Below are 144,179 nucleotides of genomic sequence, written 5' to 3'. Positions count from 1 at the left end.
CTGACTGCCTTCTTGTGTTCTGCGATACGTGCATTTATTCTCCTATTAGTTTGTTCAATGTATGTGGCTGGGCAGATTTTGCATGGTATTTCATAGACTCCTTGGTTTTCTAGATGGATCTTGTCTTTGGGGTTTCTTAAGATATTGGCTATTTTTTGGTCTGTTCTTTGGAATTTTTTGGATCCAGGATAACACACGATGCCACTACCAATCATCCTCACCAGATGCAACCACACAGCCAACCAACCCGCTCACAGCAACACTCCCCACCTCCCCACCAGTATTTATAGAGAGACGGCAACTCTGACCACGCTTTGCTCACAGAAGCACGAAGCCGAAAGCACCAGCCCGAAGATGATGAGTGAGACCTCATCGAAACGTCACCAAGATACTCTCAACCTTACACGGGAAAAGACCCAAATATGCCATATTTGTTTTCTGAGGTTTATATATATATATATATATATATATATATATATATATATATATATATATGTATATGTGTATATATATATATATATATATATATATATATATATATATATATATATATATATATATATATATATATTTGTTTTCTGAGGTTTTTGCGTATGTTTGTATGTAGGTCTTTGGTTATTCGGGTATTCTCCCGTAAAATTGGAAGTGTCTTGGCGACATTTCAAGTCTCATTCGTCATCTTCAGGCTTCAACCGTGCTTCTGGGAGCAAAAGCACTGAAGCCTGAAGATGACGAATGAGACTTCGTCAGCGTCATAAGACACTTCAATTTCTGGAGAAAACCCGAATAACCAAAGACCTATATATATATATGTGTGTGTGTGTGTGTGTGTGTGTGTGTGTGTGTGTAGGTCTTTGGTTATTCGGGTTTTCTCCCGCATAAAATTGGAAGTGTCTTGGTGACGTTTCGACGAAGTCCCATTCGTCATCTTCAGGCTGGGTGTTTACAGCTTCGTGCTTCTAGGAGAAATGTGTGGTCACAGCTCTTTCTTCCTTTTAACTGCTAGTGGGGGTTTGAACTGATTGGTTGGGAGCTTGGCTGTGTTCTGATTGGTTGGGGGTTTGGCTGTGCTCTGATTGGATGGTGGGGTTGGCTGTGCTCTGATTGGCTGGGGGTGTGTTCTGTTTGGGGAGGGCTTGGTTGTGCTCAGGTTGGTCTGAGATGCAGGGGGATTTGAGTTGGTGAGCTGCATTGCTGTTGTTTGGCTTCGCATTCATGGTCGTGCTACATCTTCATGGTGGGTGTCAGTCTGCTGCATGTATGGATTGGAGGGGTTTGAAATGGCTAATGATGCAGCTGCGGTCTGGCTTCTGGTCCATGGTCGTGCTTCATCATCGGTGTGAGTTTGAGTTTGCTTTCCGCGTGGATGTGTGGTGGTGACATGCTATGTGGCACTCATGAGTGTGGGTCTTGCGTCATTCTTCATGTTAGGGACTCATTTGTCGATAAGGGCGGGTTTCCAAATGGCTGGTAGGCGGGAGGTATCATCTCATTTTTCATGCTATGTGGGTGTTTTTCTATCTCAATGGCTTCTCTGATTATTTTGTTGTTAAAGTATTCAGTTTTGGTGATAGTTCTGGTATTTTTAAAGTCAATTTTATGTCCTGTGGCTTTAAGGTGTTGGACCAGGGAAGAAGTTGGTTCCTCTTTTTTGACTGAGTTCTTATGTTCTTCAATGCGTGCACTTATTCTTCTGTTGGTTTGTCCGATGTATGTGGTGGGGCAGGCAGTGCATGGGATTTCATATACAACTTGATTTTCTAACTCAATTTTGTCTTTGGGGTTTCTTAGGATGATGGATATTTTTCGGTTTGTGCAGAATGCTGTCTTGATGTTGTGTTTGTGGAGGATCTTGCTGATTCTGTCTGTGGTACCTTTTATATATGGGAGGAGGGCTTTGCCGTTTTCTTGTTCTCTGTCTTGGATTTTAGTGGGGGTTTCTTTATGGATTAGTTTGGTAATCTTATTTCTTTGGAATCCATTGGATGTTAGTACGTTAGTGAGAGTGTGTAGTTCGGTTTTTAGGTGTTGTTCGTCAGCTAAGCGTTTTGTTCTGGAGATGAGTGTCTTGGTTACGGAGTTGATCTGTGCTGGGTGGTGATGTGATAGTGCGTGCAGATAGCGGTTTGTGTGTGTTTTCTTCTGGTAGATGGTGTGTCCTAGGGAGCCATTGGATTTCCTGTAGACTAAGACATCCAGGAAGGGAAGTTGGTTGTTAGTTTCTGTTTCCATGGTGAATTGTATTTTGGGGTGTAGGCTGTTGAGGTGTATGAGGAAGTTGTCCAGTTTTTCTTTCCCGTGTGGCCAGATTATGAAGGTGTCGTCTACATATCTGAGCCAGAGTTTGGGTTTGTGGTCAGATTTTTCTAGAGCTTGGCTTTCAAAGTGTTCCATGTAGAGGTTTGCAATGACAGGTGAGAGGGGTGATCCCATGGGTGCTCCTTCTGTTTGTTTGTATTTTTGTCCATTATAGATGAAGTATGTGTTGGATAGGCCGTGATTGGTCAGATATAGGATGTGCTTGGGGGGGTTATATTTGTTTTGGATGGCTGTTAAGGCTTCTTTGATTGGCACAACCACGAACGCGAAGCCAAACAGCAATGCAGCTCACCAACTCAAATCCCCCTGCATCTCAGACCAACCTGAGCACAACCAAGCCCCCCTCAAACAGAACACCCCCCCAGCCAATCAGAGCAAAGCCAACCCCACCATCCAATCAGAGCACAGCCAAACCTCCACCCAATCAGAACACACCTCCACCCAATCAGAACACAGCCAAGCTCCCAACCAATCAGTTCAAACCCCCACTAGCAGTTAAAAGGAAGAATCAGCTGTGATCACACATTTCTCCAAGAAGCACGAAGCTGTAAACACCCAGGCTGAAGATGACGAATGGGACTTCATTGAAACGTCGCCAAGTCACTTCCAATTTTACGCGGGAGAAAACCCGAATAACCAAAGACCTACATAAAAACACCCGCGAAAACCTCAGAAAACAAATATATATATATTTATTTATATATATTTATATATATATATATATATATATATATATATATATATATTTGTATATATAGCATTGCTCCCAGAAGCACGAAGCTGAAGCCTGAGGATGACGAATGAGACTTCGTCGAAATGTCACCAAGACACTTCCAATTTTACGTGGGAGAAAACCCAAATAACCAAAGACCTACACACACACACACACGCACACATATTTGTGTGTGTGTGTGTGTGTGTGTGTGTGTATGTATATATGTATATCTATCTATCTATCTATTTAATAGACTGTAAATGTTTTGAGTTAATTTTTGGCAGCAATGTAGTGAAATTTGAGTCAATTTGATCTGATTATACATTTATTTTAACCTTGATTTTATCTGAGATAAATTAAGGACTCTGAATGAAGCTATTCTTAAAGAACATTCATCCATGCAATTGTTGAAATCTTGGCAGGTAAATTGATTTCCACACATGGAATTCTGATGATAATCAGACATTTGACATCATCATGATATAATATAAAGAGTTACAATGGTTGTCATTGTTAGTTGGGTTTCATTCAGGATAATTTAGTTTGCCTACTAAATACCTAAATACTTTATGGGTCATGCTGCTCAAGGAACATACTATTAACAAGCATTTCCAGATTTTTAGATCTGTTGAGAGTTCTTTTGAGGAAATCCCTACTGTCATGGAATCACTGGTCAAACATAATCACTTCCAAACACAACTGGCAGGGAGGGGCTCAGTTTTGACGCCTCAGCCTCACTCTCATCTTTTACACTTTTGAGATTCTTTAGTAATGCTCCTAAATTTTTGATTCTTTTGTGATTTTTTTAAAAAAAATCTTTATTTTATTCTCTGCTATGATAGATGGTACAGAAATATTTCAAATAATGGAATGAAAGAAGTTCAGCTAATATCTCCTTTCTAATTAATAAAGAAGTAGGACTTGCAATGCAAGAAGCTCAGACTGAAATCCACCCACAGTCATAAAATTTATTGGTTGTGGGCCAAAGATGTCTTATAATGGCTGTGAGGATAAATTAAGATAGAGAAATCAAACACAAATCATGCAGAAATTAATCATAATAAATTGGTGTCTGCTGATATTTTAGGATGGGTTTTCCTTTCATAATCTGCACAAGATAGATTTTCTACCTGATGTTGGCAGTTCTAACCACTGCTGAGGAAACACTGCTGTTTTTCATGTTCTAATGACTTTCAGATGTTCTTATCTTTCTTACTTTCACATTCTTATAGGCACACGGAGAAGAATCAGACTGTGCACATCCCACTATTCTGAGATGCACTGAGATCTCTGCCTTTCATATATTTTTCAAGCAAAACTTGTGGCATCCAAAGCCTTTTTTTCTAAGCTACACTAGGCCCTCACATGTACCACTCTGCTGTTTAAATGTTCACCGAGCTTCTTCACAGGCGAGCAACAAACAATCTTTTCATTTCACATTAGTGACAAATCCATTGAAATAAGCTGCCAGAAAGCCCCTATTTTCTGCCAGCTAGCAAAGCCTTGTTTCCAGTAATTGCAAAAGCCATTAGTAAAGGGAGGGGAGAAAGCAGGAGGGAAGCAAGACACAAAGGGGAATATATCCTGTACATAGCCTGCAGCTCTTTCCCTCCCACACATATGATTCACTGTTGTTCCTGGCCTCACATGGGAAAAAGATGTCCTACTGAAAATATACCTTACGGGCAGCTCTGCCTCAGAGACCACATCTATGCATATTGATAGCATGCACTTTGTAATGCCTAGAGTTCTTTTTAATGAGCCAGGATGAAATGTACCAACAGTTTTCCTCTTCCCCTTCCTTGCAGATGACTTTTTTGTGTTTCCTGGTGGTCCCCTGTCCCTAGTGAGCAAGATAAAAGTGAGCAAGGATAATAATTCTGCAGTGTCAGGCTACAATGAAATACCCCCGATGTTAAGATATGAGATGCACCCAGTTAAACATGGGGATGTTTGTTTACTTTGAGCACAGCTTTCCTGGTCTAACCACAGACTTATGGGAAGGACTGCAGAGCACAATATTTAGAGGGGGCCCCAAAAGTCAAGTCAGGTGACTGCAACAGGATTGAACATAAAAATCCCACCAGAGTTTAATCACATTGCTGTTGCTAACAGCTTGTCTTTTTTGGACCATATCCTATGGACTTCCCTCATTATTTTAAATTACTAGAAGTTGGTGCAATCATCTCATAACTATGATGTATTTGCTATGAATGAAGGGCTAGCACCAATTGACAGGCTATGTCATGCAACAGAGTTTACACTGGGATTGTTGGATTAAAAAAAAAACTTTACAAAGGCAACATTGGATATCTCTAGTAATTGTCAGGGTAGATTTACCCCCAGGTATAGTGTTGTATTATTTCTCAGTAACCTCCTAGTATAGGGTCACTAAAGCCAGTGGGACTTCAAGAGGATCTTCATTTTTCTAATCATATGTGTTTAAGATAAGAACATTTATCATGGGAATCACAGTTGGGTGTGGAATATATTCAAATCTTGCTTTCACTCCCCCCCACCCAGAAGATCATTCAAGGAGAATGAGCACTTGACATTGTCTTGAAATAAATAACAAAATATGAACTACATTATTTCACTCCTTAATAAATGCAGTGCTTATCTTGTTTTGCTTCAGGCAGTTTTTATTCTCTATACATTGTTTTTATGACCTAGGTACACTTATGTTATTAATGATAACACAGTTCTTCAGACTATTTCATGAAAGTATTTATGCAAGCATAAATGATAACATAATGCTTCATTTATATCCCTGCTAAGTGCAACTCTCATTTTCATTTAGCTTTCTAATGAGCTAAACCGAAAGACTTCTATTTGCAAATTCTTGCCCAAAACAAACATTAGAGATCAAAGCTATAAACTGTATATAAGAAGTGATAACACAAATGCAAAAAACCTTTGACATCTTCATTTCTGGTGTCTCAAAACTCTGAGAACAATGCATTGGTAAAGGAACCTTATAAGAGACAAAAGAAATGTGTTCAGGGATTCCCACTAATAGAGAATGGATCACCCACACTTGCACAGGTGTGCAGTGATTTAGGTAATAATACAATTCCAGATGCACAACAGCTGAGACAGCAATATATTGATTTGATTTCCAGTACCAGACAACAATCCAATCTGGAGCTGATTTCATATTGACCAAAAACATACAGTGGAAATGTCTTAGGTAGAAAAAAGGAGCAGTAATGATGAGTTATGGGACTGGAGAAAAAGTAAGGGTATCCAGAGGAATCTTATAAAATGTCTTCTTAGTTCTGATAGAACCCAAGCCTTCACTGACCTTATTTTAAGGAAATTGGTGCCAGTTTATTAGTGCAAATTAGGCTAATTGGATCAAATAGCTTAATGTATGAAATTTGGGGGTTACAGAGGTATTTTCTTAAAAAAGAAAAAAACTAAGATTCAGAGTTAAGATGAATGCAACCTGACTTGACTGTTAACCATAAAGTGACTCTAGTTTAGCACATTAAATGATAGTCACACACATCACATATGAAACTTAATTTGGTTGTGGGTTTTATCTTCCCAACCTTTTCTTTTGTTAACCTAAGGAGTTAGAATGGGATATCTACATAGTGATCAGAATATTTGAAAAAAACTTAAACCATGCTAGAGCAAAGTAATTTCAATGTCTTTTGTACATGTCAGTTCTCTATTAACCAAATTTACTTTGTTTATGGATGTTACATAATTTCCAGGGTTGAATGGCCATGTATGATTGTCTGGGGCCATTAGAAAGAAGAAACAGTGTTAGAAGTAAAGGAAAAACAAAAGAAAAATGGTCAATGAATGGTAGATGTTTCAATGTTTCCTTATAGGAGAATCTATGTGGGTTGAGAGACTGAGATAAATTTCTTCAGTTTACATTGCACAATTGATTCCTGGAGGGGATAAAAAAAAAAAAAGACCAACTTACAGATAGGCATTTACCACCTCTGGGTCCAAGACTTCAATCTCTGCCCCCCTGCTGGCAGCCTTCAGCAATTACGATATACAAGGACCAGAAGGCAAAAACTGAATTAAAATTCTTTCCACTCTAAGCAACTTGTCTGCATCCAAGCCAAAAGGCATCTAACAAAGAAGAAGGAAAAAAAAATCAGTGAGTGAATCAATTATTTTTAACACTGATCCTGTGATTACCATGGAATTTATCTCACTACAAATAAAACCATTTGCTTTTCTGCAACAAGCAATCCTAAAGCATCAAAATTAATATTGAAGGATCTGCCTCTATAGCCTGAATAGCAAGATCATCTGAAGAAGTTACCTAGTCACTTGGAAAAGATGTCCAAATGCAGAGATAGAGGAAGTCTCAAAAACTATCAGATCTACACATAATACTAAGGTACCTAAGTTAGATATATGTTATTTCCTCCTTTCACATTAAGAACATTTAGGAATAACGGATGAGTTAAGTAACTTTCATGAATGAAAGTGAAAATGCATATCCTGGGATAATGTTGCAGGATCTCATCTGGGTCGGTCACCGGGACCAAAGGTTTAGTCTTCTAAGCTTTTGGACTCGTGCTGGAGCCCATCTTCAGGGAACTTCTCTCTAGCAGAGTGTGTTAAGTAACATTCCCTTTACTGAGTAAGTAAATATAAGTTGTGTTGAAGTAGGCCAGGACAGATAGCCTCACATCTTCCAGTTGTTTTAGAATTCAGTTCCCAAAGCTCCAACTGGGATGGACAGCAGCAAAGGATTGGTAGTAGTTCAAAACATCAGGAGCCAAATTGCTTATCCTTGAAACAAACTCATAGTTACTATGAGAACATCAAGGATTGTATAAAACCATACAGCTAAAAGATTGCTTTTCTCAACATCAAATCTGACCATTTCCAACAGCTAATGCAATTATTCCTTTCTGTACCGACTTGTAATATTAGCCAATACCCTTATAATCAACAAATTCACTATTAGGTTACAAAACAAATGGTAAGATTTTTTTCCCCAAATGGGCAATACTAGACAAAGCCAGATACAAAAATGCAAAAGTGAGGAAGTTACGCATTTTATGGCACTGATTACTGGCCAATTATCTTTTGGTACCATAATTAGATAGTTCTAAGAAAACAACAGCAGATCAGCAAATTAAACTTGAATGTGATATTTCTAAAATAAAATCTTTATTAAACAAAGGTTTTAAAAAAACAAAACCAACCCATGCTCCATATATTAATTATATGAAGGCCGGCCAGTTATTCTTCAGCCAAGAAAGATACAAACCTGGAGAATCCTCTGAAGTTTGCTTGCTAACTGAAAAATAAATGTTCTGTTAGTGACTTAAACACATACTTGCATACCGATAGAGAAAATGTAGGTGAGCAGGAGTTCTAGGGGAATGGTATGCCAAAGGTAAAATGCATACACAAATAAATTCTAGTAACAAATACCAGGAATACTCTTGTGGCATAGTCTTATGGCTTTAGGCTATTATCATGTATCCTGAGATGGCAAGTTACTCTGGCAACAAATCTATGCTTGGCATAGATTTGTATAGTACAAATCTTGTATCTTTGTCATAAGATAATCTTTTTATCTTATGACAAAGTGATCAAAAGTGTGAATAGGAAGCTAAATGGAAGATGGCAAGTTTTTACAATGTTGTTCTGGAATTTAAGATTTCAGCTGAGTTCCATAGACCTCTTGTTTAAAATTGTAATATTTAAACTGTTAACATTTAAATCATTTAAAAGGCAACATGACACTATTTGCTTAAATTTCTTAGAAAATGCATAACAAAATCTTTCCCTGAAGATCTATGAGCAAACTTAAAAAATAAGAGAAGAAACTCCCTTGTGAACTGGTAACCAGTTAAAAATGAACAAACCAGAAAGCAGATTATAGTTAAATCTTGGTATACTATATATTCCCTGAAGAATTAGAACTGCGTTTTTTAATTTTTGGATAAAAGACCTAAAGGTGAAAGTGAACAATCACCAGTTTTTCTTACTACATCACATTTAAGTAGTTGTGTAAAGTGAATAGTGAAAAGTCCATAAAAGGGGAAAAAATTCCCAACCTGATGGGAGCTCAACTAGCAGGTTGATCAGGAAGAAGAGCTTGCAATGGGAGACAGCTCGATTAATGTATTTACTTAGTAGGTAACTGTTATGAAAAGGGCAAATATAAGCTGGAATTAGTAGGGGAAAAACCCAAGAATAAAGTTGCAATTATTATAGCCTTCTATAAAAACACAGTACAGCAATATGCAAAATTCTGTGTATGATTTTAATCACTGCATTGTGAGAAAAAGCACTATTGAGCTGGAGAAGATGAGTGGAAGAGCAAACAAAATGTTCAAAGGGCTGGGACTTCTGCCCAGTAAGCAAAGATTCCAATTTAGAAGGACTGCAACTTAAAAAAAGGGTACATGGGGACATGATACAGATAGAGAGAATTCTGTGTGCTATGGAGAAATTGGTTAGGAAATTCTCATAAGGTGTTTGAAATAATTTGGTTGTTTAAAGCAGTGGTTCCCAACCTTTGCAGCTTGAGAGCCTGGCTGGGTGGGAGGGGGGAACCAGACCATGCAAGTGGCAGGCTGGTGCACACGTGCACACCAGTGGTGGGTTTCAAAATTTTTTACTACTGGTTTTGTGGGTGTGGCTTGGTGGGCATGGTATGGCTTGGTGGGCGTGGCTTGGTGGGTGTGGCAGGGGAAGGATATTGTAAAATCTCCGTTCTCTCCCCACTCCAGGGGAAGGTTACTGCAAAATCCCCATTTCCTCTTCATCAGCTGGGACTTGGGAGGCAGAGAATAGATGGGGGCGGGGCCAGTCAGAATTTTTACTACCAGTCCTCCGAACTACTCCAAATTTCCACCACCGGTTCTCCAGAACCGGTCAGAACCTGCTGAAACCCACCTCTGGTGCACATGTGCGCAGCTCTACTTGTATGAGCAGCCTGACTTGGTTACTGTGCGGCCTGGTTCTGAATAGGCCACATCCTAGTAATGGGTTGCAGCCCGGGGGACAGGGAGTTCTGGTTTAAAGTATATGTAAAGTAGGGTCAGTCTTATTTCCAGCAGGAGGCTGTCCAATAACATAAATGCCCCCATGGAGAAGCAACACTTTCTACAGGTAAGCCCTAACTATAGAAAAGGGAAATCTCTAGTAAATTCACCTGGAATAAATTGATTTGTTGGGTTGAATCCAGATGCAAAGGATGGTCCTACATTGCAAAGACATAAATACCTGATAGGTGAAAAACAGCACTTTGAATTACAATAGAAGCCAACAGAGGAAAACTGGTGTAAAGTGCTTGTATCTTCTTTTAAGAGGTCTACCAATCTAGCCCCATTTTAAATGCATAGCATTAACCCAAGCAAGTGGTGATGGAGACCCAAAGTCCTTTCAAACCATCTGTAAATGCTGTGCAAACTATTAAAAGTAATCACATTAGTTCATCATTGTTTGAAATTCAAAACCTAGCAACCAGAATAATGATAAAGTGGTTAGAGGGCAAATGTAATTTCAACTGAGTGAAGCTATGCCAAAAATAAAACTTTTGTTTTGTAGCTGAAGTTGCTCATTTTCTGTAGGCCTTCAATTAACTTTCCCAAAATTGTTTTTCTTTCTTTCTTACTGACTGCATGGATTCTTAAACAGTTATTTCTTCAGACTCCTATTGCATCTCTGTTACATCCTGTCCCTGTTCCCCCACCCACCACCTTTTCAGCTCTGTTGCTTAGTATATTTTTGTGTCTTTAAAATGGCACTTTTCTCAATGCTTGCGGCATTGTGAAATGAAACTTTCTCTTACGTTAAAAAATTTGAACTGTCCTGAAATTTTAAAGTTCCATATCCGTTCAGAGGGACAATACTTGGTAGCAGATATTCTGGGCCAAATTAACGATGGTGCTAAGCAGGGTATGAAATAGTAGAGCCCTAAGCAACTTTGGGACCTTGATGTACTAGCACAATTTTCTGAAGAAAACTGAGTGGGAAGTAGCTTCATCAGTTTCCTCTATGGTTTACTTTGGGTTTTTTTCTTCTGCCATCAACCACAAGGCAAACACAGCCTGTATCTCCCGTTATAGGTGACTTCAAAATACATTGGTTTATCACATTGGCTCATGTACCAGCTTAATGGCCTTGCCTCTGCTGTGCCCAGTTTCAAATGATGGATAATGTGCATTCTGATTGTATGCTTTTTGTATCAAAACAAGAGAAAGAATTATAAGCACCATGGCCTGGGTAGCCTTGTATTGAATATACATACAGACATATAAAATATGAGTGATGTAATCCAGTTTAGAATCAAACATTAAGTCAAATGTAATTGTAAATCTTAAGAAAACAATACAAACTGCCTGCTGGATGTTATTAAACATGTTATTATTTGCAAGTAGTAAGGATTTTTTGTTTTGTTTTAAATCATGCCACTTTTGAAGCCTTCCTATTTCCAATAAAATATATAGCTGCCCTCAAATCACTTGGATCAGCAAAGACCAACAGTGTGAAGAGGAAAACCTGAAGCTACATGACATCAAGCGAACCTGAGAGAACGTAAACATTAAGAAAAAGTGCCCTTTAATCTTATAATTATGTGAAAGTATAACAGCTCAGGAACTAGATACTTATGAAGAACCACCCACCTTCAGGAGTTCATCTTTCAATAGCACATTGAAAGGAACAATACACACTGTTATTAGTTATTGTAGAATCATATTTGGGAATCTGTCTCTTGACATAAAAGTCTACTACTTTTATTTTACTAAATAATGCCTCTGCTTTGGAATTCCAGTTGGCATTTGCTGTATCACTTTGTACTAAAGAAAAGAGAAAGTTATACTTAACTTTTAAGTATATATTTCATAACTATCAAATTTTCTGTAGCATATTTTTATTAAAATTTCAAGATTCACAAAAATAATTTGTTCAGATTGTTTTCCTTATGCATAAATAGATTTTATTTTTAGCTAATTCTGCTCCCAGTAATATAATACTGAAGAAGTGACAAACATCATAGTCTACCAGTAATTCTACTGATGTCCTTTTAATTTTTCAGTCATTGGTTATCTCATTGGTTATCTTGCTATGAAAGGCATAAATTGAGATAAGAGTAACAAATGATAATAGTTGAAATGATATAAATATGTCCATATGCAACTGAAATGATAGTGGTCTCAAAATCTAGATCATTACAACTTAAGCAATTTTTGATTAAAAAAATTAGCTATGTCACCAGAAAGGTCTTAGCTGAAAAAAAATACCCTAAAGTTTAAACTAAGTTATATGGAAAGGATTAGTAGTTCTGTTTAGGGAAGGGATTGACTTATCATAAAACATATTGTTCTAATTGAGACCAGGGATGGGCTTCAAAAATTTTAGCAAAGGGTTCTTTGCCTGGTTACTGGGTGGGCGTGGTCATAGTGGGCATGGCCTAGTTGACCTCCTTCACCATGGCAGGGGGAGGGGGGTTCCCTTCCCCGGGGTTTAAGAGGCTTTCCTCGAGCCTCTGGGAGGGCAAAAATGGCCTCCTCAGGCTCCAGAGTCCTTCTGGAGTATGGAAACAGTAGAACTTCCCAAATTTCCGGTAGACCTGTTTTTCACCCTCTTTGAGCCTCTGCATGCGACCTGCACTTACTTGCATCCAAAACGGGCTGCGTGGGGACTCCTGGGAAGGGCGGTGCAGGGTGGGTGGAGCCAGCCAGGATTTGAGGGTTCTCCGAACTACACAGAATAATAGCTAGAGGTTCTCCTGAACCCCTGCGAATCCCTAGCAGCCCATCCCGGTTGAGACTCATTTCTTGCATGTAATGGATGGAACACATTCTTCATTAGAAAACAATAAACATAATGAAAAATAAATTAAAAAGCAAATCTAAATGTATACTTAGTTTTTCAGTTTTCTTCATTTCAGATACAGAATTCACCTCCCAAGAATAAATTGAAGAGGAAATGGATCTGAGACTCAATGGTGCAGTTCATACCTCACCATGACTGAGGATTTAAGAAGCACGACCTTGTGAACTATTGATATTGTATTTATTGTTTATTTAATGCATTTATTTTCTGCTGATTTTACCTATCAGTCAAGGATTAACTATAATCATCCCTTCCCCTAATTTCAGCATTAAAGTCTACATTTCACAGTATCAAACCTTAATTAGCTGGATGAATGTGAAAGACTCAAAATTAATGACACAATGCAAATCGTTGGAAATATGTATGGGAGATCTGACCAAGAAATAAGATCCACTGATATGAAAACCAAACTATCTGTTACACTTCAGGTTTTCAGTTTCATTCTGTGATTCTTCTCTTAGACCAGAGGTGTCAAACACGCAGCCTGCAGGCCGGATGCGTCATGTGCTGGCCACACCCACCCTCGGTTTAGGAAAAGGGAAAAAAGTCACGATGCATCACGTGACGATGACCTGATGACGTGAGTTTGACATCCCTGTCTAAGACAGCGGCTGTGAAATAGATACTAATTAAAGAGCCAAACGATTGCTTAACAAAGCTCCACAAAAGTGTGAAAGAAGCATTGAATGAACAAAGCATCTCTTTTTGAAACATTAAAACAGCCACTTAAATAGGGGTTAATGGAGGGAGGTCTTGGGGGGTGAGTGTATTTGTGTAAAAAACCCAACAACCCAAGATGGCAGCCAGAAAAATGCAGTCAAAGCCCTGCAATCTTTTTTTGTGTGTGCATTCACTGATGTAAATATATAAAAAATAGGCTGAGGTTTGATTACAGGGTTGTGGCTGCCATTCTTGATTTTTTTAAAAATCTGATTACAAATGTCCCAGAAAGCATGCATTCAAACAGGTGTGCCTGTAGCCTAGGAGTCTTCAAAGGAACTGGCAACACTTTTAAAGATGTTAATAGTTCTAAAGCTTCTAGAAGGAGAGTTTGCCTCATGCTAATCCTTTGCAAGGTATTTTAAATTCTTCTTTCTATTGAATTTTCGGGATACACATTTTTTTTTCTCAAAAAAAGAAAAGCAGGCTTCCTCTTAGTCTGCTAAAGACAATGAGATTGAGGACGCAAACATGTCAATTTTTCCCAAAAAGACATAGTGCTATCTTAATCAAAATATTATTTTTATTCAGCAAAACTTTGCTGGTGAGAAAGATTTAAGCAGAGTCTTGTGAATTTTAAGAAAAATCAGGATATTAGACACTACATTTTCCACAACATGTCTGTTTGACAGAAGAAAAAAACCCATCCATCTATTTTTTGCATGGTTATCTTGAAGCAGAAGGAGAACATACTGCAAAAGTATTTAAATAAATAAATATTTTACACTTTTTATATTTCTCTGCAAAAGCAACAATATGAATCACCAGAACACTGGATGATGGATATTACATGGTTTCTGCTTCTTAAATGAGCAAAAATATAACTGGCCAGCCATCAATGAAATTAATTAGTTGGTGCATTTCATTATTTCTCTCAATGTATTTTTCCATCTTCTATTACTTGCAATTAAATTATCCTTTCAAGAGAAATTAACATTTCATTTCAGTGGATTATTACAGCTACGTGTCATAAACCAGGTGATAACTTTCAGCAAGATAATTACTCATTCTCTAAAGAGGTTGGAGGAAATTGTAGTCATCTTGGGACCATGAGCTCATCTCCAAGTCAGTCTTTCTAATTAGCAACGCAAACAACTTCTCATCCTTCTGGCTTCCCATGAGGCTCACTTTTAACGGAGTACAAGAAACACTCAGCAAACACACACAAACTGAAGTGTACACAATTACTATCAATTCATTTACTTAGAAATGCCCATTTCATTGATTACAACTGATCTGCCTGCCTGAAGTTTATTTAGGACTAGCTGGATACCCATGCTCCGTTACAAAACTATGTGATCAGGCTTGATAAATCGACACTTACAGCTTGAAAATTAATGAGTAGTTACGATTGGTCTCTCCTCTCTTCTCCCTCAGGCCTGCCCCACAGAAGCATCCTCTCTCTTATCTCCCTTTTCTCCCTCAGGCTGGCCCCACTTAGGCCGCTCCTATCTTATCCGCTTCTCTCCCTCAGGCTGGCCCCATAGGGGCCGCTCCTATCTTATCCCCTTCTCTCCCTCAAGCTGGCCCCAATGATCCTCTCCTATCCCCTTCTCTCCCTCAGGCTTGCCCCACAGAGGCCTCTCCTATCTTATCCCCTTCTCTCCCTTTCAGGTGGGGAGTAGAATGTCTAAACTCCCAGCCCACAGGCCAGATGAGTCATGCGCTGGCCATGCCCAAGCTCAAGTGGCAGTTGGAACCGACTTCTTTTCAGGTGGGGAGGGGGATTAAAATGTCTAACTCCTTAGCATTAGAGTGTGTTAATAATAATATAAGAAATACTAATGATCTGATGGTCATTTAAAAAAATGCTTTCTAAGTGAGCACATAGAAGCCAGGAGGAACATATGTGCCAAATTTCAAGTCTGTAGGGTTTATGGTTCTGGAGCAGTAGCTATTGCTAGATACTGCTCAGCTGCAATTTTATAGAATATAGAATTTTATTGGCCAAGTGTGATTGGACACACAAGGAATTTGTCTTGGTGCATATGCTCTCAGTGTACATAAAAGAAAAGATACGTTCATCAAGGTACAACATTTACAACACAATTGATGATCAATATATCAATATAAATCATAAGGATTGCCAGCAACAAGTTATAGTCATACAGTCATAAGTGGAAAGAGATTGGTGATGGGAGCTATGAAACGATTGATAGTAGTGCAGATTCAGTAAATAGTCTGACAGTGTTGAGGGAATTATTTGTTTAGCAGAGTGATGGCCTTCGGGAAAAAACTGTTCTTGTGTCTAGTTGTTCTGGTGTGCAGTGCTCTATAGCGTCGTTTTGAGGGTAGGAGTTGAAACAGTTTATGTCCAGGATGCGAGGGATCTGCAAATATTTTCACGGCCCTCTTCTTGATTCGTGCAGTATACAGGTCCTCAATGGAAGGCAATTCCCAGTAATACTAGTTCACTGAGCCAGCCAATAGTGAGAATCCTGGGAGTTTTCACTGAACATCATATGGCAGGACATTGGCTCCCAATACTTAGACTAAATAATTTAGCGACTTATAAAAATAGTTTAGAGATGTTTTTAGAGACTTAGCAAGAACACAGGAAGTGTAGAGGGTAAGGAAGATGATCTTGACATAGATATGCAGAAGTGTTGCTTAGGCAAAATGGCTAAAGCATTTTTAAAGACTGGCCAGATAACATTTGTAAGGGACACAGAGAAACATCTCCCTAGTTTAATTGAATTACAGATAGTACCCAACTTATGACCTGGAATTTTGGTTGTAAGTTAAATCCAGCTTGTAGGTTTATTCAGTTGCCATCTGCCATTTGGCAGATGCCTCTAGAGTATTGGACAAGTACTAGGTTTATTAATCTCACTGGAAGGCTTTTCAACCTTTCAGCCTGACTTATCTCATAGGTTATATTCACATTACATACTGAATAATCAACTAGCCCATCAGATTTTGCCTTAGGGTATTGCTTGACATCACTGTGGTTAATTAATGGTTCTGTGGATCCAGATTTGCTTAATAAAAAAAACAGAATATAAAATATTATCAAGTCAGGTATTTTCCATTCTGAACTTGTGAATTTGATATTTTATTCCTAAGTAGAAAGTTTCATAATTGTGTCTATGAAATTTTGCTCTGTTACTTTCTGCTCATTTCTCTAACTTTCCATGACTGTTTTCTGTTCTGTTTCTATATTTTAGATGATTGGGTTGCTATCTATTCAGTTTTACGGCACTTAATATTTGATAAGCATTTCTTCCTCTTTTTAATTCAAGACATCAATAAACATATTGAAAAGTTGAGGACCAAGAAATTATCCTTCATAGAATCATAGGGTTGTAAGGGATCTTGAAAAATCTCCTTCTCTTCCCCCAAGGCAGCAATCCCCATAAGGTCCCTCCAGTGATCAAGGACCCATGATTCCAAAGATAGGCCCTTCCACTGCTTAATAGCTCTCAGAAGTCCTCCTTATTTTGAGTTTGGATTTTTCTTTCCAAAGATTTTGATTCTTATTCTACTCTCCACACCTTATAAGTCCACAGCTTCTTTTCAAAGACAGTCCTTCAAATATTGGAAAATTGTTATCATGTATCCTTCATCTTCTCTTCTTTAAGTTAAACATGCTCACTTCCCTTAATGTTCTTCAACTATCTTCTCTGCATTCTTTTTCATTCCTTGTAGTTTGATAAGGAATCATTCTGAGTATGATTTGTATCTACTTGTGGCCATCCTATCACACATGACTAGTTTGCTAATCAGATTTGCCTTGATAAGCCCAAACACATTACTCATAGAAATTTTAATAATGGTATATCCAGACTGTAGCTTGAATTTTAGGAAAATAGATTTCCCAGTTTTTAAAACAGGCACAATGACAGGAAACATCTGATCTCACTCCTGAAAGAGTTACAAGTGCATAAATATTTTCTTGCATAAGAAATAATCTAGCCTTAGTAATAGCAGGATTTCTCTCCTTTCATATAAGCAGAGCTTTGTCTCTGGCATCATTTACATGGGTAGCTTGAGGACTTAGTGACTTCGAGGGACATTTCTAGATGGGCTCTTTGACCTCTACCTTCTCCTGTGGACAGATCTCCCCTGTTTCTCTTTTAGGCATTTTTAACTAGAAAAGGTTGTAGGCCACAGAGTCACATACTCCAATTTTATTCTTCAGGCTACAAAGGCTTGTCACTTTACCTCTGGCAGGGCATGCCAGTCAGTAAACTTGAACTGCTCTGGACAGCTGTGAAGAGTGAAAAATAAGTGCTTTTGAAAACATTTGTCCTTGGTTGTGTGCCTTCTGTTTGAAATGCAGCTGGTTCACATTATCTCTGAGAAGATGTCACACAGCTGTTTCTCTGAAGCATCACTAACAGGCAAATGGCCCTAGCATCTCCCTGATCTCTGTAACTTGTTAATTTTTTGTCTCTACTCTGTCATATTTCATTTCAACACATTAAGTGTTTATTTTAAAGTATTGTCTTTGGGCATGTACTCAAAAGTTTACAGGAACTATGTATGTTTTAAAATCTTACCATTTTGCATTCCTCCTAAACATAAAGGAGAATGGGAAGTGAATGACAATACTTCAATGATTGGGCCTTCACAAATATTTCAAGTTATGTACTTGCACCAGAGATTATGACTAACATATGGAGATGTGGTGTTGACATAATGAAATACCATGTGTATATACCATTTCAAATCATCATGGATACTACTGCTTCTAATTAAACAAAAGAATCAGTCTCCTGAGGGGAACAGATGATACCATCTAAATTAATGACCTATAGACAACAATAATTGACCCTTCTTGACCAATATGAAAGATGTGTTTCCTTATCAATTGCACAGCTGTTCTGTTAAAATTCAAGAGCCTTCACAGAAACTTTCTGGTGCCCTCAAATTGTGAGGTTGCACTGCAAGGTCTGGATGAGCAAAAGCATTGCAAAACATGCGCAAAAAGGATGAATCTTGCATCCTGAAAACACAATGTTGTCATTATTTTGCTCCTTCTCACTCACAGTCTGGGATCAAATAAACAGTGACATATCAATAGATACGAAATACAAGAATAATCTGTTGGCTCAGTTTAGTAACACATCCTGCTCGGTCTTTCTACCTGATTACCATATGGGATTCATGTGAAATGGGAAATTGATCAGACATGGTATCTGGCTTCAGAGCTACATGTCTCTTTATATTTGCTTTGTTGGTTGGGGCAGTAGAGTTTCAGCAGTCCTGTGCAAAGTTTATTGTAGTCAGAATAACACAGTGTGAAAAATCAGTCTTTCACTTTTGAAAGTTTTCTTCTGAAAAATGCTTCATTCACAGTGCTACAGCGTGCCATCGGTACTGCTTACAGAGCTTCCTTTAGTGAGTTGATGTAACACACAGGCTGTTCTTGTTTTTTGCTGCACAGGACACATGGGAGAGTTCCTCAGGCTATCTTCTTTGGAGATTTAACTGAGGGAAGTGCAATCAGATCCAGGAGCATTTTTTCTTTTGAAAGTAATTATCTTTCTCTTTCTCTGAATCTTTCTCCACAACAACCTCCTCAATTCAAAGCAAATTGGAATGGCTGAAGATGCTTAAAGCAGAAGACTAGTTCCAACTGTGGGACATATGGATAATTTAAGAACCCAATAAGGCTAATAAGAATAGTTCTACTCATTTCTTGCATTTCATGTGTGTGTGAATACATAAACATACACAAATACATATACACACGTATGCCAGAGGTGGGTTTCAGCAGGTTCTGACCACTTCTGGAGAACCAATAGTGGAAATTTTGAGTAGTTTGGAGAACCAGTAGTAAAAATTCTGACTGGCCCCACCCCATTTATTCTCTGCCTTCCAGGTCCCAGCTGATTGGGAGGAAATGGGAATTTTGCAGTAACCTTCCTCTGGATTGGGCTGGGAATGGAGATTTTACAGTATCTTTCCCCTGCCATGCCCACCAAGCCACGCTCACCAAGCCATGTCATGCCCACCAAGCCACACCCACAGAACCGGTAGTAAAAAATTTTTTAAACCCACCACTGATGTACGCTGTACTATTCATATACTATATATGAATGATACCCGAACATATTTTAGAACAGGGGTCTCCAACCTTGGCAGCTTTAAGACTTGTAGACTTCAACTCCCAGAGTTGCTGGCTGAGGAACTCTGGGAGTTGGAGTCCACAAGTCTTAAAGTTGCTAAGTTTGGAGATCCCTGTTTTAGAGCATTGGTCCTAAAGTTCAGAATATTAAATTTCATGAGTGTGGCTATATACTGAAATCTTCAGACTCCAAATACTGTTACTGTTTTTTAGTTTGAAGTAGAATTCAATTTGCCTTAAGTCCAAGATTCTTAAGCAAACCTTAAGACTTGGCTTAAACCGCATTTGCAATATTGGGATGTTATACCTGCAAAAGCTTCAGAATTGTTGAAAAAGGTGAGCTCATTCCCTGGTGATTCAGGATTTTTGTTTTACATCTTAATCCAACCCATAATCCCAGGATTTTTCTCCATCTAAAAACTGATTGGGTTAGACCCAGTTCAGGTTTGTGGAATCAGCCAAGGTCTTCTATGTGCTGCAAAGTGGTTGGGTTATAGCACGGGTGTCAAACTTGCCACATCACATTGCCATCATGTGATGTTTCACGGCATCTTTCCCATTTGTGGAGCTGGGTTGAGCGTGGCCTGCATGTGATATATCTGGCCTGCAGGCAAACCACTTCTGGGTTACAGAAGTGTTGTAAAACTCTATATTACAATGTTTCCATAACGTGAAAATGCTAAGTACCTGTGTCTATAATTTGAATAAAATGAATAATTTTTCAGATAAAGATTTACATTCTGTAATAATTTCCAGAATATTGCTTAGCTTGGTTCTTCTGTAGTAGGCAGGCAAATAGTTATTTATTACTATTGTCTGAAGTTCAATTAACTTTAGATACTATAGATGAACTCATAAAAAGTTACATCAAAAGCAGCTAATTTCTACTTCACATACACTTGTGATGATCAAACTTGATTGTCTGTCAGATTAGTTATTTCTTGTCAGTATAAAGAGATCTGCTGTTAAACATCTCCAAGATCACAAGACTGGAATTTATGTAATCCTGGACAGAGCAGAATAGACTTATGATTTGAATTAACAAGTTTTTTAAAAAACAACAAAAAACAAATGAACCTTGAGTAAGCTTGACTTCCCTAGATTAAAGGATGTAATATCAAATAAGAATTTTTAGAACTCACACAGAATAGCTTGGGTTCACTGCAGCATAGATGGAAAAGGGTCTGTATGCATAAATCGAAAATAGATAAGTTTTAGAAACTTAACATAATCATGTTACTCTAAAACACATAACATGGGAGAGTTAGATGCATAAAAGTCCCACGGATTTCTCTTGGGCATATTTGGCTCATGGATGCAAACTTTAGCCAATGGTTTCTTAACTAGCTTTGAATAACTTGATTATGTGTGAATAGCCTATTAAGATAAATAGAAGATCAATCTAAGGAAAGATGGTAATTCCTTTAATTGTAAACAATATCAGATAATGCTTTAGTGCCTAAATACACACTAAAAAGAAAGATAGAATAATAATGTAAATAATACATCTGTTGATGGCACAGTAAACTGTATAAAAATTACTGATTGCTACCAATAGGTCCCTCGTCCATTAATATCCCAGCCAATCACCTGATGGGTTACTGAGGATCATACATGGATATTAACAGCCTCACTTTAAATATAGACCAGGGATCCCCAACCCCCAGCCTGCGGCCCACTACTGGGCCTTGAGCTGTTTCGAACTGGGCCTGGAAGTGGTGGGTGAACAGGTGCGCATACATCCCCACTTGAATGAGCAGCGGGTGAGCGCAAGTGTGCACACTCCATTTGTGGCGTGCATGTCTGCTGCTTGCACGGAATCATTTCCTCTTACCCCGCTTCTCCAGGCCGCAAACCCAGGAAAGTTGGGGAACTCTGATATAGACCATGTTAAGGAAGTAATATCTCTGTAATTATTATTTCTGCTCAACTTCTCCTGGCTGGTTAAACATTAATCTAAACCTAAATTTCATAACCTCTTATATGATTGACTAATATGAATATCTTTTTGTATTCTTTCTTGAAAAAGTTATAAGTAAAGTGGTGGTTGTCAGAAATAAAATCAGAATCTGGTAGAGGTGGTTTTCTTGTAGACAATTAATTACCAAACAAGGTAACATAATCACAACTGATTCTAGATAGTAGCTCTGTGTAGTATCTAGTAACTCTGTAGGCAAGTAATCAGATGCTAATAAAAGAGCCAATTTGTAACTGCAATTGCCTTTTTTGAAAAAAATAATTCTACAACTAACTTGACTTCAGCCATTTTTTCTAAAACCTAACCCCAAAGCACTGATAGATCTCTGAAATAAATTATAGCATGAGTTTCTTTATGATCACTAATTTACTTTAAATTAGAAATAAGATATTTGAAGTATTTGAAAAAACAACAACCCTATAATTAACTTACCTCAGATACTTAATCAACCATTCCTCTCTTTAGGGTTGTTCTTTATTATACAGATGCTCTAGTGCAGGGGTATCAAACTCAAGGATCTGGCCCGCGGGGTACTTAGATCTGGTCCACTGAATGCCCTGGAAATTGGCCTACAAAGGACCAGGCGGCGGTGCTTTGCCAATGAAAATGGAGCTTAGGAGGGCTGTGTGTGGCCCTCTCAAACTCTATTTTTTCTGGCAGAAGGTTGCAGGAAGCCATAACAGCCGAAAACAGAGCTCGGGAGCCCATTTTCACTGGCAGAGCACTCCGGCCACAGGCACCCCTAACATGAGTGATGTCGAGCTGGCCATGCCCACCCTGGCCATGCCCACCCTGGCCCCTCAAGGTCAAACACACCCCTGATGCAACCCTCACAGAAATCAAGTTTTGCATCCATGTCCTAGTTGGTAGATATTTGCTCTGTCCTATTCTTTGAACTAAACACTTTTATTGTAAAAGAAAAATCACCAAGGCATTGTTCACTCATCTTCTTAGACTGCTTGAATGCTGGTCTGAAGAAATAGCTTAGCTTTACATTCTTAAAAAAATGATGGTTTTATAGATTCTGTAATACTGTTCTGTATTCATGATTCTGTAGTCATGATTCAAATTCTGTAGTCATGAAAACCTTTGAAAGGCTAGTGCTTTCCTACTTGAAAACCATCACGGATCCGCTGTTAGACCCCTTGCAAATAGATCAACAGATGATGCTGTTAATATGGCTCTGCACTACATCCTACAGCATCTTGAGTCTCCAAAGACCTATGCAAGGTTCCTTTTTGTAGACTTTAGTTCAGCATTCAATACCATCATTCCAGACACTCTTCTAACTAAGCTAAACCAGCTACAGGTACCGGAACAGACTTGTAAGTGGATCACAAGCTTCCTAACAAACAGGAAGCAGCAGGGAAGCTAAGCAAGATCACATCAAATACCTGTACAATTAGCACAGGACCCCCCCCAAGGCTGTGTGCTCTGCCCACTTCTCTTCTCTCTGTATACCAATGACTGCATCTCCAATGATCCATCTGTTAAGCTACTGAAGTTCGCAGATGACACAACAGTGATTGGTCTCATTCGAGACAATGACGAATCCACATATAGACAAGAGGTCGAACGACTAGCCTTGTGGTGAAACCAAAACAATCTGGAACTGAACACACTCAAAACCGTAGAAATGGTGGTAGACTTTAGGAGAAATCCTTCCATACTTCCACCTCTCACAATACTAGACAATACAGTATCAACAGTAGAAACCTTCAAATTTCTAGGTTCTATCATATCGCAAGATCTAAAATGGACAGCTAACATCAAAAACATCATTAAAAAAGGACAACAAAGAATGTTCTTTCTGCGCCAACTCAGTAAGCTCAAACTGCCCAAGGAGCTGCTGATTCAGTTCTACAGAGGAATTATTGAGTCTGTCATTTGCACCTCTATAACTGTCTGGTTCGGTTCTGCAACCCAACAAGAAAAACACAGACTTCAGAGGATAATTAGAACTGCAGAAAAAATAATTGCTACCAACCTGCCTTCCATTGAGGACCTGTATACTGCACGAATCAAGAAGAGGGCCGTGAAAATATTTACAGACCTCTCGCATCCTGGACATAAACTGTTTCAATTCCTACCCTCAAAACGACGCTATAGAGCACTGCACACCAGAACAACTAGACACAAGAACAGTTTTTTCCCGAAGGCCATCACTCTGCTAAACAAATAATCCCCTCAACACTGTCAAACTATTTACTGAATCTGCACTACTATTAATCGTTTCATAGTTCCCATCACCAATCTCTTTCCATTTATGACTGTATGACTATAACTTGTTGCTGGCAATCCTTATGATTTATATTGATATATTGACCATCAATTGTGTTGTAAATGTTGTACCTTGATGAACGTATCTTTTCTTTTATGTACACTGAGAGCATATGCACCAAGACAAATTCCTTGTGTGTCCAATCACACTTGGCCAATAAAAGTTCAATTCAATTCAATTCTATTCTATTCTATACATGTCTCAATTTGCATAGTGAGCCATAGAGTTGTTGGATCATAATAAATAAATTACTGGAAAGCCTCCAATTGCCCTCTTAAGTTAAGCACACCCAGGTCTCCTCCTGCCTCTGCATATGGATAATTATCTGATTGAACTGAGTGATATCTTGCCTCTTTGTATAAATAATATTTTCCTCCATCCTTTCTAGCATATTCCATACTCTGTTATTCTATCTTATTCTATAACTTAGTATCTCTTGGAATAGATAAGGCAGTCTAGGGGTGGAACATTTTCATTGCAGATATCCTACTCACCCATGATCTAGACTGCTTCTTAATATCATTATTCATTTATTTAGTCAACAGGGAATAGTTAACAGTCTTGTAGTCTTATTGATCACCTTGGGAAGCTTTACTCCTAAATGAGATATACAATTATCCTGTTAATTGTCAATGATGCAAGGATCTATCGTTACCGTAGCATTCTATTTCAGTGCTTTGTTAGATGAAAATAATCCCTGTGGTTTTGTAAATTTATACATAAAAATGAAAACATGAGTTACATGTAGTGCCATCTTCAGAGATTTAGAAATTTGGATTTCCAAAGGAGAAGAATATATTAATCAATTTTTATATCACTTATATTTGATTGTTTTCTAAGAATTCTTTTAGAAATGCAAACAAGAAGGATGATAATAGGCAACTCTATTTATTGTAGTACCTTGATTTGTACTGTATCTGTTGCTACTAACCATTAATATCAATTGTGACATAATTCTGATTATATAATCAATGCAACACAGGGATAAAATTCTCTCCCATGTATAGAATGGCAGCTAATTCATTTAGACATTCCCATTCCACCATGTCAAAGGCTTTAGCAGCATCTAGTGACATTAAAGCATAGATTTTATAAACCATTTGATGTATGTTTCTTAATTTCCTTATAATAATGCTAGTAAAAATCCTAGTATCATGATTAATTGATGTACTAGGGTCTATAAAAGATAATCCACATTCTCTGTCTGATTTCAAACGGAAATATGTTCTGATTTTTTTCTAATGTTTTGGAAAATTATTACTGATTAAAGTGTTATTAAATAACATAAACATATATGAGATTAAGATTTCCATGAAATGCTTCTAAAATTCCCAAATTCTTCTTCTAGGTATTTGTTGTTATTAAAATCTTTTATCATTTATTACCTGATTAATAAAGGAAGGTTTCTACCTAGCTTTTGAAAAACAACTTTTGTAACTCTATCCTACCCAAATTAAGTGATAAATTTTATGGAAAGAATACAAAGTCTTTGTCATTTTAAAATGACAAAAGAAAGAATACAAATGTTCCTTTGTCATTTTAAAACACTTTTTTTGTGTTTCAGTTTAGATATTATACAAATGGTAGCAACTAGTTAACATTAGCTGAATTCATGTACAAGTTGACTAATATGCCAACTCTAATATTAACAGTTAGTGTCTTTTAAAAGGAAACAAAATACTTCTGAAAGAAAGCTAATAAACTCAATTGGTTCCTTCATTTCTTACCAAAGAAATGGTGCTGCAAATAATATAACATTGTTTTATCTAATATTGTATGTTGAATATATGCCAAGAATGTATGTACAATTGATTCAAAACACTGAATATTTAATTTCCAACATATTATATTTTAGGATACAGCCGAACACAAAGGAGATAAGAATCTATTATGATGATAGTATATCTGAATTACATAGATTATTTCAAAGGCATCTCATTTATGATTCAATAATGTATTCATTTTAATTATGGTAATAGGCATATATTCAGTCCTTTTATATTAAGTTGATCTCGAATTATATATCCTAGAAGGAATAAATGTTTTAAAAATAGTTTTTGAATAAGAATCTGACATGAAATTGGTCTACTATGTAACATTCATTTTATTTATTGCAGATTTTTATGCTTGCTTTGATGTTTATTCCCTTTGAGGCATATGTCAAAGCAGAATGCTACATTCTCTCCTATGACCCCAGTCCACATCTTTCAAACACTAGCAAAGCATTATTTTAGTTTCAGATGGAACATCTTTCAGAATGGGACATCTTTCAAATGATGAAGAAATTTATATGCTGCTTCTTCTTCTTCTTCTTCTTCTTCTTCTTCTTCTTCTTCTTCTTCTTCTTCTTCTTCTTCTTCTTCTTCTTCTTCTTCTTCTTCTTCTTCTTCCTCCTCCTCCTCCTCCTCCTCCTCCTTCTCTTCCTCCTTCTCTGTCTCCTCCTCCTCCTCCTCCTCCTCATCATCATCCTTCTGCTTCTTCTTCCTGCTCTGTGTGTGTGTGTGTGTGTGTGTGTGTGTGTATGTCTTTGGTTGTTCGGGTTTTTCCCCGTGTAAAATTGGAAGTGTTTTGGGTTTTGGCGACATTTCGACGAAGTCTCATTCGTCATCTTCAGGCTTCAGCTTCGTGCTTCTGGGAGCATTGCTCCCAGAAGCATGAAGCTGAAGCCTGAAGATGACGAATGAGACTTCGTTGAAACGTCGCCAAGACACTTCCAATTTTACACGGGAGAAAACTTGAACAACCAAAGACCTACATACAAACACCCGTGAAAACCTCAGAAAACAAATTATACATACATATATATATATATATATATATATATATATATATATATATATATAGAGAGAGAGAGAGAGAGAGAGAGAGAGAGCGCTAGCGTATCTGCAGGTAGTCCTCAATTTGCAGTAGTTTGTTTAGTGTCCGTACGAAGTTAGAATGGTACTGAAAAAAGTGACTTATGACCACTTTTCATACTTACAACCTTTGCAGCATCCCCATGGTTACATGATCAAAATCCAGATGCTTGGCCACTGAGTCATTTTTATGACCATTGCAGTATCTCAGAGTCATGCGATCACCTTTTGCAACCTTCTGATCAGCAAAGTCACTGGGGATGCCAGAATCACTTAACAGCCATATTACTATTCTAACACTGCAGTGATTTACTTAACAACTGGGGCAAGAAAAATTGTAAAATGAGACAAAACTGACAACAAATGTTTCACTTAGCAACTGAAATTTTCGGCTCAATTGTGATCATAAGTCGAGGACAACCTGTACTCGTCCTGCCTACAACAACAACTCTGTGAGGTGGGTTGGAATGGGATGAGAAATGGAGTGGCTGGAACCCAGCTGGCTTGTTTCTAGTTTCCAGGCCATCATCTAACGCAGGGATCTCCAACCTTGGCAGCTTTAAGATTTGTGGACTTCAACTCCCAGAATTCCTCAGCCAGCTGGCTGAGGAATTCTGGGAGTTGAAGTCCACAAGTCTTAAAAGTTGCCAAGGTTGGAGACCCCTGATCTAACCCATTCATCAAACTGGTCCTCCTTTTATAGATCACAAGACTAAATAAAAATGCTGGGATCTGGTAGATAACAAGCTTAAATTGGGAAAGCACTGAAAGTTGTGTATATGTAGTATAGATAGCAACACATAAAAATTCTGCTGATTACACTTCTAAACTCAGTTACCCCAAATTATTTCAGTTTGGTAAACAATGCTACATATGCCACGCATCAGGCTAACAGGACTTAGGAACTAGTTTGAAATGCAGCTTCACTGATGAAGACAGATGCAAGCAGATGCCCTCCCAGAGTGCCCCAAGGGTTTCCTATAAAAGCTTTGCAATGGATTTTTTAGGAGTTTGCCTAAACGGAATACACTGGCTTTGCCATGAATCTGTTTAAAATTTGGCAATGTTTTATATTTTGATAAGTACAGTACATTCCCTTCACAGGTACATTATTGGCTGCCACATGTTGGTAAGCTTGAAGCAAACTTTACTTAGACATAGGGGCAAAAGTGGGGGAATTACCACCTCTGTAACATTTCCATTTTTTCCCTGCTGACATCCTTCTATCTCTCTCTTCACCATCTCCCCTCCTTTGCAAGATATTAGTCTCGAGGGAAGGGATACATAGCTATTATCATAATTATCTGGTCAGAGATCTCCGTATTTCATTAAGTTTGCAATGAAGCTATAGGCTACACAATTTTTGCCCAAGGGTTAAATGTTGCACACCCAAGATTTATAGAGTTCAGTTTCAAGATCTCCTTTCCTTAATGTCCCCAAATTATATCAACCCAGCATCAGCATTTCCTTCCACTGGCATTAATAGGACTGCATTAAAAAATGTTTCTAGACTGTAGTTGTTGGTCCAGTACTTTCCCCTTCCTCAGATTTGGAATCTTTTGTCACACAAAAAGTTTTTAAATAACAGACAAAAGCCAGATAAATTAGAAAGCAAGAAGGATGCAAACATTCCTTTCAGACAATTTTCCAAGCTTCCCTGCTCGTCAGCTTTGGTATACCAAATAAGCTGAATTCCATTTGATTTGATTCTATCATAGTTTATGAGAACAAAATGTACAGTATAAATATGCTGTGATAAAACATTACACATTACACATTTAAAGAAAAAAATCTCAAGTCAAATATATAGTTGTGTATGAAAAGGGAACTTTTAATGTTTAATAATATAATTATTACGTATGCAAAACAATTCAAAAGTATAACATGCAACTGTATCACATTGTAATTTTTTAGGCTCAATAAATTCATCTTTTTCATATCAATAAAAGGCTGTATGATTTTTCGGATTTTTATGGGTTTGAAAGACATTGAGACTTGGTATCTGTTATGTTTTAAACAATGTTTTGCTTGAACATTAAACAATGTTTTGTTTGAATTATTACAAGCTTTTCAAAGGTTTGATCAAGATTATTTCACATATATTACTTATTTTGAATTTTGCTATGCAACAATACATGATCTTGGATCAATAACTTTAATGTAGCTCAATTGATATCATACTTTTCCTCATCAGAAGAAAAAGATCTATCCATATATTTGTTAGCAAAACTGCCCCATCAGTGACAATTAATGAAAATTATATGTTAAACTCTGTAAAAACGCAGGAAATTTGGTTTTGGGATGAAGATTAATTGGTAACAAATTAGACAATTTATATTTGCTCATTTAGAGGGCTAAATTATGTGTTTATTTACTTATACATATATTTGGATTTTTATTTGTAAGAAATATTTTCAAGACACAAAATGCATTGAAAAATCAGTGTACTACAATTTGTATTGTTCTTTTTTCAGAAGTCCTGAATATCTCACTTTTAATTGACTCAATTAAGTATTTCAAATCTGATAGATGTGTTAAGAAATAATTTCCATAGGAAGGGAAAAAAAGCTTATACTGGGCATTGCATACTTTTTCCAGCATATAAATATACATTTTTAGTAAGGTAGTTCTAATCATTTCTTGTAAGAATGAGTGTTGACAGAGTGGGACTTATATTTATCCCTTTTCACTAATCAGCCATTAACGGAAACTGATGAGTTCTGAACAAAAGAACCACATCTCTACTAAAATTATAATATTGGCTATAGTTAGCAAATGTAAATATTACTACTTTTCAACCAAAAGCACTTTTAGCATATAAACGCATGCATACAATTCACCACATACAATTCACCACATACTATCACATGCCATTCCATGCTCTAGTTCAGTGTTTGTTGACCATAGCAACCTTAAGATCTGACAGATGAAATCCATATGTTTTAAAGTTCCCAAGGCTGACAAACGCCATTCCAGTTGATTGATGCAGGGTATGTTGCCAATATTAGAAAAGTCAGGATACTATTTATGACCTATAATTCAAGCCCCACCATTTTTGTATGAATCATGCATGCAACTCCAGAGGAAGGGACACAATCTTGATTTTTTTGGCTTTCTCTAAATTGATATATGGAGAGATTGCAGACACCACTTAATTGCATTGATTTCACTCCTGTAAAATCCACATGGCGCAGGGGTGTCAAACTTGCATCATGATATTATCGTCACATGATGTATTGTGACTTTTCCCCCTTTCACTAAGCTGGAGGTGGCCAGTGTATGATGCATCTGGCCCGCGTGTCATGAGTTTGACACCCCTGACAGGGGCCTTTGCTAATGGTGTCTTTCCAATATGTACATGTTGGGGGTGAGCAGCTTAAGCCATAAACAGCAGTGACTGTCCAAAGTAACATTCTGTATGTTCTTCTGAATAATTTTTCCTTCCCATGTATGCTTTCAAACAGGCAATTAGAAGTAGCTCTTTGTTAGTCACAGAATATTTGAATGCAAAACATAAGTTACCCAAAAATATTCCAGTAGTATTTTAAACAATTAATAAATAAACCTCTTTATTATAATTACTTTTTTTAAAAAAATCACAGTGTATGCAAAATGGATGAGATTAAACATTTCATGTATATAAAATTGGCACAGTAATGCTTCATTTGTTTGAATAAGTGCACTGAAGACAGATCAACTTCCACCTTTTTCTGATCCCTATACATTTTATCAGTTATATGACGAGCAGCTATACTTTGTGAGATCTTTTGCATGGGAAGGACAATGAATTGGTGTATATTTTTAGCATTATTTAGGATGTAAAATAATTTCGGTTGCAAGATTATTAATGAGGAAAACTTTTGATGGAGAAAAGACAAGAAATAATTAATGCTTTATAGATTGGAAAGGGATAGACAAATGCTCTGATAGGGTTTTTTCATGTCCCAATGAATTTGTCATAGACTTTACAGTGAAACTATTAATCAAAATTGACAGCAGCCAATTAAGTGTCAGAAGAACAATCTAATAGTTTCTTGTTTCTATGGGCAAATTAAGATAAATTTTCTCTTTCCATCTCATGACTGATTGAATTAAAATCAATGTATCTTTCAAAATTAATTCAGATTCTCCTTCAGTACATCAACAAGAATATTTATGAATTGAATATAATCTATGATGTTCCCTCAATTTAGAACATTGCTTTCATTTCACAGCATGGAAGTATGGTCTGATTAAACAAATGAAGATAAAGCAATGTGTGACAAACAACTAATGGAGAAATTATTAAGTTTTTCTTATGAAAATTGATGTTTGATGGGGATTGGAATGAGATGATTTTTTTCCTCAGTTAGATAGAACATCTGAGAAAAATATTTAAAGCACTCAAGATAAATTACCAAATGCCATTTTGATTTGATAAACAGTTTAGGGCTAGTGTAGGCATTGAGACAGAAAAAAAAATGTAATTCTAAAGAATATGCTTATTCTTCAGAAAGACATATTTTTTCAGTAATAGATAAATTTTGGATTTCAAAGAATCTAGCTACTAAGATTTCTAAATCTTGCCAAAACCTGGTCTGATCATAATTTCTTGAGTTAGGTTTGTAAACAGAAAGCTACTACTTTTAGATGGAGATTAAATGAAATACTATTATAAAAAGAATAATGGATTATAAAAAGAATTTAACAGATTTTTTGAACATAATTTAACTGTGGACATGGATTTAAGAATGGTGTGGGATGCAAATAAATTTTTTATGAGAGGATAGCATACAATATAATACTCAAAAAGAAAATATAGGCTATCTTGAGATAAAACAAGAAGAACAATTAAATTTTCAAGGAAGTTAAATATTTTTCATCGAATTAAAATTTTTACAACAATAGCTGTTGGTGTTAACAATAAAAGAAATGGATATAAAATAAATTATGCAAAGCAAAAAAATGAATTTGCAAAGAAAGGGAAACATTTAGCATATAAATCAAGAAATGAAAAAGAAAACAATATGGAAATTTCAAAAGGGAGACACTGTATTAATGGATAATATGGCAACACACACACACACACACACACACAATACATCGGTATTATTCTATTTTGTATAAAGGACAAGGAGAAATTAGAATTGAACTATTTTTTAAAAAATTTGGAAGATATGAATTTTGGAGTGAATTTCATAAAATGTCTTTTTTATTTCTTTTGTCTTCTTTCTTTATTCTAAACATTAGTTCTTGTTAGTTATTTATATATATATATAATATGATATGCTATCATCTCACATATGATCTGGTTAAATAGCTAATTCATTGATGATATTGCCCAACATTTGAAGTTATCTCGAGTGACAAACTCACAACAGATCTGTCTCTTTTATAGGTGGAAAACTATCTGTAGATATACTGGCAGGCTGGTTTCTGCTTTCAGTGCTTCTTGCTAGTCATACAGATGATAGCACCTCATTGGTAGGATCTCTTCCTTTTTTATCATCACCCCTTTCAAGATCAATGAAGTGGACCATTCCAGGTTTCTGGAGTAGATCATCTGTTTCCCTTTGGCTCTTGGGATCTTCTACTTCAATGTATTTTCCTTTGGATTGTTGGGTTGTCTTAGTAAAGGTTTCCTTGAATGTGTGCATAAGGTCATCAGGGCAATAGACATAATGATAAAGAGCACCCGCCAGGACAGCTCCTATAATTGGTCCCAGCCAATATACCTGTACAGAATCATAAGGAGAAGAAATTTGATACAGGGGGATTAAGAGCTGACTAATAAATGAAAGGGTAAATAGTAAAGTTCCTTTGGCAAATGGCTTGCAATAGTTCTTTTGGCAAATGGCTTATCATCTCCCATACCTCTAAAAGGAAATATAAAAGCCAGCAACTTTTATGGTTTAGCAGTAGATACCGTTTCTATACTTTTGGCACAAATACTCAAACCCAGGCATACTAACCATTTTTAAGATGTTCTTGCCATGTTTTTCCACAATTATATGTCATCCTTTCCTTGATTAAAATGTTAAATGTATTGGATGAAGAATGACTGGTGTTCAGAATTTTGATTGGATCATAATCTGTTTTCTTAATTATGAAGTCTATGTTTCATAATGGGAAACTACAAATATAGGAAAGAGACCTGTGGGTTCCCCCCCAAAAAAAAGTCAAGTTGAAAACTGCAACTATGGAATCTAACCCTTCTTTTTAATATGTCTTTTTAATAGGCATGGTAAATGTAAACAAGCAGTGAAGCTTCAGTCTTGACTTTTTGACTCCTTCCCCATAAGCACAGTACTCCCCAAATAATCTCGATTTATCAATCTTAAAAAAGTGAAAGGTATCTATGAAACAAAAAGAAAAAAACTGGTTGTGCTTTTTTACACAAACACCACTTTATAGTTTATTACCTTTTTATAAAATAATCAAACAAAATAACAGTTACAGATATTAAGTGCTCTGAAAAAAGAAGGAATACTAAAGTATAATAACTTACCCAGTGATCTTTCCAGTTACCCATGATAACTGCAGGTCCAAATGACCGAGCAGGGTTCATGCTGGCCCCTGTGTAACTGATCTGCAGTAGGTATACACATACAAATATATAAATATTTGGAAAGGAAGAGTATTATTATTATAAGCAAACATGGTGTTAAAATTCTTATGGAATCATCTTTTTCCAGTGGCACTGAAATGAGGGATGCCAATGCTTGGACAATCCTTGTGTGTCCAATCACACTTGGCCAATAAAGAATTCTATTTATTGTATTCTGTTCTAGGACTCTTATACATCTCCTTCCTTAGGGGCATATTTGTGGATGAAAAAGGTTACCAGGTGTGGTTTTCACATGCTTGGAAAAGAAACTCGCTGATCTGTTGATGGCATTGCTGGGCTCTTTCTTTTGGAAGGTTTCACTTTCTTCCTACCATGAGAGAGAGGTTTTTTTACATAATACACTTGACATTTGACTGGCAACATATGTCCCATTTGACTGGCAACATATTTTCTAATTCTTTCTTCATTTTATAAGCATGGGTTTTGATGATAAGAGTACCTTTGAAACAATATACATTTTTGTAGGGGCTTAGAAAGAGACAAATCATTTCCAAGAACTGTGCTTTCTTTCTAGCTGTGGAAAGGGACATCTGTTTTCCTTCCTTCCTTCCTTCCTTCCTTCCTTCCTTCCTTCCTTCCTTCCTTCCTTCCTTCCTTCCTTCCTTCCTTCCTTCCTTCCCATTGATTCATTCAGTTTCTATAGCTGTCCATTTCAGTTAATGACTCTGGGCAGTGTACAATTCAAAAAATATACTACAGTTAAAACACTCACAATATTTTCCAAACAATAAAAAAACAATAAAAAATATGGCCATTGGGACATTAAATGATAACAGGTAGATTCATACATTGCACTGTTAAAAATGAGCATGTTATTGTTCTATGCATTAAACAGTCTGATAGAATAGCACCTGGCCCACAGTTCATCAGATGCAAATACTACAAATAAATAAATAAATAAATAATATAAATAAATTTCAAAATATGCATGTGTATGCATGCACGTAGACATCCACACGCACATATACAAGTATATCCTTATACGGCATAGGGATACTAGTTACTTGAGGGACTGCCTGTTCCGCATAGTATCTGCCCAATCCCTTCAATCTGGGAGGATTAGGGTGCTCTAGGGTCCTTCAATTAAACAATGTCATCCGTTGGGTTCCCAGAAGTAAAATGCCTTCTATCTGCAATGCCTACTCTCTGGAATGAGGTTTTCCCCAAGATCTGGATTGCCTCCATTCTGTTGTTATTCAGAAAAAGTATTGAAGACGTCGCCACATTCCCACTGGTCTGTTGCACTTGTCATCATTGCTCTTTGATTGATACCATTGTAATTACAGAGAGCTGCCCAGAATCATTAGGAATTTGGTGTCATACAGGTTAAATAAATAAATAAATAGTAGTAGTAATAGTTATTAAAAATAATAAATTGTTATTTATTATTAACATTGTTTGTTAAACGATGAAGTGAACAGCATTATTTCAACTCATATACTAAAGCTAAAAAAATTAATATAAAATACAATTAATTATATAATTATAAAGTTTGTGTATATTTATACATATCCAAAGAATAAGAGAAACATATAAGAATATTATTAATTTTAATATAGACTTGACTCAAATGATTCCAAATATACTTGCTTCACTTATAAATATTTTAAATATAATTAACTGAAAGTTACAGCCTCTGACCATGCATGGGTTTCAGAATAATAAGCTAGTAGGCTACTTAAAACATTGCTACTCTATATAATTTATAAGTACCTAGCTAAAAAAGCTAATGAAAAAAGCAACTTACAGCAAATAGATGTCCTATTGCAACCGACAGTCCAATTGCCAATGCCACAGAACCAGTGACATCATTTCGCTTCGAATCACAGCTGGCAAAAATAGTAAAAACCAGCTGGAAGGTAATTATCAGCTCCACCAAGAGTCCATGTCCACTGGAAAGTTCTGCATGTATCTAGAAGAGGAAACACACAGAGAGTCAGGCAGCATAAATAAAGTGTGAAATTGTAATTACCAACCCGCTAATTAAAAGAGTTTCAAAGTAAATAAGTGTTTTGGAAAGAAAGAAAATAGAATAAGGCAAGGAAATAATACACTGTTAAAAACCTTTTAAGTAACAGCCTCTTGGGTAATCTGGGCTTCCTTGACAGGTGGCTCTGAAAGGCTCCTGTTAACAGCTCATTAGCCATTGAATTGTTGGGATACAGAGATGTATATTTTGTGTTCTCACATGAAAGAGCCCTGCTCTAAACATGAGATGGTTTGCTTGCCTGATTGTAGTGTAGAGCTAGCTAATATGGCTTATATGTTGTGTCCCAAAGGTGCTTTTTCAAGAGGCAACTGGACTTTCTTGGTTTTTTTTTTGAAGATGTTTTGTTTCTCATCCAAGGAGCTTCTTCACATCTGAACTGAAGAAGCTTCTTAGATGAGAAGCAAAATGTCTTCAAAGAAAACCAGAAAGTCCAGGTGCCTCTTGAAAAAGCATCTTTGGAACAACCATGACCTGAATGACTGAGAATCTCCGTAGACACATTGCGTTATATAACAGTAAATGGTTTGGGATGTATTCTCCCAAACCATGATGAACATAGGTTTGTGTGATGCGTATACCCACCAACAACCTTACATACAACCTAACAACAGCTATGGCCCTTATTTATATGTGTATGTGTACAAAATAGTCCCCTACCAAACTCTTGGGTTTTGATGGGAATGTCACACAAGATTCTTAAGAATATAGCTATTTTTCTATTTTTTTTCTTCAGCAGACCCATAATTTAGTTTTCTGTTATGAATCTATTAATTAGCTCTTACTCAATTAATTTCAGTTTCAAGTAAAAATTGACAGGATGTAAGTGCAGTTTTATATCCTGCAGTGAGGTTAATTGATAGAAGAGAACAAAGCTAGAACCAAAAGCAAAGTCTATTTTAAAAAACGTTATCTAAAATATACACTTCTTTTGTTTCAATATATTTGTACTTTTCTCTTAAAATATTTGATGCCTGGATGTTATACCTTATATCAATTCTTCTTTTAGTTAGAAATATCTACTAAGGAACAATTCCTAAATACAGAATTAAAAAAAAACCCTGCAAATAAGCTATATCAAACGTATTAGAATAAAAAGTTCCTTGCTTTAACTTAAACTGTATATGCCCCCCACAGTTTAGTAGGACCTGATACATGCATATAACTGTTGTGAAATATTTAGCAGTTAGTTTACAGTAAAGAATGGATTTATGGGGCACAGGGCACCCTGCCTATCAAAGTTTCTTATTAACATTTTTCTTTAAGGCATTCTAAATCCGTTCAAAGAAATACATTCCAAGTGGGCCTGGAGTTTTATCAAAAGGTCACTTTTGAATTAAAAAATAATCACATGAACCACTATTCAAATTTTAAAGCAGTTTTTCAAAATACTTTCATTAGGTTTATATAATTCTAAACACCTTATATTCATTTTAGCCCTTGGCATCCACATCATCATCATCTATAATAATAAAAAGATGCTGAATGAATTTAAGTTATCCAGATCTTGTCCAAAAATCCATACTAAAATATGAATGAGACTTAGAACGTTTGTATATTAATGTGGAAGCCAGTATAAATGTAATATTTTTATGTGAGTCCACATTGTAAAATCATTTGCTTTATAAACGTATAAAAGGACTGGGGTATGTGTGTCATTTTTTATTTTGAATTTATTAACCGGGCATTGTCCCCCAATACAGAGATCAATTAAAACCATTTTTTGGGATCCCCAATCTAATATCTGTGGGTGTGGTTTGATCCCACAACCATTGCCCACAATCAAAGTGCTGTGGTGGCACAGTGGTTAGAGTGCAGTACTGCAGGCTACTTCTGCTGACTGCCGATTGCCAGCAGTTCGGCAGTTCAAATCCCACCGTCTCAAGGCTGACTCAATCTTCCATCCTTCCAAGGTCAGTAAAATGAGGAGCCAGATTGTTGGGGGCAATATGCTACACTGTAAACCAGGGATCTCCAACCTTGGTCCCTTTAAGACTTGTGGACTTTAACTCCCAGAGTTCCTCAGCCAGCTTTGTTGGTGGACTTTAACTCTGGGAGTTAAAGTCCACAAGTCTTAAAGGGACCAAGGTTGGAGACCCCTGTTGTAAACTGCTTAGAGAATGCTAAATGCACTGTGAAGCAGTGTATAAGTCTAAGTGCTATTGCTATTGCTACTGCACAGTGTCTTTGATATGAGAAGAAAATGTCTGGTGAAGATATTGGATTAAGCCTGGGGAGGAGAGCCTAATTTCAAGTCCACCTAAAGCTATGCAAATCGATTGCCTGACTTTGGATCACACTCTCTCAAGTAGGGGGAGGCTCTTTAGCCATTTTCAAGAAGAAATAGCTTTTTCCCATTCAGCAAATGCTGAAATCTGTTTGCAAAGCTTGGATTCTGCCTTATTAGAAAGGGTAATTCTCCATTCTTTCAACCTACCTGGGTAACTCCCAATCCCCCAATTACACTTGATGGAGTGACCAGATAGAGTATGCCTGCTCCTGCAATGGCACCCAGGCATTGGGCTACAATATAGAAGACTGACTTGGCAAGGCTGATCTTCCGAGTGCAAACCATTGCAATGGTCACTGCAGGGTTAATATGGCCACCACTGATATGTCCAATGCACTGCACCATTGTCGCAATGCTGAGTCCAAAACACAGAGAAATAAGGACCATGTCCACAGGCAGGGGTTTTTCAATCCCACCCCAGTTGATTGTAGAGCCAAGGCTGAGGAAGACAAAAATGAGCATGGCCAAGAATTCTGCTGACACAGACTTCCAGAAGGACTTGGTCCAGATGCCTTTAAATGCTGCCATGACGGCCTCACAATTACACCATCGGCCACACTTACTGAAAAGGAAAACAAAGCAGCATAAGGATGTGAACCTGTCATTTAAGAAATGCTTTAAAAATGAACATGCTATCATTTGCAAAGAACTAATAACAGGAACAGCTTGTAAGAATCTATCACAGACCTGTAATTACCCAATAACAATCACACATCTGTATGGAATGAAGAATTGGGGTGGGGGAGGGGAGAGATCCCATCTGGTCATCTCTATTCTACATTGTCATGCTTTTATTGATACTCTCCACCTTTGGGGGAAGAATGATCTGAAAACTAGGGATACTTGCCATGAAAAAATAAGATTGAGACTCAATGCTATCCTAGGTCTCAAGAGCTCCAGTAAATTGTCTCTTTAGAGCTATCCAAGGTGCTGCAAGTTCAGCCTGGATACTTCAAGTCTTCCCTGTTGCTTAAAGTGTGATCTCCTCGAGTCAGCAGAAAATGAAGCCAGCATGAAATGTGCAGTGTCCACTGCCTCTGTTCCCAATAACTGACAACCACCGGATTTCTCCCCAATATAATGGGTATCACAGACTATTAGATTTTTTTTATATTTTGAGTCTGCCTTTGGATGATGTTAGAACAATGGGAAGAAATGACGTTTTAACAGTGATAAAATATTTCAGTTTGTCCCATTCATGAGATGAGATGAGATGAAGGCAACATCCTGAGGATACAGCAGGAAAAAAAAGATATTGCCATGGTTTATTCCATGGTTAAATGCAAGTATCTGAGTAAGGTGAGCATTATTCTGTATGGATGCCTGCTCATTAAGACATCTGGACAATGCATGCCTTCTGGCTTTTGTTCTTTTGTGACAGGACTTCTGTTCTATGGGTCCTACATTTCTGCTTTGATGTTGACTTAGTTTTCCATAATATCTCTTCTTCCACCCACTGCTTACTACTACCAGCATTGTCTCATCCACTGCTTCTGTCTGAATCCTATTTTGCTTCTCAGTCCTACCAGAGACTGAGTCCTACCTAGCCTACCAGCTAGGCTAACAATTTAAAGAAGCTACATGTCAATTATATCCTTTGGATTTTATTTTTACCATCTGTTGCCTTCTATCTGTGGTCACATTTCCTCAGAACTAAAGCTAAACACCATTACTTTTATTACAAACTTCTATAACTTCAGGTTATGCACTGAATGTGTATCCATCATTCCACAATCATGTAGCCACTGGGTTAGCAAGGACAGTATATCTAGAAAGTACAAATTGGGGAAGGTTATTCTACATAATGCTTTTATGGAATAGAATCAAGACTTTGCTGATATAAAGGTAAAGTTTTCTCCTGTTCAGTTATGTTCAAATCTAGGTGGTAGTGCTCATCTCTGTTTCTTAGCTAAGGGATTCAGTATTGTCCAAAGACATTTCAATGACCAGTGTGACTATATGCTGAGGCACATGGAATGCGGTTACTTTCCCATCAAAATGATGCCTATTTATCTACTTACATTTGCATGATTTTGAGCAGCTAGGTGAGCAGGAGCTGATATATATTTAATTTTAAATATTAGTATACTACAAATCAATGAAGTATTCAAACATTTGCAGGGTACGTGATATACTTTAAGAGCTTCCAATAACTATACTTTGAGTTTTAAAATGAAATGGTTTTGTTTAGGACTATATAATAGAAAAACTAGACATGCTTCTATTTAAACAAGAGCATAAAACAAGTGACATAAAGTGAAAGGGTGGTAGTCAGAAACACCACACAAGGTTTCCAAATTTCTCTTTGTGCAGCATTCCGGAAACATTAAAATCATCCTGAAAGACAATGAAATTAGCAAGTGATAATTTATCTGGACCGGAAATGAAGTAAAGGGAAATTTTGTATTTATTTGCTCAAAGTTGTCATCTTTTGTAATGGTGAAGAATTGGTATTCCCAAATCATACTGGAGATTGGTGAATTCCAAAAATACTTTTGCAGAAACATGCTTGGAATAAGTGAGAAATTTGTGAAATGATGAAACTTGATCAGAATAAACTACAACCAACAACTGATTTCACTGATTATCATGTAATCTATATTAAAGAGAGCTAAAATTTAAAGATAGCAAAAGAGGCTTTCTTTTTGTCTGTCTCTTATTATCAGTATCCAAAGCTATGGTCCCAATTATCCAAAGTTTGTACAGATATATTCAATATCCAGCAAACCAGCACATCCAAATTGCTATTATGGCATCATTATATAACGATAATTTGTGGCAATTACTAAGCATTATTTTGATTTGGCTGCTATTCCTCACCTCTTTATTTATTATGTTGGTTGATTTTATGTCAGGGCTTACCAGAAATGGCAGATTTAAAGAATCATTCAAAGGTGAAAAGAGCAAACAAAGTGACTTTGATTAAGAGTTTTAAATAATGTTAGGGAAAGCATGATGCTTTGTGCTGGGCTGTTGGCAATGTAAAGGTATTTCACAAACTGCAACGTGAATGAACTAAGGCAGCCTGAAGATTTATGGGATGTAGGTCCTCAGATTACATTACATATGTCCAGTACCATGAATACTTAAACAGGCTATTTGTTTCTGGCCTGAGTGCAAAGTGCCCCTTTTCAAATTCCCTCTTCAAAGGGATAAATATAAGCCCATTGCTGCTGGTTTCTTCCTTGAAAAAACAACCAAAATACTCTGCAAACACAGTTTACAAAAAAACCTGTGCTGCACTTGGCTGGAAAATGTCAACTCCAAGGTTTTTTTTTTGTTGACATTATTTTTGTGTGTGGTTTAGAGTTCTTAAAGCCACCTCAGAAGAGCAACATGCCTCAAAAGGATGGCTTTAGGTGCAAAACCACTCATTACCTTATCTATTTCTTGATGCCAATATCTCACGGTTTGACTCTCAGCCCAAAGTGAAGTACCATCCAGATTTTAGGCCTGCCTTCCTCCAACTGTGTTCTTCAGATCAGTTAGACTTCAACTTCCTTGACCTCCTAGCCTGGATGGGGTAGATATCTACCAGGGGTCTCCAACCTTGGGAACTTGAAGCCTGGAGGACTTCAACTCCCAGAATTCAAAATTCAGACATCAAAGTAAAGCTGGCTGGGGAATTCTGGGAGTTGAAGTCCTCCAGGCTTCAAGTTCCCAAGGTTGGATACCCCTGGTCTAGATGGATGGTCTCACTCTCAACTGGGGAAGAGTGAAGTCCAGCACAAAGGGCATTTTCTTTAGCTGCTTCAGGAAAGCTTTCAGGAGACCCAAAGTCCACTTGCTCCTCGCTTGATCTGCTCTCTGCATCAGGCGGGCTTTGAAAGGGAAGGGAAAGCGACTTCTTTACCTAACAGGAACTTTGCACCAAGAGACATTTCCATCCCTCACCGGGTGCAATTCCTAGACTCCATTTTCCTCCAAACAGAAGCACCCGAGCCGCCTTTCGTCTGAGAAGTTTTGAGCGACCTACTTTCCAGCCGGAGCCTTTCAGTCGGGAGCATGGGGGTGGGGTGTGGGAGGGGAAGGGAAGACACCCCCAGACTGTCTTTGCAGGCACGGAAATGAAAGCCTTTTATCCCTGCGCGAATGGCTCCGGGTGTCGGCAGGTCAACAGATACGGAAGGGGAAGGCAGCGCCAGTTTAGAAGGCTAGAAAGAAAAGGGCTGGAAGGCCAGGGAGCGCGCGGGGCATCCCCGGGGAGCGGAGCTGTGGAAGATTTGTAGCGCGCCGCGGATGCAGCTTCTAACCGGGTCCGCGTCCAGAGGCGCTGCGATCTGTTTACGAGGCAGCGCAAACTGCTGGCAAAGGAGTTTTTTCTAGGATCCTTTCCAAATACATAGGCGAAAAGGACGGGAACTGCCCTTGACATTTAGCCATTACAAATCTCCCAGGTTTAACGTTTCATACCGTTAATATGCTCACCGAGCTTCCACAAGCGCTCTTTCTCCCTCCCCCAGCTCCTCACACACACACGATGCCAACGGTACGAAAAACGCACGCAAATGTCTTTCTTAAAAAAACTTTTTTTTAAAAAAGAAGTAAAGAACCATTAGATTAAACAACAACGCAAGGTGCAACGATACTTGGGTTAATCAGAAAGTCGTGTGCCATTTCCAACAATTTCCAATAGGATTCTCTTCTATAACATTCTATACTATTCACTAAGGCTGCATTACTATTACTATTAGTCTTCTCATCGTTCCCATCACCCATCTCCTCCCACTTATGACTGCATGACTGTAACTTTGTTGCTTGTATCCTTATGATTTATATTGAGATTGTTTCCTGATTGCTTATTTGTACCCTATGAATATCATCAAATCATCAATCTTATGATTCTTGACGAATGTATCTTGTCTTTCTATGCACCAAAGACAAATTCCTTCTGTGTCCAACCACACTTGGCCAATAAAGAATTCTATTCTATTCTATTCTATTCTATTCTATTCTATTCTATTCTATTCTATTCTATTCTAGGTTAATAAAAGCACAGTGGCACAATCCAACGGACAGGGGTTCCGCACGCGGCTCGCTGGTTTTTTGGGGAGGGAGGCTGGTTGGGAGGGAAAACGGGAGGGGGAGATGGAAAGGCTCCAAAGGGCGAGGGCGATCGGTTCAGGGTAAGCCAAGACGGTGTCCTGCAACGCCTCTGCCGTCTTATTGTCTGGACCGGTTACCTCTGAGGACCCTTCGCAGAGATCCTTATCCCGTCTCGCGTTTACTCCGTCTTCCAGAACTTCTCGCTACGGTTCCTCAAATTTAGGAGGAGGGACTCGCGTGGGGGCCTCTCCCATCTCTCGGTAGACCTGGCCAGTCCCCCGCCTCAGCTTTGCTACAAGAGGTCGCTAGAAGAAAGGTTGAGTCTCTTCCGTTGGTATCTCTTGGCCGAGGGAGGCCGAGGGAATTGGACAAAGGGGTCAGGGGACAATCGGGGGAAGGAAGGCAGCCCAGGCGCATCTTTCCAACCCCAACCGATCCCCACTATCCCCCACCCCGGCCGGTCATTCGACTCACCCCCAACCTCTGGGCGCCGCTTCGTCGCTCATGCCTTCTCGCGTGTGGCGCGCCTGGCTAGAGACCGAGCCGCGAGAGGGGGAGTGGCGGAGCCCGGGGTGCTTAAGGGAATCGGGTTACTGCTCCTCTCTGGCCCGGTGGACTTTTCCAACTGGAGGCTGTGGGCCAGCAGCTGGCCAGGCGTTGGGTTATATTTGAACTCCGAATAACTTTCCCATACCTGATCAACCCGAAAGGGGTGGAGCCGCCTCCCACAGCCCGAGCGCCTGCTGCCGAGGAAGGGAGAAGAACGGAGCGCGCCGGCAGTTGGCTCGCGATCTCAGTCTCTGAGCTGGAACAGCCGGCAGAAAAGGCTTCCCGGGACTTGCCAGCCCTTGCCATGAGTGCAGTCAAAAGGGAACCTTGTTGTGCCTGAGCTGGGGAGCTCGCCCCCCCACCTCTCCTGGCAAAGCAGAACGGCTTGACCTAGAAGTAGCACGCTCGCTGCACGCAAACGAAGTACTTGGCCTCTTTATCTGGACCTCCCTCGCCCTAAACTCTGCTTTGTTTAATCATGATGTAAGCACAGTTGCCTGGGATCACGCAAGCCATGAGTTGGGGTTGACCTTTCTCAAGACTCTGAGAAGCCCAGCAGCGGGAGATTCCTTTGATCTCCACCTTACTTTCTCCTGCTTGCATCCTAGGACAACATACATTTTCCTCTATTATTTTCTTTTCATTTAAGACAGTGGCCCAATAAAAGATGTAGAGTAGAGTAGAGTAGAGTAGAGTAAGAATAGAATAGAATAGAATAGAATAGAATAGAATAGAATAGAATAGAATAGAATAGAATTTGTTACTGGCCAAGTGTGATTGGACATACAAGGAATTTGTCTCTGGTGCATAAATACATACAAGCAACAAGTGACAAATCATGATTATAAGTATGAAGAGAAAGCCCAAAATACTGAAATGACTATAAGAGTTACAATTTAATAGATTAATGTTATTGTTTTGATTGAAAAATATGGACCCGTCATCTTATTTTAATCGCTGCACACCACACATAGAATGGGACTCTTCACTATGTGAACCCAGCAGGTACTGTGCCTCTCTTATGGCAGACTTAACAAACCTTGAAGTATCCAAGGGCTTTCACTCTGGCCGGGTGTCTTGCTTCTCCCCCTCAGCTCTCCTTAATAGCTGATACGTGAAGATTCCCCATTCAGAGACAATGGATGTATATAAACAATAGTGTATCGGCTTCTTCAATGCTTAGAGGTATTCATAATAGCTTTATTTCAGCATTATAACGGTACATATCTATCCAGGGCTTACGGGACAATTCTACACCTCACTGATGCATTCATACAAACCCTGCTACAATATACAATGTAGCCAGGTTCTGTGTTGCAACACCTGAAATAGGTCAGAAAATGACCTGTATCAGAAGTCAGTTTTAGTGAGCATTATGGGGTTTTTAATTATTTATATTAGATTCAGTTTACTATGTTTTATGTCCTTTTATTGCTTTTATCCCTCCTTTTAGATTGTTTAAATATTTTTGTGTTTATATTTTTTTAGCTTTTTATGTGGTTTTATATTTGTATTGTTTATATTTTTTGTGTGCCACTTTTCTTATATTGTTCTTTGGCCCTAATAAAGGTTGATGTGATTTGATGTGATTTGATGTATGGGAACTGGGACAAACTTGCCCCTAAATTGGGGCCACAGGCTGTTCTAAGCCCTATCATGTAGATTGTGTGTGAACCTACTCATGATGTTTCTACTCTATAGGTGTTTCTTCTCTCATCTATAAACAGAAAATATGCAACTTTTGTATCCAACATTTAGTACAAATTTAGCATTAAAAATTGCAAAATGCAAGTTGAAAATTAAAGTGTGGCTCGTCTTTGAAAGCACATTAAACCCATTAGACAGGTTTTCCTGTGGTTTTGTTGATCACCTGATGCTTATCCCATGCTGCTTATAGTAAGGTTTCCATGAACAACCTGTCTTAAGAATTGGAACACATACTGTGTATAAGACTTTCAAGATTCTTTGAAGGTTTATTGGAAAACAAAGCAGACAATATTGCCCTAAATTGGCCAACAGTACAAAAACAAATCCTTATTTTTAATAAAAACAAATGCAATCTGCAAATATATCCGAGAACAAAGATGTATACTCTTCCGTTTCCCATTCTGAAACATATCCAGTGTAATCCTGATTTTCTATTTAATGTTGGCTTTCCAGATTGGATTAATGTTAGTGTACAAGTTTCAGACTTTGAACATTTTGATCCAATGTTGGCCAATTCATTAAGTCTTAAATGCTTCATCCCTTGAAACATATCAAGAATTCCCACAGGAAATCAATCAAGGTTTTCCTCCATTGCTACAGGCTGCAGTCCCAGGAGTTTACTAGGACTATACTTTTCCAGCAGAGAAGAATTCTCGTGTTGCCAGAGAAGATAGTCATCTGCTGAGAAAGTAGAAAAGAAAAATTAATCGATTTGAGCATTTTAGACTTTCTTTTGGCTTTTATGGAAACATACAAAAAATAGCTTGTTTCCTTATGTTTTACTTAAATAATTTGCTACAAGGAATAACAGTGGTAAATGACAGTGGTACCTACCTGTAAATAAAACAGAAATTGTGCATTGGTGCACAAGTGCAAGTTCAGTAGTCTTCATATCTCTGGCTATGGTACTTGGCCATAATTCCTTCCTCTTCCAACAAGAACCTAGAAATATTAGGTCATGTGGTTTGTTTTTGGTTCTCATACTTTTTAGTCACATATCCTTGAACCAATTAATGATGTGTGACAGGGTACCACTGTACTAAATATGTTTATTGGACTATAAACATATAGTTTATAGTCCAATAAATGTCCCAAAGGCTTTAGTTGGATTAATCTTGCATAATCTTGCGTAGCTTCTTTTCCAAAAACACCACACTACTAACCAGACCATATAAAACATTTGCTAGACCAATTCTAGAATACAGCTCACCTGTTTGGAACCCTCACCACATCTCTGACATCAATACAATTGAACGTGTCCAAAAATATTTTACAAGAAGAGTTCTCCATTCCTCTGAAAACAATAAAATACCTTATCCCACCAGACTTGAAATCCTAGGCTTAGAAAACTTGGAACTCCGTCGCCTTCGACAAGACCTAAGTTTAACTCACAGAATTATATATTGTAATGTCCTTCCTGTTAAAGACTACTTCAGCTTTAATTGCAATAATACTAGAGCAACTAATAGATTTAAACTTAATGTCAACCGCTTTAATCTAGATTGCAGAAAATATGACTTCTGTAACAGAATCATCAGTGCTTGGAATACTTTACCTGACTCTGTGGTCTCTTCCCATAATCCTAAAAGCTTTAACCAAAAACTCTCTGCTATTGACCTCACCCCATTCCTAAGAGGACCATAAGGGGGATGCATAAGCGCACAAACGTGCCTACCGTTCCTGTCCTATTGTTTTTCTTTTCTTCTTCCTATATATATATATGCTTATACCTCCTTATATTTACTCATATATGTGTTTATATACTATATAATCTTTTTGTATGATACCTACATATATTGTTGTGACAAAATAAATAAATGAATAAATAAATAAATAAATGAATAAATAAATAAATAAATAAATAAATAAATAAATAAATAAAAGAAAATAATAACATAACATAAAATAAATAAAATCTGAAGCTAAGATTGTGGGAACATGGGAGCTAGTACATAGATCATAGAAATAATCTATGTTCATAGAAAAGCTCAATCCAATGAAAAAAAATGAAATAACTACAAATTGACAGGCCACCAGTAAATAGACAAAGATTGCAGTTTATTATTCAGGCCATGAAAAACAAAGAAGCAATGGCATTACTTTTCTAGTTAGAAGGTTTATAGCAAAAGTGGTACTTGGCTATAATGCAATTAATGACTGAATAATATCAATTACATTTTGTGGAAAACTCTTTAATATAATGATCTTTCAAGCTGATGTCTATGGATTTTCTCAGTTATTCATGATTGTCCAAAGGTGTTTTTTAAAAAAAGGCAGCTGGACTTTGTTTTTCCTTGCTTCTCATCCAAGGTGCTTCTTCAGTTCTGACTGAATTTTGGATGATAGAATGATTTGTAATCCTTGCAGTCATCTTATCATTAACACTCATTCTGATAGTCTTTGAGGACACTTGGAGGTTTATCTGTGCCTTTAGGGTCACCTGACTAGTTCAAATGGCTGTGAAGCCTTCTTGGAACTGCTGAAAGGACTGTGCTGTAAACAGGAGATAAGTGGTGTTGAATCCCTCACCTTCTGTTGAGATGGGGCTATTCAATCTTAATATAGATAGTCTCTTTGACCCCTCTTTCAAATCAGTTGTCTTCTCTACCCTGAATGTGGTGGACTTTGCTGTTTTCAAAAAAGTGACCTTTGTCTTTCAAATGCAGATGGACTCTGAATCTTGTCCTGATGGGTTTGTTCTCCTATGTTGTGCCATGCATTTGTGAAGTGGTTGTGTTGTTTCTCCAATGTGCAGATCTGTAGACGTCTCACTGCATTGTTCTGCATATATCACATTGCTCAGTTTGTGTCTGGGTGTTTTATCCTTGGGGTGGACAAATTACTGCCTTAGTATATTTTTGGATTTAAAGTATGTATGTATGTTGTGTTGGTTGAAAATCCTCCTGAGCTGCAATGTATGGAATGACAATATTGCATTTGTTGTTTTTTTCTTTGTCTGTTATGGAGGAGCTCCTCCTGGGTCTTCTTTTTTATTTGATTAATCCAAATTAATGTTTTTAAGTAACAGGCATTGAAGATCTCTTCAACATGCATGAGTATACCTGTGCTTAAAAATCTTTTCTGACAGTGCTAGTGAGCAGTAAGCAATCCAGATATTGATTTCCATTTTACACAGTTGACACACATTTCCTTGGAAGTCTTAGGGAACTTCTCTAAGAAATCCTACATCCCTAGGACTTAAAATATGATCTGACATTAAAAGAGATCTGTGTTGAAAGAGATTATTCAATTTATTAATATCTAGGTTTTGAAAAGCAAATACTATTTTATGACTTTGGAAGATATTCGAAAATCTAATTGGTATCTGAGGAATAACAACATCTGTCTCAGGGATGCAACCCTAATCTAAAATCAATTTGTTTTTTAAAAAATGCATTAGATAAATTTAGGTATGTTTAAACCTAATTTTTGAATAAGGGAAGAAGCATTGCTTCTGGACAAAAGGGGTGAGGTTAGGGCTCAATTTTTTTTCAGTCCTATATTCTTCTTCAAAAATGAGATTCTCATTCTGTAGCCAGACATTACTCCTGTTGTTGTTGTTGCTGTTGTTATTGGGTTTTTTTTGATGGGGGGGGAACTGTAGTGAAAGCATGACAGAAAGAATACCTATAGTACAATTTTATAATAATGCTTTCACTCAGTCACATTGTTAGCAATTGAGATTGCTAAAATCCCTGGGGATGCAAGAAAGTTGTCTGAAGAAAGTCTACACTGAGAGAAACATTGGATTTCACATGCCAGTCATTCACTATGTGTAGTTCCTCTCCAGCTGAAGCTTCAGATTTGTTATTTCACTGCCAGTGTTGAGTTTCTATTACCATTAAATTCAAAATTAAATTCTTTTCAGCTACACGCATCATTGAAGCAATTATCCATAAGCCTCCAGTTGTGAAACTTTTAAAACTGGAAGTGGGAATTCAAAGGAGTACTGTAGGCACAAAAGCAAATGTATACATATGTTTCTCTCTCTCTTCCTCCCTCCATCTCCTGTATCTAAACGAGAGAGAGAGAGAGAGAGAGAGAGAGAGAGAGAGAGAGAGAGAGAGGAGGAGGAGGAGGAGGAGGGAGGGAGGGAGGGAGGAGAGAGAGAGAGGGGGAGAGAGAGAGAGAGAGCGGGGGAGGGAGGGAGAAGCAGGCAGACATCAGTTAGACATCGGCATATTTCTCTTTTAACAAAGAAATTACCACGAACCTGTGAGTCTACTGATTCAGCTCTAAAATGCTGTATATGCTCCACAGAATATAAAGTTTCCTGTCAGTGATCTATAGAGATTTTTATTACTTCAATTGTGGTTAAACAAAAACTTCTTATTTGGTAATTCAGTGAGCATGCCCAAAATTATCTGTACTACACAGGTTATCAATTAAAATTATCTTAATTAACTTTAGTGAGACAAGTTGTCCCTGAAATTATAAAAAATAAAGAAAAAAATATGCATGGGGCCTAAAGTTATAGTGACCAGACGTCCCGCTTTTGGTGGGACAGTCCCGCTTTTTAATAATTTGTCCTGCGTCCCGCAGCATTTCAAAAAAGTCCCAATTTTTCCCCCCACTCCCATTCTGAAAATGGGAGGCGGCAACGCAAGAGGAGGAGGAGGAGGAGGCGGAGAAGGGGGAGTGGCAGAGAAGGGGGCGCGAGATCGTCCGCTGCCTGGAAGAGCCGAGAGGAGAGCCAAGGAGAGCCGAGCCTGCCTGGAAGAGCCGAGAGGAGAGCTGAGCCTGCCTGGAAGAGCCGAGAGGAGAGCTGAGCCTGCCTGGAAGAGCCAAGAGAAGAGCCGAGCCTGCCTGGAAGAGCCAAGAGGAGAGCCGAGCCTGCCTGGAAGAGCCGAGAAGCAGCAGCTGCTCCTCCTCCAGCCAGGTGGCGAGAGTCAGCGCGCATGCGCAGCCACCCCCCGGTCAATGGTGTCCCGCTTTGCCATCGCTGACATCTGGTCACTTTACCTAAAGTCCCTCTTCCTCCTTTGACTTTCCATGTAACCACCACCACTGCTGCTCTCCAACTTCCATATGACCCAAATACTGGGGAATGTTAATAAAATGTCTAAAGCTCATGGGTCGGTTGTAGAAGAAGTAATGAATGTCAGGGTTCCAAGTAACACTCCCAATGAAAGAAGACTCAGAGGCTAGAAGTTCCTCGAAGTTCCACTATATTAGAGAAGTTATATTGGCACAGCTGGGAAAACCTGAATCTGAAAGCTTCCAGGTTTTTTCCACCCAAAAGAAAGTCCAAGTCCCTGCCCCAGTACCCATATGTCTATCACATGGTCCAATCAATGCACTGTCCCAACTGGAGATGCCTCCCAGTCACATCACTCCAGGTGCAGGGCAGGATGTCCTTGACTCTCAGAGAAAAGAATGTTATTTATTTATTTATTTTAGTTTGTCAAGCATGTATGAGAAAACAAGTATAAGTATGAACATAACATATAAACGTATAAATATAAACAGGTATAAGTATATACCAGTAGTGGGTTTCTGAGCATGTGTAGAGACATCCAGGTGGAGTCTCCTGCTACTGCTATTGGTTCACCCAAACTGAGGTGAATTGGTAGCAACCCACCACTGGTATATACGTAAGAAATGAGTACGAATAAATGGGAACAGTAGGACAGGGATGGTAGGCACGCTGGTGCGCTTATGCATGCCCCTTTACAGACCTCTTAGAAAACTGTCCATGATAGACAGTTGAAGGTTAAAGTTTTTTTGGGGGGGGGGTTGAGGTTGTAACAATATAGTCAGGTAGTGCATTCCAGGCATTGATCACTCTGTTGCTGAAGTCGTATTTTCTGCAATTGAGTTTGGAGCGGTTTACTTTGAGTTTGTATCTATTGTTTGCCCGTGTATTATTGCAGTTGAAGCTGAAGAAGTCATTGACAGGTATGACGTTGTAGCAGACAATTTTGTTACTAAGCTTAGGTCAGACCGTAGGCGGCATAGTTCTAGCTTGTCCAGGTTCAAAATTTCAAGCTTGGTGGCATACGGCATAAATAAATAAAGCATAAATAAATAAGGCATAAATAATAATGTTATTATGGCTAGATATCTCCTCAATTCCATACAGAAGATTCTCTTTACCACTCACACTGCCTCATCCAGCAGGAAAAGGGTTAGAAGAGAGTCCTATACTGGGAAGCAAGGAAGAAAGGCCCTTCACACACTCAAATTGTTTAAACACCCCCACAACTTCTGTTGAGTTATAGATGATAATATTCATCTGCTAAAAATATCTGTAAAGTGTTAGCACAAAACAGCAGGGCTAACAGGAAGGACTGCAATGTATAAGGCATTTTCCATTAAAAAGAGATACTGTTTGAATTTACACCTTATTTATACATCTTATTTGGTACTTGATTTGGTTTTCACTTTTGTGCCATTTGGGAACCTAGCAAATTGTAACTTATTCAAGAAATTTAATAAACAGAGGCTTAAGGTAGCACATAAACTCAACTTCTGCTTGTCATTTGAAGACTTCTGTCCTTTTTTTTACTAGGGCTTCTGGTGGAACGCAGTGGTGGGTTTCAAATTTTTTTTACTACCAGTTCTTTGGGTGTGGCTTGGTGGGCGTGGCAGAGGAACGATACTGCAAAATCCCCATTTCCTCCCAATCAGCTGGGACTTGGGAGGCAGAGAATAGATAGGGGCGGGGCCAGTCAGAATTTTTACTACTGATTCTCTGAACTCCTCAAAATTTCCACTACCGGTTCTCCAGAACTGGTTAGAACCTGCTGAAACCCACCTCTGATCTGGACTATTATCAGAAACAACATGACAAACAAGCCTAGGAATCAGTGAATGACTAAAGAGCCTCAAATATTTTTCACCGGCACTTTTCTGACAATATTCACTTGGCCTCATTTCTCTTAGGAAGTACGTCAAGAACTACTTAAAGAAGTAAATGAAACCATCATTCATTCCACTAATTCTAACCTTGATGCTCTCAAAATGTGTTGGATCACCACTTAAACCAAGTGGACTGTGGAAGTTAAGAGTCCAAATGGTTGAAAAAACTTGGCTCATATCATGTCCATGTTTTATTTAGGATACCCTTTAATATTAAACTTAAAACACTGGCTTTGTATCAGAGGATTGGATGACAAATCCTGGATTTTTCACTACCACAAAAAGAAACTCATTGTTTCTTTCCAAGCCAATACATTTAGTTATTATCTAATAAACGCAAACAGAATGTCCACGAATGAACTGCTGATTCTGAATGACAGGTGCCCAGCTCCCCTCATTCAGCATACCAACACAACTCAGCCAGTAGAAAAAAATTTGGCAGAAAGAAAATGGATAGTTTAGTGTGAATGTATTCTGGAAGATCTTGTTTTCTCTGGCAAAAAAAAAAATCTTCTGAAAGAAAAACAGAACTGAAAGTGAATTGGTAGCTGCTTTGCACTAGGCTTCTGCACGTAACTCTCAGGTTTTAAAATATTTGTATGGAAAATGTTTTACAAATGTGTTTCTCTTCTTAAATTTGACTGACTTGGCAATTCCTCAGTATTAGTTTATGCTGAAATGCATTTTTTTAAAAAAAAGCCTGATATGGACTTCTAAAGCCCATCTAATTTCTAAGGTTTTTAGCGTACAGAAAAGACTGTGGTTAATAGCCACTTCTGACTTAAAAAAGAAAAATCAGTCCATTCATCTTCTTTGTAGATTTAAAGTAGATAGCTAGGTTTTTAAAGTCTGGTGTAATTACCAGTCTGCTATGTTTTATATAACTCTAATAACTCTTCTCAACTAATGATCTTGAAACTAATCCAAATTCAATCAAATGTTCTTTCATTATTTGAAAATAACACAAATGTGATATAAATGTTGTCTTCTTCCTGTTGTGATATCAGTTGGAGATAAACACCATATTTAAAACTTGAAATGACATTCTTACAAAATTATTTAATTAGTACATTTTATAAAATAGATCCATCCTTTGCACCAATTTGGCTATACTTTAATAATAAGCCTATGTAGAGAGTATTCTTAGCTTGGAACAATTTTGAGGAGTAATGCAGTTTTCAAGAACAAGTAAGGAACACTCCATGGAATCTCATGCTATCTTCATCTCAAATCATTGTTATTCAGATCTACATTCCCTTGAGTTGGAAATCTGGTCTGCTTAAACTTGCTGCCAAGAATGTGGGGAGCAAAGAATAAAGTTGAAAGAAGAGGAAACGAACAAAGAGAAATTACAAAAGGGGGAATTTAAATAGGGGAGCAACATAAAAAGAAAGCCATTCCCAGAACATGTTGTTTTGTGAAATGCATTTATTGCCATGAGATCTGTGCCAACATTTATTTTTCTGAACTGACCTAAATAAAATCTACTTCTGCAGGAGCAGAAAGCAATTCAACTTTGCTGTAAACATTCTAGCCCTGTGATGTGGTAAGCCTCATATTTATTCATATTTTAGAGAAGAATGCTGAATTTTCTTCAAGCAGGCGATCATTGGTTTATGATCATAGTTGTTGATGAAGATGAATGTTGAGTAAAAATTTCCCAAACTTGAGTAAAAAATTCACAAAGATTTAAAGAAATTTAAAACTTCTTCTGAAACTGTTATTGTGTTCAACCTTATCAATATCCTAGTTGGCCATCATGTTCTAGCTAAGTAAGATAAAGTCACCTGAAAATTTTCGGAAGCTGCAAATTGAAGCTAAGCGATATTAAACAAAACTTCTCATTTCTGAAAACTGTTGTAATGTCAGAAAACTGTACAGAATATCCTTGTAGGAGTGTGAATCACTTTGGTAAAGATGGACAACCTGCAGCCTTTGAGTCACATGAGATTCTAAGTTTAATTCCAGTCTTTCATTGCAAAGGAGCTATTTATAGTAGACTACTTGCAAGAGATAGATGATCTTCCTCCAGAAATCTCAAGGCAGACGAAACAAGGAGAGAAAAAAAAGATGCTTCAAATAGAAAAATGGAAATTGCCTCCATTGTTTTTTCTTTAACTCCTGAAACCCAAACAAATTTCTTCCATGAAAGAACATAAGCATCATTAGAATAAGTTCTCTTTTAGGATCATATCTGGATTACATTAATTTGACATGATTTTGGAAATAAGTATATCTTATTATTATAATTATTATATTATAATTATTATTATAATATTATTATAATTCCCTCAACACTGTCAAACTATTTACTAAATCTGCACTATTAATCTTCTCATCGTTCCCATCACCCACCCACTTCCACTTATAACTGTATGACTGTAACTTTCTGGCTGGTATCCTTATGATCTATATTGATATTGTTTCCTGATTGCTTATTTGTACCCTATGACTATCATTAAGTGTTGTATCATTAAGTGTTAAATTTGTACCCTATGACTATCATTAAGTGTTGTAAGTGTTGTACCTTGATGAAGGTATCTTTTTTTTAATGTATACTGAGAGTCTATGCACCAAGACAAATTCCTTGTGTGTCCAATCACACTTGGCCAATAAAATTCTATTCTATTCTATTCTATTCTATTCTATTCTATTCTATTCTATTCTATTCTATTCTATTCTATTCTATTCTATTCTATTCTAAGTATCCAAGAAAAGCAGCCATTATTATCCGAATAGCTTAAGCAACCTTTATTTATTTTATATACAACTTGTAAACTTATTAGGCATGAAAACCATTTACAATGATTACCTTTCATCAATTCGCAAATTTACAAAAAAAAAAGAGAATAAAATTATGTACTATCTCATTCAGAACCATTCCAGATTTTCACTATGTTAGAAATCACCACTCTAAATTTGATGTGCTTTCTAAATCAGAAAATGTGTCCAGAATGAGAGGCAGAGGCTACAGTTGTATCTTTGGCTTCATTTTATACAGGTAAGGAACATTTCATTTTAGTTGGATTGAGCAGACAGGTTAGGGATAGAACATGCCAAGCACAAAAGAATAAGAACTGAGTAACTCAAGGAACTGTGGTAAATTACTGCTGCTGAAACCCAGCTGCTGTTGGAGAACAGTTTCTGGCAGCTGTTGAGTATTGATGGTTGCCAAGATTAACCTTGGCTCCCCAAAATATTAGACAGGCTTGAAGAAGAATATTAACTGGTAAGAAAAATAACAGTTCCATCATCCACCCCACCCCCGAAAGATGAAGAAGGCTAAAGAAGGCATGGAAGGAAGTCTTTTAAGACAGAATGTGGAGGCCAAGAAGCTCTTGGGAAATGGGAGTATTGTATTGGGTCTCAGGGATTGATGGATGGGAGGATTAAGTAGAGATGATTAAACAGAGGGTGAAAGCTATTGCCCAGGAACCTTCACCCAGACTTGGCTAGCGAACTAATTTTAAACTTTCCTGGTCAAGGAACATTCCTGACTTGTAACTTGTCTCCTGATTACAATCCAGCTCAATCCCTGCAATGCTCTCTATCAGGGGTCTCCAACCTTGGCAACTATAAAACTTGCGGACTTCAACTCCCAGCAAAGCTCGGTGAGGAATTCTGGGAGCTGAAGTCTGCCAGTCTTAAAGTCGCCACGGTTGGAGACCCCTGCTCTATATGTAGGGCTGCAATTGAGATATGACATGGAAGCTACAGTGGGTTAGTTACACTTAATTACGACTAGGCATCCATGGGTCAATCCAGTCAGGTAGGAATAACAACAATTTTGAAGTCATCTCCTTAGTTGAATTAGGCTCTGTGGCTCAATTCAAACTGTTGATTGTTACCTTGAAAGCTCTTCATGGCCCAGAGAATGCTCACAGTAGATGCTCTCTTCTGGTTTGGTCATCTAGAACAGGGGTCTCCAACCTTGGCAGCTTTAAGCCTGGCAGATTTCAAAGCAGCTTTGCTGGCTGGGGAATTCTGGGAGCTGAAGTCCGCCAGTCTTAAAGTTGCCATGGTTGGAGACCCCTTTTCTATATGTAGGGCTGCAATTGGGAGATGACATGGAAGCTACAGTGGGTTAGTTACACTTAATTGCGACTAGCCAATCCATGGGTCAATCCAGTCAGGTATGAATAACAACAATTTTGAAGTCATCTCCTTAATTGAATTAGGCTCTGTGGCTCAATTCATTTGACGGTTACCTTGAAAGCTCTCCTAGAGAATGCTCACCTAGAGAATGCTCACGGCAAATGTGCTCTTCTGGTTTGGTCATCTAGACCAAACCAGAATCCATTTAATCCATTTAAGCCTGGTGGACTTCAAGGCAGCTTTGCTGTCTGGGGAATTCTGGGAGTTGAAGTCCTCCAGGCTTAAAGCTGCCAAGGTTGGAGACCCCTGATCTAGAAAGTGCTTAATGTCATCACTTCAGAACGCTCATGAGGGATGGGCTGGGTGACTTGCTAGCCCCTTGTTATGAGGTGTCTTTCCTTGGAGGTACAAGCTCCCTCTAAAGGCATTTCAAATGATAGTCAAAGCACTATTATTCCAGGTTAGTTGAATTGAATTACACTATGATGTATTAGATTTTTACTGATTATTTTTATTACCCATATGTGCTTTCATGTATTATCTTTTCTTGAGTTTAGTTATCTTTTTATCAGAAAATGTTTAGACTAGAGCAGGCTATACATGTTGTAAAATGAGTAAATCAATAGGTCTACAATGTACTGAAAGAACCCTTTGGCAGATTCACTGAAAATCAGACAAGACCCTTCAAAACAAAGTCGGTAAATCCTACAGGGAGAAAGGTTTGGGTTTTAGGTCATAGATTCTGCTGTGTGGCTTGAGATTTGTATTCAGAATTTTCCCCCTTCATTCACCTTGCAGTCTGACATGGAGCAGTGATCAATCATATTTAGGTTGAGGTAGCATCATTCTTGAATCTCATGCCTCCAGCACTGTAAATAACTGCTTGTTTCCTGGACTGTCCATGCTACGTAATTAGCTATCATTCATAAACTGTATTATTTGTCCATAATTTATTTAACAACGCTTAATCAATTAATCTTATTTGCTAGATTCATCCAAGATGCTGACCACTAATTACATGAAGGATTTATACAACACACTAAATTGAAATACAATTAGCTACTTTGTGTTTCAGCATGTTGTATACGCACAGCCCTTTTCTGAATTCCTGATTTGAGTATTGGTTAGCATGGTAGCCACATGTGTTTTCATCCCACAAACCTTTGTTCTTATTCATATTAAAGTAAGGCAAATTTGTGCTTGTATTTGACAAAATGCAACTCTTATTAGAATGAGCTGTAAGAAGTGAAAGAAGAATTCTTTTGTATAATCAACAGTCATGTTCTCCCCCCTCCCCACAGAATTCATTAATTTCAAAGAAATAAAGATAATTATTAAGATACAAGAATAAATTCAAGTGAGATAGAGCTGAAGTGTGTGGGACAATAGGGTTTGGGATCAGTGGTGGGATTCAAATAATTTAACAACTCTGTCCTAATGTCTGTTCTCTGCCCTAATGACCAGCTATAGGCTTGACTGGGTGGTCATGTGACTGGGTGGTCATGGCCAACTCAATGTTACTCGTGTCAAGGGGTATCTCGCTTCACCCGGCTTTCCTTTGGCCCTCCCCTCCCAGCCCTTTCTCACCTTGTCCCTAATTAAGGCTAAGGGGGAAGATCCCAAATGGTGGAGAAGTGCCTGGAAGCGATGCGGATGCTCAGTTGCTTTTACCCTTTGAGATAATGAATTTCGATTGGTCGCTGGACAATCCCACACTCCGGTCAGGCACTGCTTGTACAGAGGGCAGTTGCACCAAACTGATCACTCATGCCCGCTCAGGTAGCTCAAATCCGCCGCCTTCTCCCTCCTCCTCTTCCAGATCAGTTCAGTGTGCATTGCTTATCTTATACATAGGATTGTTTGGAAGAGAGGCTGTGCTTGAAAAGACGTGATGACAGGTCACTCTATTTTGGTGAAGATAGAGGTGTTGATTGGGCTTATTTCCTAGTATGGAAGCCTTCCATGTTGTGCTTATTTTGAAGTGGCTGGGAGGAGAGGGGCAAGGCATGCTATTCAGCCAATTCGCTGAATTGCATAAAAAGTTAACTACCAGTTCTATCGAATTTCTTAAGTTAGAAACAATGCTAAAAAATAGGTCAGTCACAATTACCGTAAGTTTAGTCTTCCATGCTTTTGGACCCATGCTGGAGCCCAACCTCAGGGACCTTCTCTCTCACCAGAATGTGCGCCCAAAGTGTGCCTGAGTTTTAAAACTTGGAAGACTAAACCTACAATCCTGGTGACCAACCCAGATTAGATACTGCAACATTATCCTGGGACACATATATTTGCCTTCATTTATGAAATATAGGACACCTTATTATGAAACATTAATTTAAGAACTTAAAAATGCTTAAAATGCATTCTAAACAAATTGAAGTGACATTATCTGATCCTGCAGCAATAAATACAAGGATGGCAAAGAATTGTGCAGATAATGAAATGGATCTTAGTAAGCAATATTGTAAAACAACTTATATTTGGAGTAACTGATATCAAACAAGGAATGTATACAATTAAAAATATGAAGAATTTATATACGAAATAAATAAATGTTAAAGGTGTATTTAAAGATGTATTTAATATTTAAAGGTGTATTTAATAAAGATGCATTTAAAGATGTAATTAAAGATGTATATAAAGATGTGTTCAAATTGTTGTCAAAATTATGAAGGTTGAGGTGTACAATGAAGAATTGTTTGTCTTATAGTTGATATTACAATAGTGAAGCTAGGTATTTTATTATCTAGTAAACTATTTACTATTTATTTTTATTTTTAGTGTGCTTTTATCTACAATTCTGGCCAATAATAAAAAAAAATCAGTAGGAAAATCAGTAGTTGGAGTATATATTATTTCCAAGCACTATCTGTCCAGACAGAAATGAGCTTTTCAGGTAGATAAGCTAATGCTGAACCATTGCATACATTTATCTGAGAACCCACATATTGATTCTACTTTAATATTTCCTTATTTGATTGATAATAAAAAAAACTTATCTCAGATTTATAAATCCAGCTTTTAACTGCTGTTCCCTGGAATGTAGAAAAATGCATTTGCAGCAGTGGAATAAATACAATAAAACACAATTGTTTTAATACCTCTTAATTATATTGCATTATGTTCTAGAATTTTCTAATATGAAATTATTGTTGCCAGGCATTACAGTGCAATATGTTATTTCCTAAATTTTAGGCACTTACATTTATGAAAATTTTAACAAATCAAAAGCTTCTCCATTTAAAAAAATATACTTCTTTTTCATAAGTTATAGGTAAGGCTGATTATGCATTACATCAAATTGGAAAGCCTCATATGGTGCAGTATAGTTAAACATTAAATAATCCAGGTAATAAAAGCCATAAACCTGCAGCCTCTCCGTAGCAGGAATTTCTGACAAATATTTCCTTACAACTTCTGAATTGGTTCTTTTGTCTGTGGAGTGTCTGTCTTTGAAATGAGGGAAAAGGAGCTCATCTGGAGCATTTATTAGTTTCAAAAAGTAATTGGCGTCTTTTTCCAGAGTTTCAAATTTGCCAATAAAATTATAATCGATATCACAAGGATAACAAAGTTTGTTGATTTGCTCCCAATGTGTATCCATACTTAGTGGCCGATAGGGATCTAATAGATATTGTATAAATTCTTTAAACTTCACTCCTGAGCCAGTTGTCAATGCCTTTTTATCTGCATTAGGTCTGTATTTCTTAATAATTGCCTTCCCAAATACAGGATGATAATAAATGTTTGGATGTTCAAACTTATCCCGAAAAGCAGATACCAACCTTTCCATTGGATCACGGACAAATATAATTTTGGTATATGTTTTTAAACGCTTTTGTATCTCTTTTATATTATAACTATCTAGTTTCTTCAGATGATCTCCATAGTGTACGCTATTATGGGAAATATTAGCAGCAGATTTTGCGAGACCACCAAGTATCATCAGAATCCTTTTCCAGTTGGAACAACCCGCTTTAGGAACCTCACAATACAAGAGCTTGTATTTATCTTCCACATATATTCTAGAGACCATGTGCACAAGTGGAATTTGGGTTCTGTTACCATATTTTTGGCAAATATCACGAAGTAAATATTTCCGCCTCTCTTGTATCTCATTGGTGGCTTTCCAGTTATTCTTCCTATTAAAGAATTTAGTTAAATAATGCTTATTGGAGGAAAAATTCATTTCTCTGAGCTGTTTAAGAACCTTCTGTGGGTCTTCAGAAAAATTAGTAGTCAAAGAATCTTCTGTTCTGTTCTCAAAATGATTGGGCTCCTGATAACCTTCACCCTCAATCAAAGCTTTACTCTCTTTGTGAAAATACTTTCCTGCAATCCAATTTTCTCTTGTTTTTTCAGATTCCTCAGTAGAGTAGCTTCCAAAATCCTGTTAAAACAGAAGAAAATGATATAGGGTAAAGCCTAATATTCAAAAGAGGGATAAAAGTGATATATTTTGCTTTGTATTGGTTTATTTCAAAGGACATTTCTAACAAAAATAGGGAAGGAGAATGAGAGAACATTTTCTTCCAATTTCAACACCTTCAGATACATTAATGATATTCTGTGCCTTCTTAATAATTACAAAAGCATTTTATCTAATGTTGAGGTTGTAAATTTTCTGGATATATCAGAAATTGAATTAAATTTAATGTTTTATGAATAAGTAACAAGTTGTATGGAAATATAAAAATAGGACTGTTGAAATATTTGAGGATAATTATCCCTAGGGAAATATCTTCTTTGTTAAATCGGAATCTTTAAAACTGTATAGCATAAATTAGTGATTATATTAATAGATGGCTGAAAATATGTACAAACTATCATAAAGAATTATCAGAGCAAGTTGTTGTCATGGCTAAAAGAATGGCTAAGATCTCCAAATACTGTTGTAAAATGTCAGCATTGGAAGGACCTATCTTATTTTATTTATTTATTTAAAACATTTATATAGCCAGCCATCTTATATTGGGCTTTATAGATACTTATGGTACAGGTATAAAAAAGGACCAAAAAAAGAACATATTGTAAGATAATTTTTTGTAAAAGGATGGAAGTTTATGAGAAAAAGTATTAAGTCTAACAATCTCACCACTAGTCTCTCCTTTAAATGCTTTTCATGTCAGAGACAACCACAGTAAGAAAAGAAAAGTAAAATTATAAATGCAAATATGGTTCATTCAGACTTAATGAACAAACCAAACATACACCAGGAACTTGGTGAACTTCCCTTCCTTCCTTCCTTCCTTCCTTCCTTCCTTCCTTCCTTCCTTCCTTCCTTCCTTCCTTCCTTCCTTCCTTCCTTCCTTCCTTCCTTCCTTCCTTCCTTCCCAATTAATTCAAAGTTTAATTCCTTACTGACATTAAAATAATTTCATGTACTTTGATATTTATGGTTAATTTCTCATCAAAGATATACTGAGCATTAAATTAATTAATTAATCTTAATAATTCCTTTATCTATTCCTTACTTGAGGCAAAAATACAGGTAGTCCTCAATGGTCATAAAGCAGATCAGCATGTGATGACTTGTTTTTACAACCTTTCTTATGGCAGTTGTGAAGCAAATGCCGTGTCATAAACCAACCACCAGGATTGCTAAGCAACCACTACAGCTGGTAAGCTTTGGGATGTTTTTGCTGAAAACCAGAAGTAAATACTGGTTTTCAGCAAACAACAACAACATTATAAATCATGGTTATGTAACCATGAGATACTCCAAACAGCCATAAATGCTGGCCAGTTGCCAAGCACCCAAAATGTGGTCATGTGACTATTGGGGGGGTGGGGGTGGACAGTGTTGGAAATTTGGAACTGGGTAGTTTACAACATAACTTCAAATAGTTGCTAAGCAACATGTTGTAAATTGGGGACTATTTGTAATCCGTTTTGAAGAGTTTTCTGTCATTTGTATTATTATTTATAATATAGTTTTTTTTAAAATTCTGAAATCATATTTCACAGGGAATTCTTAAAAGGGTTTAAAAGGGTTTAATTGTTAAAAATAGTTTTTAAAACTTGATTTTTAGTATAAAAAATACAGATCCCAAAATGATGACCAATATGTTTATTTGTAACAAATAAAACCAACAACATATATTCAATAAACAAAACAAAAACTCCAGTATGCTAATAACTATAAGCAGCTTAAAATCAAGGATACGTGAAAGTATCTAAGCAGTTTGGTAAGCTGAACAGCAATGGTTTAACTGAAGATTTGGCTGATCAATTATATCTTAGGTTGGTTCAGTTTCTTAAATGTATTGGTATAAGCTGCATTGGATCAGGGAGAGAAATATAAAACAGGCCACTTGTATCAAGAATTTGGTTTTATATCCTGATGTAAGAGACCACTGACAAATGCAGCCTTCTCAGATATATTAGGGACCAGATATGCCATTAGTTCCTAAACCATCTATCATAGGTTCTATATATTATTTATTAATTCCCTGCCTTTTTTATTATTGTAACTCAAGGCAGTAAACATCTTCCTCCTCCTATTTTCCCCACAACAATAACCTTGTAAGGAGCTTTGGGCTGAGAATGACTGGGCCAAAATCACCCAAAAGCCTAAGGCGATTCTAGAACTTACGATCTTCCCGGTTTTTAGCCTGCATCATAAAGATTGCCTTGAATTTGATTCAGGAACCAAAAAGAATGGTTCCTTCAAAACAAGTTATTATCTTCATAATTGGTTAGCCTCGTAGTAACTAGATGGTACAGTTCACATTAACCATAGTTTCCATGATTAGTCCTATTATGCACACATTACAAAATCTATTCATTGCATGAATTTCTATGGTTAATTTATTCCTGGCTACATCTAGTAAAAGAGCCAGAGAGTCTATTTCAATCTTCATCCGAGGCTGTGGATCTTGGAGTACCTCCAGTAAAAAGAGTCACAGCATGCATCCATGGTTTCAACAGTCCATTTTGGAGTAGTTCCCCCCCCCAAAAAAACCATATAATTCTGTTGGACAACTATTAAAGGAAATAATAATAAACAGGTGCTTTTGCTACATAAAAACAGGCATGATGTTACCTGTTTTTGATCATCTTAGTGCTGGATTTCTGCTACCTGCTCTCCAGTCTGTTTGGTTGCCTAGAGGTCTTCATTGGTTAATAAGATAAATTATAAATATCTAGATGCAGATTCCTGTGTTATTTCTTCTCTTATAAAAGGTGGAATGCATAGATTTTATTAACTATGCAATATATCTAAATATATCTTAAAATGGTCAAAATACCTGATTAATCCTCTGCAGTTGCATTTTTTCTTCAGATCCTGAAAGAAAGAAAAAAGTTTTTATTTCAGAGAAAGTGGTCATAGCAGTTTCAAAACAAGGTTGAGGGGGAAAAACAGTTTTTAAGAGTGTTTGAATCACTCCTGTTGGCTTTTATAAAACAACTTTTAGGAGTGTTGAAATAATGATTTGTCCCATTTACAATAGGTGAACTACTGCTTGTTCAAACTATTTATCTTCATTCTGTAAGATAGCCATCATCAAAAATATCTCACAACAGGTCAAACAGTAATACACCACTACAATGTTAAATAATTCAGATTTTATAGTTCAGATTTTATAACATAGTGAATTAATCTTTCACACATGACCCTAATTTTAATCAGTCTGTTTATTTTAGTAGTGGATGTTTCAAATACAGAAACTTTTCCAATCTCACCAGTGTATGATCCAAAATGAATTCTGGGAATATTTTTGTGCCATAATTGTAGGAGAAGCACTGGCATAGCCAGGGAAAGTACTTAAATGAGGCAGTTTAGAAGTGTTCCATTGCCACAAGTGAATTCAGTCCAACCTCCTTTGATTGCTGCCGACACTTATCTAGCTTTAAACAGGTGCTGTCAGTCTGAAAAGATTCCTGTCCATAAGCTTTAGCAAAAAGTCAGTTAATTGACTTTTTGGAGACCTGATTTTTTGCATCTCACAATAATACAGCTTTGCCATACTAAAGGATTAACAAGGACAGGGTTGTCAAACTTGATTCATTGAGGGCCGCATCAGGGTTGTGTTTGACCTTGGGGGGGGGGCGGGGGTAGGCATGGCCAGGGTGGGTGTGGTCAGCTCAACATTACTTGTGTTGGGGGTGCCTGTGGGGGCCCAAGCGCTCTGCCAGTGAAAACAGGCTCCCAAACTCCATTTTTGGCTGCAGTGGCCCCTGCAACCCTCTGCCAGTGAAAACAGAGCTCAGGAGGGCCGCATGCAGCCTTCCCGAGCTCCATTTTCACTGGCAGAGGCACCGCAAGCCAGTCCTTCGCTGTTTCCAGGGTGGCTCCGCGGGTCAGATCAAAGCACCCTTTGGGCTGGATCTGTACCCAGGCCTTGAGTTTGACACCCCTGAACTAGGAGAAAAGATTATTGAACAGTCCTATAATCATCATATTTATATTGCAATTGTGTCAAATCCAACACATAATTTAACTATTACAAAAAAAGAATATGACTTTTAACAAATAAATAATTAAAGAAGGAATGTATGACCACTGGAACCAATCTACACTGCCTAATTATAAAATTTTTGATATGTAACTAAAGAGTTTGCATCTCTACAAAAGCATCTTATACTTCCAAAATAAAGAAAATAGAGCAGGTTCACTTAGAAAAAAAAAGATCATAAAAGGCTAGAATTATTCCAATAACCTCCTAACAGCTGTATAATTTAAAATGATATAAAAGAAAACAAAATTTAAAAAAAACAAAAGGGGCTATCCTTTATTTTTTGAGTTCACAATGTTATCTTCATTACTAACAAGTTTTCATATTGTCTGTGGAAATTCTTCATCAATCACAAATTCTGGACTAAATATATGTGAATCACATTCCCTTTGCAGCTTGACAGTGTCGTAATTTGTGGAGCTCACAAGACGGCTGTGGAACTATATGAGGCAGTGTTAAATCATCAAACAAATATTCTTTTTTGTTTCTATTCAAACAATGAATGTTGAAGATTTCCCATCATCTTTGCAGAAATGCAACTTTCTCTGCATAATAATAAATGAATTAACCTGATTCACATAAGCTTTAGAACAGCATATTTAATAAAGCTGTTGGTTTCCTTTGTTTGATGAGGGAATTCTATAAAAAATTCATGTTATACCTATAAAAACATGAAGTATTTTCAAAAGCTTGCATATCTAAACGAACTGTTTAGTTGAACTAAAGCACTGTAGTCAGATCTTAGGCTGCTAACATTCCCATCATAAAGATTCTTTTAGGTTTTGAATATTTTTTATTCTGAATATATTTAGGCTGATCAGGAGAGAGATCTCTATCTTGCTGGGTATTCATGATTGTAGAACAAAGGCAATCCATTCCTGCTTTGTTAAATACATTGTGGAACAACTAGTAAGAATACCAAAGTGTCCATTTATCAGTGCTCTCCAACTTTTTTAGGCTTCCTAGAAGCATTTTGAATTAGCAAAACAAGTACAAATCAAGAAACAAATTTTAACTTGCATAGTGCAGATGCTTTCAATTAGAATATTCCAGTTCAATTCCTGGGAAATAAATTTATATACACATGGAATCCACTTAATACATTGATCTAGGCTTAAGTCATTAACTTTCCAATGTTAAAGCAAGGTCCTATGCCTTATTCTGTTACTGGTTAAAAGGAACCTTAAGGTATATTAGGCTTTGTCATTGATACTCTAGAGCAGGGGTCTGCAAACTTGGCTCTTTTAAGACTTGTGGACTTCAACTCCCAGAGTTGGCTGAGGAACTCTGGGAGTTCAAGCTCACAAGTCTTAAAAGAGCCAAGTTTGCAGACCCCTGTTCTAGACAAAGGGCAGGTGATATGGCAATTGGTGGGGATAAAAGAAACTGAGAATGGGAACAGCAAATTCTATGCCATTCTCTGATGACTTAGACATGGGTGAATAATACCATAACTCAGAAGTGGGGCAAACCGTGGAAGAGGGAATGTCAACGTCTTACTGAACAAGTTGGTTCCTTTATCTGGATCTCTAGTGTTTATAGGGCTGTATCCCTATATATCCTTTTCAGTATATATATATATACATACAAACATATATATAGGTTTGCATTCTCTATTCAGGCAGAAAATTAAATGGGGACAGTCACCATCTACCATGCCACTCAGAAAATAGATGAGGAAAAGATCTTATTCATCTTGAGCTTTTAAAAATATATAATAAAAATAAAATAAATATTTATGTTCAACAAGTAAGTTGATAGAATGGGATGAAAAGTATTACGCTGGTTCAAGTAAGAAAATAACTTCCCTAATGATCTCCTAAAATAATAATCTTCCTAAAAATAAAACAAAATCAAGATTACTTATTGCTTTAGGCTATGACAGAGGATTGCCTCTTTATGGTAATTACTTCCTGCATAATAGCGTAGTATTTTGTTTTGCAGAAATGTGTTGTTGTTTTTTGCTTTGAGAAAGAAAATCAACATTATTCAGGCAGACTTTCAGTAGGCAATAGAGTTCACTGAGAACATCATTGTGAAAATTCACATCTTGAGGCTACTTTTTTTTAACCAGATAAGGCACTCTCTTTTTGGGGGTAATAAAAGATTAAGGCAAACGTATTTTAAACAACCTTTAATGATGTACAAGATGCGAGGAAAGACCAATGTTTTCAATCTCTACTTGGATCAACTCTATTTTGCTCAAAGGTTTGTGGACTTTGAATACTGATGCTTTCCTGCTTCCCACTACATTTGTTTTTAGGCTATTTTTATTCACTTTAAAGGAATTTTAATAACTTTGTGTTGACAACATAGACAGCTGGGACTAAGAATTAAAGAAAAATTCAGTTGCTGACTTAGGAAGGAAGTGACATCAATGAGTTTCAAAAGACAGCCAAGAGGGAAAATTGAGTTTGTATGTTTATGGGTCTTCCATTTTGTTGTTTTGACAGGATGCCTACAAATGCAAATTAGATGATCAACTTTATAGTATTTATATCAAACCAACAAAGAAATGATGTAACTGTACAATTAAGTTTTGATAAAAAGTCCACTGGTATAAGGTCTCGAAGGCCAAAAATAATTTATTCCTTGGCAATTATTTTTGTAAGATCCATGACTGTGACAGTACACTATCTTTTTGCAACAAAGCTGATATGGAAACCTGTATTTGTATTTGCAGGTTTGCTGATGTGATACTATTAGTACTTATATCAATATCCCTTCTTAACCTAAATAATTATCTATGTCATATATTATTAAATCTGTTCCAGAATTATAGTTTTAATATTATCACTTTGTAATTGGTTGTAAATCAATATAAACTTCAAAAAAATTTCCTCTTGTGGAAGCTTTCTGTGAGGGTTGAATGAAGAGTATTACCTCCTTTCCATAACTTAGTTTAAATAGGATATTTTAATAAATGAAACAGAAAAACAATTCTTGAAATGAGCTCTTATATTACCTGTATTGACTTCTCCATATAATCACCTGCCAAGGATGGATGAGCTTCTTAAAGCCATCACAAAAGAACTTTGTGTTTTCAATCAGTTCCTAACATTGCTTTCCATCTCTTCATTTCAGTTAAATACCATAGATGCCCATGAAAGTATTCTTTCAATTTTGAGGAAAAAGTAGAAGTCACATTGTGCCAGGTCTGAACTGTATGATAGATGGGGTAAGATTTCACAATTGCCTGATTGGTGGCTTATAAAATATAAAGCCTAGCATTTGTCATGTGGCAAAAATTCCTTCTGGTTCTTTCAAACTTTGTTTAATTGTTTCACGGTGTTGCAATATACTGTTGTGAGTTAATATTGCCAGTTGCAAGGAAATCCATGTGAATAACATCGCCCCCAAACTGTAAACATCAATTTTCATGCTAATATCTGGATTTGAAATCTTGCTCCATGGGTGAAATTTTGTGATGATATTCCATGAACCAATGCTTTAGTTCTGGGTAATAATGATCAGGCCATATTTTGTTGGCTGTCACAATGTTAAATATACCTCATCTTCACTTTTGTTAAATAACAATTTCAGGCAAATTTCAGCTCCTGAACTCTAATCTCTGCTGTCAAAATGCAAGGAATTCATCTTCCACAAATCCTCTACTATTGAAGAACATCAGTAGTGTGATCCATATGTTCCTATGAGTTTCCAAGCTTGACAGCAATTTTTATTTTAGTGATTTGTTGATTGTCCTTAATCAGTTCATCAACCTTTCTCATGTAAAACTTGTTGGTTGCTGTCACTGGACATCCTCTCATTCTTGACCACACAAATTCACCATATTTACATAGGTTACTCCAGTGGCACACAGTACAGGTAGTCTTCAACTTACAACTACAATTGAGATCAGAATTACTTTACTAAGAAAGGTGGCAGTTAAGTGAGACATGCATGATTTTATGACTTTTTTCTCATGCTTGTTAAGCAAATGACGGCATTTGTTAAGTGAATCACATGGGCATTAAGCAAATCCAGCTTCTCCATGGACTTTTCTTGTTGGATACCCCTTGGGAAGGTTGTAAATGAATGCCAGTAGCCAAGTGCCATAATTTTGATCGCATGACCATGGGGATGCTGCAACAGTCAGGTGTAAGAACTGGTCATAAGTCACTTATTCCAGTGTTGTTGTAACTTTGAACAGTTGCTAAATGAATAGTTGCAAGTTGAGGTCTACCTGTACTTACTTGCAATCATTACCATAGACAACCTGCATTTGGCAGAGAATTTCAACTGGAAGGACTTTTCCAGCAATGAAAAAATGGTGCATTGCTTAAGCAGCACTGCTAAATATTCATTATAGATATCTATTTCATGAACAGAAGCAACACAAACTTTTCTTTCAATTTCTGCCAACTAAAAAGTGAAAGAACAGATTTTGAAGAAGATATCATGTTCTTCTAGCACAGACCTGGGCAAATTAAGGCCCGCGGGCCACATCCGGCCTTTTGTACGTCCCTGTCCGGCCCGCGTGAGGCCAATCATAAACACCATAAAATAAATTGCACTGGTTCAATAATTGTTTTTCTTATTTAACCAATAGACCACAGTTTCACATAACCTAATATACATATTTACAGAGTGCTTTATTCTTCTGATTATCAGTACCAGCTATTCAAAATATTTAATTTAAGTATTTTACAATGAAAGAAAGTTGGTGGCCCTCTGACACAATTCAGGCTTCTCATGCGGCCCCTGATAAAAATTAATTGCCCACCCCTGTTCTAGCATGTCAGTACTACCATCTTTTGGTGACTTATAACATTGAGACATTACTTTTCATTCAATCTTCCCAACTGCTGGTTTTTGCATCTACTCTAGTTTGAAAGTACTTTCTCATTAAAAACTGGTCTGAGTAGCTTGATGTATCCTAGGCGGTGGTATTACCTCATAGTTGAGAGTTGTTCGTATTTCTTTATAATATTATAAATTTGACACGGGCAAGTTGCTTAAGAATAATGCAAGCTACAGACCAGAAAATGTAAAATGAATTTCTTCCTATAAAGCAATTTTCCAGTAATAACTGGTCAGAGGGTTTTTTTCCCCCTGTCAAGATGTTTTCTAAAAATGTGTTCTTGTACATAAGGTACATCCAATTTAATCACAAACTTACCTGCAAATAACAGAAATGGGGTGACAAAATGGCTTCATAATGCATTAACAATCTCTTCTTTAGCATTTCATAATTCCAAAAAGCTGCACAGTGCCAATTTGCCAGATATTCCAGCAACATTAAACTTGAGTTGACACTGATTGAACCAAATGAAGAAGAATTGACTATATTAGAGTGTTGGACTTTTCATAGCATCTTATGTCTTAACTGGCTATTTTGGGATGACAATCTTTGATATGAAAGCAGCCTTTTAATTGTCAGATTGTAATAAGGATACAGAGCTGTTCCTAAAAGGTTAAAAAGATCTTATTTATTTATTTATTTTATTTATTATTTAAATTTGTATACCGCCCTTCTCCCGAAGGACTCAGGGCGGTTCACAGCCAGGTAAAAAATGCACAATACATTATAAATACAATTAAAAATACTAGTAAAAAACTTATTTAAATTGGCCACAATTAAAATTTAGAGATAAAACCCATTAAAAACCCATAACTTAAAAAACTAACCCAGTCCAGCACAGATAAATAAGTAAGTTTTGAGCTCGCGGCGAAAGGTTCGGAGGTCCGGAAGTTGACGAAGTCCTGGGGGGAGTTCGTTCCAGAGGGCGGGAGCCCCCACAGAGAAGGCCCTTCCCCTGGGTGTCGCCAGACGACACTGTCGCGCCGGCGGCACCCTGAGGAGTCCCTCTCTGTGAGAGCGCATGGGTCGGTGAGAGGTATTCGGTAGCAGCAGGCGGTCCCGTAAGTAACCCGGCCCTATGCCATGGAGCGCTTTAAAGACGTTCACCAACACCTTGAAGCGCACCCGGAAGGCCACAGGTAGCCAGTGCAGCCTGCGCAGGATAGGTGTCACTCGGGAGCCACGAGGGGCTCCCTCTATCACCCGCGCAGCTGCATTCTGGACCAACTGCAGCCTCTGGATGCCCTTCAAGGGAGCCCCATGTAGAGAGCATTGCAGTAGTCCAGACGAGACGTCACAAGGGCGTGAGTGACTGTGCACAAGGCATGTTTATCTTGGGAACATAAACATTTGCAAGAGTGAATGCAGCCAAATATCTTGTGCTGACCCATGTGTGCATTTTCAGTGTCTAATAAAGTCATTACAAATACTGCAATCTACACCAGGGTTAGTCAACCTTTTTATACCTACTGCCCACATTTGTATCTCTGCTAGTAGTAAAATTTTCTAACTGCCCACCGGTTCCACAGTAATGCGCCGTGTATGGTCGTCTGCACATGCCTCTTACGCATAGTGGATTGGGTTGGGGGGGTGGCGGCGACCAGCTCTGCTTGTCTGTTACAGCTAGGTGGTGGTGGCGGAGATGCGCAAGCTATTCTGGGATGAGGCTCTTTTGTTTGCGGTCGCACTATAGTGCCATTTAGTTTCACTTACATAACGTGAACTAAGGTTATGCGTGGGCGATACAAATAGTATATTTTCAGAAATTTAAATTGTCACGGGGAATTTTATCAAAACCTAATGAAAATGTTTTTAAATAATGCTATGAATTTTTTTAAAAAAGTCAATTAAATTTTAAAAAAAGGAAAGTGCTTCAGTATTGGACAAAACCCCTACCGCCAACCATGAAAGCTGGAACACCCACTAGTGGATGGTAGGGAGCAGGTTGACTACCACTGATCTAGATCAAAATAAGATGATGTTATCAGATTGCCAAAGGGGCTTTCATGTGAATAGATGTTTGGAGTACATATTTACTTTGTGAATAAAATAAGGAAAATTAAAATTAAATTTCAACCATAAGCCAACAATTACATTAGTTCTTTTTTAACTCAGTAAATTTTAAATTGAATCATTTTTAGAATAGAATAGAATAGAATAGAATAGAATTATTTATTGGTCAAGTGTGATTGGATACACAAGGAATTTGTCTTGGTGCATACGCTCTCAGTGTACATAAAAAAAAGATACATTCATCAAGAATCATAAAGTACAACACAATGATAATCATAGGGAACAAATAAGCAATCAAATCATATTAGGAAACTGAATATAAATCTTAAGGATACAAGCAACAAGTTTTTACAGTGTATTCCCAAAAGCGATCAGTAATCACTTGAGCTTTGTCAGCACAAGTTAGAAGGATAGAATCTGAGAGCACTGAAAACAGTACTTCATAAATTGTAACATTTAAGATGAAATTTGGCATTTTGGGAGTGATAAATCAGTTTTTCCATGTCTAAAAAAAAAAAAAAAAATAGCAACTACTTTCGCTAATTTAAAAGTTTCATTTTGTCTGCTACAAACTATCCGTCAGAAAAAGGCACCCAGAAAATATTAGATAAATTCTCACACATGTGTTTTCCCATTTCTTTTCACAGCAGTTGCTCTTCCCGGCTTGGAACCCTGGCTGATACAACTGGGAGGATCTCAAAGGAAGCATGATGGATTCCAGACCCAGGTAACATATCAAAAACTTCCACCTGATATTATCAGGTCAAATAAATCCTCCCTATTGCTCTCATTATAAAGGGAAAAGAAAGAAAGAGAGAGTGGACAACTTTCCTACCCAAACAATCCACTAGCAAGATTTTTACTGTAATTCATATGGTGCCATGTGGTGTAATGTGGCACATCAAATCATGTTATGTGCATGGAGACATTCTCTCACACTGATCTATGTATAGTCACAGTCTTTAAAGTAACAGTTTACGTCATGATGCTGGAAAACGGATAATAAAGCAAATATATATTCAGATATGAGTATCAACTATCTAAACTGCATTTCTTTCAGTGGACATATGTGCCAAGTGAACATCCTCATCCCTATCCTATTCTGATTAACAAACTGTGTATACCTAGAATGAGGCAAAGGATCACTTTCCTGGTTATTAGGCAGTAGTGCCATTTTCCATTTTCTTCTGTTATCTAGCCCTTTATTAATAGATTTTATCATTTCATAAAGTAACATAATTGTCTGGAAGTTGGAATTTCAGTTTAGCATTATTATACCTATATTTATGTAATTCTAATGGCATCTTTCTAGCCACATCTCTTTAAAATCTCTATACTTAATTTCATTAGCAGTAGCATGTATGATAAACATCAAGCCAATGCAACTACAGAGAAAGACTTTTTACCTGTGTATTTAATATTAGGCTATTGTAATTCTTTTTCCAGTCTACTACTATACCAATAAAACAATTGTAGCAGCATGGGTAGCAGTAAAAATCTGATAAAAGTTGCTAATTTGAATATCAAAATATTTTCTTAAATTTAAATAATGGTTTCTCATGCATCCCCCTCCCCAACTCCAATTTACACATCATTAGTCCCTGTTTAGCATTTCCAGCAGAGCCATGGGAAGCAGAAGACAAGGCCCATAATAATGGGGATAATCCATTTGCCTGGAATGGCATAAGGACTCCTGCTTTTTGTACCTTACAGCTATGATTTTATGATTCTAGGAGTCCTATTTATTTACAGCAGTATATGCAAGAAACTGCACTAAAGGTTATCTCATTTGATTTTACTGGCTATGCTTATCAAATGTCCAGTATGTCTGAAAGCAATCTGATAGGGATGTGTATAGCCGGGACCTTTGCAATTTCTGAAGGAAATGGGCATTCATTAGTTTTAGTACTGCAGTTGGGAGGACCATAGCAATAGAATTTAAAATAATAAATGGGTCTATTTCAACCACTCCTTATCTTCACTTCTTTGTTTTGGAACTTAGGAGGCAATTAACTGGGCTTGTAAGATATGGTCTCACTTATAAAGTTTTCTTCATTTTAGCTCCAATGCCTGGATTATATACATATTTTACTATATTCCACTATATTATTATATACTGAAAAGTGTGGCATCCACATCTGTTCTCTAAAGCTCTGGCCATTTTGTGGTTAGTTTTAGTTCTGTGCAATAATGTATGTATGGACTACATGTTATTCTAGACATTCAAATGCAGTAACACTCTTGGGATTTCTAAAAAACAAACAAACGAAACACCGCTGCCCCAAATTTCCCTTTTTATGCCTCTACCTATTTCAGGAAAATAGTTCTTTCTTCCTTAGACCACTAAGGCATATATTGTTCCTTTTCGGTATGAAACTAAAAGCCTGTTATAAAAATGGCACACAAACTATATCACCAATGATACAGGTAACTTTGCAATCAATCCTTGCATTTATGACCTTCGCAGGTCTGTAAAGCAAAGGAAAGCTGAAGTAAGATAATAAGCACAATTGCACTTTCACCTAGTGCAGTGATGGCTAACCTTTTCAGTGCGTGTGCGTGAATGTGCATGGCCAAACCCCCAAAATGCAATGCATGCGTGGCCCCGTGCATGCGCCCCACCTTCTGCACATGCACCCTGTCCCAGCACATGGGTGTGCACCCCCCATGTGCCCCACCCCCCACGCATGTGCACATGCCCCTGAATGCGCCCCACCCCCATCATGCACGTGCAGCCCCTGCACGCCCCAGCCCATATGCGGCAGAGACCCAATGACCCGATGGCCAGTGCTCCCACATGTGCATGTGCGGCAGAGCTGAACAGGGGTAACTGCTCGCATGCCCACAGAGAGGGTGCTGCGTGCCACCTGTGGTATGTGTGCCATAGGTTTGCCATCAGGGACCTAATATCTGCTTTGCTTAACAATTGAGTTGAAGGTCCCAGTTGTAGTTCCTAAACATGGGCTGACCGTATGTCTGTCTGTATCACTTTGATTACAGGCATTGGGACCATCCTGCAAAGGTTAATATCTGGCTGGGATACAATTTGACTAATTACTTGGATAAATCCTTAATTTGACAAACTTGTACAGGCTGGTGAGGAATTCAGCCCTAATAAGTAATTGCCAATGGTTTGAACCTTGTAAGAGGGAATAAACAAAGACCCTAACTGCCAAAGTCAGTGGAGATTTTATTGAACTGAGTGGTAAATTGCATTTGTAGGAAAAGTACAAATTGAACATAAATACTTTCCCTGATTAAGGTGGCAAGCAGAGATTAAAATATTGAAAGTACAAGCTCAGTGAAAAAAGCTGTAAACACATTTTAATTTCTACCATGCCTTTCAGTTTTTATTAATATACAATAAAGAAGCATCATCCAAGGCGTTTCATTTGTTGCGAAATACAAATGCCTAGAAAATGAAACAAGCCAGTTCCAGGCATAACTTTTAAATTATTTCTTAATACATAAATTTGAATGATGATTGTGCCAACACTACACAAAGACTTTCAGCAAATCAACTGCTGCAAGGAGATAGTGTTACCTATATTTTGCATAGCTGCATTCTGACCTTTTTGAAACACAGCTGCATTTATAGCAAATATCTCGCTAAAGGTCATTCACAAGTGGAAACATTAGTTTTGTAAATGCAGGAGATCATGGCAGTATTCTTTTACGTTTTGAAGTTCAGCGACATATATAGGAAGATCACAAGTAAAGCAAATGTATTTTTCATATGAAAAGAGAAATTATAATTTGAATTCCCACAGGAAACAATTACTTCAAGAAAGCAATTAGTTTGGGATGCTCACATTTTTCTTCTCCAGTGTTACTGATTAGCACAATGTTTCTCAACCGTGGCAACTTTAAGATGTATGAACTTCAATTCCCAGCATTCTCAACTGGACTAGGAGCACATGATATAGGCTGAGGGAGTGCCTTTTAAAAATGAATAGAAGAATCTGTTCAGTTTGGATAATGTATTAAAAAAACTCAACTGAAATAATTTGAGCCATATTTTTTTTTTTGGCAGTAAATTGTCCAATCTTTTCTTTACAATCTCATTCTGCTACCATAATCAGTGGCAAAGCATTCACTTTAAATGCAGTTTCATTCGTTAGTGTTGTCAATCATGAAGTTGTGAAACTGAAAGTCTATAAATGCAACTGATTTGTAAAGCAAAATCAGGATGAAAAGCAAAAGACAAAAATCAGGTTACAAGGCAGGAATTAGAATTCAGTAAAACTGTCTCCAAAGATGACTTGGTAGGGATCCAGAGTGAGATCAGAAAAGGCATTGTTGCTCTTGCATCAGTCTATCCACAAACTAACTTCTTAAACAGTGGACCCTGTTTAAGTACAGGAATGCCTTATTTTAAAAAAAGTTCACTTATAACGGAATTGTATTGTCTGTTAGAAACAGGTATTTTTGCAGTAAGTACATTTCTGAACCTGTATCTGGTGAGACTATCTACATCAGGGGTCTCCAACCTTGGCAACTTTAAGCCTGGCGGACTTCAACTCCCAGAATTCCCCAGCCAGCCTTAAAGTTGCCAAAGCTGGAGACCCCTGATGTAGATAGTCTGATAGCAGAAAGTTTCTACTAGATCTATTTTCACATTCAGGCTGTGTTGAAAAGGATCAGGATTAGAACTTTTATATATCCCAAGTATCAGATGTAGAACAAATGGCCTGAGTCATACAAAAAGAATTTTACTAGAGTATCTTTTAAGTAAGCATTTTAACAGCACTTTTTAAAAAAAAAACTATTCAAATGGCAGAAAAAGTCTATATTATGTCCAAGACCTCTTGGAAATAGCAACATCCCATAACATGGGAGGTTATCTTTTAATTCTTATACGGATGCTCAAAGCAAAATGAAATTTCCTAACAGACGTGTTCCACAACATGGCAGGTTAGTTGCAATTTTTCTTTGAAAAGGGCATATACTGTTTAGCACATTAATCTTAACAGATTTAAAAGATATTCCCTCTTTTCTATTGTCTTTAATATTTTTATTAAACTAGTTTATATGGGAGATATTTTGATATGTTTCCAATTGGAAACATTTTGGAATATCTCAAGGAACACAGTTTAAGAGTTATGTGATAGAACTAGAAATCGTCCAGCAGAACAGTTTCTTGCTTCGCTGGAATTAATGTTTCCAATTTATGCATGAGTCACTGTGAACTCCTGGCCCCAAGGTGAACAAACATGAAAATATCTGAACATGCTTGCTTACAGTAGGCAAATTCTTATATAGTTGAGTTGTTGAACCTTGGAAGATGAGTTGAGATATTGATCAGGATTTTTGTAGATTTTTCACAGAATAAGATTTGGAATATAATTTGCATTTTAAATATTTTGTTTTGGTTGCTTTGTTATTGTTTTTTTTAAGGCTATAATACTTACATTAATGGAATTTTCTCCCTTATGGTCATGATTTGAATGTAACAAAAAGGTTACACCATTTGAACGAGTGAGATACTCTAGGCCTGTCAAACTGGTGGCCTGCAGGCCAGATGAGTCACACGCAGGCCATGCCCACCCCGGCTTCACAAAGGCAAAAAACATTGCGATACATCCAGTGGTGGAATTCAAATTTTTTAACAACTGGTTCTGTGGGTGTGGCTTATTTTGGGTCGTGGCTTGGTGGTTAAGTGACCGAATGGGTGTGGCTAGCTGGTCATGTGACCGGGTGGCCATGGCTATGTGCATAAGGACTACTCAGAGGGCTGAAAAAAGTCATTTCTGACCAGTCCTTGCACTTTTGACCGGTCCTTACACTTATGACCATCTCACATTTATGCCCATTGCAGCATTCTTAACAACCGTGTCACTCATTTCACAACTGCTTCTTTTACCATGGTTACAAGATAGGGCGCAAAACGTAAACTGTGAGGATAGTCGTAAGTGCAAGGACCAGTCAAAAGTATGAGGACTGGTCAAAAATAACTTTTTCAGCCCTCTGAATAGTCCCTATGCATATAGGAACTACCCAGAGGGCTGAAAAAAGTCATTTCTGACATTCCTGTCCTTGCAGTTTTGACTGGTCCTCACACTTATGATCATCCTCACATTTATTCCCATTGCAGCATTCTTAACAACCGTGTCACTCATTTCACAACTGCTTCTTTTCACCATGGTTACAAGATAGGGTGCAAAATGTAAAACTGAAGACAGTCGTACGTGCAAGGACCAGTCAAAAGTGTGAGGACTGGTCAAAAATAACTTTTTCAGCCCTCTGAATAGTCCCTATGCATATAGGAACTACCCAGAGGGCTGAAAAAAGTGATTTCTGACAGGTCCTCACACTTTTGACCGGTCCTCACACTTATGACCTGTCATCATTTATTCCCGTTGCAACATTCTTAACAACTGTGTCACTCACTTCACAACTGCGGTGCTTCATGTGACTAGGTTGGTGTGGCCAGGTGGTCATGTGACATCGCTTCTTTGCCCTAATGACAGTTTGCTGCAACGGTCGTAAGTGTGAACAACAGTCACTTTTTAGTCACTTTTTTCAGTGCCATTGTAACTGTTGAAAGCCAAGGATTACCTGTACAAAAATACAAAAAGCTTCTTCACTTGCAAAAAGCTGCCCTACATACCAATCATTAGTTTAGAAATACCTGCAAACTGGAGTAACAAATCAGGCAGGTACCAGAGCACCTTTAGTAATTAGTTATAATGCAATGGTAACTATCTGCAGCCAACTCTGCAAACACTAAAGCAAACACTTTAGCAGAAAGGGCATTTAAGCTCTCCAGAATGAAGCAAAGGAGCAATCAGAGTATCTGTTGCTTGTTAAATCAATTACAATAAAATAAAATAAAATAAACACAGGAACTAGCCAGATTTCCGAAGCTGTTTCTTTTCAGGAAGAGAGATTAACTTTTTTCCTTCCAAACAAAGCTGAATAGGGAAAATTATCTCATCACTAAACACAGGATTAAACATCACCAAGCACAGAATTAAACTTCACCAAAAACCAGTTTTAGACCAAAAGTCAGAAAGGGTATGTAAACTCACGTTTGAATGTTAATCTTTCTAGCTAGCCAATAAGCTTTGCTGAATGTCAGTCATCTTGGTTCCTTGTCATTCAAAGCTTCTGCTTCATTATTCAATTAGTTCTTCAAAGTACTGACTATTGCATCCTGGCTGGAAGAACTCCAACAGAGGAGCATTTCCTCCCAACAGCGCTGAAAACGGTTAAAACAACCCGTCCCCTTTAAGAAAGTCAAGCAAAAAAAAAAAAACACTCTGAGAAGCTCCGGAGCTTCTCTGGAACCGGAAGCAACAGTATATCTAGTCATACTGCCAAGGGTTAACAGAGAGGCAGTTTCTGTAAGCAGGGCAACAAAGATTAGGCTAGGAAACAACACCAGAAGGTTGTAATTCCTTACAAGATTAACCTTGTAAAGTGGAAAAAAACAAAAGATTTCTTCTAACAACTGGTTCTCCGAACTGCTTAGCTACTTAACAACCGGTTCTACTGAACCGCTGCGAACTGGTAGATTCCCACCACTGGATACATCACAATACGCCACGTTACACGATGGAGTTTGACACCCATGCTCTAGTCTATGTGACAATTCCCTATCTAGGACGACTTCCGGTGTCCAGCGGCAACGGACGTCTGGAAGGCTTCTCCTGCCTCCAGCGCCCGAATCCGGCCGCCGCCGAGGCCCTCAGGGGCCAGGTGTTCCGAAAAGGACACCTGCCGCACGGACGGCTCGCCAGGGGTCTCCCAGCCGACATACAGGACTGTGGGGACCGATGCTGGCGCGTCCTAGGCTTGGCGGGGTTTGGAGGCCACAGGCCGCGGCCATTATTTTGGTCGTCGCCTGGGCCGCTGTGCCCGGTGACACCGGGGCATTGGATTTATAACTGCAGCAGCCTGGTGGTGAACAGGAACGGAGAAGAATTGAGGAGGAGAAGGAAGGAATATCGGTAAACGTGAGTGGAGTGCTCCGGAGTGCGGGGGGTTTTTTTTTCTCCCCTGCGGTTGGAAGGAGCACGAGTTATTCTGGAGAGAGGAGAACTTAAAATAAGAAGATTACCGGTTTTGTGGAGCTCTGGAGAGAAGAGGTGATGGAGAAATTTAGGAGGGAAGGTTTGAGGCCCCCCCTCCTTCTGGGGAACAGTGGTGGCGTCCAGCTTCCGCCTTCACTATGAGAATTTTGATGACATCACTTCCCTTCGGCTTCCTGGTTGACTAACTGTACTCTGGACTCGTTGCTCCTGTGAGTGCCCCCTGGTGGATCCGGAGGAAATTACAAGGATACTGTGCCTGCCTGAGGATTTTGTATTTTTTTTTCCCCTTAATGGCAAAAGGTCAGAGACCAACTGCTGGAGAGATGGAGAGAATTTTGGAAAAGTTATCTAATATGGACAAGAAATTGGATGAAATAAGAGCAGAAATTGTGACTATCCAAAAGGATTTAAAGGATACTCAACAAGTTTCAGCAGAAAACAAGCAGAAAGTGGAAGGTTTGAGGGTGAGATGCGGCAGTGCAGAAAAGAGAGGAGACGACAGGCAATGCTGTGCTTGGACTACAGATGGATAAAATGTCTTATTTCCTTAGGTTTCAAAATTTGGAAGAAGTGGACCAAGAAGACTTGAGAGATGTTGTGACTAAATTGTTGGGAGAATTTCTTGGGAGAGGTGTTGATTTCATGAATTGGGATGTGGATCGAGTTTATAGAGTTAATTCGCAATATGCACGCACGCATGCAGTTCCCAGAGAGGTTCATGTTAAATTTGTGAGAAGAGAGACGAGATGAAATTCTTAGAAAACATAGGAGTGGGGCACTGATTTACAGGGGCAGGAGATAGCCATTCTGAGGCAGATTCCCAGACAGGTACGTGAAAAAGAAAGAAATATTATTTTTGTCAAGCAAATTGTACCAGAAGGAGTGGGCTTCAGATGGCTGATGCCAGAGGGATTGATGATTTTCCGGGAGGGCATTACGAAAAAATCAGTACAATTGCGGAGGCTACGGCCTATGTGGAGGAACACAAAGCCCTCCTGGAATCAGATGACCCAGGAATTGAAGAAGGGAGGTTATAGATCATGGGCGGAGCGGCTGCCGCTGTTGCGGCCCTGGAGTTGGGTCAGGCTGAACCCAGAGTTCTGAGATCCAAAACTAGGAAGTGATAAAGATATTTGGGATTGTGTTGGTTTTCCTTATTCTCTTTAGTACGATATTCTGTTTATTCTTGACCCTTCTTTATTACGTATTTAAAATTTGTAAACTTAGCTACTTCGTGTTACCTGCTTGCCATATGGCTGTTGTATGTGTTAAAAAATTTGAGTAAAATTCTTATTTTAGATAAGAAAAATGAAAATTTACCATACCTGATATGTATTTGTATAAACCTTTTTTTTTGACTAATAAAAACTTTTTGAATAAAAAAAAAAAAAAAAAAAAAAACAATTCCCTATCTAAAATAGCAAAATGTTTCAGCCCACGCCTAGATTTTGCAATCAAAAGCATGTGATATAAATGAATGAAGGGTTGGAAAAACGATTCTGAGACCAATGTGTGAAAAAAAAAGAGAATCAATGAGATTGAAAAGCAATTTTAAGAAGCCTATTCACAAGACTCAAATTCCATGACTGACTAAGTTTTGCCAATTATGAATTAAAAAACAGTAAGGCAATTATGATGTTTAGTCGCATAAAAAAAATCCTAAAATACTAATTTTTCAGGATCAAAATCAGCAGTTGGCTCAACAATACCCTTCTTAGCTGAGCAAGTCAGAATGAAATTATTTTTCCATATATCTCACACTGAACACTTTTTGTTGATTTATTTCCATATATACCCTATATGTTCCCAATTTTCCTCTATACTGGTAGAAATTTTAAAAAATTGCCCATGTGGCACTTATTGTTATGCACAGAAGATAAAAAGAAATGAACAGTATTAATTATTCATCTCCAATATGATGACTTCAGAAAGCTTGATAAACAGCTTTCTTTCTTTAATAAACTGTGTCATTCAGATGTTTACACTGGCTTGTTTTAAACACTGTTTCCCTTTGGATTTCAAAGATAACTAACTCCCAAGACTAAAAAAGAAAAGAAGCATCTTCACTAATTGTGACATGTTGCCATGATTATATGACACAGTATTGCCTGGGGGAGAAAACCAATTTTATAAATCTAAATGTGCCTGAAATTGTATGTTACTGGATTTGCTATTCAGATTATGATTCTGAGTTTTTTGTACTGGTCACTACATTACTTTTCTGTCACTTCAGGCAATTTATATTTCTTGAAAATACTTTTTGGACTATTCAGGATATAAAATTCTGTGGAATATTTATTACTACTGTGATATTCTCTGAAAATGACTTGAATGAAATTCTTTGGATGTTGCATGTGTGAGTACCTCTCTGATGTTTATTGAAATAACCTGGTTTTTTCAGGCTTTTAATTGGACTTTAAGGAAACTATTAATTAAAGTTAATGGCTCTCCAGAGCCACATTTTTCCCCCCCTAGGATTGCATAGAAGACTAAAAATATCATGTTACTTTAAAGAACTGAGAAGTGCTGTGCTGAAGAACTTCACAAAGAATATTTCTGATGCATAATCTTATCGTTCAGGATTGTATTTTAATCATGGCTAAAATAAAGAAATAAACTGAATTATTATAGATTTTTCTCCCCCAAGTCCTGCCCTGCGTGGTCATTGTAGTGGGAGGAGGTATTCCTGTGAGGGAGGGATGAGAACAGTGATAGGGTATATAATCTGGGCTGGGTCACACAAGGCGTGAAGGTCATTCCAGCTGCCCAGCTAAAGCTAGCAGTCATTTATATTGGGCAGTGATGATATAGGAAGATGCTGGAGGCAGATAAGCATTTTAGTGACAATGGCAAAGGCATCAATATGTACTGTGTGGGAGAAGGCAATAGTAAACCACTTCTGTATTTTTACCAATAAAACCACATGGATAGAAAATATAAAATGATTGATGATATAGTGCAGGATGATGGGCCCCTCAGGTCAGATGGCACTCATACTACTGAGGAACAGCCAAAGGTCTTTCAGAGCACTAATGGTGTTTATCACACAGTCAGATTAAAGCCTTTGGGATATCTATTGCTGATGTCATCATACAGGAAAATAAAATTAGAAGGCACAAAGATAGAATGGAAGTAGGTGTTGTAAGAACCATGAACGTTGGACGGTTCAATACAAGGGAAGGTGACTTGCAATGGCTTCCATTAGGATCTTAGACACCAGTGAATTGAGATGGATTGGGATTGGACCCTTTCGGACAGAAGATTGCACCATTTATTACTCAGGACATTCAAACAAAAAAGAAACAGTGCTGCTTTTATAGTTAGGACTCATGGAATCATAAGCCTTGGAGGTCTTGTATTCCAATCCCCTGCCCAAGGCAATCGTTCTTATACCATCCCGGACAAATGATCATCCAGTCTTTTTTTTTTAATTCAAAAAGTTTTACAAAAAAAATTTTTTTCCCCCTTTCCCCCCAACCCCCCTCCCTTCACTAATCCCCTCCCCCTCTCCCCCCTGACTTCCCGGAACAAGCACAAGGTATAGTTAAAAATAAAACAAACATATGCTAAGAAATTTTTTTCCCAAAACTATTATACCAATTTTCCCTCTCTAACTCTGACTTCCTCCTAACATAACCAAAATCCTTCAAAAAAAATTAACAATTAACAGTAATAAAATATGTAAGTCAATAGAACAAATTAATCCTAAAGTATTTAAAACCAGCTAAAGCATAAAAATCCAATCCAATTCAGAGAATATCTCCCTTATAGCTTCTATAACCATATAATTTCCCCCCCAGGTCTTTCTTATATAAGATCTTTCGAGAATATTCTATTTAAAATTCAGTACAACACATTATAAAATTTCAATACAGAAAATTACAATATCTATTCAACTTTAGTCCTTCCTCATCAAAATCCAGTATAAACCCAAATATCTAGTCTTTTATGATAGATATAAAACATATAATCAACCCATTTCTTCCAGATCTTCCTCACATATTGTCTTTCAGGGACACTAATATTTTTATTTATTTATTTATTTATTTATTTATTTATTTATTTATTTATTTATTTATTTATTTATTTATTTATTTATTTATTTATTTATTTATTTATTTATTTATTTATTTATTTATTTATTTATTTATTTATTTATTTATTTATTTATTTATTTATTTGATTTTTATACCGCCCTTCTCCCGAAGGACTCAGGGCAGTGTACAGGCAAGATAAAATAATACAATATACAGATTAAAATACCATTTAAAAAAAACTTATTTAAATTAGCCTAAAATTAAAAAATTTCCATACTAAAAACCCTGTTTAAAAATTGATAAAAGATAAAATTCAATTTAAGACAGCCCCGCGCAAATAAAAAGATGCGTCTTCAGTTCGCGATGGAATGTCCGAAGGTCAGGTATTTGGCGTAAACCCGGGGGAAGTTCGTTCCAGAGTGTGGGAGCCCCCACAGAGAAGGACCTTCCCCTGGGGGCCGCCAGCCAACATTGCTTGGCGGACGGCACCCTGAGAAGTCCCTCTCTGTGAGAGCGTACGGGTCGGTGGGAGGCATGTGGTAACAGCAGGCGGTCCCATAAGTACCCAGGCCCTAAGCCATGGAGCGCTTTAAAGGTCGTAACCAGCACCTTAAAGCGCACTCGAAAGGCCACAGGCAGCCAGTGCAGTCTGCGCAGGAGCGGTGTTATATGGGAGCTACGCGAGCTCCTCTATCACCCGCGCAGCTGCATTCTGGACTAACTGAAGCCTCCGAGTGCACTTCAAGGGGAGCCCCATGTAGAGAGCATTACAATAATCCAGGCGAGAGGTAACGAGCGCATGAGTGACCGTGCACAAGGCATCCCGATCAAGGAAGGGGCGCAACTGCCGAACCAGGCGAACCTGGTGGAAGGCCCCCCTGGAGACGGCCGTCAAATGATCTTCAAACGACAGCCGTTCATCCAGGAGGACACCTAAGTTGCGCACCCTATCCTTTGGGGCCAATAACTCGCCTCCAACAGTCAGCTGCGGCTGCAGCTGACTGAATCGGGGTGCCGGCATCCACAGCCACTCCGTCTTGGAGGGATTAAGCTTGAGCCTGTTTCTCCCCATCCAGACCCGTACGGCTTCCACGCACCAGGACAGCACTTCTACAGCTTCATTGGGGTGGCCTGGGGTGGAGAAGTACAGCTGGGTGTCATCAGCGTACAGCTGGTATCTCACCCCAAAGCCACTGATGATCTCACCCAACGGCTTCATATAGATGTTGAACAGAAGGGGCGAGAGAATCGACCCCTGCGGCACCCCACAAGTGAGGTCCCTCGCGGTCGACCTCTGCCCCCCTGTCAACAGCGTCTGCGACTGGTCAGAGAGATAGGAGGAGAACCACCGCAGAACGGTGCCTCCCACTCCCAAACCCTCCAACTAGCGCAGCAAGATACCATGGTCGATGGTATCAAAAGCCGCTGAGAGATCTAACAGGACCAGGGCAGAGGAATAACCCCTATCCCTGGCCCTCCAGAGATCATCAACCAACGCGACCAAAGCTGTCTCGGTGCTGTATGCAGGCTGAAAGCCGGACTGGAACGAGTCTAGATAGACTGTTTCATCCAGGACCTGGGGTAGCTGGCGTGCCACCACACTCTCTACAACCTTCGCAACAAAGCGAAGGTTGGAGACTGGATGATAATTTCCCAAAATAGCTGGGTCCAGGGAGGGCTTCTTGAGGAGGGGTCTCACCACCGCCTCTTTCAAGGCGGCAGGGAAAACCCCTTCCAACAAAGAAGCGTTGATAATCTCCTGGAGCCAGCCTCGTGTCACCTCCTGAGTGGCCAGTACCAGCCAGGAAGGACACGGGTCCAGTAAACATGTAGTGGTGTGAAGCCTCCCCAACAGCCTGTCCACGTCCTCGGGAGCCACAGGGTCAAACTCATCCCAAATGGACTGAACAAGACGTGTCTCCTCTCCCTCGCCTGGATCATCCCAATTTCGGTCCAGACCATCCCGGAGCTGAGCGATTTTATCATATAGATAACCACTAAACTCCTCAGCACGTCCCTGCAACGGGTCATTCCGCACCTCCTGATGAAGGAGGGAGCGGGTCACCCGAAACAGGGTGGCCGGGCGGTTATCTGCCGACGCAATGAGGGTGGTATTTTGTCTGTTAATATTTCAAAACAACCTTGTTTCAAGAATAATACTTTTGTCTCTTGCCATTTTTTTTGATGCTTTAATCTCTGTCTTTCCTTCATTACTCCTTCCGAAAAGTCAGTCACAATATTTCCTAGTAGTTCCTTATGTCCAAGAATCCACAAATTACTGCCGTATATTCCATCAGTCCAAAAAGAGAACTCTTGGAAAGCATTAACCCTGTGAGTTTTTTCGGTTCGGGAGACAGCCTCCTGTAGCACAAATTCAGGCATTTCATCCAAACTATTTAAAGAAAACTTCATTACATCAACTTGTTTATTTACGATCATATCTTCATATTTATCCACTTTTGTTTGTATCTCCTCCATTCCATTTTCCAAGTCCTGATTACACCGGTTAATTTCCTCCAAGCTCTCATCCAAAATGTCCCAATTTTTTATCAATTCGTATTTTTGAATAATTAAATACATTCTTTCTGTGTAATCCTGTATAAAGTCACGAATCCATTCTTCTGAAAGAACCTTCATGACAACGTTCTTACTGAGAATCCCCTTATGAAATACTTAAACAACGTAATATAATCCAACAATCCACAGTCCAACACAATAAGATAAAATCTCCATTCAGTTTCGATTTCGCAGCAAGGCTCCTTTCGTTTCCCTTTCCTTTATCGCTCTACTTTCAGTTGCTCTCAAACGCCATTTTAAACAATTAAAGGAAGGGGGGAAAATTTCTCTTTTTAAAGAAGGTGGAAGTCAGGAAATCAAAAATACTTGCAAACCAATAATTGTTCACTCATGCTTCTTCCATCTGCTTATAGAAATCTACAAAAAGAAATCAATTGTTAGCAGAAGTGGACACCTTCCTCTTTTCCTGCTTTTGCAGAAGCGCACTGAATACTGGAGATTAATGGAGGATTCAATGGGATTCGACCTTTCGGGACTTTGCATAACAAAAACAAAGCCCCTAGGGGAATCTATCACTCTCCCCCCTGCTCTTTCTCTCTCTTTCAACCAGAGAGGGAAATTGAAGCTGGGAACAGCTGTTCGTTGCTGTTTTCACCGGCTTTTACCATATCCAGTGCGGAGTGCCATAAATTAGCACCCAGCAAGAAAGGTGGCGCCAAGCGGAAGTCGTCCAGTCTTTTCTTGAAAAACTTCCATGTTGGAGCAGCCATAACTCTGGGAAGTAAGCTGTTCAATTGAGTAATTATTCTCAATGCCAGGAAAATCCTCCTTAGTTTCAGACTGGATTTCCATTTGATGAGCTTCCATCCATTGCTTCTTCTTTTTATTTGTATTTATTTGTATTTATATCCCTTTATTTGTATTTATATCCCTTCTCCGAAGACTCAGGGCGGCTTACACTATGTTAGCAATAGTCTTCATTCTATTTGTATATTTATATACAAAGTCAACTTATTGCCCCCAACAATTTGGGTCCTCATTTTACCTACCTTATAAAGGATGGAAGGCTGAGTCAACCTTGGACCTGGTGGGACTAGAACCTGCAGTAATTGCAGGCAGCTGCTGTTAATAACAGACTGCATTAGCAGTCTGAGCCACAGAGGCCCCTTCTTGTCCTGCCCTCAAGTGCTACGGAAAATAAATTGACCCCCTCTTCCCTGTGACAAATATTGGAAGACAGCTATCATGTCAACCAGTGGTGAAATCCAATTTTTTTTTACTACCGATTCTGTGGGCATGGCTTGGTGGGCATGGCAGGGGAAGGATACTGCAAAATCTCCATTCCCAACCCACTCCAGGGACAGGATACTGCAAATCTCCGTTCCCACCCCAATCCAGGGGAAGGATACTGCAAAATCCCCATTTTCTCCCCATTTTTGGGGGAAAGATATTGCAAAATCTCCATTCCCACCCCACTCTGGGGCCAGCCAGAGGTGGGATTTGCTGGTTCTCTGAACTACTTAAAATTTCCGCTACTGGTTCTCCAGGACCTGTCACAACCTGCTGAATTTCATCCCTGATGTCAACCTTAACCATAAAGAGACCTTGTTTTCTTAGTTGTTCAACCTACGATTTAGCCTCCAGACCCCTTATCATCTTTGTTGTTCTTCTCTGCACTTATTTTAAGGCCTCAGCATCTAAAGTACATATTTTAGGACCTCAGCAATTTAATCAAATTGACTACATTATTGCTAAAAGGAAGTAGAAGAGCACAATTATAGCATGGCCATGCACTGACTGAGGAACAGATCACAAAACTTATGATATGAAAACTCCAAGTTAAACTAAAGAAGAACTATGTGGTTTTGAGCAGATCCCCACTATTTTCAATGAGACATAAGGAATTGTTTTGCATTTCATTGAGAGAGAACTGGAAAATTATGGTATGCATTTTAAAAAGTTGTTTAGGGTGAATGTGAAAAGAGCCTACCAAAAATGTAGAAAGAATAAAGCAAACTGCATATCAGAAAAAAGGCATGGAAAATGTCAAAAAAAGAAGAGAAGAAATGCCAAGAAAGGCAAAATCTCAGAACTGGCTTCAACAAAGAGTTATAGAGAGCTGCAAGAAGAGACCAGAACCAGTACTAAACAACATCTGTAAACATATCAAAGAGGGAAACTGACATGGAAAAACAAGGAAACAATTTAAAAAATCCCTACAATTTTTGGAGGGGGCAGCTTTCTTAACTGAGGCCACTTTTATTACACCGATAAAACAGAAAATGTAATCTACTTACTTAAAAGTAACACAAAGAAACGTAATAAATATTGTATTTTTTGGACTATAAGACGCACCGGACTATAAGAGGTACCTAGATTTAGAGGAAGTAAACAAGAAAAAAATAGTTTTTGGCCTCCGCGCATCCTGTTTTTGCCCTCCCTGGCCACTAGAAGCACTTTGCAGGCCAAAAACAGGCCCATTTTTGGCCTCCAGAACCCTCCGCATGTTCCGTTTTCACCAAAAATGTGACCATTTTTGGCCTGCAAGAGAGCTTCTGGGGGCTGGGGAGGATGAAATCGTAATACAAGAAAGGTTTGGGAGCCCAAAAACAGGCAAAAAGGGGCTGTGCGGAGCACTTCAGAGTGCTTCTGGGGGCCGGGGAGGGCAAAAAGTGATACGCAGGGGGTTTGTGAGCCCAAAAACGAACCTGTTTTTGGCAAAAATGGGACATGCAGAGCACTTTAGAGTGCTTCTTGGGGCCAGGGAGGGAAAAAATGTGATATGCAGAGGGTTCGGGAGCCCAAAAACGGGCCTCTATTTGGTCTATAAGATGCACCAAAATTTTCACCCACTTTTGGAGCGGGGAAGTGCGATTTATAGTCTGAAAAATATGATGTATCCTAGAATTATCTGTCAAATAGCAATCTTAATTTTATTCAGTAATTATATAGGGAAATCACCAAACCACATCTCACTTATTGAGGCTATGTAATGCAGGAGAATTCACTGAAGAAAGCAACTATGTCTAGAAGAGTTAGCAGTAAAAGGAAACCAGGCCGCCAAAGAACACGATGGCTGGACACCATCATGGCTGACACCAGTCAGACGATAGAACAACTCAAAAAAGTAGTGCAAGATTGGAAGATGTGGAGAGAGCTGGCCCATAGAACCACTAATTGTTGGACATGACTGAATGGATAACATCATCATTAGTTATATAGGAATATCAAAAATATCTGACTAATTTTTAATTAATTTTTGCAGGAACCATCAAAAGAGATTATACATTTGGTTAATTAAGAAACATTGGTAGGGTAACATTTCCATGGCAAAAAGCTAACAAAATTAGATAAGAACAATTAACACAGACATTGCTATAACTGTGTCCCAGCATGGACTCAAATCTTACTAAATTAACATTTACACGGACTGCCTGATCCAACACCACAATAAAGCACATTCAAATCCCAATATGCTTTATTTACCTATTGTAACTGGCAGCAGCAGCCAATTGGCAAAGAACAATAAGCCACCAAGGGATCTTTCGTCTTTTCATAATTTAAGTAGTTGGCCCACAGGGCAAAATAAGAGGAAAATGAATTTTGGCCATTTGCCCTACTGCATGTTACTAGCAGTTGATGCAATCTAGTAATAAATGTAAGAACAACTTTGCAGTTATGCCAATAAATATTGTAACTATGCAGAATTTCAGAAATATTATGGAGATTTAATTGGAAAACATTACGTTAGCAGATAAAAATGAGTACTTATTTGGTAAGTACTTCACATTAAATGCTGTGAAAATGCCCACAATTTTATGTCAAATGTTTACAATTAAGATTTATACACATATATGCAATATAGGATATTTCTTCATACATTGCAACGATGTAATATTGCCCCATTAAATCAGTCCAGTATAAGTACTCCAGGATCAAAATATGAAGAATTCAGTTTAGAAGACAGTTTAGTCCATTGGTTAAGATGCTAGGTCAGTGATGGCAAAACTTTTAGGGACTAACCCTAACCCTAACCCAAAACCCACTTATTTATTGCAAAGTGCCAACATGGTGTTCCTGCGTGCTCCCGTTTCTTTGTGGCACTCTCCCCTCAATGTTGACAGCTGCCGCTCTTCCCTTCTCCCTCTCTGTTCTCACTGCTGGGTAATCCCGTGTGAAGAAGGGGGCTAGGAGAGAGGGGAGAGTGCTTCTTCGGAGATGAGGGGACCCAGGAAGCATCGCGTTGGTAGATGACCTCTGGAGGGCTCGGGACAGGGGATGTTCCTCTGTCCTGGTCCTTTTAGATCTCTTGGCGGCTTTTGATACCATTGACCATGGTATCCTGCTGCGGTGGTTGGAGGGATTGGGGGTGGGAGACACCGTTTATCGGTGGTTCTCCTATCTCTCTGACCGTTTGCAGACAGTGTTGGCAGGGGGGCAGAGATCGACTTCTAGGTGCCTCACTTGTGGGGTGACTCAGGGGTCGGTTCTCTCGCCTCTCCTGTTCAACATCTACATGAAGCCGCTGGATGAGGTTATCCGTGGTTTCGGGGTGGATTATCATCTGTACGCTGATGATACTCAGCTGTACATTTCCACCCCGAACCACCCCAACAAAGCTGTCGAGGTGACGGTCCGGTGTCTTGAGGCCGTGCGGGTCTGGATGGGGAGGAACAGGTTCCAGCTCAACCCCACCAAGATAGAGTGGCTGTGGATTCCGGCGTCCCGGTACAGTCAGCTTACGCCTTCACTGACTGTTGGGGGTGAAGTATTGGCCCCCAGGGGTAGGGTGCGCAACTTGGACGTACTCCTGGATGACTGGCTGTCCCTAGAAGAACATCTGACGGCCGTTGCCAGGGGAGCATTTTATCAGGTTTGCCTGATTCGCCAGTTGCACCCCTTCCTTGACCGGGACTCCTTACGCACGGTCACTCACGCCCTTGTTACTTCTCGCCTGGACTATTGCAATGCTCTCTACATGGGGCTCCCCTTGAAGAGCACCAGGAGGCTCCAGCTAGTCCAGAATGAACACCACATTGCTCCCATATAACACCTATCCTGTGTGGTCTGCACTGGTTGCCGGTAGCCTTCCGGGTGCAATTCAAGGAGTTAGTGACACCTTTAAAGCGCTCCATGGCTTAGGACCGCCTTCTGCCACTGATAGCCTCCCAACGACCTGTGCGCTCTCACAGAGTGGGCCTGCTCAGGGTGCCATCGACCAAACAATGTCGGTTGGCAGCTCCCAGGGGGAGAGCCTTCTTTGTGGCAGCACCGGCCATTTGGAACGAGTTACCTCCGGGGTTACGCCAACTCCCCGACCTCCGAACCTTCAAGCGGGAATTGAAGACTTTACTATTTAATCGTGCGGGACTGGCCTAAGTGCATTTTAATTATAATTTTAAATTTTAAAGGGTTTTATGTCGGTCTACGACCATTTTAGTTAATTAGGCCTATTAAATATTTGTTTTTAAATTTGTTTTAAATTTGTTATTTATATTATGTATATTCTGTGTTTTTAAGATGGCTGTAAACCGCCCTGAGTCCTTCGGGAGAAGGGCGGTATAGAAATTAAATTATAAATAAATAAATAAATAAATTATGTTTTTTAAAGAATTCAAACAAAACAATTTTCCTGTGGCAAGGTTTTTTCATAATTAATTGCAATTTCTTAAAGTGATTAGAAAAAGAAGTATCTGAACCTAATAATATCCTTAAAGGCAACCATGCTTTGAGCAAGATGGCTATTCCTTCATCGACAAGAACTCTAAACTGCTGGAGACCACCGTCTTGCAGTTTCCTCATGAAAAGCAAGTGTCTGGAACATTTGTGGGCAATGCCAAGTGCTCTTCTTGTCCAGATGGCAATTACAAAGAACAATCTACCTCTAGCTCTTCCTTGCACTGCCATTTGCCATTTCTTCCCTGGAAATGCTAATGCTAACTTTTGATGCTAAATTTTCTATTAGCAGACTTATCAATATGGGAGCTCTGTTATAAGTCAGAAATTGTGTGTATTTATTATACAGGTAGTTCTCAACTTACAACCACAATTGAGCCCAATATTTCTGTTGTTAGGTGAGACATTTGTTAAGCGAGTTTTGCCCCATTTTGCTACTTTTCTTGCCACAGTTGTTAAGTGAATCACTGTTGATAAGTTTGTAGCCCGGTTGTTAGCTTTCCCATTTACTTTGCTTGTGAGGTCACAAAAGGTGAGGACATGACCATAATCATGAGGATGCTGTAAAGGATGTAACTATGAAAAATGGTCATAAGCAGTGATGGGCTTCCGCATGGTCGCAAGGTTTTGGATGAACCCTTAGCTTTGATCGCTGGCTGAGCGCGCCTTCTTGCCCTTCTGCTATGCTTTCCATTTATAACTAACTTTCTGGCTCATTGGCTGGCCCAGCTCTGATCCACACCACTCCTGCTGTACTTACCGGAACTGCCTGAGTTGATTAGGAGCATGTTTGAAGCTCCATTCTCTTCCAAAGGGGCGCACACGCGTGTTCACAACCAGCAAACCCTTTGTTAAAGTAAGTGCAGCCCACCTCTGGTCGTAAGTCACATTTTTCAATGCTGTTGTAAGTTTGAATGGTTACTAAACAAGCTGTTGTAAGTCAAGGCCTACCTGTATTTTTAAAATAGGCTGGCCAGTGTACAGAGCAGAGTTCTCCATAGAAACAAATTGGACTATTTGAAATATTTACCTTGCATTATAATTGATATATCACACTGACCACATGAAAGACATGTGTACCTAAGACTAAAATAGTACAAAATCATTATTTCTAGATGCTTCGGTGCATGAAAATAGACCTTATGCTCCAAGATAGATGTGCTATTTTCTAGTAACAAAAATGATTTTGTGTGGTGAAGTGCCCTCTAGTGACAAAATAGAGTCAGATGATGATCGGTTAAACTAAAGGGAAAAAAAGAAAAATCCGGCTGGTTCACAATCTGTATGGATGTATTAATGTATTTCTGCACTAATTGTGGGACCATTCTTCCCTGGATTTTGAGGCAGCAGATTAGGGTAGGAGTACAAATGGCATACACCTTTCTCCTTCACCATTTTGTTGCCATTTCCCAGAAAAATGCTATGATAAGATTAGCCCCATGAACTGTGATGTGTGGACCAGAACTCAGAAGAGGAAACCAGTCACAATTAGCTGATTTGCAACTGTAAACATTAGAAGGGTTCCCTGTTTGCTGATGATGACCAAATGGCACATATGCATAAACCTAATAAACCTCTGTAAAAAAATGTTACTTAATTTTGCAGTAATACAAAACAGATGTTAAAAGCACAAAACTAAAGAAAAGTTCAACTGACTGCACCTGTTTAGGAGAGATTTTGGCTATGTCTTCTCAAAATACACAATTGCATATATAACCAAGAAGAATGCAGCCAAGGAACAGATTAGCCTAGTTTAATTATATAGCATTTTTATAGCTGTCATGAACAACGTTTGATGATAATTTATCAAAACTCTGGATTGTCGTTGCTGTTTTGATTTAAGCAGCTTAATCATATTGTTGGTGCAAGTAAGACTGTTCTTACTTGTTATTATTTAACTATTAAACATGACGGTCCATTCAGGGATAATTCATTAAGAACACACTTTCAATTCAGACGTGACATTGCAGAGGACTTTTTAAGCAATTAAGATTCAAAGATGATCATTTGAAACTGTGACCTTCCCTTAAGGCAGTGGTTCTCAACCTTTATAGTGCTGCGACCCCTTTAATACAATTCCCCACGATGTGGCGACCCCAACCATAAAATTATTTTCGTTTTGAATTTATCGCGCCTGAAGCCGTATTGGCTAGCGATCTGAACTGCTTGCGATGGCCTTGAGGACGGAGGCATTAAAACGAAGACTCCTCCCCTATTAAGTTTATCGTGCCTGAAGCCAGATTAGGCTAGCTTAGATTAGGGAGTGATTGCAGCTGGCTTGAGAGGGAGACATCAGAGCAAAGATTTCTCTCTTTTTTAATTCATCGTGCCTGAAGCCGAATTCGGCTAGTGATTTGAAGAGCATGCAGCTGGCTTGTGGAGTCAACCATTGGAGCGCGATTCTTCGACTCGCAAGTGTACTTCCCATATTTCCGATGGTCTTAGGCGACCCCTGGCAAATCGTCATTCGACCCCCAACGGGGTCCCGACCCACAGGTTGAGAACCGCTGCCTTAAGATAACTGGTGTGAATTTTTATTTTTTCTTAAATTGTAGAAAAAAGTTGAGGAAATGTATACTTTCTATTAGGCAGAAAACATAGTTTATAGTAATGTATATTACTGTTTAAGGTAAAGGTAAAGTTTCCCCTCATACATATGTGCTAGTTGTTCCTGGCTCTAGGTGGCGGTGCTCATCTCTGTTTCAAAGCCAAAGAGCCAGCACTGTCTGAAGACGTCTCCATGGTCTTGTGGCCGGCATGACTAAACATCAAAGGCTCACAGAACATTGTTACCTTCTGTTGTGTCTGTGCTCCCCGAGCCAGCCCCCCTGCCAGAAAGTGACTTGGAAAGTGAGGGGGAAGGGCCATCAGGACTTACCTCGGGAGCACCAGCTTCCCTGGCTCAGCTCCAGGAGCCAGAGGCAGGCCAGGTGGAGGAGATAACGAGGCCTCTGTCCCCTGACTCTTCCCCCCCCCGGCCACACCTCCAGACCCGGCTGATGGCAATCAGGCCTGGCTGGACCCTAGGTTTCGTAGGCAGGAGAGGCAGGAACAACAGAAGCAGGGGTGGGGCAGGCCTAGGAAGTGCTGAGTCATGGAGCCACACCCCACAGGATATAAAAGCAGCAAGGGCTGCTATACCTCTTTGTAGCAAGCAAATCAATTGCTTAACTAGAGCTGAAGTACTGTTTGTTCCTGATTGACTCATCAAGAGAGATAACAGAGACACTTGGCAGACGCTCGCTAGTTTGCTGCCAGAGTTGATAGTGCCGGCTAATTAAGTCATCGCTCGGACTGAGGCGAGGGGGACAGAACACCTTTCCACCAAAGATGGTCCCTATTTTTCTACTTGCATTTTTTACATGCTTTCGAACTGCTAGGCTGGCAAAAGCTGGGACAAGTAACGGGAGGTCACTCTGTTATGCAGCACTAGGGATTCAAACCGCTGAACTGCCGACCTTTTGCTCGACAAACTCAGTGTCTTAGCCACTGAGGCACTGCATCCCTGTACTGTTTATTGTAATCCAATTTTATAATACTGTAAACTAATACTGTATACTAATTTTCATACTGTATACTAATTTTGTTTGCAGAATGGTGGTTTATAAACAATTGATTTAAAGAAGCGTAAAGAAAATTCTTTTATCCAATACCATTATAGCACTTTGCCACTCCCAAAACCCATTCTTAGGGCTAAATGTGCTTTCAGGATTTAATAAATTGAGGTGAAAATGCAATTGAGACTGACAGGTGTTAGCATTAAAATGTTCTTCTCCTTATGGAAGACATATTGGGATTCAATTCAATGAAAAACTTCCCACAGAAATTTATTTAACAGTTTAGTTAATATTCTTTTGGTTTTCTCAAGATCAAAAAAATTGAATTCCTCCCTAATTTCCTAGACTGTCACAAATTATAATTTGTTATTTAAATTGAATCAGACAAACTACAATTTGCATCCAAATTTGAAATGAATTCATCTTCATGCTGCATTTGACAAAACATGTGCTTACTTTTTACTTTTTGTTTTAAAACAAAAAGATGAGTGTCTTGCGTAAATGGTTTTTTTTTTTTTACAAAAATGTATTTTCTAATCATTGTGTTCTGTTGTACTGCAGTACAGCATTGAAAATGAGTATCATGACATTAACTCATGACTACACATTTTTTTAGAAATATTTTATTTCAAATATTTAGGTTTTTGCTCTTTGTTTATTTTGCATATTTTGCATATTTTGATGATTGGTGAGATGAAATTCTTTAAACTAAAATAAATTTTGTCATGACTTTGATATGCCAGCAAGGGGAGTCATTACACTTTGGGAAGCTATGTTTGAGGAAATTATATAGAAATAATAAATAGAATGGTGTTTGGATTTATAAACAATAGAAATAGCAGATCTTTTGATGTACAAACTCCCCCCCCCCCGAATTCTTAATGATTGTTCTTAAATCTAAAAGGAAACACAACAGAAGCAAATATACTGTAATTTGTTAGATCAATACATTAAAATAGTACAGGATTTTTAAAGCAAAGAAAGAAAATAAATGGCATTTTTAAATTTTCTTTAATTTTAAAGTTACAGCAGAAACCTAAGAAGGCAAAAGTTATAGATTCATAAATAAATAACTTTGTGAAGTTAAGTTATAATAAAAATGCAGATCCTTCCTTCCTTCCTTCCTTAATTCTGACAATAACTAAAGAATATTCTAAAAATAGAAAATCTAATATATTTCTCCCTCTAAATGATACATACATTTACTATTATAGTAAATTCACTAAGGGTGAATTTGGTTTACATCCATTCTTTTAGTGACCATTCAAAGTAACAATGGTGCTGAAAAAGGGCAATTTATGACTTGCACTTATGACCGTTACAGCATCCCCATGGAGACATGATCAAAATTTGGCTACAAATTTGTCAATTGCCATATATTTACAACAATTGCAGCATCCTGGAGTCATGTGATCACCATTTGCCACCTTCCCAGCTGGCTGTCAGGGTTCCAAGTAACTCCCCCAATGAAAGATCCAAAAAAAAAGATGGCCTCCAGGGCTGACACTGGCTTCTGACAAGCAAAGTCAATGGAGGAAAGCTGGATTCACTTAACAACTGTGTGATTTACTTAACATCTGCAGTGATTCACTTAACAACTATGGCAGAAAAGGCTTTGGGTGGGGTTCGCTAGAAGAAAAAATAAGGAGAAAATAATCATGACATTTTTTATCCTTAATACTTTTAATAACATGTTCTTGAATTTCATTAAATTATCATTCTCACTGTTTATCATTCTGAAGTGGGCAAAGCTGCAAAAGTTATTGATTTCAGATATGTTTGAATTAAAATTTGATACCCATCAGGGTTGCTCACTTTCCCCTTTGCTTTTTGATTTAATCTTATAATCCTTACTATTGATACTACTAGTGTTATTTTTGTGGGTTTTGATTATAAATTGTCTTCATATCTTGATAATTTGGCCTTCATTGTCAGTTTTTATATGGATGATTCAACATATTGATAAGTTCTGAAGTATGAAGAGCATACATTCTTTTTTGTCATTATTGAATTATTTTAAATATTTTTCTTTCAAATATTTTCTATTTCAAATAAAAAATTGTTTCCAATTTTAGTAACAGTAGCAACAAGTTCTTTGGATTTGTCTAAGAAATCTGATTTGCTATTATATTTGATGGAACTGATGTCTGAAACTAAACCCACTTCATTTTGTATCACAAGTTAAAGAATATTATAAAAGTTGACAATAAGGGCATTCATGGCTAATGGATTAAAGAATTAGAACAGCTGATAATGGAAAATTAATGGTTGCAGGTTTCCAAAATGTTTTTTTGGGTGGAATATAAATAAATAAATTAATTAAATAAATAAATAACCAATCAATTAACCAACCAACCAACTAACCAACCAACCAATCAACCAACCGGGCAGATTATTAAGAGAATTAGTTTGAGAAATTTGAAAAGTAGTAATGTTACTGATATTTAGGATTGTATTAAAGAGATATGTAACCTGTTTTGAAAAGGCAATTCTATCTACTAATCCCAAAATCTCAGTATTCTTTTAGCATTGATTTCATGACATTTCATAACATTACAGAATCATTTATTTTCTTCAGTGTAGTTTTAGCTCCTTGTTTGAAACTTGATAAATAAATATAGTGAAATATATATAATTTCCCCTTGCTTTTCTTTTTTTACTTACTTTTTATTGATTATATTTTACTTATGTTTTTATGTCTTTCTGTACAACTTTTTAAGATAAACTTTTTAAAAATAAAAACTGAAGTGAACAAGGCAATGAAAACTTATACTTCCTAGTCAAGATATTTTGTTCACAGTAACATTATCAAATATAAATGAATATGATAGACTTTCTTAAGCATGTGTTGGACTTCAATAATAACTGTGCTTCTAAGGTTCAAAGAAACTGGTTCAATAGGTTTAGAGGAGACTTGATGGGATAGTACTTGAAGACAGGAAAAGGTATGCTTCAGCAACTGGTCAACTGGCTTACATATTAAACAGCTTAATATAAGTCTACCAGGAAAAGTGAATTCATCCTGCTAATTCTGGTGTTCTTAAAATGGGTAGCCTTGTATTGTTCAGATTCTATAGAATCCTTTTCACTACAAAACCCTAAAAGATGTTGACCAACTGCCCTGAGGAAGTGACTGGCAATTAAGCTTCAGAATTCAAATAAAACTTTCTAATCCAAGGCTTAAATTGCTTTTTATTATATAACCTGTGATGGGCTGCATCATCATTTCAGAGATATTTGACAGGCAAAAAAACCAGTGGGAGTAGGAGCAATTTTTAAGTTTCTGTTGGCTTCTCCATTGAACAGCCTTGTGGGAAGCTGGCAGTGAGTGTTAGAAACCTTCCTCCCCTCCAGCGGTGGGACTTAGCTGTTTCTCTCCGCATTGTGCGAACTGGTAGCGGTGACTGTGGGAGGCTCCGCCCATCCACCCAAATGTAATGCATGATTACTGCACATGCGCAGAAGGCCGCATGCTCATATTTGCAAACCAGTAGGGAAGGTAAGTCCCACCGCTGAATCTCACCTCTGCTCCCCTCCCCTCTATATGCAGCATTATCGCTTGATAGACTTTGTTCATTTCTGTGTAGGATAGTTTGTGAAACCATTTCCGGGAAAAAACGTTGGGTGGTTTTCAATATTTTATCAAATCACTTTACAAATTATATTAATATATGTAAGTTAAACATATTTTATGATATTAAAGAATGGTAATGTCTATCTTGTGTAATTTATTAATTATGCCTTCCAGTCAGTCTTGACTCCCGTCAACTTTCTGAACCAGTTCCTGCAGTTTTCTTGGGAAGGTTCTTCAGAAGTGGTTGGCCATTGGTGCTTTCAAGGGCTGAGAGAGACCAAATGGCCTAAGGTCACCAGCTGACTTTGTGCCTATGAGGCAGTTCAAACGCAAGAGTCTCTCTTTTGATTTCTAGCCTGGTGCCTTAGTCATTAAACCAGACTGACTCTAGATAATGAATGTATCCAGTGGTGGGATTCAAGTAATTTAACAACCGGTTCCCTACCCTAATGATTTCTTCCAACAACCAGTTTGCCAAACTGCTCACAAAGTTAACAACCGGTTCTCCCGAAGTGGTGCAAACTGGCTGAATCCCATCACTGAATGTATCTTTTTTTTAAAGCTTCTGTCCCCTGAAATTGTCCCAAAAAATAAGAAAGAAAACAAAGTAAAATCCTCTTTCCATGATTATAAAATACTGGAAAATTTTTCCCTCCTTACATATAAATGTAATATTGCAGAATCTTTTTATTGGCTCAGATGCTAAGGCATTTTTTTTTATTTTTATTTGAATTTATATCCTGCCCTTCTCCGAAGACTCAGGGTGGCTTACATTGTGTTAAGCAATAATCTTCATCCATTTGTATATTATATACAAAGTCAACTTTTATTGCCCCCAACAATCTGGGTCCTCATTTTACCTACCTTATAAAGGATAGAAGGCTGAGTCAATCTTGGGCCTGGTGGGACTTGAAGTTGCAGTAATTGCAAGCAGCTGTGTTAATAACAGACTGTTGAGCCACCAGAGGCCCATTTATCTAAGGTTACAATACCATAGCATATATTCCATTATATGTTTATATTCTTACATTCTTACTCCAACATAAAGAAAGTGAGAGAAAGACAGGAAGAGAGAGGAAGTGTAACATTAATTCCTTCAACAGATATTTTCAATTAGTAAATAAACATTTGTACGGTGGGTTAATTCATTCATCTAATTTTAATTGTACAAAAGTAAAAGTTTCTTATTACTTTTAACGTATACATTATATACATATAATATATGCTTGATAAATAGATGAATTTCACAATGGACAATCTTACAGAAATCTATTTAATCTTGCATTATTTTAATAGCAATCGATCCTGATTATCATATCTTATAACAGCTCAAAAGACATTCTGAATTCATAGCTGTTACTCAAGTTATTTTGCACCTGTATAGCACTGAACCTTCCAATTACTGAATTTATAAATGCTTTTTCTATTTAATAAACCACTCAGAGAACAAAATTGATTCTACAATACATTTATCTAAACAGTTCTGTTCTGTTCTTCTGGTACTTACTATATACATTATTATTTGTGTGATTTACTAGACTTTTCAACTATGGTAGCCTAAAATGCAGCAAGCACATTAAAGGTACAACAGGCATCAAAATATTTTAGAAAAGCAATACTGTAAAAAGAAAGATTAGAAATAAAGCTTAACCTTTAAGCACTACACCCACACATGGGCTGCTGCTATCATTTAAATGGCAGGAAAATCCTGTTTATGCAGAAATGCCTCTCAAATGGCCACTTTCAGACAGATGGTTTGGCATTTTGGTTCTATCTATTAAGATAATTCTGTTTCCTGCAAATAAATGTAAAATACTGAAAACATGTTGATATTCATATGTTCTATTTACATTTTATATCATTATAGATATGTTTTCTGAAACTAATCCCATGTTAATGTCTTTTCATATTTAGGTTTTGCAGGTTTCTTGCTATTATGTTTTCCTCCCTTTTTAGACAGGTGTTAAATACACTGTTTGCTTCCTCATTTATCACACTAATGAAGGGGCTAATTGTTCATTTAAAACTTGGACTCAAGGATGATCTTTATGGCACAAAATTATCTTTCCCCAATCCAGGCTATTCATTATCATTTGTCACTGTCATTTCAGCCCTTCACTGAATTTGTCATTTGGATGTTGCTCCTATCAAAATCAGTCCGAATGGATACTTCAGGTAATCTTTCATATGGAATAACTTTTTCACATGTTTAAAGCAATTTGGATCAAACGCCAACCATGCAAGATAAAATATGTCAACAGAAGTAGAAGACACCTTATCTTTGGATAAACCTTGTTGACTGCAAATAATTCCCCTGAAAAGGTAAGAATTCTCCAGATATCCAAAGATTATAAGTTATTTGTTTCCAGCTTAGAATCTTCCAGAACTTTGGGACTAAACACACAAATGAAACTAAATTTAACTATGATAATTTATATAGTCTGCTATTTTTTTTAATAAAGTACCTGTACGCTAATAAAATGTTATCTGAGAAACAGTATATGATGAATTCTCTATTAGACAACAAAACGTTTCTTCTCAGATAACCAAGGATAGCAGATATTAAGATCTGAATATTTTAGATAAATTATTTATTTATTTATTTATTTGTCACACAGTATATATAAGCATAAGCATGAAATAATTATACAATATATGAGCATATATATGAGTATGAGTATGTAATAACTATATTAATTGAATATAACAAAAGGAAACAATAAAACAGGAACGGTAGGCACGTTTGTGCTCTTATGCACGCCCCTTACAGACCTCTTAGGAATGGGGTGTAGTCAATAGTAGACAGTTTTTGGTTGAAGCTTTGGGGATTTTGGGAAGAGACCACAGAGTCAGGTAGTTTATTCCAAGCATTAACAACTCTGTTACTGAAGTCATATTTTCTGCAATCAAGATTAGAGCGGTTCATATTAGGCTTAAATCTATTGTGTGCTCCTGTACTGTTGCAATTGAAGCTGAAGTAGTCTTTGACAGGAAGGACATTGTAATAGATGATTCTATGAGTTAAACTCAGGTCATGTCGAAGGCAACGTAGTTCTAAATTTTCTAAACCCAGGATTTCAAGTCTGGTGGCATAAGGTATTTTGTTGTATTCGAAGGAGTGGAGAACTCTTCTTGTAAAATATTTCTAGACACATTCAGTTGTATTGATGCCAGAAATGTGGTATGGGTTCCAAACAGTCGAGCTGTATTCAAGAATTGGTCTAGCAAATGTTTTATATGCTCTGGTTAGTGGTGTAGTATTTTTGGAGAAGAAGCTATGCAAGATTAGGTTTACAAGTCTTAGAGCCTTTTTTGTGATGTAGTTACAGTGGGCTTTGGCACTTAGATCATTTGATATGAAAACTCCAAGATCTTTAACAGGGTGAGGGTCATCTACAAGGTAATGTCCATCAAGCTTGTACTTAGTGTTTAGGTTCTTTTTTCCAATATGTAAGACTGAGCATTTGCTGGTTGAGATTTGGAGTTGCCAAGTTTCAGACATTTAGTTAAATGATTAACTGATGTACCTGGCAAATTATTGCTACTTATTGCAACTTATTGCTAGATCAAAGTGCCATTACAGCTCTACAATCTTTCAGTGAAGACTGATTTTGGTTATGTTCCCTTGTCTAACATGAACTCACACGTTGATCATGGAGAAGACTTGAAAATGTGAATTCTTATTTTTCTGGATACTAAGATCACATGCAACTCAGAATCTGAAGAAGGTAGTCAGAGATATTCCGTCTACCTTTGTTTCCAATAGAAAACAGTTATACACTATTGGGCCATACCATATAGCATATAAATTATTACTAGCAAGCATTTCCAATCTTATATGAGCTTTCCCTGAGCACCATTTATCCTTTGAACATAAATTCAAGGAATTCCAGAAGGTGCTTTACTGGAATGCAATATTTCTTATGAATGGAAGAAAGTATATAAAAGATGCATTTAGGCTACCTCACAATATATTGAATAGATGAATATTTTTACAAGAAGTCCAAACTAATTCAAGTTATAAGACACCAACATTATCAGCAGCAAAAAAATCTCTTAGCCTACCCTTCCGCTTCCTCACATTCCTAACCTTATATCCACCCAGGAAATTGTCTATGGAGATTCTCAGTCATCCAGGTCATGAGTGTCCCAAAGATGGTTTTTCAAAAGGCAACAGGATTTTCTGGTTGAACCAGAAAGTCTAGTTGTCTCTTGAAAAAGCACCTTTGGGACACCAAGGAAAAGCAAAACGAAGGAAAAAGAAATAAAAATAGATCCTAAGGATGGAAGTGAACAATCTTGTCGAGGGGTCCTCCCTTCCATTTTGAAAAATGAAGAGCTTGTTTACTTAATAAGATACATGGCGGGAAAGGACAGATAATGCAATAATCTCACTTGACTTCAACATCAAAGCCCTGAGGAAAAGCAATAGTTTTTCCATCCACAAGCAGACAATATCTCCGGCATTATGAAAAGCTTATAATCTGGTTTCTCTGACATCTGACTGCAGGGCTTGCTGTTTGGAAAAATAAACTTTGCCCAAATTGGACCTCTGGTCTGCCTCAGCAGTCATTCTTAAATGAAATGAAAGTTATAAGGACATATTCCCACAGCCTCCATCTTCTCATGATAATTTTATTAAACTACTTCTAGTCTGCTACTGTTCAGATTACAAAAAAAACAATACTAAGATCCCTGTCCCAAGTTTAACTACCTGTTTAAAGCAAAAAAAAAGAAGAAGAGAGTTTAAGGGAAGATGAAAATGAAGCTTGTAAGATTAAAAGAAAAGAAAAGAGAAAAAAATGGTAAATAGAAAATGGAATCAAAATAACTTTTAAGTAAATTTCAAAACAAAAAAGAGAAAGAGAAACATCTAATAGAAGTAATTTCAATATATAAGTGACAAAGAAATAAAACACATTGAAAGAAGATAAATAATGCAACACAGAGGTGAAATGCACTTACCTTCGCTACCAGTTCGGAAATGTGACTGTATGCGCTGAGGGTCAAAAACGGGATGTAATGACATCCTGGCAGGTGGGCGGAGCCTCCTGCTGCTGGCGCTACCGGTTCGTGTGAGCCGGATAGATCCAGCTGGATTTCACCGCTGATGCAATGTATAGAATTTAAGATATTTAGTTTTGATTCTATTTCTATAAGCATGAATTAGTTTCTTGCTTAAATTAGTATCAAAACCTACTATCATATTTAACCAAAAGGAAGATCACAAAGGAAGAGCAGAGAGAAAGAGAGAGAAGAGGGGTGTGGAGTAAAACTTGTAAAAATATACAGGGGGGATGCCTCAGCAGAAATTTAAACTAGCTGTTCCACGTATAGTAATTATCTGCATGTAACAACAGCTTTCTTTTACACAGAAAAAAACCCCCATATGTCCACATTCATATCTCCCTTTCCAGCAGAACAACTAAAGGGAGGAAGAAAGAGCCAGGTTGAGATAGGAGGGAGAGACAGGAACAGAAAAGAAAGTTTAGAAGTAAACAAGTTACATGAACATGATCAGCTATCAGCTACAGCTTCTATTATTGCCTACCTTGTGGAAGTAAAGATGGTGAGATACAATTATTTTTTCATCCTATGACACCCACCAATAGTCACCCAGTGATTATTTCTTGGTCCCTCCATGGTGGGAGCAATACCAAAATTGACCTCTAAGCTTGTTGTGAAGAACACACTCCATATCTGATGGACAAAGTCACTTAAATTCACTTTACTTTGGACTCCAGATCTAAAGCAGAATCAACAGAGGTGGTGGGGTCTATGTCTAGCAAGATGACCTGGGAAGAGTTTGAGGAAGAGGATAGGACCCTCTCATCTGCTAGTCTGGCCACTTGTGTATTAGATATATACTTTTTCTGCCTTATTAAGACTGTGTGGAAGGGGATTTATGATTAGAGTCAGGGGTGGGTTGCTACCGGTTCGCTCCGGATCAGGTGAACTGGTAGCGGTGGCAGTGGGAGGTTCTGCCCACCCACCTGGATGTTTCTGCGCAGAAGTACTGCATGCATGCAGAAGCGTCATGTGCACGCAGTGCGTGCACGAGTGAACCAGATAGTAGGTTTTGATACTAATTTGAGTTAGTTGATAGCTAACTCCTTCTTGAAAGAGGGAGTGATCCCACTGACTCTTAAAGAGTTGGTGATATGATCCCCTCCTCAAAGAACTATCACTCAACCCAACTGAGCTGAACACTTTTCATCCAGTTCAAAAATTCCTTTTTGGGGAAGATGGTGACAGTATGGTTTCATGGCAACGTCAGAGGACCCTGGATGATTATCTAGATTCCTTTTGGTCTATTGGATTTAGGCCAGGATTTGGGACTGAGAGAATTGATTGTGCTCATGGACGACCTCTGGTAGGAGCGGGATGGAGGTAATGCATCCTTGACCTCTCAGAGGTGTTTGATATTACGGATCATGGTATCATTCTAAGACAGTTTCAAGAACTGGAGATAGGCAGCATTACATTGTGTTTTTCCTCTTTCTTCCAGGATCAATTCCAGTTATTGGTGATAGAAGTGAAAAGATCCAGCATATGGTCCGTACTTTGTGAGGTGCCTCAGGGCTTGGTCTTCTCTCCTCTCCTATTTAGTACCTATTGAGTGATGTTGTTGTATCTATTTATTGTTTGGATGCTTTAATTGTCTTAACTGTTTTATAGTCTTAGAGCTGTAAGTCACCCAGAGTCACTTGGCTGAGATGGGTGGTTATAGAAATAGAATAAATAAATAAAAGCATAAATAAATAAATAAGAATCAGATGTACTGAATAGATCTCCAAACACAGCTAACGCCCACTCTTTTACTTTCAGAAGTTTTTTCCTCTTATTTCCAGTGACTATAAGGCAACTCAGCTCCAAATTTCAGAATTTTAAACTTCTTACTTGAAAAATATATGTGGATCAGAGGTGGAAGTCACATAATTTACCTACCGATTTGTCCAGCACTGAAAATGTGAGCGCGCACTCACAAAAATATTAATTAATCAAGATATTTCATTTCAAATGACATATTCAATTGACTTCTTTGAAAGTCAACTGTGTATGAATTCTTCGATATAGATAATTAAACAGAGATACTTAATAATCATTTGGAATAATAAAAGGCCTATACTGGCTTTCATCCTTTTTTTACTATCATTTTGAGATCATGTACCAATAGCATCCACTGCATTTTTGTGGTCAAAAGAGGGACTTGTGCTGCAATAGTCTGTCCATCATTTTGCTGATTTCAACCCACTCTGAATGGTGCTGAAAAGTGCATATTTCCTCCACTCTGAAAGTAAATTAATTTTCTGACCATATTCTAGGTTATAATTTAGATTTTCTCAAAATACTATGTTATTGAGTATGAACTAATATATATTTAATCACCTATGTACTCACTGCAGACTGAAGATGCATGTATGTACAATATGGATGCACATGTTTCTAAGGATCTCTATCATGAGATATAAGCCACCAAAACAGGAAATAAAGAGACACTTAAAAAACAACAACTAAGGATTATTATAGCGAATAAGGAAAGTATTCCATTCTGGAAATTAAGACTAGATTCACCTTTTCCAGGTTTTATAACTATTGATCGGGTCTATTAATAATTATCTCTTATTTGATCTATGACACCTTGTTATTGTCCCCGCAGAAGTTCAGTATGTTTCCAGTATACCCCAATAAAATAAGATTTCATAATACACAGTATTGGATGAGATGGAGGGGATATTGATTTATGCAAACTTCTGAATGGGAATTGATGGATAGTATCAGTTCATTCATTGATGCTGTTGATCTGAATCTCTTTTGCAAACTGCCCTGTTTAACTCCCACTGAAGCCTGTGTGGGATTTTTTTTTATGTCTGCTTTCATTTCAAAGGCAAAAGGATACCTTGGTGCACAAACATAACAACTATTTGCAGCTTCTTAAACCAACCCAGGATGTGTAGCAGTTGTATAATCCCAGAATATATTGGATTTGCTTTATGGATACATAGATTTCTAAGCAATTCTTGTGCTTAACAGTCTTCCTTCAATCAAATTCTTAAACATCTCTTGATTGTAAGCATTCCCATTTTTGATGCAATCACTTGAGATGTCTCCCATTTTTCTTGGAATAATTACTGTATTTTCAGTGATTCCTCCTCAATACTTTTTATGGATTCTTTTCTCTATTGCTACATTTTATTTCTAAATATAGTTTAGCATTTTATCTGAGTTTACTAAATTCAACTTTCTTGAAACTCAAGCATGTATTTCCAGATCTTTCTTTTTTTAAAAAAAAAAATAGCCTCCCTCAATGTCAAAGCTACGTGCCTTTTTTTGCTCTGTGGAAGAAATTTCTAGACATTTGTAACTTAATTAAGAAAGTTATTAATATCAGTATTCTTTATTTTACCTGTATGTTGATCTTCAATGCAGGTTTGCAGATATGTGAAGACAATTAGACCTGCTACTCCAAATGCCAGTACAGATACAAATATTAGTTTCAGATTCATGGCCCTACTTTTGAACAACTCCAGAAGAGGGCATAGCTCACTTTTCAGAGATTCTGCATATTTTTTCCTCCTCTGGTTTTTCTAGAAAAATATGATCTGGAAAAATATAATAAAAACAATTTATTTTCTATTATTTTCTATTTCTCCTACAACTTTTACGCACAGATTTTATATTATAACCACTTTCTGTAATCAACCTTAGAATCTAAAACACCTCTATGATCCTACTTTGTCAAAATTCACAAAGTAGGCAGGTGTTCTCATATTCCTAGCAGGAAGCTTAAGTTAAGGAACTTAAGGTCAAAAGAAACTAAATCAAAACAATACTCGTGAATGATTGCTTAGATTTATGAACCACAGAACTATAATAATCTACAGTGCTCCAACAATATTGCTTGCTCATGCATGCTTGGATGACATATAAAACAAAGGCAGATTTTAAAAAATGAATTATCGTCATATTTTAATGTACAAACAGCTATGTATCCAACAACTTGCCATATGTAGAAATACGTATTTCAAAGGAAAGGAAATTTGTTCTACATCAATCATGTTTAATTTGCAGTACCACAAATGTTTGGGATTTTTTGCATACTTCCACTATCAACATAAAGCCTGGAGGTAAGATAAAATGTTCATTAACTTCATATACATCTATGTTAGTATTTTAATTGAAAGCATTGTGTCAATATTTATCAGATATATTGAAGGTATGAAATTGGAACAAAGAGCTATCATCTGAATCAGCAGGAAAAATATTCAGAAGGGCATAAATATAACAGAAAAGTGAGCAAAAAACTTTAATCAAGACTCTTTCATAAGTCAATAATTATTCAACCCTCTAGTTCCTCCTTTCTTCAACAATGAACTCTTAAGGAAAAGTGCATTCTTTTTAATATTTTCTGTTTTCATTTAGTAGGAAACTCATCTAAATGAGGGCAGTGTTGTGGCCCGCCAGCGGCCAGCAGAGCTGGCAGCAGACTTGGACAGCAGGAGGTTGGGGAGGAATATGGGCCAGCCCTGGGGGCTGGGGAAAGCTTGGGCGAGGGCTCTGCATCGGAAGCAGAGAGGGAGCTAGACAGCAGTGAGTCAGAAGAAGAGTTGGGGCCTGTTCCCAGTGTGTGCATGCACAGAGCTGCCAGAAGACAAGAACAACTAAGAAAGCAGGGTCGACTTGCGAGTAAACCCACACCTTGGAGGTGATTGGCCCCTCCCATAGGAAACGAAAGAGGAGTGAACGGAGAGGGGGCTTTTGCAGGAAACAATTTGTTCAGTTGGTCGTTGGCAAAGTGGAAAGTTCTGTTCATGACTTTAAAAGATTTTGTGCCAAGTTTTGGCTTGTCTGCGGTTGGAAATTAGTCATTTGGCAGCTTGCCAAACAAGATAAGGTGTGTTAAGAAATATTCCTTTGAAAAACTGTTTGGACAAAGCTCGCTGACTATGAATGCACATAATTCACAGTCCTATAAATAAAAGGAGTTTTGCTGTGACAAGTTCCTGCCTCCTGCTTGTTAAGGGAGCCTAGTCAGAACAGCCAGTAGCCTCAGTTAGTGGTCTATTCCTTATTGAAGCTTTTCTCCCAGAAACTTCCCTATTTCCTTTCTTTTTCATAGCAAAATACACCTAAGACACAGGCAGAGCCTACTTCTTGGGATCCAACATGAGCACTGGTGCCGGTGTTTACTCATAGCACAATAAGACATGTTTTTGTGCACCCTCTGGATTGCTCCATCTACATTACATCAAAAGATAGTTATTGGTTAGCCATTTAGCACTCATATCAAGTAAATAAATCATTTTATAGGTCTATACAAATACAAACAAAACTAAAACACCTAATATATCACAAGGACATGAAGAAATCTGGTCCAGGTGGTATCTCAGAGACCCCAGCCTCTTGTTTTGAAACCTCTTGGACTCCTCAAAATCTGCCAATTTCAGTGGTATTTTTTTTAATAAAGTAAAAAGCTAAGTAAACAACAAACTAGGCATGTAAAATTTATTGAACTTATTTTACATTTTACAAATCCAATCAAAGTCAGATTCCTAACAATCAAAATTCCTTCCTCATCTACTCTGGTTCTGTTATTAATTTTATTTTCACACATGCCACTTAGCTGAAAGTAGTATCTTTAAAAAAACTCCTGTACCTGGTTTTTTTGCCTGTGTCCTGTCTAGAAGCCAGATTAAATAATCACTTTTCCCACAAGCTCACTGCTTAGTTTTTCATGGACTTATTTATGGACCTCTCTGATTGCACAAGTTAGGTTAACTGAAAAGGCAAATAACAGAATTTGCACTGCAAGGTTAATAAGATAGACTGCTAAACCAAACTCTTTTGGAGACAGGATGATGAATAAATATACTACCAGAGGAAGCTAATACAAGTTATTCATTCTGAGCTATACTTTTATATGCCAAAAGCAAATCTAAAAGTAATTCCCATCAATAGCTATACAATGTACAGTATATATTAATCTATTTGCCAATTTCACAGATACCAATTAAGGCAAACCTTCTTAAAAGCCAGATTCTTTCCAGGGGGTTTAAGTAAAACATGCTCAATCTGAAAGCATGTTGAAGAATAACCTTACTTGCAACTCAGAGCATCAGAAGGAAATTATTAATTTAAATTCCTTTCTTCTGCCACTCAAACACAGCAGGATGTTATAGGTGACAAAAATGCAATGTGAAAATGGTCTGTAGACTGCAAGAAAAACTAAGACTACAATGTGTTTGCAGTCCTAGCACATTATAATTCAGTTGACTATACTACAGAGGGAATATTAAACTGCTTAGTCCCTTTTGGAAGCAGAGTGTAATAGCAATGATATTTAAAGAACTTTCTGGTAGATTAAGACAAAAATAACAAAAATATAAAGAGAAAACAACCATTTCAAACTATTTTATGTTTTGTTTGACATCCTGATAGAGAAATCTCTATTGAAACAGGCCTGTGAACAAGTTATAACATTATTGAGAATCAATTACATGAGATCAACTACATGAGATCAATACAATCTATAAAAATATCAGCTTTACATCATTTTACTTTTGCACTTTATTAAGCAATGTATTATCAGGCCTGTCAACTCAATACAGTTTCCAGTTGTTCATTCACACCTTCCCAGAACCTTGAGATAATGCAGCTGAAATTTCACAGTGATGAGAATTTTTTCCCCAGTTTTATTTTAAAATTAAGGATGGGAGTGGAACCCTTCTAGGTATCAAACCAGTTTCAATCTCACCATTAAAAATCTCAATTTTTTATCCAAAACAGCCAGTTTGAACTAGCAGTTAAGACACCAAGTTAGATAGCAGGAGTTAGTGAATTCTAGTCCTGCCTTTAGGCATGAGAGCTGGCTGGGTGTCTGGGCCAGTCACTGTCTCTCAGTGCATCCACCTCAGAGTTGTTTTTGTGGGGAAAATAGGCTGCGGAAGGAATATTAGGTATGCTTGCTGCCTTGAGATATTTATAAAAATAAAAGTAAGAAAAAATAATGCTTCCCCAAAAGGCAGTTTAAAGTGATTTGGGAAGTCTGAAAGTTTGGAATGGTGGAGCTTCTGAATACAATTTTCACTATTAAATACTTTCTAAATAATTTTCAAAATAACAGAAAAAAAATATATTCTGTCTTTTCCAGTGGCATGACATCAATAGATGGATTCCTGAGGCCCTCCAGAAGCCAGATTAAAGAGTTGCACCTGCTGACATTTAACTTGCTGTCTCTTCTGATGAAAGAATAAGTATCATTTAAATTAAAATAAAAAATCAAATTAGAAATTGGTCAATAAATTAAGCATCAGTAAAGAGACACGGAAAAAATGGCATGATAATTAAATGTTGCACATGAAAGATATTACATATAAGAATGTTCTTGCATTCCATTTTAAGGATCGTGTAGAATAGAATAGAATAGAATAGAATAGAATAGAATAGAATAGAATAGAATAGAATAGAATAGAATAGAATAGAATTTTTATTGGCCAAGTGTGTTTGGACACAGAAGGAATTTGTCTTGGTGCAAACACTCTCAGTGTACATAAAAGAAAAGATACCTTCATCAAGGTACAACACTTACAACATTTGATGATAGTCATAGGCTACAAATAAGCAATCAATTGTCCGAAAAAATCTGTGAGAATTATCTGAATATCTAGAGGTTGGTAATGATGAACTTTATTTTCTTTCTAAAACAGTTTTTCCCAACTTCTAGTCTCAAGGTATGCATAGAATTCATGCCATCCTTAACCATATTCTTTAGAACGATAGACATTATTTTTGACATAACAGGCCCTAAAGCTGGGAAATGTTAGGATGCTCGAATAGATTTGTGAAGCTAAAGCAACATCAGTGATGATCTTTGCCCTGACAATCTTTTGGATTTTGAAGGAAATTGTCGTCAGCTAAATTTCACCCTTTATTTTAATAACTTATGAACTTTAAGTTGTATTCATTTACATAATGGACAGGATCCAAAAGAGTATGCAATTAGTCTTGAATGATCTTTGGATTGTTTTTAAGCAACTTTCTTGATTTTCTCCATACTGCATGGCAAACTTCTTTGAAAATTAAGAAAGGTGTTACCCAAATATATTTCTACAACTTAGCCAATGTTTCATGAGATATAGAACAATGTTAAATGGGTCCTCAATGCAGAGAGGTTTTCTCCACCAACTTCAATAGTAAAAATAGTTCGGCACAAATCAATAAAACCTCCAAATGGTACATTAAAAAATCATGTTGAATTATAGTTAACAACTATTATGTATAGAAAATAAACCATCTGTTTTATTATTTGCTTCTTTTTTATATAGGATTGTTTTTTGGCATTTCCAAGTAAGGTTTTTATAAAACATGCTGATCATTTTACTACTTTATTAATTTTTCATTTTTAGAGCTAGTTTATGGCTTACTCTTCTCTTGCTTCTTTGCAACTTTGCTAGTTTTTAGTGCTGTTCTCCAATTCCCTTGCCAAAATGGGCTACCATAAGAACAATATAGAGAGCATTATTCTCAGGATATGATACGCCTGACAGAACATTTGTTGGCAAGAAACAATCAGTGATACTTAAGCATTTTCAGATCAACAAGCAAAAGTTTTGATTTAAGTAATTCAGATTTTACTACATACAGCTATTGTAAAATACTACGTCATTTTGGAACAGTGATGAACTTAGGGCAATTTCCATTTTAGAAGTTTGGCAGTAATCCTAATTAAAATATGTGGTATTTGAAATTCTATTGTGTTAAGTTTTAATTAAAAGTTGTACACTTCAGGCTCAAACTATCTGCACATTAGATGCAGTTTTGCATCTGTTATTCTATATAAGATTTTAGCAAGTGTCATCTTGATTAATCTGAGCAGTTAATGCAATGATTTCTGATCTACAGCCTGTGCTTATAAGCCTCATTAAATCCATGACTTTGACATCAAGATAGATCATTGCTTCTGTGTCAAACATAGCAGGGGTTGACTCTTCTATTAGAGCACTCTGTAAGAATTCTTTTATGTCCTTAGCAACCTGCTTAGGAATAGACTAAAGTATATCACTTTCTGTGCCACAAATCCTCAAATGTCTATCAACTCCAATTCAATCAGTCCGGGATTCACTCTATGTATGAATGCAAAATAGATAGAACTGGGATTTTCTAATTTTATTCTTTAGAGAATCATTAGGTTTTGATTATTTATTAAACATATTTTAGGTATAAATTACAATTTCTGTGTTTTGTATTTCAAAATGACAAGAAGCTGAAAGTTAGCTGGTTAGATGAGGTGGCTGAGGACTGAAGACATGGATTTTATATGCTGCATGAAACCCTTCTATAGAAAACACTGATGTCTTTTTATGAACAAGTGACCAATAACCAATCACTTCATCTCAGGATTGTTTACCATTGACAAAATTCATTCCAAAATTCAGCATGCAAACAAAACCCTATATTTAAGACATTATTATTTCTATTAAGCCTACAGGTAGTCCTCAATTTATGACCATAAGCATTGAGCCCAAAATTTCTGTTGCTAAGTAAGACAGCTGTTAAGTGAGTTTTGCCCCATTTTACAACCTTTCTTGCCATGGTTGCTCAGTGAATCACTGCAGTTGTTACGTTTGTACCGGTAACATGATTGTTAAATGAATCTGGCTATCCCATTCACTTTACTTCTCAAAAGGTCACCAAAGGTGATCACATGACCATCATAAATATGAGTCAGTTGACAAGTGCCTGAATTTTGATCACGTCAGCGTGGAAATGATGTAACGGTCATATGAAAATTGCCATTATTCACTTTTTTCAGTGCTATTTAATTTCGAGCAGTCACTAAGCAAACTGTTGTAAGTTGAGGAGTACCTGTATGAAGCATACCCAAATTAAGAACAGCTTTCCCAAAGCATGAGAATCTTTGGAATTTGTTCTCCTTATTTTCCCATACCATCTCATTAGAGAATACTGGCTATTTAGACACTATGTTTGAGTTGAAATATTCAATGCAGAAAGAAAGGCTTTCCATTAACACTTTAATATACAGAAGAAAAGTACTGTATTATTAACATTGTTAATATTGACACACTTTGATTTAGCCTATAACCTTTGGCACAATGTAAAACCAATAGAGCAGAAAGTAGTATGGAGACAAAATCTAAAAGCCGCCAGCCAAGACAATAATTTTCATTTAATTGAAGCAATTTATAGGCAAACTTAGTTTAGCTAAAACAAATGGTTTTACAAAACAAAGAAGGACCAATGTTAAGCATGCTTCTGTAAAAATTCTCATTTGTGATCAGTGGAGCTTACTTCTACGCAATTATGCACGCAATTGCAGTACAACGATTAGGTATCACATGTTTCTTTTTATTCTGTGAAATGCATTGGTCTGGTAACAACAAAAGGGATCATTTTTGGAGACCTTAAGAGAATAGCAAAAACCACGCTTTGAAGCAGAGAACGGAAATGAAATCTTAAAAGTTTGAGGATGGCCTTTTATTTTTTTATTTTTTTAAATAGTTGTACCAACATTCAATCTATTTACGTCATTTTTAGCTTCCAAATTCCATCTCTTACAATCAGAAAACTAATTGTAGGCCAATAATATCAGAATAGAACATTTATATTTTGTAGCAAAACATTTAGTAAAGGGTGAGACAAGGGTCTATAACATAAGGTGAGGTTAAATTTATCTCAATACAAGTGCCATATCAAATGACTTATAAGTGACTTATGATCATTTTTCAAACTTAAGACAGTTGTAGTATTCCCATGGTCATGTGCTCAAAATTCAGACACTTGACAACTGACTCATTTTTATGATGGTTACAGTGTTCTGAGCTCATATGATCACTTTTATGACTTTTCGACAAGCAAAATCACTTCGGAGACCAGATTCACTTAACAACTCTGTAGCTAACTTAACAACTCTGTAGCTAACTTAACAACTCTGTAGCTAACTTAACAACTCTGTAGCTAACTTAACAACTCTGTAGCTAACTTAACAACTCTGTAGCTAACTTAACAACTCTGTAGCTAACTTAACAACTCTGTAGCTAACTTAACAACTCTGTAGCTAACTTAACAACTACAGTGATTCACTCAACAACTGTGGTAAGAAAATTCGTAACACACTTAACAAATTAGTCTCAATTAGCAACAGGAATGTTGAGCTCAATTGACAGGGGTGAAATCCAGCTTTGAGCAGTTCAGAGAACCGGCAAATACTACCTCTGGCTGGTCCCAGAGAGGGGTGGGAATGGAAATTTTGCAATATCCTTTCTACAGGAGTGGGGAGGGAATGGGGATTTTGCAGTATCCTTCCCCTGCCATGCCCACCAAGCCATGCCCACAGAACCGGTAGTAAAAAAATTTGGATTTCACCACTGTCAATAGGGGTCATAAGTTGAAGACTACCTGTACAATAGGCTATCTTGAAAACTTTAAATATATACAGGAAGAATAGTTAGATCAAGCAGCCTGGATTTTTAATAGCATAAAATTCCTTTTAAATCTATTTTAGCAATTTCTGTTAAAGAACTAACAATAAAGATACTTCATAATGACATAAATAGTTCCTAGATTCTTCTTATGAGGTTATAATTGAATTAGTGTGTATTAGTCTCTCTGGTGGTAATTTTCATTTAGTTATTTTCCTTTTGACTGGAAGGTTTTAAAAAACTGAAACCATTGCACAGCATCCTTTAATACTGAATGTCGATGTTATTTTAGTATTCACTTTCCGCAAGAAAAACAAAATGTTATAATAAATTATTTGCATATGTCAGTTGCCCACAATCTTTTAATAGCCATTTTTTCACAAGTTTGCCATGTTATATAAGATTTTACCAATCTTAGTTAGAATCTTATCAGCTTTTGATATTGTTGTTCACCGTTTGCAAAACATCAGCATTTAAGACAGTGAGCGCTTTATTTATTTATTTATTTATTTATTTATTTATTTATTTATTTATTTATTTATTTATTTATTTATTTATTTATTTATTTATTTATTTATTTATTATTTAGATTTTTATACCGCCCTTCTCCCGAAGGACTCAGGGCGGTGTACAGCCAGATTAAAACAGTGCAATATACAAATTAAAACAACAGTTAAAATAACATATTATATAATTGGCCAAAAATTAAAACCGTCAAATTTGACCCCAAAAATAAAATACCCCAGTTAAAATTATTAAAATTCAAAAATTTAAAAAGTTAAGCCAGTCCCGCTTGAATAAACAAGTACGTTTTCAATTCACGGCGAAAGGTCCGAAGGTCAGGTAGTTGACGCAAACCAGGGGGAAGTTCGTTCCAGAGGGTAGGTGCTCCTACAGAGAAGGCCCTACCCCTGGGGGCCGCCAGCTGACTTTGCTTGGCGGACGGCACCCTGAGAAGACCCTCTCTGTGTGAGCATACGGGTCAGTGGGAGGCATAAGGTAACAGCAGGCGGTCCCGTAAGTACCCGGGCCCTAAGCCATGGAGCGCTTTAAAGGTGGTAACCAATACCTTGAAGTGCACCCGAAAGACCACAGGTAGCCACTGCAGACTGCGCAGGAGCAGTGTTACCCGGGAGCAACGTGTGGCTCCCTCAATCACCCGCACAGCTGACTAACTGAAGCCTCCGAGTGCACTTCAGGGGTAGCCCCATGTAGAGAGCACTGCAATAATCCAGACGAGAAGTGACAAGAGCGTGAGTGACTGTGCATAAGGCATCCCGGTCAAGAAAGGGACGCAACTGGCGAACCAGGCGAACCTGGTAAAAGGCTCTCCTGGAGACGGCCGCCAACTGATATTCAAATGACAGCCGTCCATCCAGGAGAACGCCCAAGTTGCGCACCCTTTCTGTTGGGGCCAATGACTCGCCCCCAACAGTCAGCCGCGGTTGAAGCTGACTGTACCGGGGTGCCGGCATCCACAGCTACTCCGTCTTGGATGGATTGAGCCTGAGTCTGTTTCTCCCCATCCAGACCCATATGGCTTCCAGGCACCGGGACAGCACTTCGATGGCTTCGTTGGAGTGGCCCAGGGTGGAAAAGTACAGCTGAGTATCATCAGCGTACAGCTGGTAACTCACCCCGAAGCCACTGATGACCTCACCCAATGGCTTCATATAGATGTTGAACAGGAGAGGCGAGAGAATCGACCCCTGAGGCACCCCACAAGTAAGGCGCCTTGCGGTCGATCTCTGCCCTCCCGTGCTTTTATGAGTATTTACTTATTTATCAACCTATACACCATATCAGTCACGAACGTGCCTCTAAATTACATGATAGGATTAAAGCTTCACGTTTAAAAAATAGCAAGTAAAAGCTAATAGAAAGAAGATTAACACTACGTGAAATATACTGGGAAACAATAACTAGAAGAGACCTAATCCCAACCAACTACTATTAGAAAAACTATCACTACATTCTAGTCTAGGGTCAGTTGAAAAAACATCATGTTTATAGCTTTATCAAATTCTACTGGATTTGGAGCCATATGGATCTCAGAGAGATGCTGTTCCACAGGGCAAGCACAGCTCCCAAGAATGAATGGATCATATGTCCCACATGATGTCATTGCTTGACAGCTGGGACCCAGAACACACCAATTCATCAAGACCTTATTTATTAGTAAAGACAACAGGAGAAATATGATCCCACAGTAACCACGCCATAATCTAAGCTTTTCTCATGACATCTTGAATTACAGTTGGTAACGAGCGCAACTCAAATGGAAAGTGGTCATACCTGTAACCACACACATATTTTTAATTTTCCTCCCAAATTAAATGCCATGGACAGAAAACTGTGATATATGCTATGAAGCTCATGGACACATTATCATTCTTTGGCTAAAAGAAACCATTTATTTATTTATTTATTTATTATTTAGATTTTTATACCGCCCTTCTCCCGAAGGACTCAGGGCAGTGTACAGCCAGATTAAAACAGTGCAATATACAAATTAAAACAACAGTTAAAATAACATATTATATAATTGGCCAAAAATTAAAACCGTCAAATTTGACCCCAAAAATAAAATACTCCAGTTAAAATTATTAAAATTCAAAAAATTTAAAAAGTTAAGCCATTAAGTTAGGAAGTAAAGTTCTGCTGTTGCTCCCTGCATTCCAATTTGTCTGGGATGCTGTTCTGGCTTATATTTGCCTTTTTTTTCTGAGCAGCTGGGTGGACCTCCAAACAAAACATGGGCTCTGAGAATACTTTTGGGTGCAATGTAGAAACCTTCTGAATACAGATGCTGCAGAAGGATCTTAGTAGCCACCAATAGAACACTGATGTGATGAAGATGCATTATTTACTTCTGCGTTATGCCTTTTCCATATGTCACTATCAAAAAAGTTTAGTCCTAATGTACTTCTGAGCTTCCAAAAATTCTAAATCTCAACAGCTTTCCCCATTTAGAAAGTTAGTACTCACCCTTCTCCTAGAAGAATTGAAATATTTTAGGAAATATTAAAAAAGCAGAATATTATACCTCCCCAAATAAGACAAGGAGAAACATGCTCTTGGAAAGCAGCCCCCTCCTTTGTCAATAGCACCAGAAAGACTGGGCTATCCTAGCTACAAAACAAAAGACTTTCAGCCTCAGGGTGATTAGGATTAGCCCTCATTCAAGATTCATACCAGGACAAAGCCATTAAGCAATAATAGGAATCTTTAGGCCAAATTTACTATTACGTAAGAAATTGCTTGTTATGTTTTCCCATTCCCATTGTTGGAAGAAATATCCATCTGGGTTCAGTTCCAAGTGGGGACAAAGACACTGGAAACATGGAGGCTGCTTGGAAAGATGGTTTAATGGTGACCAGGATCACATGGCTTGAGATCCTGAACAGAAAAGGGCTGAGATCCTGTGTGCTACCTGGTTTTATGCTTTTTCTGAGCTTTGAACTTTCTGGGGCACAGGAAGAGTATCCTGATTGGCTGTCAAGACTCCCAGGGGGTGGGAGTCTTAGCTAATGTTGTAGGTTATCTCTCAAGCTTGCTTGAGCCTTGCCATGTGGTGAGTTTCTGTTCTATTGTGTTGCAAAAGATGGTCCATTAACAAAGGTGGGGGGATTGAGTTTCTATCTCTGACCCATTGACAAATGTGGGGGGAAATGAGTGAGCTTGGTTGAGGCTTTAATGGCCCATTGACAAAGGTGGGGGGGTGGCAGGAAGTTGCTTTGACTTTAAAACATGTTTCTCCATTTCTCATCCAGGGAAATATATTCTGCCTTTTTAAATATTTTCTAAAATATTTCATTCTTCTAGGGGGAGGGTGCTAAATTCCTACAATATTTTTATTTACTCAAACTGCTGTTTGCTGGAAAATATGCACAGAAACATGGGGAGAAGAACGTATCTGCAAAATTGTCATAATAAAAAGGTTATGCACCCCTTCTCTGATTCTGCAGGAAACAAAAACAAGTCTGCTAACTGCTCCTTTTATTATTTTTTAAACAGATATCCAGAATAGTCTCTCTTAAATTTTAATGTATTCCACCAATAGCAAAATAAAATAAAATAAAATAAAATTGGCTATATACATATTCAGAAGCAATTCTTAGAAATAAAATATCAAATAACAACTTTTAAAAACAATGTCATTAACTGATTTTAAAGTAACTTATTTAATAATTTTGAATTGTTTACATTCCTATGGACTGCCTCAACATGTCACACCCAGAAACAGCATTGTTTGTTTTTGGTGCCTTCAAGTCAGTCTTGACTTCTGGTATATGCTTGGACATGTCCCTGCGGTTTTCTTGGCAAGATTTTGTAAGTGACTTGCCATTACCTGCTTCTTAGTGAAAGGGACTAGTTCAAGGTCACCTAGTTTGTTTCAGACCTTGGGTGGGTCTACAGCCCATGGCCTCCAGGTCCTCATGACTTAACCAATATACAAAATTGGTTCTCTTAAAACTGTGAGAAAATTGAAGACCTTTTTTTCGATAAATCTAATAAGAAGGGATTTGATAACAAACAATATAATAAAAATGACAATCTTTTGGGTTGGTTTTTTTTTTTTTTGGTTATTCAAATGTTAAATGTTTTACTGAAATAAACAAACACTGAAGTATTTGGAACCTGTTTTGGTTCTTTAAAACAATTTTATTTGGAACCTTACAACAATTTTATTTCTCTTTGTTCCTCTAATTTAATATATCATAATGTAAAGTGTTTTTTTTTCCATCTTTGGAATTTGTTAGACAATGATGCTGGGTTGGAGGAATCAGATAAGAAAAATAAGGCAGATTGGATAAGACCAGGGGACAAAGGGCTTGTTTACTGTTCTTTTCTCTCTCTCTTTTTAGATTAAAATCAACAATACATGAATGACTTTCCTCCCTCCCAGTCTGCTTCAGAAGATAGTCATCACACTGGAAGAAAATTTAGGATGAACCCTACATGTTCAGTTCCATTGTCCAATCCATCCACTCGTGAACAAATGGAATTAGAGAGCAGATATTCTAGTCTGCAGTCAGAACTGAACACCCTAAATTGCCTTCTTCCCACTATAACATGCATAATATTTAAACAATGCTGTTTACATTTCTTTTCACAAGAGAGCACGAACTACTTTCCACTTTATAACCGGAAAAATACCTGCTTAGCTAGCAACAAGCTCGTAATACTGTATGCTTTTGTAAACGTTTCCAACTGCAGCAGATGTCAGTAGAATTTAAGATACCTATAATTGTTCACTTTGTTATATGAATTTTTCAGATTTAAGCTATAGAAGAAAGCTTTAGTCTAATTTACACTCTCAGTATATAAAATCTTTTCCAAAAGATTTTATATTTTCTTATGGCATGTTCAAACAAAACATGAGAGGAAGTGGAACTTGTTCACTTTCTAGTTTCATATCCAATGTCCTTCTCTACACTATGCACATCTCCCTTAAAGGGAGTCTTCATATATCCAGCTGAACTCATAAAAAATGGGTTTCTGTTCTTAAAACTCAGGAGTAGTGCAAGTAGGGATCAAAGCACTGACCTTGAATGAGAGAAAAAGAAACATTTCACATTACTAATTTAGAATCCTGTGATGAATTAAGACAGGCTTTAAATCAGCACAATAATGGCTGGATAATACTATAATTCACCAGGGTAGTGTCTGAAAGAGATTCTGCTAGACTTTCTATTAGGAAGGACCTGTGGTGGCGAAGATGATAGAATGCTATATTGCAGGTTAACTCTGCCCACAGCCAGGAGTTTGATCCTGACTGGCTCAAGGCTGATTGAGCCTTCCATCCTTCCAAGGTTAGTAAAATGAGGAACCTGATTGTCTAGGCAATATGCAGACGTTTGTAAACTGTTCAGAGTGTGGTCTTAGAATACCACATAGCCCTTAGAATAATTTCCAAATACCTATGCAAGAAATAGGTCCAAACCTCTGTAATGGATGTCTCTGTATTGCAATCAATACTGGATAGCAGAGAAAGGAAATGACAAGAAACAGAACAGACATTACTGAGAGGGAAAGGCCATTTTCTCATATTTATTAAAATATATACAACAATAAATGCCCATGGAAATTCTCAGTTATCCAGGTCATGGTTGTTCCAAATGTGCTTTTTTCCCACCAAACAGCAATTGGACTTTCATTATTTTAAAAAAAGGAAGACATTTAACTTTTCCTCCAAGAAGCTTTATCATCTCTAATTGACTGGTAGGGAAGGCAGGATTTATACTCTTTTCAATCAGCCAGTCATTAACACTTTGAGAGTCACTGAAACCACCTGGGGGATAATCTGTGTCCTCAGAGTACTTGAATCAGACTGCAGATGAGTGTGAACTGTCTTGAGACTTCTAAAAGGACTTCATTGTAAGCAGAAGATAAGCAGTTTCAAGGACTGCATTGTAAACAGAAGATAAGTGGGGTGGGAGAAGGAGGGGAGATACCACACTACCTATCTCCTGTCAACAATGCAGTCCCTTTCAGCAGTCCCAAGACAGTTCCACACTGGTTTGCAGTCTTGACTCAGGTACTCTGAGGACACAGATTAATCCCCAGGTGTTGTCAACAACTCTTAAAGTGTTAATAACTGGATGACTGAAAAGAGTTGGGGGAAGAATGTTATTTTAATAATCAGTAATAACCATGAGATTCTTTATTCCAAATTAATTTTATTTATTTCACTATCTCAGCTGTCCCCTAACCTTTAACACAAATCCATGATCCATGGAGACTGGAAACTATGGGAAATACCTTGTAACAATAGATTGTTGAATTGCATTTCTGCTAAGCTATCAATTAACAAGACAAAACCAAGTACCAAATCCAAGTACCTGGGCAAGACTAGTTAACCAGACAAAGAACCAGTCACACTTCCCCACACCCACAAATAGGTTGCCCAAACCACCACCTACACAAAAAAGGGCAAGCCAATTGGCATCAGGAAGGAAATTAAGATTGACAGTTTTGAGAGTCTCACACTACAACTACAGGGACACAGTGGCTAAGACACTGAGCTTGTGGATCGAAAGGTCGGCAGTTCAGCGGTTTGAATTCCTAGTGCCACTCCTGTTATCTGTCCCAGCTTCTGCCAACCTAGTAGTTTGAAATCATGTAAAAAGTGCAAGTAGAAAAATAGGGACCACCCTTGGTGGGAAGGTAACAGCGTTCTGTACACCTTTGGCGTTGAGTCATGCTGGCCACATGACCACGGAGACGTCTTCAGACAGCGCTGGCTCTTCGGCTTTGAAACAGAGATGAACACCACCCCAAAGAATCGAGAATGACTAGCATATATTTGCGAGGGGAACCTTTACCTTTACCACTACAACCAGCACATACACATCCTTATGATTTATATTGATATATTGATCATCAATTGTGTTGTAAATGTTGTACCTTGATGAACGTATCTTTTCTTTTATGTACACTGAGAGCATATGCACCAAGACAAATTCCTTGTGTGTCCAATCACACTTGGCCAATAAAAATTCTATTCTATTCTATTCTATTCTATTCTATTCTTATTCTCCCCCCCCCTCACACCAAGGACCAGCCATCCTATAAAACAAACTCTCTGTACCCCTTTTTCTGTGTAGTTACCCTCAAACCTCTTAGCTTTTGGGAATAAATGAATCCTCTCCTTTCTACCAGCATTACGCCTTGAGTTTTATTTGCTTGCAATATCCCGGCTCAGAAAAGGAACCCGGAAATTCTTTTAAAGAGTATAAATCCCTCCTTCCCCATCAGTTAGTTAGAAATGAAGAACCACTTCAGAGGTGAAGTGAAATGTCTTCAAGAAAAATCAAGAAAAGTGCAGTTGCCGTCTGGAGGGAAAAAGCACCTTTGGGATATACAATAACAATTTTTTCAAGTGTTCAAAGTTTTATGATAGTCACATTTCTGCTGCATTAGACTAATAAAGGTTGAAAGTAACTTTCAGGCAACTCTGAAGTGCCACAGACAGTGTATAAATGAGCTCCACTGAGATCAACCAGGTTATCTGCACAGGCGAGTATAAAAGAAACAAAAATTTAAGCCAGTCTTAAGGAACTGGATTATAATATATTTAAAAATAATTTACTTTTACATAGAATGTAGATATTTCAATTCCTTAAGTAAGTTTTTTTCCAGTTTCTATCTTTGCATAGTGAGCAATCTTTACAATGAACCAAAGGGATCACTTTATGACTACCTTGTTTTGAATTGAAGCCATTTGATGCATAAAAACTTTTCTGGAAAATGGACAAAATGAAAATTCTACACAGATATTTCATTTAGTTCAAATATCTACAAGTAGATACCCTCCAATTTCTGTGTCAATGACCTCCAGGTCACTGGTGGTATCATGGGAAAGTTCTACTTTACGTGGATCATGGCGAAAGCTAGGGAGTTCCAGAAAAACATCTACTTCTGCTTCATTGACAATGCTAAAGGCTTTGATTGTGTGGATCACAACAAATTGTGGCAAGTTCTCAAAGAGATGGGAGTACTAGACCATCTTATTTGTCTCTTGAGAACCTATATGCGGGTCAAAAACAACAGTGAGAACTGGACACAGAACCACTGATTGGTTCAAAATTGAGAAAGGAGTTCGGCAAGGCTGTATATAGTCACCCTGCCTATTTAACTTGTATGCAGAGCACGTCATGAGAAAAGCAGGGCTAGATGAATCACAAATTGTATTTAAGATTGCTGGGAGAAATATCAGATATGCAGATGATACCATTCCAATTGCAGAAAGTGAAGAGGAACTAAAGAGCCTTCTGATGAGGGTGAAGGAGGAGGGTGCAAAAGTTGGCTTCAAATTCAACATTAAGAAAACTAAGATCATGGCTCCTGGTCCTCTCAATTCCTGGCAAATATATGGGAAGAAATGGAGTTAGTGACAGATTTTATTTTCCTGGGCACTCAGCACATGGGGAAAGAAATGAAAAGATACTTGCTACTGGGGAGAAAAGCTATGGCAAAGTTAGACAGCATACTAAAAAGCAGAGACATCACTCTGCCAACAAAAGTGCGTATAGTCAAGGCTATGGTTTTGCAATGTATGGTTGTAAAAGTTGGACCATAAGGAAGGCTGAGCGTCGAAGAATTGAGGCCTTTGAACTCTGGTGCTGGAGAAGACTCCTGCAAATCCCTTGGATTGCAGGGTGATCAAACTGGTCAGTTAGAGGAGATCATCCTTGACTGCTATTTAGAAGGCCAGATTCTGGTCTTGAAACTGAAGATGAAACTGAAATACTTTGGTCATTTAATGACCAGATAAGGCCACTTAATGAGAAGGAAGGACTCACTGGAGAAGAGCCTAATGTTGGGAAAGATTGAGGGCAAAAAAGAATGGGACAGCAGAGAATGAAGTGGCTGGATGGAGTCACTGAAGCAGGCACAGTGAGATTAAAGGGTCTCCGGGGGATGGTAGAGGACAGGAAGGTCTGGAGGAAAGTTGTCCATGAGGTCGTGATGGATGGAGAAAACTTCCCAACTAACGACAACAATTCTAAACTTTGTTTAATTTCTCACAGTTTGTTGTATTTCTGACTAAAATTCTTAAATTTAAAGAAAGCTTCAATTTATGGATTTCTGGAAACAGCACAATCTACATTCTCTTGGAATAAAATGAGTGTTACACACATACTTATGTGTGAACAAACTATGTTAGAAAGCATCCACTATAAATGCATTGAATGCCATTAAGTCACCAAAAGTCATTATGAGTGAGATGGGTAGTCTCCAAATTTTTATATGTATGTAAAAACCACCAATTTTAGGTTTTTTTGCTTTAAAGCAGTACAAAAGAGGCTTACTTGGCTACAAAAGCTTTTTTACAATTATGAAGAAACTTTACAATTTCTTAAAGGACTTTGCTCTTTGAGTGGGGAAGTGTCTTGGGAAAGATAATGCTATGAAAAGAAAAGAATATAATAAAAAATAGTGCAGAATTTGCTCCACAGCTTTTGGAAAGCTTTTGCAGTTGCAGAGTATGGAAACAGCAATATAGCGTCAAGGCATCTTGGGTCAAGTTTGGTCAATAAAAACGAACCCGGCATTTTTTAATATTCAAAGCCAAAAAGAGAAATTATTTAGCAGGTTTCCAGCATTTAAAACGCTTTGCTTGACATTGCTCGAGCAAGACTGGGTAATCCTATAAAGTCGTTCAAAGTTATTATTATAACACTGTCCAAAGACAGAAGGGGATGGGGAGGGATCAGAGGTGCAATCTCAAATAGTCCCTGGTTCCTTCTCAAAGGAAGCTGGTCGAGCTGAGAGTCCAACACTTGAGATGCAAAATCGAGGCAGGGAAGGTTAAAAGATGAAAAAAGATAGAATTAAAAAAAGAATTAACGCGAGGCAGAAGTGAGATCAGGTTTGGTGGAGTGGTTAAGACACCATAAAACCATGAGTTCTAGGGTTGCCTTAGGCACGCAGCCAGGCGCTCTCTCTCAGCCCTAGGAAGCTGGCAGTGGCAAACGACTTCTCAAATCTTGCCAAGACTCCAAGGACTTGTCCTGGCAGTCTCCCGGAACCAAAAAGTTGAGTGTAACCTACCCACAAATCAAACAAACAAAACTCTAGGTAAGTGTAGAAGAGGAACGGGCATTGCCATGCCAAGAGCAGAGCGACGCCAAAAAGTCTGTCGGAAAGGCGTCCCGCATTGCCAACCTTACCGAAAATGCCCACCGCCTATCTTGAGCAGCGCTATCCCGGAGAAACGCTCCAAGTCTTTCAAGAACCCCCGTTCCCAAAATCGACGGGCTCTTGGCAAGCGATGTTAGCCAAGCTCAAGCAGCCATCCACTTTACCTCATCCTAGGAGCAGTTCGGCAGGGACTTGGACCGGCGACCAAGTGCCAGGTCTCACACGCCCGGCCCGGTAGGCGCCCCGCGTTTCCTTCGCAGGGAGAACGCGGCGGAGGCTCCCACCTCCCGATCAGGAAGGCGGCTTCTTGCGGAGCGCTCGCCTCCCGCGACGAAATGTGACGGGGTGCAACTGCCCCAACCTGCCTGCTTCGGTGTGCGGCTGCCGGAGCCCCGCCTCGCGAGCTTCTCGACCTACCCGCGAGCCAAGCAACCCCGGCCCTTTCCTTTCTCCGAAGTGGCGATGGGTTGCCCCGCCCGCTCTGCAAGCGGCTCTCTTTCTGGAGTCTCCGGCCGGCTCGCGGGTTCTCCGCGCAAGAAAGTTCTCCGCACCGTATCTCCCTGTCTTCTTCCCGGGCCTGACCCTCCACCCCACTTAAAAAAAAAAAAAAAGGCTGGTGGAAATAGCGTAGGTAGGGTTTCTAAATTTGCAGCCTGCAGAAAAGAAGTTATGCAGGGAACAATTGCCTTCCCTGCCTGATCAGTTGAAAGGAGCTACCAGCTAATTACTAGACCAACTTTGGGTGCCTCCACTACGTTCAGATCTTAGATTATCGTTGCAGGTGGATTCCTGTTGAATGAGCTGGAGGAGTCTGTTTTAGGAAATACTGTAGTTCTTTGCATTGGCAAAACAAGGAGGAATAGGGCAGTAAAAACGAACCCCTCTGTTCCTGTCTGCTAATCCACACCTATCTCAGCCATTGAGTAGTAGACCTTCTGCTCAGTGGTGGGATTCAAGTACTTTAACAACCGGTTCTCTGCCCTAATGATTTCTTCCAACAACCAGTTTGCCAAACTGCTCAGAAAGTTAACAACCGGTTCTCCCAAAGTGGTGCGGACTGGCTGAATCCCACAACTGCTTCTGCCTCTTTCCCTCCGATATCCCTTTGCCTGCTCTGCCCATGGAACTGGATTAACCTGTGGGTGGACCTGTAGCCTCAAAGCCATGTCATCCTGAAACACTTATAAGATATAGAGGCAGAGGCAGGTAACTTTTGTGCCTGGGATCCTCCACTGCTTGTTTGCCCTGGCCCAGTGCAGCTACTCCAGCGCAGGAGTATCCAGATATGCTGCTAGACATATAAGTAAGACCTCTAATAATCATGAGAAGCAAGAATCTGGAGTTTTTCAGATTTAAAAGTAGAATGGTATCATCTGCTGATAGCAATCCTTTGGTGTATGCAGTACCAGACTGGATGCAGAAGTGAGAACTTGGAAAGTAGGAGTTAAGAATGGTTTTTTCATCTTTGTTGTTGATGTAGTTAGAAATCTGCCAGTTAGAAAACTGCCAATTAGTGCAGTTAATGATTACAGTTAGGTTTTCAAACTCTTTTGCATAATCAAAACCATCAGGTGATATGTTTGATTTATGAGCCGTTGTGGAGCAGTGTGCAGTACTGCAAGCTACCTCTGCTGACTGCTGGCTGCCAGCAGTTTGATTCTCATGAACAACCAAGGTTGACTCAGCCTTCCTTCCTTCTGAGGTTGGTATAACGAGGATTCAGGTTGTTGGGGGCAATAGGCTGACTCTGTAAACCGCTTAGAGACGGCTTTAAAGCATTGTGAAGCTGTATATAAGTCTAAGTGCTATTGCTATTTATAGTAGACCTACTATGTTGTATGAACCCATGTATACAATACTGAGTTATTCAGTAATTCAACTCAGTTCGATTCAAGCCAGTGATGGCATAGTAAAAAATGAGAATAAAACAAATTAACTGGCAACATCAGACCATCTTTCTCCTCCTCTATCTTGCTTAACATCCAGTCTGATGAAGGCTTGAGGCAAAAGCCTTGTTCACAATTGCTGAATTTCAGTGAATTTATAATAAAGATATTGGGTCTTTTTTTTGTTTTGGACTTATTCATCTTTCAGTAAAGCTTGATGTTTCTTTCTTTGCCTAAAGTCAAAGATACAAATTTTAAGTATGACTACCTTTTTTATTTTAAGGTAGGGTAATTCTTAAAAAAAGAAAAAAGAAGTGCACAGCCACAGTAAGATTAAATGGTGCTAAAGTATTTTATATGATCGCCTCAAACTTTATACTGCTATTTTTCAGAGAGGGATCTTGTTTCTGTATCAGTTACATAGAAGGACATGTCAGTGACTGATACTGCAGCTTCTGCCAAGTTTCCCATTGCAAGTGTGACCTTTTTATGGCAAGTCTGTCTAAGATTACAAAGCTTTACAGCAGTTTCCAATGTATGTTTACTCTTATTTTGAAGTCTTCAGTTGGGGTGAAAAGTGAACATGATTGTACAATTATTTTCATAAAATTATAATTATATGTCTGCCTTCTGACTTTTGTAAATGTTCTTCCTTGTTACTTGTAAAGTGCATCCTGTTTTAGCTAATTCCATGTTTACTTTACTTTCATGACTAAGGTCAATCAGCAATCAAACATATAGTAGAACAATAACAATAGTTATCTTCCAGGATAGTAAGCTTTCTCATATGAGACCAGTTAACCCAGTAGGCATTATTTGTCAAGAACAAGAGTTCCAAAACTGGAGTGGGAAATGTCTTTTGAGGGACAGGAAGTGGTATGAGGATGAAGTATTTTTTTTAGACAAAATAGTGCAAAAACTATATTAATTTCCAAATGAAGGTCTAGCTATAGGGAAGATTAGAGAGAATGGCAGGAAGATCAAGGCTGGCTAAGTTTTGGGAAAATCAGTGGCAAATTGCTGGAAGATGCCTTTTAGATATACCCCAAAATTCTATTTGGGTAGAGAAGCATGAGTATTTCTTTAAAAAAATATTAGAACTTCAGGTTTGATTGAAAGCAACTTTTCTTCACAGTTTCAGAACTTGAGAATTTATAAACACAGAAAGGTACTCTTCCAGTGAGATGCCTGATCTTTTACATACATTGTCTGCTGGCCCAATTTATCAACAGTTTCATACGAAAGAATAAAAGGGAAACCTATTCATTGAAAAATGCAAGCAAATTTACATTTATTTTGTTCTTTGTTATTAATGTTGATTCACCAGCTTGCATAGAGTTTCTTTTTACTTCTATGTAATATATTCAGAAAAATAACATTCATGGAGGCCACTTTGCTTGGAAACTAATAATAAGTGCTTATTTGGCACTAAAAAGACTTCATATGTATATTATGGATGTGGCAGGTCAAACCAGTTTCCTGTTGCTTTTTATAAAGATGAGGCGCAAATTGACACTGGCTTTTTTTTTTTTTAAACACAGAAGAGGCCACTATAACCTGCCAGATGTTAGATTACAACTTCCATCACTTCTGAGTATTGTCTCTACTTACTGAGATTGTTGGAGTGAAGATTTTTTTTTTCATTTTTAAAAATGTTATTTTCCTGCTTTAGACCAACTGGGCTCTAAAGCTGCTTTTGACATTTCCATTATCCAAATAGCTGAGTAGGGGGGTGGTAAAGGGAAAACATAGATGGGGGGGAAAAAGGAGCTCAAGGTGTAAAACCTCTTTATTTATTTTATTTATTCTATTTTATTTATTTATTTATTCAATTTTTATACCGCCCTTCTCCCGAAGGACTCAGGGCGGTGTACAGCCAAGATAAAAACAAACAGTACGAAATATACAATTTAAAATACTAATTAAAAAAACTTATTATAAAAATGGCCATATATAACTAAAAACCCCATTAAAATTAATAATAAATTTAAAACCAATAAAAATAAAATTTAGATAAAATTTAGGCCAGCCCCGTGCGAATAAATAGATGAGTTTTCAATTCACGGGGGAAGGTCCGAAGGTCAGGTATTTGGCGTAAACCCAGGGAAGTTCGTTCCAGAGGGTGGGAGCCCCCACAGAGAAAGATCTTCCCCTGGGGGCCGCCAGCCGACATTGCTTGGCGGACGGCACCCTGAGAAGTCCCTCTCTGTGAGAGCGTACAGGTCGGTTGGAGGCATGCAGTAACAGCAGGCGGTCCCGTAAATACCCAGGCCCTAAGCCATGGAGCGCTTTAAAGGTCGTAACCAAGACCTTAAAGTGCACCCGAAAGGCCACAGGCAGCCAGTGCAGTCTGCACAGGAGCGGTGTTACACGGGAGCTACGCGGAGCTCCCTCTATCACCCGCGCAGCTGCATTCTGGACCAACTGCAGTCTCCGGGTGCACCTCAAGGGGAGCCCCATGTAGAGAGCATTACAATAATCCAAGCGAGAGGTAACGAGTGCATGAGTGACTGTGCACAAGGCATCCCGATCAAGGAAGGGGCGCAACTGCCGAACCAGGCGAACCTGGTGGAAGGTCCTCCTGGAGACGGCCGTCAAATGATCTTCAAACGACAGCCATTCATCCAGGAGAACACCTAAGTTGCGCACCCTATCCTTTGGGGCCAGTAACTCGCCTCCAACAGTCAGCTGTGGCTGCAGCTGACTGAATCGGGGTGCCGGCATCCACAGCCACTCCGTCTTGGAGGGATTAAGCTTGAGCCTGTTTCTCCCCATCCAGACCCGTACGGCTTCCAAACACCGGGACAGCACTTCAACAGCTTCGTTGGGGTGGCCTGGGGTGGAAAAGTACAGCTGAGTATCATCAGCGTACAGCTGATATCTCACCCCAAAGCCACTGATGATCTCACCCAACGGCTTCATATAGATGTTGAACAGAAGGGGCGAGAGAATCGACCCCTGTGGCACCCCACAAGTGAGGCACCTCGTGGCCGACCTCTGCCCCCCCGTCAACACCGTCTGCGACCGGTCGGAGAGATAGGAGGAGAACCACCGATACACGGTGCCTCCCACTCCCAATCCCCCCAACCGGCGCAGCAAGATACCATGGTCGATGGTATCAAAAGCCGCTGAGAGATCTAGCAAGACCAGGGCAGAGGAATACCCCCTGTCCCTGGCCCTCCAGAGATCATCCACCAACGCGACCAAAGCTGTCTCCGTGCTGTATCCGGGTCGGAAGCCGGACTGGAACGGGTCTAGATAGACGGATTCATCCAGGTATTGGGGTAGCTGCCACGCCACAGCACTCTCTACAACCTTCGCAACAAAGCGAAGGTTGGAGACTGGATGATAATTACCCAAAATAGCTGGGTCTAGGGAGGGCTTCTTGAGGAGGGGTCTCACCACCGCCTCTTTCAAGGCGGCAGGGAAAACCCCTTCCAACAAAGAAGCGTTGATAATCCTCTGGAGCCAGCCTCGCGTCACCTCCTGAGTGGCCAGCACCAGCCAGGAAGGGCACGATTCCAGTAAACATGTGGTGGCGTGGAGCCTCCCCAACAACCTGTCCACATCCTCGGGAGCCACAGGGTCAAACTCATCCCAAACAGACTCAACAAGACGTGCCTCCTCTCCCTCGCTTGGATCATCCCAATTTCGGTCCAGACCATCCCGGAGCTGAGCGATTTTATCGTATAGTAACCACTAAACTCCTCGGCACGTCCCTGCAGAGGGTCATCCCGCACCTCCTGATGAAGGAGGGAGCGGGTCACCCGAAACAGGGCGGCCGGGCGGTTATCTGCCGACGCAATGAGGGTGGAGGCGTAAGAATGCCTTGCTTCCCTCATTGCCACTAGGTAGGTCCTAGAATAGGACCTAACTAGTGTCCGATCAGCTTCGGAACAGCTGGACCTCCAAGTACTCTCTAGGCGTCTTCTCCGGCGTTTCATCTCCCTCAGCCCCTCGGAGAACCAAGGGACCGGACGAGATCTGCGCCGGGTCAGAGGCCGCAAAGACACGACACGGTCCAAGGCCCCAGTCGCGGCCTGTTCCCAGGCCACAACTAGTTCCTCAGCCGAGCTGCGGGCCAGATCCTCAGGGAATGGCCCAAGCTCCGTCAGGAACCTCTCAGGGTCCATCAGGCACCTGGGACGGAACCAACGTACAGGTTCCGTCTTCCTGCGATGGTGGGTGGCGGTTCGGAAGTCTAGGCGAAGGAGAAAATGATCTGACCATGACATCGGTTCTGTTACTACGTCATCTAAATCCAGATCATTTAGCCACTGTCCAGAGATGTAAATTAGATCTAGTGTGCCTGCTCCCATGTGCGTAGGGCCATCATTTACTCGAATCAGGTCCAAGGCCATCATGGAAGCCTGGAACTCTCGAGCTGCCATTGACAACAAGCCAGTCGATGGCAGGTTGAAATCCCCCATGACTATAAGTCTGGGGGTCTCAACCGCCACACTGGCAAGTACCTCCAGCAGCTCGGGCAGGGCTGTGGTCACGTAGCAAGGAGCCAGGTACGCGATCAACAAACCCAACTGATTTCTATGGCCCCACCTCACATAGAGGGATTCACAGCCAGCAATCTGAGGAACAGTGGCCTCCCTCGGCACTAGATCTTCCTTAATGACAACCGCCACCCCCCCACCCCTACCTTGGGCCCTCGGTTGATGAAATGCTCGGAAACCCGGAGGGCACAACTCAACGAGGGGAACCCCCCCCTCTGGACCCAACCAGGTCTCCGTAATGCCCACAAGGTCCGCGGACTCCCCCTGAATAAGATCGCAAATCAGGGGAGCTTTATTGACCATGGACCGGGCATTACATAACATCAACCGAAGATCCAAGCTCTGAGGATCATGGCCGCCCGAGGAACGGGTAGGAACTGAGGGGCCGGAGCACGTGATCGCTTTCAAACATCGAGCACGTGCTCCCCACACTCGATACGGCCCCCCCCTCCGCCATATCTGCCTCTCCCACTTACCATACAGATTGAACCGCCCTCTAATCCTGGAACAGACCCCTCCCCCCCTGCCTCCAGACCAGATGTCGTAATGCCGCGAACAAGCACTGGGGCTGGATCCCTCCCCGACGGGTTCTCTCCGCCACCCGTCTTGTCCCTCCCCCCCTTTAAAAAACCCTTATTTAAAAATCTATTTAAAAATCCCCATAAATTCTTCTTGGCCTCTTCTTGAAATGTTGCTATAAGAAACAAATTAAAATCTATGAAAAGTCTGATCATGGCTTTTCTCAGTTCAGAGGTTTGATTAAACAAGAAGCAGGTTGTTCGCTTTGGCTTAACCTGGTCAATAACCCCAGCCACTTTGTTTTATTCACTATGATTTTTGTCATACTGCTACTAAACAATGGCTTAGCTTGTCTACCTTAAAATGCAACCTTTGGGCTAAGGGTCCTAATAGAAAGAAAACTTTGAAAACCTGAATAACCAAAGACCTAAAAACTCTGAAACTATCAACAAAAATTGTCATTCACATAAGTAGAACATTGTTACAAATAGGAACAAGCCTTAAATATTTAGTTGCTACAAGGTCATGATTCAAATAGGAATTAGCATCGTGTATTTTCCTTCAATTAGGAATTAGCATCATATATACGATTCTTCTTTTGTGTGTGTAGATATATGTACTGTAGTTAACCAACAGAATTTCTTGTTTTTCCAAATGGAGGACCAATTAGCCTTCCAGAGTCCCGGGGAGAATTTAATTAATTAATTAAATACATAAATAACATTCATTTGGATTCTTTTCACTATTTCAGAAATTTCCCAATGTGAGATAAATTATTTCTTGGCTCCTCCCAGGCATGTGGAGTATTGGGTGTCCATGTACATACTATTCAAGGTATATAGACATAAGGAGGGTATAGACATATAGAGCAACCTGTGAGAAGGCTAAATTTTAAATGCTTAAGTATATTTGGTAACCTTTTTTTCTTATGTCTATAAGCACAATTTGGATCTAGCTTGGTGAAAACCACATCAGCCAATGATATTGCTATATAGGCAACAGTAGGAACTGAAAGTTGCAGACACAGGTGGTGCGCTAGAGCAGGGGTCTCCAATCTTGGTCCCTTTAAGACTTGTGGACTTCAACTCCCAGAGTTCCTCTGAGGGACTCTGGGAGTTGAAGTCCACAAGTCTTAAAGGGACCAAGGTTGGAGACCCCTGCTCTAGAAGTCAAAACACAGGAAATTCTAGAGCAGAGAGATTAAATGAGGCTATAGACTTACATGTCCCCACCAAACCTTGGAGATAACTCCAGACCTCTCCAATTGTCACCAAGCTGTAACTTTGAATAGGACAGAAAATACTAATATCTGTATCTTATTTAAAAAAACTTGAATTGAATTCAATTAAATGTAGTTCTTGTTCATTATTCTTTTGAGTATAATCTCTATTTACCCATTCTGTGGTTCTTGATAGGATGAATACTTATATTACACACGTTCTCAAGAATTTGAAATTATGAGTGGATTTTCACATTCTCATTCAATCATGATTTACTTAAATATTTTGCTTTGAACATTAAAAAAATGTTAGGTTTCTTCATTATGTTACACCATAAAACATGGTTTCCAAATTGGAAGTTGAATTCACATATCTTAATAACTCAACCAAGTCTCATATTGTAATTTAGTGAAAAATATTAACCTAGTCTAAGACTTCCATAACTGCTGGAATTTTCTGTGCCAAATATAAACCAAAAGGAAGGATGTGATCCATTAGCTGGTTAAAACTGGTTTCTGTTTCATCCTGCCTAGTATTGTATAGATAAGAGACATCAAGGAGGTAACGTGGTATGAAAATGTCACTTGTCATGAGTAGCTAATTGATGGATGTGCCAAGTTCTCATGAAAGCTGTTAATTCATCTCAAGCCAAAAGCATAAGCAACTTAAAACAAAGGGAATGAAGAGGTGCTAAAGGTCATGAAATTTACTATTTTTCCAAGCTGGTTTTGGAAAAACAGTTTTGACAGTTTTTCTTGTCAATTTGTCCACTGATCTGGATGGAAGAACCACCTGGTTCCAAATAAGTTACACTCTTTCTGCTCTAACTACCCTAAGCTATATGACCGGACTGTTCAGTTAAAGATCTGTGTTTCTAAGAGATGCTTGATTTCTGACAATCAGCTTTTTACTCTGGTAGACATCGAAAGAGCTACAGCAGGAATTCTGTTATATGGCACAATAGGGAATAAGTACTCCTCCTTCAAGATTTCCTAAGGATACTTAAGTGTGATATAGGAAATTAATGGGAGACCACCAATGCTGCTCTCCTGCACCTGATGGGGACTTTATCCTTCAAGGCTTTGGCTGATGCTATAAAAAATCATTGCAACAACAGGTTGGGGAAAAAAAGAACAAGAAAAACTCTATTTTTGTCACAACACAGTTTGTAAGACAGTCATGCTGTTAGTGTAAAAAACATCTCACTTGGGAAAATAGTTCCAATATTTTTGCATAAGTTATAAAAATTGACTAGTACTGCCTTTACTATTAGCAGGAAATGCTGTTTTGTGCCATGGTTATGACTAAAGTTACTGTGTTTCTCCAAAGATAAGAGCTATCCCTAAAATAAGCCCTAAACTGATTTACACACCTGTGCCTAATATAAGCCCTACTCCCAAAATAAGCCTAATGAAGGGGATGGACGTGGCCAGTGTAGGAGGCGGCAAACACATGTTTGGTGTCTGACACAGACCGGACAGCACAGGTGAGTTGAGTACCTGTGCAAGCAGCAGGAGAAAGCAGAGGCATGGGGGAGGCAGGCATCTTTGCATCTCTTGGCTTGTCTGCAGCCCACACAGTATTTCCGGATCGCCTTCCTTCCACTCTGCATGTTGGGATCAGCTGCCTTCTGCTCCATGCCTTCCATTCTGTGCAGCCCCACTGTGTGCTGACCAAGGGACCGATGGGCTACAGCTGCTGCTGGATACCGTTGGTTGCCCACTCTTCTGTGCATGTGGAGGATGGGGCGCCCACCTGGGCTGATCACCCTGAAATTGTACTTTCCCAAAAATAAGTCCTAGTGCTTATTTTGGGGCCCAAAAGAAAATAAAACCAGGTCTTATTTTCGCAGAAACACAGTAGTCCATCACTTCTTTATTTTAACTCATTAAGCAAATGCTTTGTGGGGTTTCATTAGAAAAAAGTTGAGAGGATGAAATTATCTTGTTTCTGTAGAATTCAGATGAAAGCTTAGCTACTTGTCAATCTCATTAGTTTTACTTCTGAATTGTGGACTGATGAGTGCTGCTAAGTCAGAAACTTTCATCCCTACAGTAAGATATGAAAAGGCTTCCACTTACTGCCATGGATACTTAAATAATTTTCATTCAGCAGTTTTATCCTGTTAAAGTCATTGCAAAGTTGATCTGCCTACTGCTGCTGTTGCAGACACTTGCAACCTAATCTTCATGCTTCGATGGAATGCTTCTGTTTAGCTTGTTTCCAAACATTGTACACATTATCCCTAGTAAATGAATAGGAATTACTTTTCCCAGTAGCAATGAAAGAATGAACATTGAAATAAAATGTATCTTTAACTATATCTTGTCAGCTGTAGGAACTGATACATTTTTGGACCATTTGTTTTATTTTCTAGATGTGGTAGAATTACACAGAAATAGTTAATAGAATTTATAGAAAATTCTCATTTGAGTTTCCCTTTGTATTCCTAAGAATACTTAAGTTGGGATCACAGAAGTAAAATATATGTGTCTTTTGGGGTTCAATTTTTTAAAATAAAATATGTCTCATCTGGTGAAAACTGAGTGTTCCAAATAGATCAAGAGCTTTAAGCATTCTAGGCATCATATCTCCAGAAAGATATTGATAGGTTAGAAAAGGTTCAGAGGAAGGTGACAAAAACAATACAGGGGCTTGATGACATGCCTTATGGGGACAAGCTGAAAGGAACCTGGGAAGTTTGGTCTCAAGAAAAAAAGAGTGAAAGGAGATATGATAATAAGGTTCAGATACCCTACAAGAGTGCCTTAAGTAATATGGTCTGGAATTACATTCTGTTGCTGTATAAACTAGGATTAGAAATGATGAATAGAAGTTACAGCTTCTGTGATTTTATTTAAATGCAGGGATAAACTTCCTGATGGTAAAATCTATACAACACTGGAAGGGCCTATCAGAGATTCTCAAATGTTATGTTCATCTCTGGAAGTTTTTAAGAAGAATCTGGATAGCCACTTTCCTTGGTTTGCTTGCACATTACAGAGTGTTGGAGTAGATATGCTCCAAGCTCCCTTCCAACTCCATCTTCATCACCACTAAAGGAGGAAAGAGAGCATCTGCTTATATTAAAGAATGTTTTCCACATTAAAATGGATGTTGCTTACATTTTCTTGCTATTTCAGTAGTATAATACAGGTATCTGGCTACCTAATGGGCACAAGCTTAGTCCTAAAGCTAAGCATTCTCTGCAACTGGAAAAATCAGATCTCCCCCCACATTTAATCCAGCTATGACCAATCTGCATTATGAGATACAGCACTCTTATGAAATATTTGCCTGGAGGCTGACCTGTTTTTTTATTGAATCATCTGAAATGTAGTTGTGCCAGTTTAAAGAAGAATATTTTTACCGTTGCTTTTGAAATACATTGCCACGGATGCAGGAAGGCTGTGATGCAATCACATAGCAAAACAACAAAGTACTATCTGATTTATTATGGGGTGACGGTCCAGGGTCCATAATCCTGAAAAAATTATGGCTTTTAGATTTGCTGTTTTTTAAGTATTACAGAGCAATCCTGCCTTAGCAGTACAGAGGAGCATATATGGTATGTTTTAATCTTATTTTGATATATTCATTGATGACTTTTTCTTATTATCTAAACTCATTTATGTCCCTTTCCAAATAGGAATTATGTTCTTGCAAAAGTATCTTGTGCATATATTTGCATCTTACAATAAGAAATCTTACTGGTATAAATAAAATAGAATGCACCAAATCTAAGGATTTATAATTAACTATCATCCAAGTATATAAATGACTATTTTTTTAATGCATTGCTTTAAAGCCAGAACAAGGCAACTGAGATTTGCTTTGACAGAGTTCTCTCAGCAAAAGCAATGGGATTCCCTTCATCAAAGTGTGCAATCTGTCTTGATTAATACCTAATGCTACAACATGATAGCAGTTTAAAAGATCTGAGAAGGAAAGCTGTGATTCTTAAGAAGAAATGGCAAGGAGCTATGGTGGCGCAGTGGTTAGAATGCAGTATTGTAGCCTACTTCTGCTGACTGCTGACGCTAGCAGTTCGATTCCGACCTGCTCAAGATTGACTCAGCCTTCCATGCTTCGAGAGATAAGTAAATGAGGACCCAGATTGTTGGGGGTCAATATGCTGACTGTGAAATGGAATATAAGTCTAACTACTACTGCTATTTACTCCATTAATCAATCAAGCCTGGGGCTCTAGCTGGAAACAACATTGACCTGTTTGAAAACATGCTTTACTTCTTCTCTACTGTATCAATTGCTCTCTGGTTTTAAACTCTTGGACTTGTTCCTATGAACTAGTTATGGTTTTCAAAAGATGTTGCTTCAGACAGATAGCCAAGACCCCGTCTGCTTTACCATCCTCAGCCTATCTGCCGTCTCTGTTATATGCTGAACTGATCACAGCTAAGCTATTAAATCAATTAGAACCAAGGTGTTAATTTGCTCCTGCCCACTCACAACTCAAAATTGTTCAGGTTGGCATGGATCTTAATTAACAGCTACATTTCCAGAATTTGTAAAACTGCTTGCAAGAGAATTGAAAATTACGGAACAGATCTGCTGTCAGCCAAATATAGACCTAGTTCACCACTAGCCTCCAGAGAGGCTAAGGTAATTTTAAAAATGGAGCAAAAGTATCCTTCCTTAGGCTGTAGACAGGTTTTGTGGAGGCTTAGAAATAGAAACAGTATGTGAACCTATCTCTAATCCCAAAACAAACTTTGTTACTATGAAGTGCTACAACATAGATTTTCAACAATGTTATGTCAAATACATGCAACTCAGATCTTTTAAACTGACTTTCTGGATGCAGAATGCAGTTTTCCTGTTCTTAAATGCAGATTTTATTGTTGTATAGCTCATGTAAACATGTTTTAACCCACGTTTTAATACTTATTTGAATAACTATTCTGTAAAAATGCACGCAGGGTTAAAATAAATACATAGATTTGTAATGGGTAATTCTAAGGCCTTTGACTCTGTAATTGCAACCAATTATGGATGGCCCTCATAAACATCATATATCCCTATTGAAGAATTTACATAGTGGTTAGAAAGCATTAGTTAAAATGATGTAAACAGCTAAATGTTTTGATGTTGGGAAAGTCTACATTCTATCTCATGTAAAGTATAATACAATATATCCTGAGCAAAGCCAGATGAGAGGAAATAAAAATTGGAATTAAAACTGCTGGGAAAAACATAACTGCAAATATGTTTCCAAGACTGATGATATAATTCAAAGGAAACCTTAAAAAATCATTTACTGGAGATGGATGGACGCAGGGGTGAAATCTAATAATTTTCCCTACTGGTTCTGTGAGTTTGGCTTAATTGGTGGGCCTGGCTTGGTGGTCAGGTGACCAGCTGGGCATGGCCAATAACAATAAATAATAAAATAATAAACAAAGTACACAAAATAATAAGAGGTACCAAAAACTAACTTTCACACTTTACACACACACAACACAACACAACTGACTCACACACAATGTAAAAGCAGCTGTACTTCACCCAAAATGGGCCCTGCAACAAGCAGGAACCTCACACAGCCACAAAAAGCTCAAAAACCAATTTTCACATTTTACGCACACACAACACAACACAACTGACTCACACACAATGTAAAAGCAGCTGCACCTCACCCAAAATGGCCCCTGCAACAAAAAAGAATCTCACAAAAAGCTCAAAAACCAATTTTCACATTTTACACACACACAACACAACACAACACAACTGACTCTCTCACACACACAAAATGCCACATACAGCTTTGTGAAATTTTATGTGTTTGTGTAGCTAGAGTGAAACACTACAGAAACATACCAAATCACAGAAAGCTGCACAAATATTTTATTATTTTATTTTATTTTATTTTATTTATAATTTTAGATAAAAGCAGCTAAATTTAAAGCTTCCTTAACTTTAAATTGCTGTCTAAAAAATTAAAAATAAAACTCCTTAAAAAAACCCCAATTAACTATTTTTTTAAAAACCCCCCCCCGTTACTTACCCAATTGAAGTCAGGCAGATTGAGTTGCTCACCGATGAGATGGATTGCAGCCAGGCAGATTCAGTTGCTAGCTGATGCAATTGATTGCAGCAGCTGAAGCAAGGCTTACCGAGCCCATAATAAGCAGCAAGTAGGCAAGTGGGGACTGGGCGATTGGGTGGGTATAGGCGGGGTGGGGGGCAGGGATTTTTGCTACCGGTTCTCCAAATTACCTACCCCCATCGCTACCGGATCGCCTGATCCAGTCCGAATCGGGAGCATTTCACCCCTGGATGGATGGATGGAAGGAAGGAAAGAAGGAAGGAAGGAAGGAAGGAAGGAAGGAAGGAAGGAAGGAAGGAAGGGTGATGCTGAATATATATAAAATGATTATGTCAGAAGAAGACAAGGTGGCTAGATACTATTATTGATGGCATGAGTTCAGCCAAACTCTTCCTGATAGACAATCCTAGACAATCCAATGACATCCACAAAAGAATACCTCAATAACAAGTAGCTTAGTAATATTATTACACAGTGATCAATGAGAATCTAATCATTTAAAGAGCTTCCACAAATAGACATTGAGTGCAAATGGTGTTGGGCACCTAGTCTTCTGAACACTGATCTAGAAGGAATTCAAACAACAATAAATAATGATTTATTTATTTATTCTACCTCTAAGCATGAGCTCACATTCATAGATGAAACATTTTAATGATGTTATTCCAGTAGTCCATACTACACACTGAAAGCTGAGCTAATGTAAAGGGGCAGTGCAAATTAACTCATCCCTGATTTATTTATATGTTAAATTCCCCTTACTCCACCTCTTTTTTTTAGCAAAAGAAGCCCAATGTACACCAAGCTAATACTTGCTTGGGATAAGCAAAATTAACAAATAACTTTGACTTCAGAATCAGTGGACATATTTACTAAAGCACTGAATTACAAATAAACAATTCCACTATTCAAATACTAGGTCAGCTATGAAGCACTTAAGTGACTCTGGACTCGTTACATAGGCCAGCAATCTAATTTACCTAACAGGATTGTTGTGAAAGTAAACTTGTGTGCCTGTGTGTTTTCATTCATTCTTGATTTAAAAAAAAATTCACTAGAGCTACCTGGGTTTAAAATATAGTGCACTCTCTCTGGCATTGTTCTTTTTGAGGTTGCTCCCATAAAAATAATCTATCTGTGTGTCTGTCTGACTGTCTGAAAAAAGTATAGCATATTGTAGCTTTCAGCTTATATTGAGTCTTAAAATAGGATAAAACACTTGTTGAGGCAATATAATTAGAAGTACTCTTAATTTAATCAACTCTTTCTTATCCAAATACTAGGCTCTGTGCTGTTTTTAATTATTCAAAGGTTTTCCAGAGCAGAACAGTAATGGAAAAAAACTTCCTTTGAAAACATGAAATCAGTCACAAACTAATCTCTCTGAATCCTCATTGCTTGGAATTCACAAATCCTTTGGAAGTTAAGAAAATATAAACAGAGATTAAGTGAAGAATGGCACACTAGAGATAAAGTTAAATTAGTATTATCCCAAACTTCCTGCAAGCAGTGTAAAAATCACCTATTTTTACAGTGTAAAAATCACCTATTTTTATCCTTTCAGCAACTCTGTGACAGAATAGTTTGACAGATACAGTGAGAGTATCTCAAGCTTCAAATCTAAGTAAGGACTTAAACCTTAATATCACACAAAATTAAAACTGAAAGTTGAAATATCCAATCTTTTAGGATATTTTGATACATCTTTGTATCTTTGGTACAAACTTCTTTTTTCATTTCTGTTCTTAACATATAGTAGCTTATTTCAACTTCTAATTGTATTGTACAACTTTTTAAAGTGTTTTCATCTTCAAATTATATTGCCCAATATCTGTAGAACAATTTTTTAAACGTAAAAAGTAGTAAGGAAGCATTTGGTAAGTAAGATGCTTGGCTTTATTTACATAAACACAGAAAAAAAATACAATGTTAACCTGAGACTCTTGCAGCATATAAGAACCCTGCAGTCATACAAATGATTCCACACAGTGACCATTTGGATTTGCTACTGCAAAACAAGTAACCATTTGAATGTGGAGTACAGTTTTTGCAGTCTGATCTTGGAATGGGTACAGCTCTTCTGTGGCTTTATGAATTAGACCTCCATAGAAGATGATAAAAAATTAAAATGGTACTTACATCCATGCAATTGAGGCCACACTCTTTTAAATGCCCATGGTTTTTAATTTTGCTGTCGCCATTTGGATTTTTTCCTCCCGCCTTGCAGATGCCTAGATCATGAGTGACATGCATGGGTTAATATTTTCTATTGGAAAGGTGATCAACAAACATCTTGCCTCAGTCCCCATAAATATTACAATGAATTAATGAGGCCTAAAATCAGTTGCTTTTTAAAAAAATATCAACTGCTTGATAAAACTAGAGGCAAAAGGAAAAATAATGGGATAGGTCTGGAAGCATGCACAGCAGGAGAAAAAGGGGGAGTTGGACAAACATTGACCAATTCTGGTGGATCTAGTAATGACTTTTTGAGAAGATGATGGACCATCCTCTGTCTCAAGGATACATTCATAATCACATCGATCCACCTACACGTCACCTTTCAGGAGACTTTAAAGAATCAGGAGCAGCATGGATCTAAAACACAAGTGGATGAACTTACACAATCAAAGACCCTGTCTATTTTCTCAGGATTAACAAGGTCAGGGTTAAACTCTTCCAAGATAATAGACTCCACTTCCTAGCAGATTTGTCTCAATCAGCTCTATAGGACCTTCATATGGGACATTCTATTTGGAATGGATTTGATTGAATTTATTCCAATAGAACCTGAGAACAGTTATCACAGTGGCCTTACAGGGACTTTCTTGCTACTCTGTTACGCAAAATCTGGCTACCTTAAATAACATTTCTGGCTAGCAATCTTCAGAATCAATGGGTGGGGAAATAGTCAAGAATTGATGGGAATATCCAAGGGATAAGTGTTGTTGTTAATAGTATTATTCATAGCACAGTTAGGTAAAATGGTATTTATTTTCTTATTACAGTTATATGTAACTGTAAGCCACCAAGAGTTACCGATGGTAAGATGGGTGGCCAATAAACTTTATAAATAAATAAATAAATAATAAATAATAAATGTTTGTGGTTGATGAACAACCTGAAACTTCGTGAAGGAATTGATGAACTGAAAAGCCCTGCTTTAAAAGGGGAGAAAAATATAAAAATAATTACCAATCATGATTTGTTCTTGGATAATGGATTGTTGTACTAGCCCATGTGGTGAAAAAAAAAGGATCAAAGTTAAAACAAGGAAAGGGAAAAGATGTTGTGTACAAAACCAGCTAATATGTTTGGTGAAATGTCACTCTTCTTGATTTTGTTGGTAATTAAAAAGAAACAAAGTCCATATAGGATCTAGAAAAAAGAAACAATGTTAAGAAAAGAAACAATGAACTTTTGCTGTAATAACTTGGCTTTTCACACTGCCACAAGACTCATTTTTTTTCTTTTCAAGGGTAATATCGTATGTGTAAGATAGAAAATGCTTTGCTGTTACTTGAAAAAAATATTGACTTGGACCAGGGGTCTGCAAACGTGGCTCTTTTAAGACTTGTGGACTTTAACTCCCAGAATTCCTCAGCCAGCTGGCTGAGGAACTCTGGGAGCTGAAGTCCACAAGTTTTAAAAGAGCCAAGTTTGCAGACCCCTGAGTTAGACCTTTGATAGTTTTTTTTTTAAAAAACTTAAACTCTGTCACAAAGAGACAAAAATTATTTACATATCATATATGTCTAGCAGAAAAAAATATTAAACATTATTACTTATATACTGGAAATAACAAAGATTTGCACTGTCCATAGTTTAGTGTAAAGCTTTTAACTTGATAATTATATTATTAGGAATATCAGTATGCAATGTTCAGGTATTTGGTTATGAACAAATATCTCTTTCAGGTTTTTTTTTCTTTCCTTATACTTTGCAACCATTTTTTTCTTTGAATTAATAAGTTATCCTTAAAGAACACTTTAAAACACCATCTGGGCTTCTAACAAAAGTGTAGGGCTTTTTTTAAATATAAAGGTAATTTTAACCACTCTTCTTTTCTTTTGATCACTCTAATCCACAAAATAATGCCTTATTATTTTCTGTTCATAGCAGCTCACTACAAGAAAATGATAAGCATTGTTTTCTTGAGGTTTTCTAATCTTTCATCAGAAAGGATGTTCACCTGCATGCAGTCACAAAACAGAATGTTTCATTCATCCTAGTTCAACTCTTTCAGTATAATGAACAGGAATAAGGAGCCCAATGGTTCACTCACATCTTATGCTTT

The 144,179-nt window shown here is 38.1% G+C and overlaps 2 protein-coding genes across 3 annotated transcripts; both read right to left on the bottom strand.

The window, feature by feature from the left end:
• Positions 1–31,874: 31,874 nt before the first annotated feature.
• Positions 31,875–43,323, bottom strand: AQP4 (aquaporin 4). Its single transcript, XM_058178113.1, has 5 exons — positions 43,183–43,323; positions 37,810–38,224; positions 35,133–35,297; positions 33,266–33,346; positions 31,875–32,492 (listed from the first exon to the last, which is right to left on the bottom strand). The coding sequence occupies exons 1-5, from the start codon at positions 43,212–43,214 to the stop codon at positions 32,217–32,219; spliced, it is 969 nt and encodes a 322-aa protein (XP_058034096.1). The 5' UTR covers positions 43,215–43,323; the 3' UTR covers positions 31,875–32,216.
• Positions 43,324–50,831: 7,508 nt separating this feature from the next.
• On the bottom strand, positions 50,832–126,209 carry CHST9 (carbohydrate sulfotransferase 9). 2 transcript variants are annotated; one of them, XM_058177957.1, is made up of 4 exons: positions 125,847–126,209; positions 107,001–107,196; positions 63,171–63,208; positions 50,832–60,310 (listed from the first exon to the last, which is right to left on the bottom strand). In XM_058177957.1, exons 2-4 carry the CDS (start codon positions 107,098–107,100, stop codon positions 59,189–59,191), a joined length of 1,260 nt encoding a protein of 419 aa, XP_058033940.1. In that variant the 5' UTR covers positions 107,101–107,196; positions 125,847–126,209; the 3' UTR covers positions 50,832–59,188. The 2 variants fall into 2 exon arrangements, with proteins under 2 accessions (XP_058033940.1, XP_058033941.1); XM_058177958.1 differs by lacking the exon at positions 125,847–126,209 and adding an exon at positions 103,559–103,700 and having other exon boundaries at positions 107,001–107,129.
• Between the last annotated feature and the right edge of the window lie 17,970 nt (positions 126,210–144,179).

The sequence above is a fragment of the Ahaetulla prasina genome, chromosome 3 (assembly GCF_028640845.1).
Source record: "Ahaetulla prasina isolate Xishuangbanna chromosome 3, ASM2864084v1, whole genome shotgun sequence".
In the NCBI taxonomy this organism is placed as follows: domain Eukaryota; kingdom Metazoa; phylum Chordata; class Lepidosauria; order Squamata; family Colubridae; genus Ahaetulla; species Ahaetulla prasina.
Note: the sequence above shows the minus strand (reverse complement) of the source record. Positions and strands in the feature narration are given on the sequence as shown.

Excerpts from the sequence above, each read along its gene's own strand:
- AQP4 (XM_058178113.1), bottom strand. The coding sequence starts at position 43,214 with ATGAGCGACGAAGCGGCGCCCAGAGGTTGGGG. Across the intron at positions 38,225-43,182 it reads GCGGCGCCCAGAGGTTGGGG|TAAGTGTGGCCGATGGTGTA; the intron begins GTGAGTCGAATG and ends TTTCCTTTTCAG. Across the intron at positions 33,347-35,132 it reads CAATAGGACATCTATTTGCT|ATCAGTTACACAGGGGCCAG; the intron begins GTAAGTTGCTTT and ends TACCTACTGCAG.
- CHST9 (XM_058177957.1), bottom strand. The coding sequence starts at position 107,100 with ATGAATCTGAAACTAATATTTGTATCTGTACTGGCATTTGGAGTAGCA. Across the intron at positions 63,209-107,000 it reads CATTGAAGATCAACATACAG|GATCTGAAGAAAAAATGCAA; the intron begins GTAAAATAAAGA and ends TCTTTCTTTCAG. Across the intron at positions 60,311-63,170 it reads AACTGCAGAGGATTAATCAG|GATTTTGGAAGCTACTCTAC; the intron begins GTATTTTGACCA and ends CTGTTTTAACAG.